This window comes from Opisthocomus hoazin, chromosome 4, assembly GCF_030867145.1.
Source record: "Opisthocomus hoazin isolate bOpiHoa1 chromosome 4, bOpiHoa1.hap1, whole genome shotgun sequence".
Taxonomy (NCBI): domain Eukaryota; kingdom Metazoa; phylum Chordata; class Aves; order Opisthocomiformes; family Opisthocomidae; genus Opisthocomus; species Opisthocomus hoazin.
In genome coordinates this window covers 40,348,060-40,492,238 of record NC_134417.1, presented here as the reverse complement: position 1 = coordinate 40,492,238, position 144,179 = coordinate 40,348,060, and the positions used below count along the sequence as shown (strand labels likewise).

The window sequence follows — 144,179 nt, the reverse complement described above, 5'->3', positions numbered from 1 at the left end:
GTTCTGTGGGCGATACCTTTTGAAATAAATTGCCTGGAGAGTTTTAATAAAAGAAAATAGCCTGAAGGCAATTGATTCGCTGCAGGCTGAAGCAGGCCCGGTTAATCTCAATGGTCGAGCCATCCCACAGCAATCATTTGAACCTTAATAATTTCAACCCTTCAACTTCTGAAGTGTTCCACAACTCTCTTGATTTTGGCAAAAATGGAAAGTAGGTTTCAGGAACTAAAAATCAGCAGAACTCTTATTACTCTTTTTCTACGCCAGAGACATGCAGAACTCCCTAACTATAGGGAGCCCATACATTTCAATCACTCAGCCAGCAACAACAGACTCCTTTCGTTACTAAATTTATGACAAGGCTGCACGATTAAAATCCAATATGAAAAAGGGGATTGCGGAACTTTTTCTCTTGGAAAGCAGGTGGGAAAACAGTATGTAGTCTTCAAACACTCAAATGGTGTTCCTTTTACACTTTCATTTATATTTAGTATATAATGAGCACAGATTAACGCTTCTTGAAATATGAAACTGCTACAGGTAACTCACATTGGAAGAGGGGCCTGTGTGCTCAGGAGACCAGCTGTTTTATACAACTATATGAGCTGGCCAAATGAAAAATACCATTTCTCCTGTGCTCATTTTCTGAGATCAGTGTAGCACATGCTTTTTGCAGTTGTCTCCCCCAAACAGCACGGGGTAGAAGGACGATTTTCCCTCAACGAGCAAAGGTACGTGAGGCTGAGAGCACTGGTGGGCACCCGGGCCCTCTGTCAGCCCCACAGAAAGTCGCACGCCTGTTACGTTGGAGGGAACGGGTGGAAAGGCCAGGAGAAAGAAGCGAGGAGTTAAGCGGAAAGATGATGCCAAGAAAACTTGAACGCGTAGAAAACTTGGGAGCAGAAACACAGAGAGAGAAATGAAGAGCGAGCAGGGGCCTGAAGATGGCACGAAGAGCACCTGTGAGGCAAGGAATGTGTGCGATCAAGAAAGAACTTCCAGCCGGGAAAAAAGAACAAGGGGACGGAGAGGAAAGAGTGAAACGGATACATTTGGGGAGGCCAGAGCTAACGCAGAGGTTACGCTACGCTACATTTAGCCAGCAGCACCAGAAAGGGGCGATTGCATTGATGTGTCACCCATGGGCGAGTCGAGGTCTTCGTGCTGAGCCGAAAAGCACGCGCGAGAGGAGGAGAGAGGGTTTCGCTGCAGCGGGGACTCGGGGTGACAGTGGCCTTGTGCGTTCACCGCCCTCAGAAGAAGAGCAGCCGCTGCCGTCAGGCCCTGGAGATGGCTGCTCCGGCCAACCTGCGCGACAGCCCTGCAGGACTCCTGCGCAGCCGGGCCTTTCAACCTCTGCACCCCAGGGAAGGTTTTTGGGGCTGGAGCCTGTGCCACAGGGGTGCTGCCACACCGCCGGCGCGGGGGGAAGGAGGAGGAGGAGGAGGGAGAGGGGCGAGTTCTCTGCGGCCGGCAAGCCTCTGAGAGACGGCAGCAACGCAGCCGCTAAAATCTGGGGAATCTGAGGGCGGGGGAGCGCCCCGGAGAGACCCCCCCGTCTGTCTGGGGCGGGCGGGGAGGGGGATGGAGCTGCGACGGTGCCCGCGGAGCTGCGCGGCTGAGGAGCGGGGACGGCAACGGCGAGCGAGCGCCTGAGGAGGGGGCGCGAGGCGGCGGCGGGAAAACCGCGGCCGCCCCTCGGGGGGGGGGGGGGGTGCGGGAAGCGCACGTGCGGGGCGCCGCGCGGGAGGCAGCGGCGACAACGGGGCGGTGCGGAGCGGGGGAGCCCCGCCCCCCGCCCCCACGTGGCCAGCCGGGCGGAGCAGGCGGCGGCGGCGGCGCAGCCCGGCGGGGTAGCGCCCGGCCGCCCGCGAGCCCCGCTGCAGCGAGCCCCGCCGCCTCCGTCTCCGCCCCGTGGCCGCCTCCGGGCCGTGCCCGGGGGCGGAGGAACGGCCTCGCCGAGGGCAGCCCCCCCCGCCCGCCTCCGCTCCGCTCCCCGGCGGGGACTATGCGGAGATGGTCGTCCCGACCCGAGGCAGGAACAAAGAGTCTCCGCCGCTCAAGCCCGGGCAGCGGCAGCAGCGCCAGTCGCCGGGCGCCAGCCCCGGGAGCGGCCGCGGGCTCCCGCCGCACTCGCCCGGCAGGCAGGTCCCCGGCGGGGCCCGCGCCATGCGGAAGGGAGGCGGCGGCCGGCGGGGAGCCCGGAGCGACCCCCAGAGACCCAGCAGGGAGGGACCGGCGGCCGAGGGGGAGCGGGACGTGCTGGGCCGCGGGCCCTTCGGGCTCCTGCGCGTCTGCCGAGACCGGCTCCGAGGTGAGGTGGGGGGGTGAGGGGTTCCGGGTGCGGGTAGGCTTGCCTGGCGCGGCGGGAAGGCTGCTCGGTGCCGCGCGGGGACGGGGAGCGCCGGGACGTCCTTCCTCGGGCGGGCGGGGGGGAGCGGGCACCCCCTTGGCCTCCCGGGGCAACGGCCGGTTGCTGCTCTCCCGCTTTCCCCCGGCCCGGCGCGGCGGGGGGAGGTTAAAGAAGGGTGAAAAAAGAAGAAACAAAAGCTGACGAGACCCGCAGCGGGACCAGGGGGGAGGAAGAGGGCTTTTTGCCCCTTGGGCGCCGTGTTCGGGGAAGGGGGGGAGGTTGGTACAGGGGACCGACCGGTCGCTGCCGAAGCACGGATGGGTGCTCACGCTGTTAGAAGCCCGGCTCCGCGCTTGGTCGGCTCTGTCGGTAACGTGTCGGTGAACGCATCCTCTTTCGACAAATTATGCGGGAGAAGTTGTTTCGGGAACTAAAAACCGGGTTTTGTGTGGTTGCCCCAGTAGTCGGTCTGTGACGTCTAACGCGTTTGTGGGTAGTTACCAGCGTGCTGTACGAAACTTCTTCCGGCGGTTTCCAAGTCACGATTCTTACAGAAAACTCTTTGAACGGATTCCCTTTTAGAGAGGCTACTCTTAACTGATGCTTAAAATACTTCTTTTCTTTTGACAGTATTTGTTGAGGAGAGAAAGGCCTTCATTGTAAAAGCTGATAGCAAGATATGGCTCACTTTCCTTCTGGGTAAGTAGAAGGACTACATCAGGGGGAAAACACTGCTGTTTTTACCTTTCTTCCTCTGGAGTTGCAAACTGTATCAATATATATTTGGAAATATAAACTGGAAAAAACCAAAAAAAGCATAACTTATATGGAAAAGGAACAGGAAAGAACTTCCTACCCGGTAGCTTTTGTAGAGCAGTTGATGTGGTATCGGAACATTTGTAGGAAAATAATTGTCCGGAGATCTATGGATCGCTCCTATCCACTCATTAGTTTCTCAGGCGGGGGGGGGGGAAGCCAGGCTTATTAAGTACCGTAATCAAAACAGCTTGTTTTGGAAGGACTATGGGTGGAAGAACATACAGCTGTTGGGGGATGTAAATTCAGATGATGTTGCTATCTTTGTGATTATTTTGGAGTAAAGAATAAAATGGTTAATGGCCAAAGTCTTGGAAAAAGAGCCTGAAGTATTTGCAGAATTAAATCCATTCCTGAAGTTAACAAATGTTAAATAATAACGTATGTCAGATGCGCAATTAGATATACTCTTAAAGGTATTACATTAGAAGACTGTCAGGGTATTCCAAAGATGCTGGTACTATTAATCATATCACCAGCAGTCCTTGTTGCCAAAGGGAGTTTCTTCCATTTGATGAATTACATTGCAAAGCAGTAGCGGGGAAACAACCCTTAGCTTACAAACTAATTGATGAATAAACTGTTCCTGAATTGCTTTGCTTACCTCTGTTTATTCAACGTTCCTACTCTAGTAGTTACTTAAATGACATAGAAATGTTAAACTGATGGTGAGAATTGAAAAATGCTTTCCTTTGATTGAAATTTGAGAGCAGATTAGGTAGAGAGATTCATAATTTCTGCAGTTTGAATTTAGCTGTGAAACCCAGATAACCAATTAGATACTTCAGGGAGCTGTTTATATTTTTAATAGCAGTAAACCCTTAGTAGTAAAGTATGTAATAGCATACAGTATTTGCAATAGCAAAGTATGTACATGTACTAAATATGAAATAGTGGGTTTTGGTTAGTTTTAATGGTATTTGAATTTTGGTGTTGTTTTGCTTAAGCTTTACGGTCCAGATTTTAAAAACAGAGGCTCCCACAGTTGGAGATAGTTTTGTTATAGAATGTGGAGTTTTTCCTCTTAAGAACTATCTCCAATTTAGATGCAACAATAAAATTGTCAGATTTTCAAGGTCATTCTTACAAAACACTTTGCACTATTATGTTGGTGGTTTTTTTTTAAATGACTGTTGAATTGAGGCCTCGTTCTTGAAGGCATCCTTTCCAGATTGCACAGGATCATACAATGAAACAGCTTGATTAAGCTGCAGAAGTAGTCAGTGCTTGTAGGTTCCTCACTGTTTTGCTGCATTCTTACCTAGTCGTTTTGGGGAGACTTGCAAGGTATCAATCAGTTTCTTGTATGTTTCACACCCTGTTGCGTTACAGTTTCTCAGCGTTTGCTGCTCCTTTGGTAAAGGAGTTCGATGTATTTCGGCTTTATTCTTCAGTATTTAATTTCCAGAATTAGAATGCTTTTTATATGCCATTCCCATTGCTTTTCTTAGAGCAGAGCACAGGCAAAAATAGGAGATCTGAAGAATAAACTATCAGATTTTACGTAACAGCCCTAGTCTGCAAAAATCTGATCATATGCTATGCTTTTAGGGATTCTTGGGTTGGGTGAGAAAATGGCATCTCCAGGTTCAAGTACACAGTAGCTGTCTTTGTGGCATTGGGACTCTAGTATTCCTCCTCTGTCCTCTCCTTCATTCCCTCCTCAGTAGATGTTAGTGGGATCAAAGGATGGCAATTTAGGAGAGCTGATCTGCGCATTTTCCATCAGAAACTAGCTTAATAGAAGTCTGGATGCAGTCTGTTCAAAAATGTTGATTTAGACTCATAGTGTAAGTCTACTAATTAAGTGCATTGTCATTTCAAATGTAAGTACATGAATTGCTTTGTGATTATAAAAGGTCTTTGTTTTATACCTATAATGGAGTGATATTGTGAAGCATAGTAAAAATGTACATGAAATTCTCCAAAATAACTGTGAATGTATTTACACTTAATGCATCGACTTTAAATAAAATGTTCACTGAAGGGAAGAAACAAATTTAAATGTTATTTTCTCTATGAAATAAATAGTAAGTTTGAATCTGAAATGTAATTTTCATATTAATAGATAATTTATTTGCAACAATAAAATACTGTTTATTTGGAACCACATGAATTTGAGGTCATGAACAGTAGTAGTAGCTAATGGGCATTTATTCTGACTTTACTGTATATACTTACCTACCATGTAATCTGTCTTAAAATTGGTTTGGGTTTTTTTTATAGTTGGGATGTGTATATTTAAATGTATTTTGGCATCTAATCTTATTGGGAATCTTAGAAATGTTACTGAGAAATGAAATAATACCTTGTGCAAAAGTGAGTCTCTATAAGTAATAGCTAAGAAAGGTATGGACTGCTGTGTTTCTTTTGATACAATTACTGCAAAACATGTTTATGGAGTATGGTTTGCTGTGTTGCTGATATAGCTGACATGCTTACCTGGAATTCCGTATCATATCCATATTTACTTTTCTGAAAAAGGAATTTGCAGCTCTCCATGAGTACCAATGTAAATATCCTTAGTATAAAAAAAAAATCTGTAGTTCCTGAAGCTTTCCTGAGACATTAAATTCCACTTGAGGTGAACTATACTGAGCAATCCTTCAGTGATTTTTTTTTTTGCTAGAATGTGTATGTGAAAAAGTAAAGTTTTAAATGAAAGTTTGTGATATTCATTTTCTAACTGAAATCCAGGCTTCTCTTTGAGAAAACTACTTCAGTGACTGAAGTGGAGCTGAAAAACTCTTAAGGAAGTTTCAGCGTGGTGTTGTACAACCTCAACTTCTACGTGAAGTGTGTAGCTTGAGGTAAATGCTAAACTGTACAGGCAGGAAGTTTAGAAATTCCCCCCTCCCCCTTAGGTAATTATTTTTTTTCTTTTTTTCTGTCTTACCTGATTTCACCTCACACATCTTTGTATACAAAACTTTAATATTAAAACAGAGGTTCATAGATGTGGTTTCTTGCATTATGACCTGTGGTAACAATGATAACAAGTACTGCCAGCAGCAGCATTGTGGTGACAATGATAATGACTACTGCCAGCAGCAGCACTTCCAGGCTCTGCGTTGGAGGAACATGTGGTTTAGGAATATATATATATACCAGGGCATGAAGCGTACATTCGGTCCACTCCTCTTTCCACATAAATTTAGTCGCTTTGCAAAGGCGGTTTTCTTTCCCTTCTCACTGCTGCTTTCCAGAAACAGACGACCACGTGCATGTAGCACGCAGTCTGAACACATGTGTGTTCACTGACTCTCTGACTGTATTCTGCGTCGGGGTGCAGGCATTCGGTGTGTGTTTTACTGATGTGAGAGCAACTTGACGCATTCCGTGTGATCGCTTGGGCTGCAGGGGGGGGTCGGATCAGCACACTGGAGAGGGACCCGGTGCTCAGCACCTGTCTGACTCCGGCCGGGTGGGTGGTCCTCCTCCACCTAGCCCTGGTCAATAAGAGGGCTCTTCGTTAACCATAATGATTTTCTTGGGTTGAAGGCAACAGGTCTACCTGACCTTTCTATGGCAGAGTCACCGTGTACCTAGAGGGCAACCAAGACGCCTTCAGTATAGAAGGAGCACCGTGGTCGCTCTAAATGCCTACGCTTTATCCCTCACTCGTGCTGGCTTTGCTACCGTGGTCAGCTCGGAATTTGTTGTGAATGCTACCCAAGCAAAAGGGAGTGTCTTCTGCTCTCTGTGGATCTTGCCATGCTTAAGAAGTTGGAGGCCTAGATTGTTTACCCACCACTGTATCATCATATGCCTTTTCCCTTTGGGCCTCAAATTACCACCCTTGTTCTGTACCTATGTGACAACAGTGCAGAGAGTCTCTGAATGGACAAATGGAATGTTATTACATGGAGAGCCTACCTTTTTTTTAGAAATTACAGCCTCAATTAGATTTGTTTTGGTTGTCATGGTCCGTTCAGATCTCTTTAAATTTGCAGGACAATGTACTCTGTAAATTAAACTTTATTTTAGGAGCTCATTAGGAAAGAAAACAAACAAACATGACAAGGGCTCAGTCCACTTTGTACAGACTAGTTTGACATGGGAATTCACTAATTTATCACTTACGGCATAAGGTTTCTAACTCACAAGTTCTCCGATTTGGAACTTGTAACTCCTAACTTGTGCACCCATGAGTAAAATAGTTACCTATGCGATGGTGGGAGTACTCATCCTTCCATTTCCAGCTGCTGGTGGATCTGCTGTAAAAACTTTTTGGGTAAGCTGATGTATTTGTACCTTCCAGCCTGGAAGTTTCATCTATACGATTTCCACGAGTTAGCAAATTCTGAAGAAAGTGCTAGACAATCAATATGTGAGGATTATGGCTGCAGGTGATAATGGCTGCATAATGACCTTCCTGCCTGTGGGTTGCCCTTGCTTTGACTGAACAGTGTTGCCTCTAGCATATGTCAGGCCTCAGTATCAGCTCCGTGTTAGCCAAAATCTGAGCAGGAGTTGTGTGAACAGTCACAGTAGGTATCTTAAAATGTTAAAATACTTATGCTGATTAAAAAAAAACACCCTTATAATTGAGTTTTGCTATTGATAGCTGAAATGGGTGCATTAGATTGTGATGGATCAACTTGAGTGATACAGGATATAGGTGGGAACATTACCTGTTGCTGAAATCTGTCAGCATAATTTCAGATTTTCAAAGAGTTGGCCATAAAAGTTAATTCAGATGTTCCTATTCTTCTGCTCCTCTGGAGGCTGAGTACCTTCTGTGCACCCTTGAAGCAGTACTGTAATTAATTTAAAGAACATGATTTCATGTTCAGTGATTTAAATACTTGAGTAACTTGACACTTTTTGTTTCCTTTACAGCTACTTTTGCAGGAGTCCTACACTGGTAAGGTTAAATTTATTGCTTGAGAGTAATAAGATATTTTAAAACAATAAAAATATCAATTTGATCTACATTTTAAAAAGCTATTGGGATAATTTCGATATTTCCTCTGAAAACCAAATTGTTGTCTCTAAGATCAGTAATTCTGTTGTGAAGCTGACGTGAAAGCTTTCTAAAGCCTGTTCAGCGAAGAGTGAAGCCTGCTTTCCAGGTGGAAAATTATTGCTTACCTATACAAATTCAGGTGCATTTCCACTAGCAGACCTTTTTACCCTCAATGGTTTTGAAAGTCCAGATAAATCCTTTCAACGTTCTCCTTTGTTGCGCTTATTTAGATTCTGCTTTAATTTCTTAGTTTTCCATCAGGTTTTCTCTAACCTCTTCAGAAAGTCTGGCCAATGTTTGCTTTGTGTACAGAAGAATGGCCTTTCAGCTACTCTTTGTCAATGTAATGTTGTGTTTCAGGTTCCATCCTAATCCTCACCCTTTCTTTTTGTAGTATAGACTTGAAATAGAATGGCTTCTATAGCCATTTTCACCAGCTGCTTTTGCAGAGATAAAAAGTAGCAACTTCTGTGACTCTGTTTTTGTTTTCTAGCTCGAAAAGAACTATTTATTTTTAGTAGTTTTTCTTGCGAATTCCCATTCAAAAGCAGAGTCATGTGCACTACTCTGTTTCTTTCTTTTTCCATCCTTTCTGGAGATGAAGCTTCACTTGGAAATTGCAAGTTTTGCCTCCAAAATTGTTTGCATTTTTCCTGGCTTTCCTCTCCACCCTGTAGTTGCACCTTTATTTAAATATACTTTTGATGGTAAATTCATCTATATGTAATGGCAGATAATTGCATTAAAACACAAGTAAGGAAAGATTTTTGTGGAAAAAACATACACTACTTGTATGTGCACTGTTACTTTGTTATTTTCACCAGTTTTTAATCTGTGATTCTTTTCATTTGTCAGATATTTTATTTTTCTTTCCTATTATGTAGACTTAATAGTTTTAATAGCATTAAACTGTTGATACTTAAGTGTCTGCACTGAAGTTAAAATGCATTAGAGTATTGTAGCTAATTCCATAATAAAATTTAATGAAAGCTTTATGGATTCATACTTTTTCCATTTAAAATAGTCTGAATAGAGGAGAATGTTAGTATACTATACAAGTAAATTAAAGTAGCAGTTTGTAAGTAAACTTTGGGTCTTCCTTGAATGTTTTGCCGGCTGTTCTGTGGTATGTATGACTTAGTACAGGTTATAAACCTCTTATTCAGTTGTAATTATTATTATTTTTTAACAGGTGTCACATAACAACTCTTTTTGAAAATGACCGTCATTTTTCTCACCTGTCAACGCTAGAAAGAGAAATGGCTTTTCGCACGGAAATGGTTAGATTGTTTCAACAAAAATTCAGTGACTGGAAAACTACTGTCTTTAATCTTGTGATTGTGGGCTTTCCAAAATTTCTTAGTACCTTCTGAATAAGTAAATATATTGATATCTTACACCTAACATGCATTACACTTCTACATGCAGAGCATTTGTGTGTCTTGCAGCTGATCACTATGAACGTATCTTCACAGTTCACTTCAAATAGAAGTTAAAAATGTGATTCCGGAGGACCTAAAATACAAAACTACAAGAATCTTGTGGCATACTTTCAATTTTAGTCTTGTTATGCAGCTTATCTTTTTAAAAGACTTTTTTTTAAATTAATAAATGTTTGCATATGTATGCACATTTTGGCTGCTTTTATGTTGAGGGTTGTGAAATACTGTGCTAGTGCATAGTTACCAGTGCAAATGAGATATTTCCACATGTCCTATGAAACAAGGTGGAAGGAAACCCACATTGCTTGGTTTAGTGGCGCTAATGGAAGAGATTTGAAAAACTGGATAGTCATCTTGAATTGTTTTGTCCTATTTGTTATATTACAGAAATTGATTTAAAAACAAATTTTGTGTATGGCAGTTCATGAAGCAGAAGTGACCTCTTTAATTGTAAATAATGACTCTGCTCTCCTGTAGGGTCTTTATTATTCCTACTTCAAGATCATTATTGAGGCACCATCGTTTTGGAATGGAGTATGGGCAATTATGAATGACAGACTAACTGAGTATCCTTTAGTGATTAACACCTTACAAAGGTTCAATCTTTACCCAGAGGTGAGCTGTGTTTTTAAAATAGTACGTTCTGATAAATCTTTGGTTCTTTTAGATTTGACTACAAATTTGTAAGAAACGTTACGCTGGAAAATGTGTTTGTAAAGATATAGCGACTAATGAAGTGTTGCTTAAATACTTTATTTTAGTTCCAGATTTAAAATGAGAAAGTTACTTCATACATTGTGATCAATTATCAGACTTCAAGTATGTCCAATCAAATGTGAATACACTCTAGAACTTAGGTATTTCATGCCCTGAAGTTGTGATCCAGTTCCTTAATTTTTGTCGTCTTTTGTTCTTTTCACTGAAAGCAAGTAAGTTGCTGACATTGTGTATTTCAGGAAACATGACATGCGAAGTACCAGTAGTATGTGACAATAGCATCTGCAATGGTGGTGGTACCTGCAGATAATGATGCAGTGAACCCCTCTTCTGTGAAGAAGGACTGAGAGAGTTGGGGCTGTTGAGCCTGGAGAAGAGAAGGCTCTGGGGAGACCTTATTGCGGCCTTCCAGTACTTAAAGGGGGCTTATAAGAAAGATGGGGACAAACTTTTTAGCAGGGCCTGTTGTGATAGGACAAGGGACAATGGTTTTAAGAGGGTAGATTTATACTAGGTATAAGGAAGAAACTTTTTACAGTCAGGGTGGTGAAACACTGGAAGAGGTTGCTCAGAGAGGTGGTAGGTGCCCTATCCCTGGCAACATTCCAGGTCAGGTTGGACGGGGCTCTGAGCAACCTGGTCTGGTTGCAGATGGCCCTGCTCATTGCAGGGGGATTTGCACTAGATGGCCTTTAAAGGTCCCTTCCAACCCAAACTATTTCTGTATATATAGTGGCTGACATTCTGTAAGAATGTTAGGTAGATTACTGTGCAAAATGTGTAGGCTTGTCTGTTCATTCAGAGTTTTCTAGGATCTTACTGGCACATAGAACTTGGTGATAAGGTATGAATTAATTCCTCTTTTCTGTGCCTGTGTGGGCATGCAGAGCAGACAAAGTCTCCTCTGCTCCTTTCAGTCATTTACTGCTTGATGCCTAGCCTTCCTGTAAATTTTATTTTTTTTAAAAGTGTGTTTCTTGCATACTCCCATTTCCATGTAACTACACCTGTAAAACTGTCAATAGGTGCGACTTGACTTTTGAAGTACGTTCTCTGAATTTATCTGATTTTACTTATGGTTATAATGGGGCTGGATGGTGGGAAGATGCTTGTGGATTTACTTGTTGCCAGTGATTTTTTTTTTCGTCTGATACTCCAGTCACATTTTCTGAAAGTGTTTCATTTGCTGTTTGATATTTTAGGATCTTTCCAGCTCTTTCAGCCCAATAGCAGCATTAAGTCTGAATTTTAATTAATTTTTTGTTTGTTTAGCTGATTTCAAAATTAATTGCATCAAAAATAGCCTTGAAATCCAGTTACTAAACATGATGTTAAACCCATTAAGTAGAACAATTCACCTGCAAGTGCAGTTGGTACTAGCCATGAAAACTTCAAAAGAAGGAAAAAAAAAAAAAGGTAAAGTGAGTCCATAGCAATCTCTACATTGTCTATGTAAATTGTAAATAGAAGTAGTAAAAAAAAAATCTGTCAAAAGCAACGAGTCAGTCTTTGTAGTTGTACAATATTACAGTCCCAATACAGTCTTGAATTTCCGGGTATTAGCTGCACAGTCAGGTTGTTCAGTAGTTGTTGTTTTCATCTGTGATCCCTGATGCAAAATGGCAGAGACATGATGTGTTAATTTCTGTAGCGGAGAGATAATGTGTTAAGTTTACTCTCTGGCTGTTCATCATTACGGAATGGTTGATGTTTCTGTGTGATAGTGATGATGAAAGTTTGGAGTGATGAGTCTTGCGTAGTTGGTGTTAAAGTGCTTATTCAAAGGCAACTAGTAAAAGGAATTGACTTTTCTGCATGTTCTTTGACAGCAAAGGACTGGCCTGGCCCACAGAGATCTCCCGACTCTGAAAGCCAGTCTTTGTTTCCAGAGTTTTGTATTTACTGCCTCCTCTGATATGGGACGGTAGGAGTTCCAAAAATGCCACTGTGCTCTAATTGACCAAGCAATTTTGTACTACTGGTTTGCTTCCATGTTTATGCGCCTGTTAACTGTTTCATGTAAAGTAGCTTTTGGCAAAAAATGTTTCTGTGTTTTTGCATGAAGTACCTGACCTGGTAACTTTTTAGGGAGTATCCATGTGTGGTAGTATCTGCAGCAGACACAAGCACGTGTGACATGAAAAGGTTGATTAAATCAGTAACATTTTTTTGTGCAGCATTGGTTCAGCAAGAATGTTTTGTGTGTTTAGGGTAATGTCAGCTTCAGGGCTGGTGATGCGAATGTGCTAGGCAGATTTCTCTAAGCTGCCATATGCATTCTGTTGTCAGTGTACAAACCACATTCACGTGATGAGAGGAAGGATTTGGATTTGGTTCCCCAGTCCTGTTGTTGGCTGTCTGGAGATGGGACGAGTCTCTGGTTCATGTATGCACACATGCACAGTCAGAAGTGCCAGGGCACAGATGTTCGGAAAGTCTCCAGGAATTCAGGATAGTGTACTCTGCAGGACAGAATATTGAGGCAGGGAGTCTTGGTCTAGAAAGATGTAGTTGCATTTTAAATATGTACAAATTACACTGAAAGAGAGTAAAGGCCACAGACGAAGTGAGCCACGATGGCTGGAGGTGCAGGACTGCATTTCCCTTTTGTGAGATTCCTGTTGGCCCATTTCTCTAGCCTGTTGAGGTCCTGCCAAGTGGCAACACAAGCATCAAGCACTCCTTCCAATTTTGTATCATGTGCAAGCTTGCCCTTGCCGAGGATTCTCTTGTGCCATCATCTAGTCTTAACAAAGATGTAGAGCAGAATTGACACCAGATTTAAAAAAGAAAAAAATCCACGGCTGTCTGCTCATCTACCAAGACAGTCATCTCATAACCTTCTTAAGTTGGGTAGGTGTGATTTCCCCTTTGTAAATCCATGCTGACCACTTCCGATCACTTTTTTGTACCTAGTATGTTTGTAAGTGGTTTCCAGGAGGATTTACTCCATCAAGTTCTCGGAGGTCAAGGTGTAATTCATTCCCTGTGTTTCCTTCTTGCCCTTCTTGAAGATAGAAGTGACATCAAGAGTTTCATTAATTGTATGGGAAAAGAAAAGAGGGAATCATCCTTCTCGTACATGTTTTCTGTGACACAGGACTGAAACGGCTAATACTACAGTGGTGAAACGTGTTTTCAGTCTGGGAACCCCTGGTTTATAACTTTCAAAGGAGCCCAACTGGAATGGCCACATTACTCATTTATGAACTCTGTAAAATCAGTTATATCCTGACAGAATAGCTTGGTAATGTTAACTAGAGACTTTGTTGTGAGATGAGTTGTCATTTTTCTGTGTGTAAAATACCGATGTTTTTTGTGTCAGGTGTTGAGATTTAATTTGGTGGGTGTTATAAGAACATTACAACCTTTGTATTGAAAGTGGGAAAACTGTCTTATGTTGCATCTGGAAGCCCTTTCAAATGTATGCTTAAGTTTAAAACTACCAAAGTTTATCTGAGTAAAAACCCTAAAGATTTGTTCCATTAACATTGTTGCCAGGTGGAAAAAAAATTTAATTGGTTTTAATGGATTTAATTTGTCTAACTGTCCTCTGTCAACAAAATCTGAGATTTTAATATCTGATAAACAGAAATATTTGAGTGGGGAGCCTTCCAGACAATGTTGAAATATATCATTTTTTCAGATATTGCGGTTTGCATGAAATTGTTTGTATTCTAAAGTGGGCATAATTTTAGACTATTAATCAACACTTGGTCTATGTTGGATGCATTTAGGAAATCATGGTCAAAAATGCTAAGTAGTTGAGATAAATTCAGAGTTTAAAAAAAATTGTGAATGAGGGCCAGTTGTCGTGAGAGGTTACCTTGGACATTGAGCTTATCTCCAAGTTCCTTTTCAGAAACTTCAGATCCTGTTTTCCACCTAGGTGGTCCTCGCCAGCTGGTACCGCGTATATATTGCTGTTATGGATTTCCTTGGTGTACCGACAAAGACGTGTTGGACTGTAAACAGAGGAAAAGGGCTTAGTCCTGTGGAAAGCTGTGAGGGTGAGTTGTGTTTTGTTCTAGTTTATTCCTGGAAGCATATAATTGTGGCTGTGCGTATTTCAGAAATAATAAATATTCCTGTGTCTTTGTCACTGACATGGATTTGTTTGGCTAAGCCTGTGTTTTTGGCAGGTTCACAAAGTAAGTGAGAAGCACTGGAAAAAAAGATGCATTTAAGAACACCGGGGTGAGAATGTGGGCTTTGCTTATTAGATAGCTGCTCCTACCTACCCTGAATTCCCATACTGCACTTCAAAACTTCACAGTTGTAGTCTGAAACTTCATAATGTTGGACTGTTGTAAAGAATAAGATGTCCTACTGTAAATGGAGACCAGTGTACATGTAATAATTTTTTGTAGCTTCTATAGAATTTGCAATACATTCCAAGTTCTTACATTTCAAAAACTTACCCTCTGTATTTTCTTCCCTAACTATAACTTGAGGAGCACAGAGGAAGGGGAAAACTGTAACCACAAAGCTCCCTTTTGGGAAATCTTGTGTAGTGATTCTGTTGGAAAGAATCCTCTTCCTCTTGTGATCTACTATTCAGTATAAGAATTTCAATCTTATGCCTTGATTTTGATACCAAAGCTTGGGCGCTGCCGCTCCCCCCGCTGCCCCCCGCCCCCCCCCAAGTTTAAAGTATTGGCTTGTCAAGTAAGTGTTACGTGATAAAAGTAGCTTGCCAGGAAGTGCTTTTGAGATGTTCTGCAGTCAATTAAAGCTGAATGATTGATGGTAGCTTGTGAAGTTGTTTCATTTTATCATTTAAAATGGCTTTGTGTGGTGACAAGTTAGTACTTTTCCTTTGCACAAAGGCTGTAAGAACTTTCTTCAGAGCTTGAATGTTTCACTTTCTCTAATTTTGTCAAAAGCAATAAACAGTGAGTAAATGTATAAATTTTCATTCCTGTTTTGGTTTTTTTTTTTTTTTAAAAAACAAAACCAAACCAACAAAAACACCAAGTATTGAGACTACCATGTTAGGTGAACATATCATCATTACTTGAGAGAACTGTCTTCTTGTATTTTCAGTGATGGTGAATAATCATTTCGGCATACAAAACCATGAAGTTTTGCTACCTTCTCTGTAATGAATAAGGCCTTTTGTGCTGTACTGCTGAAATGATTAGAGCCAGGAGGGTTAAAGAAACAATAGGAAAGAGAATAACAACAGAAGTGTGAACGCAGAAGTGTTTGTGGATGACTAAATTGAAAGACTTGCATTATTGGAAAATCTCTTGGCTTCTAATGAAACAAAGAAAGCAAAGAGCATTGTGTGTAGTGTGTTTAAAGATGGATTTACTCCTGCAAGAGATGGGAAGTGAGAGTATAGACAGTACAAACCTGTTCTAAAAACCTCTGTGAAGTCAAAACGTAGTCTGTAGAGAATGTTCTTAGTCATTCTTATGCCTGCTGTACATTGCAGGTTTCTTCTTCAGTTAATGCTTCCCTCTTGGCTTGTTTTGTTGCTGACCTGTCCCAATGGTGTGTCTGCCCCTCCTCTCTGTGTTTTTTTTTTTTTTTTCCAGAAAGGTAGTCTCCCAATTGAATCTCTGCAATAACCTTGGTGACATTAGCATTTTTGTTGTTGTCTGTTTCTGTAGCTATATTAAGGTAGTATGCTGTGTCCTGTATTACACAGATTGTATGGTGGATTATAAGCAATATGATTTTTCTTCTATATTTTACAACGTGTTAACTATTTGTTTGCTAGGGTTGGGAGACCCTGCTTCCTTTTATGTTGCTGTGATTTTTCTTTTGAATGGATTGATGATGTCCCTGTTCTTCATATATGGTACATACCTCAGGTAAGGCAGTTGAGACTGAGCTGTTTAGTTGGTACTAGCTGTCAGTTTTTATGTGAAATACGAAAAAGTGAATGCTAAAATATTTTAATGAGATATTGCTTATTTGTTTGTACAATAGCAGTGCTTTTTATTAAATGTATATTGTCACTAAAAAATTACTGGAACAGAGAAGCTTTTTGTTTGAAATAAATGATGATGCCGGAAAAACTTGTGGAGGATTTCAGTGAAGTGGTATGTCATTGATACCACCAGAAAGTGGCTAAAACTAAATACTGTACAGGTTTTAAACGGCTTTTGACAGGTCTATGCTCTTAACATTATCAGAGTAACTAATTTTTAAACCAAGTTTGAATGACAGTGTACTTTTAACCAGGATTGGAGTTTTCCCAATGCTTTACTTCAAGTCATATTGCGTGTCTTTCAATTTTAACTTAACTGAGAAGGCAAAATATTTTTTAAGATAATGGATTCTTTTGGAGATATGTATATGCTTCCGTTTTTCTACGAATTCCTGTTTTCAGTATCTGTCCTTAAATTTCAGGACCTGTAATACACTTTCAAATGAAAATAGACTCCATATTCCGCAGAAAACCAGAAGTGGAAATATTTTTCTGTTTACCTGTATTTTCATTCGTCATTTCTTCAAAAAAGCAAAAGGCTGCTGCATTTTCCTTTTGAGAGATGTGATTGTTTTTCCCCTTCATTCTCTTCTGCTCTCTGAAGCATGTGCTGATAGTTTAAATAAAGAATAGTGCAGGAGCTAACAGTGAAAAGAGGAAGTTGGCTAGTGCAACTAATGGTGTTTGAGGGTAAAGTGTGTATGTATTCCTTTTCTATGTCTCATATTTTGAGGAAGTACATAAACTTTGAAGATTTGTATCATTAACTTGTCATTTTTCTCTTAAGGGAAGTATATGAAACCCACATTTTATGTAGTAATGTCATTGTAACATCAGTAAGGTCTTAATTTCTCGGTACTTCCCTTGAACTTGGGTTATGTTGAATGTAAATCACAGAATGGTGGGGGTTGGAAGGGACCTCTGGGGATCGTCTAGTCCAACCACCCCTGCCAAAGCAGGTTCCTCCAGAGCAGGCTGCACAGGACCTTGTCAAGGCAGGTTTTGAATATCTCCAGAGAAGGAGACTCCACAGCCTCCCTGGGCAACCTGTTCCAGGGCTCCATTGCCCTCAAAATAAAGAAGTTCTTCGTCATGTTCAGATGGAACTTCCTCTGCTTCAGTTTGTGCCCGTTGCCTCTTGTCCTGTCACTGGGCACCACTGTTGGCCCCGTCCTCCTGATACCCACCCTTAAGGTATGTATAAGGTCCTCTCTCAGCCTTCCCTTCTTCAGGCTAAACAAGCCCAGCTCCCTCAGCCTCTCCTCGTAGGAGAGATGCTCCAGCCCCTTCATCACCCTCGTATCCCTGCGCTGGACTCTCTCCAGTATCTCCTCATCTTTCTTGAACTGGGAAGCCCAGAACTGGACGCAGGGCTCCAGATGGGGCCTCACTAGGGCAGAGTAGAGGGGGAGGAGAACCTCCCTCGACCTGCTGGTCGAGGTAAGTAACGATCAAGTATTGATAGTAATTCAGTTTTTAATATAAATGATCGGCTATGTAGGTAGTCCAGATGACTAGAATATAAATGCATTTTTTTCAAGGTCTAAGCCGCTAGCTATCTGGGGTTGTGAAAAATAACAAGTGACTACAAAATTTCCTGCAGGTAGGATTTTGATCTTATTTGTTTGTTTACTTGTTCTGAAGAATATTCATGGTTGGATACCAGATCTAGATGACTCCTTAGTCATTATGGCTGTTCCAAGATTCCTCTTAGTCAAAGGAAGCCAGAATATTTCAGCTTTTTCCATAAGGTGTGAAAAATAAAATAACGGAATCTGGAGCAGTGCAGTTCTACTACACTGAACTAGGTAATCTTATGAATTGGCATAGGTCTGCTTCATAAAGCTGATTTGTTTCTGCTGTGCATTTTGAAAGGCTTTCATAATCTGACTCATCTGATGGTGGGAAACCATCCTCTAATAATTTCTCTATCTTTTCGTTCCTGAATTTGTTAGCAGCGGTTATTTCAAGCTTACATAATTGTTTTTCCTATGTTTTTTATTCTCTGTATATGTTCATAGAATGTGTAATATTTTATTTCAGCCTTTATTTGCTTTTAGTCTCTTTGCAACTTTGACAAGTGATGAGAAGTGATAGGATAGTGGAAGACCACTTTCTTTCATTATTTTCCAGTCTAGCACGAGTTCTCATTCTGTGCTTGCTGTATTCTATAATGAGCTTGTTCAAAGAGTTGAGCTAGCAGAAAGCTTTTGTAGTACTAGTTTTTGCTGTGTAGCTCCTTTAACCAGCTTCCCCACAAGCTCAGAAGATCGCCAGACATAGTATGTCCCTGCCCTAGCACTTTGTCTATAGTCTCTGATTAGGCAAATTCACTTTGGAATCTTCTTATATGATGCACGTTAGTCTCGAGCTCTGGAGCATTCTCTGTTGAGACGACTGAAGCAATATGGTGAGAACTCATGATGATTTTTTAGTTGTTTTTTTTTAATGGACAAAGGAATAGCATTTGGATGATAAGTACTTTATGCAATTGTAAGATTCTGCCTCCCTGTAACCTTCCCTGCCTCTCTGTTCTTGTAGTCAAGGGACACAATACTTAAGCTGATTTTCAAGTACTGTGTCTTGAGGAAGTACCAGTAAATTTCCCGTATCTCCTGACAGTACTTTTTCAATATTTTGTTTCTTGCATGTTAATCAACAATGAATTACAGGATTTCCCGAGATGACTTTAAGCTTCAGCTTGTTGTACCAGGGAGTCAAAAGACTAGTTCTTTCATTATTCCGGAGCTGACTCTACGAGACAAAGTGTAACTGTTTGGGTCATCTGCAGTTCTTTAAAAAATTATCAATATGAAACGTGGCAGATGTAGGTTCCAACTGAAGCGCATATATTTCACCAATTGTAGTACGGTATGGGAGTTTCAGTGGAAAGATTTATCCTTTAGCTTTTGTGCTGGCATAGAAAGGCTTAACTACTGTATCTCCTGCTGGATAGCATTGCACTGTTCGAAGATAACCAGTCTAACTCAACACTATACATAAGCCTCTGTGAAACAGGCTGTGTTCACTTCCTTTTCAGGAAAAGATACTGACAAGGTGCATTGCCCTGTTCTGTGCTACAGATATACCGATTTTTTTCTCCTGTGGTAAAATAGCGATCTCTTATAGAGGCTGATAGCTCTAAAGCATTCACAGTGCATTGAAGACCTTTGTATTGTAGACTTTAAGGTTTTATAACAATGTAAACCTTTACCATAGACCTTGAATTTTGTTTCTGGTTTTGGGTATTTTTTTTGCAGGTTGTTAGTTTGTTTTGTTTCTAAGACTAACATTTTTTTAATATTAAGCACATTCTTTTAATCATTTTGGGTTTCACTGTTGGTACTTTTAGAATTTGTGGAATGAAAAGTTGAGTTTTATGTGCAAGAATACACAATTCCTGGAGATTGTTTTAGCACTCAGTTGGTATCTTTAATCCTCAGATTTTGTACTCAGATCTCACTGATTCTGTTTGACTTTTAAATTAGTGATGGGTGAAGGATCTGAGGGGATCTGAAGTTTGTTTTTTTTAAAGAATCTTAGCAGCTGGTTGATACTTTTGTTTAGTAACAAAAAAATGGTATATTGTGTCACTCATAGTAGTGCACTTGTGTGCGCAGAAACATTCTTTGCTTTGTATCACGGGACATGAGTAATTACAAATCTAGTCAAACAAACAGGAACCTTATCTATTGGTGTTTTGAGACGGGATAAATCTAAGTAATATCTTTGGTTTTACTGTTGACTCCATGGTACTAATTAGCAGGTGAATTTGATTGGCTTAAAAGCATATAAAAATCCTTAAGACAAGGGTTTAAGAAACTTTCTAATGTTAACATCACAGTATTTCACGTAAGAGTTAAATTGCATCTTGCATTGACCACGTCATGAGTTAATTTTTAAATATGGTTTTTGAACGTGCTTCATTTGATTACCCTAACATAGTCTTAAATTCAGAACAAAATTCCCCGTTGGGTGGTTGAGCATGCAAATTCTAAAGTTTTCTGCTCAACATCTTAGGGAAGAAATACTCCACTTATATTGCCTGGTGTTTTTAAAAATAAAAAAAGTTTGGTAATTTCAAGACCAAGCTCTGGGTACAGCAGATGAAGCATCAGATGTAATGATCTAAACTAAAGTTTGTGGGGAGTGGAATGACTGTTTTCCAAGTTATTTACATTAAATTTGGTAGTGTGCAGAAAAGACCTGATATATGAAGAGTGGTGTGCTCTGAAATAAATGTTGACTGACTTGTATTTTAATATTGTATGTACACTGTAGATAGCTTTCCCTTGATGCTTGAAAGTATTCTTCCTCTCGCCCATGAACTTAGTTGTACATAAATGCAGTTTCACATTTTTTAAGCAGCATCGACCATTATGAGATTCTTTTGTACTTATTTTTCGTGTTCTTTTCACAGTGGGAGCCGTTTAGGAGGCCTTGTTACCGTGACGTGTTTCTTTTTCAACCATGGAGAGGTAGGTCTCCTCTCCCCAACCCCTCCGCCCGCCCTTTTTTTTAGGTTTAAACTAATTCTCATTTCATTAAAGATAGTGATGTTGCTTATCTATTAGGAGATTAATTTAAAGGGAAGAAGACATTACTGAAAACAAAATAGGCTAGGACTCGAAAATGGATAGCACAGTCCAGTGTGTCACCTTAGATATTAAAAAGAACTTAATTCAGAAAGGAAATATATTGTAAAGTGGTCCTGAGATTGAAATCTTAGTAGCACAATGACTTCATGTTTCAAAACACGAAATTATTCTATTTTTGGACCTATTCTAGACATAACTGGGCTACATGTACCATATGAACAAGCTTCAGAAATGGACGCGGCTTTCTTTAAAAAGCTATGTATCTTAGCAGAAATTTCTGAATACACACATGCGCAAAAAAGGCAAAGAAAGCTCTGTAGTACTGATTATACTATAGCCAGGATACACAGAATTTAGAAACTGTATATGTATATAGAGAATTCCAATGCTAAACTTCTTTAGTAAGCTCCATTACAGGAAAAAAAGAAACTGTCACTTAAAACATCTCCCCGATCTCCCTGTGTCCCCAGCTATTGCTGTTTGTGTCACTGTTTCATATTTTGGGATAAAACTCACGGCTTTTATTCTGATACCCTTGGGCAGTGTTCCTGGGGTTTTTTTATGTTCATTTTGTGTATATAAATTTATATAAATATTTGGTTTATTTTACTTAGAATGCAGGTGTACTGCAAAGATTTTCTAGGTGGCAGCTAGCTACCTTATGATTTTGTTAAGGGTTACAGTTATGTTCTGTTTCCTTATTTTACTGAGCTGAACTTGATAGAAGACTGAGTAGTAAGAATATGTGGCCACACATAACAGAATCAAAGATGCTTCTATTCGTAGTGAGCTTTTGACAGTTGTCTTATAAAAGAAAAATTTGTGGGGTGAAATAGCTGTTTTATTTTTAAGTTTGTTTTGGAATGTTTTTCCCTAAACACCCTTGGTGAAGAATTTTCACTCATGGATGTTAACTGCCTGGTCCAGATGAGTTAAATGTTCCAGAGTTTCTAAACTTTTTTGTTGCTATTGGAGGGTAAATACAAAGTTTTGTGTAGGTTTCCATCGTAATGGCATTCTGAAGTGAAGCAAATGTTTTATCCTTTACTAGGAAATACTGATAGAGTACACACTGTTCAGCAAGGTCTGTGAAGGTGATAAAAGCGTAACTTCAGAAAGGAACAAGTTGAAAATTTCAAAGGTTGTGGTGGCAATAGTGAAAAGAACCATTTATTTCATTGTGGCACAGGCAGTTCTCCTATCCATAGGAGACTCTGTAGGACAGCTCATCTCTTTCTGGGAATGACTTAACTTCGGGGAAAACCACAGATAGTGTGTTTATTTTGGAGAATGGCATGAAATTCAATCTGCATAGCTCTGCACAGATGTAGTCTGGGCTTATGTAGAGCTTAAGTAGGGTGACCCTGATTCCAGTTCAGTTGTGTGGATTTCTGTAGAGCAATAGGATGTACTTATAGAGGTGCAGTGTTAGATCTCAGCTGGCTCTTTGCATTTGTACTGTACCTAATGAAATAACTCAAGAGTTGTTCGATATTGTTGTGTATATAGAGTTATGGTAGTATGTGTCGTTACATGTATGTAGGTGGTCTAGCTTCACTGTGTGTGCTGTTGAGTCACATGCAGGGCGTGTACATGCACGTATGTGTATATAAAAAACTATTTTATTTAACTCTTTGATATGCCTTTGATTCTGTGGAAATAATCTTGCACGTGGTTTGGTACATACAGTGGAGCTAGACTAGTTGCTAAAAATTTGCTGTCCTTTTCTGGAAGGGTAGGACTGAGCTATGTGAGTAAGCCTGATCTGCAAGTCCTGGTATCTCAGATCTAATGCCGTATAAAAGCGGTTAGCCTTCTGGCGTTGAGCTGATGATCCTAAGGCAGTATTTTTTTTATTTGTGCTGTGCTTGTGCTACTGTGTTTTAATAATTTCAAGCATAGACAGATCTAATGTATTTATACCTGCAGCAAAGTTAGTTTACAGCCTTGATAAATCATCCACAGATGATTTTTAGTATTACATTCCAAATACAGAAAAATAACATGGGCTACATTAGTCAATCTACTTTTAAGGTAATGCTTCCTTTTTATGGTTCTATATGCTTATCATTTCTTTCCTGTCTTTATCTCCTCCAGTATCAAAAGATTTGGTAAATCAAACGTTACTGTAGTCTTGAAAAATAATCAAAAATACTACACTGCTTTAGAATAATCATGATTATATTTATTGCTAATAAAACTAATTTTAACTAATCACATCTGTGCAGTCAACTGAAGACAACACATTAGTATATATACTTATAAAAGGTTTATTTTAATGGTAATCAGGGCACAGCTTTTACAGAAAGTGGTTTTAGACAGCAAGGACTGGTTTTGATTAATGTGATGGGATTCTGTACTTTGCATTTATTTCACACTATTAATTTAACATATGTGTGAAATAGCAAGACAATAACCAAGGAACTGTATAATCTTGATTCAAGTGACTCGTGATAAAACAGTATTTTAAAAAATGGTTTTAATATTATAGGAAGCAAAGGAGAAGGAACATCCTAGTATCAACATTCTATAAGCTTTCAGAGATTCCTTCTGGTCCACATTAAGATGAACTACATTTTTGTCTGTAGTTGTGGAGAGCCTACTTGTAATTTTTAGTGCAGATCTGTTGATAGCCATTTTGAACCCATTTGCTTGTATGTCAGAGTTGTCCTGTAAAGTTATAATTGTTTTTTTGATGGTCAGTGCCATTGGCAAGCACTTTATACAGAGCTGAATATAAACATTGGAAGTGATAGTTATAGCTGAGCCATTTGCCATGAACCCTAAGAAATTAATGAAAAAGCTATTCGGTTGACTTCATTGTATTATGCTGTGATTTATTAGGGTTAAAGAGTGAAGTATATAATTTAGTGTAAGCTCTGTAAGAGCTTAATTTCGTGTGCTCAGTTTTACTGGTCTGGTTTGGAGGGCAGCTTTGGATTTTATACTTCCTGTGCTGTTGATAGAAGAAATGTGAAATGTTTATGACTTAGGCAACTCTAGCAGAACGAAGAGTATTTTGGTTTATCCTTCAGATAGGCTGCCCCCGCATTTTCGCTGTCTAAGTGTGTCAAGTCACTGCCTGAATTTGAGAATGGTTTTAGCTACGTGAATGAGTTGTTAATTTCACCAGAAGCAGGGACAAGCAGCTGCTGTCCTGGCTTTTTTCGTGGATGTTCTGTAGCTGCCACATTTAATTTTGGAAGAGCAGTGATCTATTTTAATTAAACAGTGCAGCATACACCTGAAGTCCAGAAGCCGCTTCCTTTTTCCTCCTCTCTGCTGCTTCCTGGCTAGGTTTTGTAAGTTTGTGAGTAAAATCTCATGTAGCGTGGCTTTTGCTTTATTAAAGTACCTGTGGTCATTCATTTTGAAATACAAATGCATTGTTTCATGGAAGTGTAGCAGCAAATGTTGTCACCTAACCCAGTTCTTATTTTTAGTGCACTCGCGTCATGTGGACTCCACCTCTTCGCGAAAGTTTCTCATACCCATTCCTTGTGCTTCAGATGTTGCTTTTGACCTATATGCTCAGGTACCTCTTAGTTTTTTAGCTCTTTACAATGATTTAAAAAATTGAATGTCACGGGAATTTTATTTAAATGCATTTATTTAAATATTTATTTCAGTGCCTCTGTGTACTGTAATAATGATGTCATTGACATAGAGACTTTCCTGTGGCTGTTACATTGCAGATGCTGCCCCAGTAGAATTGCAATCATATTACTCACTTATTAAAAGGGAAAACTTTGCAACTTGAAGACATGATTAAATAAAAATCAGAATTACTGTGTTGGCAAATACATATCTAAACTAAAAAATCAGAATGTTTGGTTGATGTCACTTCCTTCCCATGAGAAACAAGCTGATACTCCATCAATTGGTTTTGTCCGTCTTGGAGAGTGGTATGTTGGTTGTACTTGGAATAAGCCTGTGCTATGCAACAGAGGATGCTGTAGGCACCCATAAGGTAGTATGTTCTTGCAGTTTTCTGTGACTAATTAACTTGTCTAACTAGTTCAATGATTTAGAGCAATCTAATTACATTCATGCAGGGATACTCTTGAGTTCATTAGCCCTGCTTTTCAGTGGTTGTTTCTGGCTTGCAACATGATTGTGTTACTGTCTTGCCTCTGTTTTGAAAAATCAGCATGATCATTAATACTTGAGGCTTTTCCATCAACTTCATTGCACCAGATTTGCAGTGTATTTAGGATTTAGCTAAGCTTTGTACTTGTAACCCCATATTTTCCTTTATTAGGTCATACTGATTTGTAGTAATTGTTGATGAAACCGAAAATACTTCATGCTTGTCACTAACTTGTGTTTTTTAGGTGTGGATAGGATACGTGCTGTCTAGAAAAATATTAGAGGAATAGCTTGTAGAGTCGTTGCTAGATTTCATAATAGAAAGACACATGTTCATTTAAAATTACACTTGAAGTTAGGGTGATCGGAGTACGTATATTCTGTACCTATAATTATAATGTTTCTTGATTAGAGAGATTCACTTCTGTTCTTCAAATCTTGGTACATAAAATAATACTTGGGCTTGCTTGCTTACTGATGAGAAGTAGGTATTTACGCATTTCAGAGTGAGGTTCCAAAGAGGGGATGAGACATCTTAACTTTCTGTTTCTCAGTTACAATTCCTGCTTCAAGAGCAGATCTGTTTCATATATAGCAGTATTCCAGTGAAGTACAGGAATTCTTTGAAACAGAGACTAGAGCTTAAATTCTCCATTTTTTGTATCACATTTGTATTACTTAATGCATTAGACTCATGCTCAGCATGGCTTCCAATAGAACTTAATCTTGAGACTTTGTAAAAGAAGCTGAAGAAAACTTTGCAGAATTTGGTGAGACTGCTGTAATCTGTTGGGGTTGGATTTTACAGCAGAATATTTATGGCGTCTTCATCTGTTGGAATTTGAAATGGGACATGTTTCTGAAGTGAAAGCTAATACAGGATTAAATAAATAACACTTACAGCAGGACATGGAGAATGGCCTGTTTTCAGTTTTTCAGTTACAGATTAGTTCCATGTATTTGTCATTGTCTCCTGCCCTGAAACCTCACTCAAGTTTGCTAGCAGAAAGTAAACGTGGAAGAATGTGAGAGAGAGGATTGAAATCACTTTCAAATGCAGACAGGTCTGAGAATAGTTGTAATCTCAGCTGAAACGGAAATGGTTGTAACCCGACGGTAGAGTTATTACAAGAAGGTGGACCACTGCAGGTGACATAGGTTGGCCTGCTATATTACACCGTGCCAGGAGAAGACATGTCTGGTAATGAGTGACGGATCAAAGAGTTAAGAAACATTAAGCATCAGAACTATTGCTTTTGGAAACTGGTCGAAAAAGGATATTAAATTTCCTTGAGCAGTGTTATTTGTAGTTGATCAGTATTGTTAGGTAACTTCCAAGGTAACTTTGTTTTTATGCATTCTCTATTGTACTTCTCAATAATATGCAAACACCTGTGTAATTTTACTTACTGATGCCTATTCTGTCTCTTTTTCCCAAGGATTCCGAATATTAATACAGGAAGCTTGATTGCACTGTGTGTTTCTAATATCTTTTTCATGCTTCCCTGGCAGTTCGCTCAGTTTGTTCTTCTAACACAGGTGAGACTGTATTCACCTCTAAATAGGCTCTTTGTCTTATCTAGGCAAATTGACTGCTACCAACTATACCAATCCTTTCCTTTTAGCCAGCTGTCACTCTTGCTCTCAGGAAAGATTCACACCATATATCACGCCAATATTTGTCTAGTATTTAAATTTAAAAATTGACCATTTCCACCACTCAGTCTTCTGTTTCCAAGACTACAAAAATTTGCTTTTCTCTTAAAAGCCGCCTCCAGCCTAAGATCGGTACATTAGAACAGGTGTAGAACAAGGAGAATCTTTGTATATTGAAGTAGAAAAATAAAAAAAGGCATTGGTCTTGCATCTCTTTTGGCCATTCCATATTTTTAAATGGAGCAATGTTTGCATGGCATGTAATATCTGGCATGATTTTGCATGATTTCCTATTTAATTTTTGATGAGCCTATGAGTAGTGGCATAATCATACTGTCTGAGAATTTGGACGGTTGAGGTAACTTTAGTGTTGAAATATGGTAAATCCTAATGTGAGCAGTAGGATACTGTCGCACGGCATACTTTCCTAGTGTTTAAATCGATCGAAATGTAACCTGTTGATGGAAATCCATCTATGTCTCCATACCTTTTCACTTGTCTGTCCTACTTGAAGCAGATGTTGCTTGGTTTGAGTTGATAATTTGGAGCAATCAATATATGCAGTGGTATGCAATTTTTCTAACTGCAGAAGAGGAAGCCATTAAATTCTGTGAAGTATTGTGAGAAACTCATCGCTGTAACCTGTTTAAGATGCTTGGCCTGAAATTTGAAATTACAGGTTCAATTCAGAATTTCATTAATTTCCCACGTGACTTTTAGCAAGCTGCCTAATCGGTGAATCTCATTTTCCTCAGCAGCAAATGATGTATGTCCCATGCTTTGCTGAAAAGTTAAAGTTAAATCATGCTAATGAATGATTTTTTTGGTTTGGTTTTGTGTTAAACAAGGGTGAAAGTTGATGTGTTAAGTGCTGTTTTGATGACTTGCACTTTTGTAAAGCTGAATACTTGTTTGTTAAATACCTGACTATGTTTGATAATTGTTATTCAGAGCACCACAATGAGTTTTTTTGAGAGAAACCATTATGAAATGCCTAAGTATTTACTTAGCAAAAAAAGTAGCAATAGAAGTTAGTTTGTGATGGTTTGAATAATCACTTTTTTGTATGAATATGTGTTCTGCTAGAAAGAGTACACCACTGCAAATTGTTTTAACTTATCTTTCACTTTTGATTCTAGATAGCTTCATTATTTGCTGTGTGTATTATGGGTTATATTGACTCCTGCAAATTACAGAAGATACTCACTGCTCATATGGTAATACTTTTTAAAAAAAAATTAAATCCCCTCAAACAGGTCAGCGCCATCAAAAGAGGCCATTTGTCTGAAGTGTTCTGCTTAGTTGCAAGATGGGTGAAGAGATGCAATAATAAGGGATGGATGGGCCTGGATTTGAATAATTGATCTTACGAGTATTTGTATCACGAGGTCAGAAACTAGGATTCCTCTGGCACACGGGAAATTTTGAACTCCAGGAAAATTATCAACCTGAAAGATTTGCAGAAATATTTGCCTCTCCTTTCTGTATCTACTCATTCCACGGACTTGAAGACACTGTCTCAAACAACAGAGTAGAAAACATACCAAGTAATAGAGCATGAGCAATAAAAAGTTGAAAAGGCAGCATTCATCTCATGCCATGGATTAATAGAAACAAAAAAATGAGATGTTAGTAAGTCAGAACTTACTGTTAGTAAGTCTTTATCACCGAAGGAGAACAACCTCAACTAAACTGGGTTTTGAAGACTACTGTAGTCTCGACTGTTCAAACATGTTGTGGTTGAACTATTGGGGAGATAGATAAAAGGGCAGACAAGGACAATAAACTGTTAGTGTGAGGGAAAACTACTTTTTCAAAAGTGGTTGAGAAAGTCAACAAAGGAAGGAGATGATAAGTAAAAGGCCTGTAAGTTTCTGCATAATATATCCAATTTTCCTTTTTAAAGTTAACATAATGATCAAGTTTTGCTACAAAGTGTTGCTCGTTGAAATGAGATTACAGTTTTAAATATACAGGAAGATGTAAACAACTTTTTTTGAAGGAATATGGTTGTCTTTAAAAAGACATTTTTGCAAAAATTGTGCTATACAAACTCAGTGGGCAAAAAGAGAATGTTTCCCACAGGAAAGAATCTTTGAATTAAGTTGTATTTCGTATGTTTTCAAATGTATTATGAAATACTGTAAATGATAAAGGCAGTAGTAAGTTCTGTGCAGCTCATTTCTTGTATAAACCAAGGACGCCAAATGCTTGTTCCCAGTCAGGTTTACCAGGAAAATTTGCAAATAAGCATCTTGGTATAGTAATCTTTTGACAGAAGCAGAATTAAATACTTAAGCCTTTTGGCTTATGTCAATAGCTATATCATAATTTTGGTGCCATAAAAAACCTGTTTTCAGATTGATAAACAATCATGTTATATTACTGAGAAAGCTTAATGAGGCTGGTAAACTGCCAGTCTTTGTTTTGTGGTGTTTTCAGTCTTTACTCCCCTCTAATTTTCTGTGGAAAATTTAAGTCTAACTATGTGAGGAGGGGAGCACAAAAGTCTGTGTATTTTACGGATAACTACATTATTTTTCCTTATTCCTGTGTATAGAAGAAGACAGAGATTGCTCATTGATTTTGCTCTCCAAGTTAGAAAATGTAATCCAGCTAACTTTCGATTAAAAAGAAAGCACAGTAGGAGATCAGGATGGCAGATAAAAGTTGTGCTTCAGCCTTGACTTTCAGCCTGGTATAATTAAGTCCATATGATCGAACCGTCAGAGTTCTGCTTCCTTACTTCGGTGGTGATTACATTTTAAATACGTGCTTCTCAGTTTGGAAGAAAAAAGACAATGAACAATTCAACATTTTTATGTTTGTCCAGGATTTTGAAAGATGACAGTATGGAGAAATAATACAATAAATTGAAAAAAATTAATAGTTAGGAATAACTTCAGAAATGTAGTGTTAAATCATGTAAGATGTGTTAGTCCTATGATTAAATCTTTTTTGTCTAGAAGTGCTTTTAAAATATAAGTTAACATAATAATCTACATTTGGCTGCCTGTTGCCATTAAGTCCTTATAATCAGTGTTTTCAGAACAGTTCTGTAGCTGAGTATCAAGCTTGCACTTGCTTTGAAGTAGATGTCTTTAAATTAACGCTCTTGACACAGGGTAGTTTCTATACTTGGGCAAGTTTTACCTTTTCTATTTCACATTTATTTTTATTTTCTTTTTTTTTTCAGGTATCTCTTGCAGTGTGTTTTATTTTGATGTTTGGTAATTCTATGTTATTGACATCATATTATGCTGCATCTTTAATAGTTATCTGGGTAAGTTGTTTAAGAAAAAAATCGTAGGACATGCTGAGACTGTAATGCTGTACTGTTAAGTATGTAGTGATGTAAAATGTGAAACCGCTGCATTATCAGATAGTTCAGAAATCTTCTACATGACAAACAGAATTAGATCTTAAAGATATTTGGAGAATGGGCAAATACTAATTTTAAAAAGCGTATTTTTATACCAAGACCTCTTCATACAAGAAACTCGGTTAAGGCTCAGTTCTCTTGATTTTATAGCTCTCTTCTTTCTATGAAAGTATAAAATTTATCACATGTATTTTTTGACCAGAGTATGCTGTAAAACAAGAACATGAGCAAGGAGGAGTTTGTTTTAAAGGCTTCTTTATTAATTGTGAAACTGCAAATGCGGAACAAATTACTCGAACGTATATAACAATGGTTTAAGACTTTTTGAAACTGCTGAGTCATACTGCCATGTTAGTGGAATTATTCAGTGAAGACTTATCATTCACTATCTTAATTTTTCCTTAAATAGGAAAATCCACTTCCAGCCTCTTTCAGTTTCATGTAGTTTCTCCTAAGGTATTTATTTATGTTTGTAGGAAATAGGAGATACGATTGTATAAACAGATTTAGTTTAACATGCTATGAATCTTGTCCATTTCTGATTCTTTTTGCCTGTGCTAAAAGCTTGGGGTGAGCTCAGTGACTCCTTTTTTTTTTTTTTGCCTTTTTGTCTGTATTTTGTCCATCAGCAAATGAGTGGTAACTTCTTACTTATGCTAACAATAAGCTGCCTTGGCTACTGGTGTTTGCTGTAGTATAGTTTCCTTGTTATAAACCTACTCTAGTTTCTTGTAGCAGCTTTTGTGATTATGTAGTAAGTACAGGTACATTGTGTTTCTTGCCCACTTCTGCTTTAGAAAAAATATTTGTCTATTATTTGGGTGCTTATGGTGGCCTCAGTCTCACATTTGGACTGGGTTTCTGGAAGCTTTTAAGTTCATTCTCAGCTCTTCTTAATTACATTGTTCATCAAATGGGCTTAAAGTGAGTCTTCCTTGTGTCATGAAATGAGGAAGATATTGTGAAACAGAAAAATAGCAGTAACTTCTCCCACCCCCCATATTCTGTTGCCTTGTTTGAAATTTGTTGGTATTATGCTGCCAGTAATTTATTTATTGCTTCAGATGTTTCTTGTAATTTGTGGAAGCAGACATATTTCAGTTTCCCATTGGCTTTGATTTAAAGAAGCTTTAAACTGTATAATACAGAATCAAACTTGTTAAGGAGAAGAGTAGTCTTCCATTAATTGTGTATAAACTGCAGTAAGAGTTTTTGTGTTGGCATGTGTTTTCTCAGGTTGAACTCACAGTATTGTATATTCATTCATATTTCAGGTTGTATTAATTATGGAGAGTTTTTGGGACAATAGGCACTTACCAAAAGGAAAAAAAAAAAACCAAACCCTCATCCAGAGTACTGGAATATCTTATTGTTACTATATGTTACCTAAAACTGTGCATTCATTTTATTATTAGGGAATTCTTGAATTGAGTCCGAAATTTTTGAAAAGCAGGAGAAGAGAAGTCTGTATATGGGTAAGGAATTTCATATATTTTGAATTTCATGAAACAACTATGACTTTTTTTATTTTAATGAAATACAGAAATAACTTCTGATTGTTTCTAACAGTTGAAAAACAAGAAATATAGCTAAACTACTCTTTAATGAATTGTCCGTATTCCCAGAAATTAATCTTAAATTACTGAAGGAAGAAAAAGGACATAAACATACACTTATATCATAAAAATGAAAATAGCCTTCAAACAGCATCATGTTTAATTCTAAATTCCCAACTTAAAAATGTTTAAAAACTGCATGAAAATCCCTCTGAAATAAAGGCCAGTTTAGAAAAGGCAAGTAATAGACTAACAGTGCTTGTAGAAATGGAGATTAAGATACTGCTTTAGTTATTCACTAAAATGTCCTATATAATTTGAGGGGAGGATATTTTTTATAACAACAGCAAGTAACTTACAATTACATAAGGAAGCAAGTTGGAATACACACTATAGGGTGTGTGGCTGGGGTTTGAGGGCAGTAGAATTCATGTCCAAGCATGGAGCACAATCCCAAAACTGTGACAAATAAAATATAGCACTGTAGAAAACAAGAGAAGCAACTTGCTGCTTAAGACAGAATATTAGTAAAAAAACCTGAAATGGGAGTCTGCTGAGACTATGTCTGGCTTAAGACAGGCCTTCTTATTAAATGAAGGGTAACCTGTTAGCAAAACTGGATGGAACTCATATAATTATTATAAAGGAATTAGAGTATGAAGGAATCGAAAAAAAAAAAGTGTGACAAACTGCAGTGCATGTGTAACCTGCCAGCGTAGTTAGCTGTGGTACTGGGGAAAATGGGAGTGTAGGGAGACCTCATGTCAGTTTTTAAAAAGGAGATCCAAGGCATCTATGGAAACACAGACCAGTAAGTCTAACTTTTGTAAAGGAATAAAAACTTGAACAGTGATGAAGTTGTTAAGGCTATATGTACATGCAATATAGTAAGATACGTCCGATACAGCCTCTGCGAAAGGAAGTCATGCCTCGCAAACGTATGTGACGTCTTTGAAGGATGTAGATAAGGGTATGTGGGTGAATGTAATGCACTTGAATTTCAGCAGCCCTTTGGGGAAGATACCTAACTGGAACTATAAAAGAAAATAAGCTCCATGGGATAAGGTGTGAATGTTAGAAGGTAAGAAACAAAGGGTGGTATTAAATGATAAGTTTTCAAAAGACCACCACCACCACCCTAAGTATGTATATAAAATAATTAATCCAAAAGAAGTCCTTGCCACTCCGCGGAGAAATCTTTGTATTCTTATGAAAAGTTCTGTGAACACATGAATTCAATACTGAGCAGACATCAAAAAGGAAAATACATGATGGAAGTCATGGAGAAGGAAGTGCAGAGAAACCAGAAAATATTTTTTTTTATTTTGTAAACTCATACTTAACATCCTAAATATTTCATGTAGTCTCAGTCAACCTGTCTTACTTAACAAAAAAAAAAAAAAAAAGGATGTCTTCCTGCAAAATGTACTGCCATCAAATTTAAGTAGACACGGGATGAAGAGAATTGTAGAATCGCTAAATTTCTGAGATCTTGAAACAGAGTAGAATTCTACATCTTGTAAAATAAAGGTAAATGTGACAAAGCCAATGAATAGAAGTAGGATATAATTATAGTTTATTTTGTGCCCCTCATGCTAGCATCAATAAGCTTATAAGAGAGAAGAAAGATACTGTGGAAGCAATAAAAATAGAGGCATTCAGAAACGGATTGGGTACCTCCTAGGTGTTCAGGTTCATTCGCAGCCATTAAATGGGATGATTGAATGCAACCACTCATTACGTTAGGGTAAATATCAGTTTGTATTTTGTTGTTGTATTCTCTCTGAAAGCATCTGCTGCTGGTCCCAGATACGAGATACTGAGCCAGGTTGTCCTATTCAGTTGATCTGGTTTTGTAAGCAGTTAAATAGATTAAGCTAGATTTAATCTTCCTGGTACAGGGATAAACATGATATTTCACTAAAAGCAGTAATTCTGAATACTTTCTTTATATTCCCTTTGAGTTCTAACTTGAGATTATCTTGGGAAGGTGCTGTAAATCAGCAAATTCCTTCGAAGTTTTGAATTACCAGAGTAGTACAGCCTGATAATATGGAGAAGCAGTTGGTGGGAAATAATCACTGGACACTGGTGTGTGCAAAACAGGGAACTGAGAGCTAGGCTGCCGCTGTTAAAAGTGAATTTTGGTACCTCCTCTGCTACAATGGTGTGTGCAGCGGTATAGCTGTAATATAAATCAGTGGCATAAAATTATTTTAGCTGTAATAGGAAATACAAAATAACTTAAAACAGCTCAGCGTTGAAATCTGGGAAGTGTAATTGGTTAGATATTGCTGTACCTACTGGTGGTAACATGGGAGAGTTTACAACTAGTAGGTAAATTTAATAAGGCTTTTAAAAAATCGAAAGGTTTCTTTTGAAAGTTTGTTGAGACGTGGTTATTTCATTCTGAATATATATTTTTTTTTTTAAGGTCATTGAAGGATGTGCCTGGTTATTTGGGACAGTCACCTTGAAATACCTAACTTCTTTAGTGGTTGGAATAGCTGATGATGTAAGTTCTCTTATCTGAGTATCTGGTTGGTGTCTTTCAAAGATTTTTTTTATTCTTAAAATTGTGATTTTGGAACCTTACTGATATACTTTCCTGAAATTCCAAGATTTGTTTTGCAGAAATGGGAGACAGATTGCATATTTGCTTTCTCATTCATTATATAATATCACTCTGAGGTGTTATTATGGAAGTTTGTGAAAAGACAAATGTTTTTAGTATTGAGTTAGTAAATACTGTGTGTTTGCTTTTAAATGTGAATTTATAGATCTTTTTGTTTATTTGGATATCTTCTACTTACATCTTTATTTACTCAATTTCTTCATTTACTTTCCTCTGAAGCTAATTTTTAAGACAATTTTGAAATGCTTGTGGTAACCAGGACTCCTTACTTCACTTTAGACCCTTTATTGTCAGATTCTACTGTTAAAAACCTATCTGTAGATGCGCATCAAAGGGCAAAAGATGGGAAACTTAAAATATGAATATGCAAAACTATACTCATTGAATCCAGTTGCAACAGTAGCACCCTTTTTCTGCTGCTTTCTGCTTTTTATTTAACAGTCCAATCTGTCTTGCACTCAAAGATGTCGTTTAATACACCAGAAATAGATTTTTGGTGCTCTTACAACAGTAAGTGGTATAAACTTCTATTCTGATTAAAAAGTTTCTCTTATATACAGTTGTGGAAAACAGGACAGTTTTTGCTTACTACATCTCTTTTTTTTTTTTTTTTTTTGTGTATCCTACCAGGCTCATATAGGAAATATATTAAAATCTAAATTTATTGGCTACAAGGATTTTGATACATTAATGTACACCTGCGCTGCAGAGTTTGACTTCATGGAAAAAGAGGTAAGTTGATCAAAATAGATGATTATGGAAGAGGGAACTTTTTATCTTGATTTAAAACTTAAAAAATCTGAGAGCCATAACCTCCTACTGCAATTGTAAGTTCAAGTACTTACTCATGAAGTTAATGTTTTGATTTTGAATCTAAGAAATGTGCTTGCTTGAATGAAAAAAGTGTTTTCTCAGAGACAAATGAAAGGTTACAGTTCTGCAAACATTTTATGTGGCTGTCAGTAGATGGTTTTGAGTAGATGGAAAATGTCCCGAGAGCTGCAAAAATTATGTGTGGTAGATTTAAACTACAGAAGAGCATCAAAGCTTCTTAACGTGGTGCTAGTAAATAGACTTTTTTTTTAGTTCATCTGTATCTAGCATTTAGAAGTTTTATAGGTAACTCAAATTCAGATGAAATACAGTCTACTTTTATTCTTTGGGTGGCTTGCCAAAGAACTGTGAATAATTTACTAATGGCCTTGGTATTATGACCTCTAGTGTGATTGTTGGGTAGAGTTTAAATTTGAGTTTCTTTAAGCTTGCTTTGTTCTTGTTGAATGTTAAAATTTACATTTTACTTGAGGAAGAACTCTTTATATTTTTTTCTTTAAAATGATCATTGCGGTAATTATAGGTAAGTGGAAGGCAATTAATGCAGTTTGTTTCCATTGTAGACTCCAGTAAGATACACAAAGACTTTGCTATTACCTGTTGTTCTGGTGGTATTTGGGGTAATCATCAAAAGGGTAAGTGACTGGTTTAGTGAATTACCTTTGCCTTGAATTTGCTTTTTAGGCTTTTTGAAGGGATCACGGTTTTGAGATGGGAAGAAGTCAGTGGTGGGTTAATCCTGGCTGGCTGCTAGGTGTCTGCCAAGCTGTGCTCTCATTCCCTGTCCTTAGCAGGGCAGGGGGGAAATAACAGTTGAAAAATGGATAAGGATAGGGAGATCACTCACCAGTTTACTGTCAGGAGCAAAACAGACTTGAACTGGGGAAGATTAATTTAATTAATTGTCAATTAAATAATATACCTGGATTGTGAGAAAGAAAAAACAAAACTAAAACCACTCTCCCCTCATCCCCACACCGTTCTTTCCAGTCCCAGTGGGTCCCTCTCTCAGACTGCAGTTCTTTAAGAGCTGTTCCAGCATGGGTCCTTTCCACGGGGTACAGCCCTTCAGGGTCACAACTCCTGCCAGCAAACCTGCTCCTGTTTGGGGGCTCCCGTCCACGAGCTGCAGTTTCTGCCAGGAGCTTGCTCCCTCCTGTGTGGGCTCTCTGTGGGTTGCAGCTTCCTTTAGGGCATGTCCACCTACTCTGGCGTAGGATCCTCCACAGGCTGCAGGGTGGGTATCTGCTCCACCGTGGACCTCCATGGGCTGTAGAGGGAAAACCTACATCACCATGGTCATCTCCACAAGCTGCAGGGAAATCTCTGCTCTGGTGCCTGGAGCACCTCATTCCCCGTCTTCTTCACTGACTTTGCTGTCTGCAAGGTTGTTTCTCTCCAGTTTTTCTCACTGCCCTCTCTTAAAGCTGCTGCACAGGTTTTTGTACCTTTTCGCAAACACATTGTCAACAGAGGCACCATCAGCATCACTGATGCGCTCAGCTTTGGCCAGTGGTAGATCTGTTTTGGAGCTGGTTGGTTTTCAGAAACATTTGCTGAAAATTGTGTGTTCGCTTTACATAGATTTTTTGCAAAGGTCTAGTCCTGAGTCGGTGGTAAAACTTGCTTTGATGTTAAGCGCCAAACAAATTTCTGTCACTTAGCTGATGAGTACTATAACTGAAGTTTATAACTGTTTTTGTAAATTTGATTATGTATAAATGGTGTAAAAACAACTTACAGTTTACACAGGAACAGATGGGGTAACTGCTAACTGCCTGGCTAATTAAACATCTTCATAAAGAATTTTTAGCTGAAACATTGCATGTCTTTATCTTAGCATTATCTCAAAATGAGATTACCCAGGTGTAAGTTACCTTAGCAAATGTTGAAAATGCTTTAGAATGCTTTTGGAAGTTTATTCATACTTTTTGTTGACTCTTTCTTTCAGGCAATTAAATATCTTACATGGGCCTTATCTCAGGCAGGCCAATGTGAAAGGTAAATATTGTCTTCTTTTTAATGTAAAACTGAATTTTCTGCTGGAAATTTATTTGATTTGCTATATGCTAAATAAGTCAGAATTCTACATTATGTTGGCCCTTTTTGAAGGATAAATTATGTGTAGTTCAGTAACTGAATGGCTTGGATATACTATGTGTGGTATTTTTATAGCATGTCTAAAATGGATCTTAGTTTTAGACATCTTAACCTTCTTACTCCCAAATTTCGTATTTAATAATGTATTTTTGTGCTCTATTCCTAAACCAGTATTGATGTGCCTCTTCGCTTTTCTCCTATGAATAGTGAATGCAAATTCTTTCGTCCCCGTTATTTTTTTTTTCCAGGTTATAAAGATACCTGAGTTTCATCTTGAGGAAGAGATCCCAACTGGATTGATTTTATTTTCTAAATATCTGTAATACATGCTCTACCTGTCACAGCCATTTGGCATCACTTGTTGATGCTGTGCTCAAGAGCAGTCAGTTTGTCCAATTGAATGTTGTTGTTTCCCTGATGTATCTTTTTGCTTCCTGTTTTTTTTATTTGTCACTAGTCATTTTAGTGATCTCTGCTTTCCATAGTCTAATGGCCGTTATCAATATTTCAACAGATGTGAGCAGGATTCAGCATCCTGTCTTAACAGATGTTTTTGGAGAATAACAAGTATACATGATTTTGACTCTTCACATTTATCTTTCCTTCTGAGAATCCAAAACCATCTATGTAGTACCTGAGTAAATGACTGACCGTTTTTTTTGGTACCAGCGCTCTCCATCTTTTATGTTACTGAAGTTTCATTCTCTAAAAAAGCTGTTCTGTATATGAAATAGTTCATGGAAGTAATTAAAAAAAAACCTGCTAAAATTAATTTTCAGATTTCCAAATAGATATAGTAGGATTGAAGAGGATAGTTACTGATTTCCAATATACTTCAAAGCTTGTTACAGAGGGCAAAAAAATCTGTGCAGGTGCTGACTCATGATTACTGAATTAGCTCAGTTGTCTAGAGCCGCTATAGATGACTTTAAAGTAAAACCAGTGCTTCCGTAGTACATAAAGAAATAATGTGATTTTCTGTTTTTTATCCAGAGAGGAACGTTTTAACCATGGTGAGGTAAGGTTCTTTTTCTGCACGATTTTATTTGGATGTTAATGTGAATAATCTGTATGGAAATACTGGTTGCAATGGCCTGATCCTGATATATGATTTATTTGAAGGTAACTATTTTCACTTTTTATTCCCTGTCTTAAATTGGGTCCCATATGTCACCAGAATAACTCTGGAATGTTGAACAAAAAAATATACTAACTAACGGTGAGGTGGCAGTGCAAGAGAGGAGTCTTTTGGGCTTTTGCTGTAGCAGTACAGAAAGACACTGAAATTATTCTGGACCTCCCATTCTCCTCATACAGACTGAGAAGGAGATCAGTTTCTTTACTGGGGCTTCATGTGATGGATAATGTTAAAATTCTAGTTTGAAATGTGCCGTAATGAAAATAATTCTACATGTGGTTCTTTTAATAAAATTATGCAAAAAATATAATTGAATGGCAGCTTTGTTATGTGGTTTCTTTACATGCAATAAGTCAGCAAGGACGGTGCAAAACTTTAACAGCAGTTTATTTGTGGTTTGTGCTATAAGAGAAATCTCATGCCATTTAAAGTGTGGTAAACAAACAGTTAGATGAAAGCACTGATTGCAAAAACTCCTCTGTGATTTACCACAGCATTTCCACAAGTAACATAGATTCAATGTTAGGAGTGGTGAGTGACGTCTCTGCTATTTCATCTTTTTTGAGAATACTAAAGCTAGCTGTCTGTGGTTGTGTGAATACTAAGAATGATTTTATTTATATTTTAGGTATTAAATAGCAAGGTTTCCTCACCTCTATAAAGAGGTTATACAAGAAATTTTACATGTGTTATGTTTCAGGATCTTTAGCATACTTAGCTATTTCTCCAGCTCCTTTTGGTTTTATTGTTAATGTTTATCTTTCCTGTTGTTCCATACCTTAGCACACTACGTACATTTTAGAAAAAGGGTAACAGAAAGTCCCTATCGCTATCTGAAATGAGAAGGTGTTTACTTTGACTTTGATTCTTTTTCAGACAAGCTTGTCAATTAAGCTATACTGAAAATGAAGTTATATGTGTAAGATACAAATGAAAAGTATGCAAATACTTTTATGTGTGGTGGTTTTTTGTTTTTTTTTTTGCAGCTGGTATACCATGCATTGCAGCTGTTGGCATACAGTGTCCTAGCGATTTTAATCATGAGACTAAAACTGTTTTTGACACCGCATCTATGTGTTATGGCTTCCTTGGTCTGTTCGAAACAGGTAAGGTCTTTACTGAATCCTGTAGCTACCTCAGTACCTACAGTATTACCCAGATATTTGTCCTAAAGCAAGTTTCTCTGTGTGTAATTGCTGAATTTGAGTGTACCAGTTAAAAATAAACCAGATTATATGGCCTGTCAAAAAATATGGTTACACAAGTTCCATTCTTCCCTTTCCCACAATAAAGCAAATGTTTTGTGTGACTTGTCCAATGGCGTTCTTATACAAGTTAATATGCTGTGTATTGAGCTTGAGCATGGGGAGACATGCACTGGATTTTACTGTGTTTACACACTCCTATGCCATTGCAAGTTTTTTATTGACTATTAATTTTATCTAAACAGTGTTTGACTTTGTTTACACTGTGTTTTCACAGCTCTTTAGAGCTTGTTGCCTTGCATATTTTTGGTGTATTAATTCTTTCCAAAAGTACAATTTTGAAGTCTTGCATGTTGAAAACATTTCAGCCTTAAAAATCAACAGTCATATGCCTAAGTCAGATTTAATTTTCTTAGCTTGAAATCACCCGTAACATAAAATGTTACTAGATTTTCTCTGGATATAAAAGATCTTAGAACTGGCTTTCCGTGTTTCCATGTCTGTGTTTTTGAGAAGTGAACTTGATTGAATCTGTGTCTAAATAGCTGTTTTAGAGCTTTGCAGTTGCAGCAAAAGTCAGGTAAGCAGTCCTTTGTCTGGGAAGCAGACAGGGAGGTAGATTGAACACTGGTCGAACAGCTGGGACCAGAGCTGGGGGGATCAGTGATACAAAGTCTGGTTGAAGAACAGTAACTAGCAATGTGCCGCAGGGGTCAATACTAGGCCCAGTTCTGTTTAACATCTTTGTTAATGGTCTGCATGATGGGGCATAGTGTAACCTCAGCAAGTTTGCTCATGCTAGAAAAGTGGGAGGAGCATCTGGTACACCAGATGGGTGTGCTGACATCCAGAGGGACCTCAAGAGGCTGGAGAAATGGGCTGACAGGAACTTCATGCAGATCAACGAAGGGGAGCGCCAATGTCCTCCACCTGGGGAGAAACAACTGCAGGCACCAGTACATGCTGGGGGCTGACCAGCTGGCAAGCTGCTTTGCAGCAAAGTACCTGGGATTCTGGTGGATGCCAAGTTGAACATGAGCCAGCAACATGCCCTTGCTGCAAAGAAGGCAAATAGTATCCTGGACTGTATTAGGAGGAGTGTTGCCAGCAGGTGAGGTGATCCTTCCCCTCTACACAGCACTAGTGAGGCCGTGGCTGGAGTCCTGGGTTAAGTTCTGGGCTCCCCAGTACTAGAGAGGCATGGACATACTGGAGAGTCTAGCAAAGGGCCACAAGGGTGAATAAGGAGCATCCACCTGTGAGGAAAGTCTGAGACAGGTGGGACTGTGTTGTCTGGAGAAGAGAAGGCTCAGGGGAATCTTACCAATGTGTACAAATACCTGAAGGGGGGGATGCACAGAGGACAGAGGCAGGCTCTTTTCAGTGATGACCAGCGACAGGACAAGAGGCGATGGGCACACAGTGAAACACAGGAGGTTCCCTCTGAACATCAGGAAACATTTCTTCACCGTGAGGGTGACCAAGTGCTGGGACAGGTTGCCCAGGGACGCTGTAGAGTCTCCATCCTTGGAGATATTCAAAAGCCATCTGGACACAGTCCTGGGCAACTGGCTCTAGGTGATCTGAGTAGGGGGGCAGGACCAGATGACCTTCAGAGGTCCTTTCCAACCACAACCATGCTGTGACTTTGTAGAAAGCGTTATTTACATCACGCAAAGTAGGCGAGAGAGTGAAAGATTATGATTAATAGTGAGCTGGGCTTACCAACAAGAAAACAAATTGGGAAGATGAGATGGGGAACTTCTGAAAATGTCTATATGGAGAACATCAGCATGAGGATGAGTAGGAGAAATAGTACAGTGCTGAGAAGTGTTGTGGACATAATACAGAACAAGGGGAAGAGAAAAATATTTTATGGAGTGGGGAAACTTGCAGTGGCTGGGTAAGAAATTTAGGATTTTAATAAGAAGCCTGGGTTGTTAGGTTTGCTGTCCTGGAAAATTGAAGAAATACAAGAATAACATTACAAAGTTCAGTACTCAGGATCTGGAGTGCCAGAACTGGCGGTGTACGTACAGGCTTTTGCCTGTGAACATGGCAGTCAGAAGTATGATATGGACCATAATGCCCAACAGGTGTTGTGTTTCCCACAGTATCTGTGGTTGGAGCCTGTCCTAAAGGTGAATTAGGGTTGTGTGGTGAAGGCAGTTACCGTCTGTGGAACATCTGACACCTGTGTCGTACAGCTGGAAGATGACGTGAATGAGACAGAATTATGCAAAGAGGAGAAAGCTGTCCCGTGTTAAAGACAACTGAACAAATGATCATTTCCCAGAAAACAGGATCACTTGCATCGATGTTCTTTCAGGGAAGGATAGTTCTTGATAATGCTGGACAGGCTACTCAGTATCAGTCTGCTTAAATGTTGTGCTCATCACTTTCTTGATGCCTGTTTTGTTACTTGGCATAGGTAGAAGTGCTGAGTGTTTGCCAGTATCAATTAAATCAGTACAATGAACATATAAAAAACTACAAATGTGTTAAACTTTTAAAAAGTAACTATATTTATCCACCTTGTAACTGAGTATTGGGACTTAAGGGAATTTTAATTTCCTCTACGCTTTTCTATTCTGTAACGTTCACAGGTGTTCTTAGGATATTTGCCAGCTTTTTGTTAGTTGTTGTTGAAGTATTGCTTGTCCTCTTAGGTGGTCTGGTTGTTTAAGTAATAGCAGTTACACTGTGGTTAAATTTTTCTAAATGAATTTTCACGAGGTGTTTCTGAGTAATTTGAAAAGACATTGCTTTCACAAGTCAGAAAAGCGAAAAGAAAATACAGTATTTGTTCTAATGTACAATTTCTAGAGAACAAGTACAATATAAATGAATTCTGTCTGAAGTTAATTTGTTTTTAATTCTTGTTTTAACTGTGTGTTCCTAGAAGAAAATTCTTTTCTGCCCTGTTATTACTGAAAATTTTTTGTAGAATTTTCCAGTGGGTGCAGTTCGGAACTAAAAATATTTCTGTGTTTTGTGCCACAGGAAAAGGCCCCTCAGCCTTATGAGAACAGAAAAACAAAAAAATCTGAACTGCTTTTTTATTTTTTGCTATATGGAGAGAAATAGTCGCTGAAATTTAGGAACAAGTGCCTTGCAATTGGTAATGACTGAAAAATGAGCTACTAGAAATGGTTTCCATTAATGTGCAGCCTCATTTGCCTTTTGCTGTATAGTAAGTTATCTGCTACATGGCAAATTAGTAATAAAGTTCTCAGCTGGTGATCTTTTTATTTCTGTTTTTAAAGCACCTGAGCAATGGCACTACAGTAATTCATCCTGGATGGTTGTGGGTTTTGTTTTAGTACTGCAACTAAGGTCATCAGGACAGTTAATGAAAACTAGTGCTTTTGGTAATCATTGCGTTTTGGGTCTCAGAGGATGCCACAAGTTACCAGTGTGTAAATACTGGAAGAAGGACAGGTTCCGAGTATTTTATCATTGTTTTCTTTTCTTTGCTTCCACCTGCATTTTGGCCCTGTAGTTGTTGCTGTTTCCTATGGTTGTAACGTGAGAGTAGGCTTCTCGGGAAGCTACAAATGCAGATGATAACCTGTGCTGGGAGCTGCCCATGTTGGACCAGATGGCTTAGGTCCAGGGACTTTTTCTTCCTCCTTTGCAGCATCATGGAGGCATAGTTGGCTTGAAAGAAATAGGTCTTGGATGCTAGGGAAGGTGAGGCTTTAGCTTACTGCAGTTTGGACAGTTGTTCTGTGCAGAAGGTGAGAAATGACCAGCTGCCCTATATAATAAGGCGTGTGATTATCCTGGCCCTGGCTTGGGCCTTAGGAGAAGTACATACCTGTGTTCAGGAGTACCCAACTTTAGGTGAACAATGTAAGTAAAAATAAAATTAATTCCCTTGTCTTATTATCAGTGAAGGTTCTTTTGCCTGTTCAACGTTTTCCCCAGATTGGTGCTGATTTGATACCTGTAAAAGACAGGCCGAATTTTTTCTGGTCTGACTGATGTACACTTTCTTTAGTAGAGAGCGGCTGGTAATCTTCCAGGTAATACATCACTGGCTTCAGCATGAGAGGGAAAAACTGGCCCGTAAGTCTGCTGAGCTACCTTCCATCAGACCACTTCTAAGACTGCTCTGACATAAGCAAGGAAAAGGAATAAGAAAAATTCCTATCTTTTTGTAGGGTCAGGAAAATATCAAGTGGTTTTTAGTGAGCTTTTTCTGTCCTACTGAGCAGGAGTAGTATTTTGGAGGCTGAAAAATCTGACTGTATGTGCAGTATTGATTCAGAAGAATTGCTGCTACAGAGGGAGATGAGAAGGAGAATATGGGAGTTGTAACCCAGCGAGTAATTAGCACCTGGTACATTTATCATTATGTAAAGTTTTAGACGTTTGCATAAAGGATAAGTTGATGAGCAACAGCTTGTCTTTACAGAAGCAAGAAAAATTTAAGCAAATTCAGCATATGTAATGATAGTAATTGAGGTCAGCACTGTCCTGTCCTCTAGCAGGCCATGAAAGTTTACCTGCAGTGGTATGTTAGTATAATTAGTTTATTTTAAGGCTATGGATAAACAACATATTAATCGGCTACCTTTCAAAATATATCCATGTATTAGTAAACAGTCAGCCTGAGATGGACATTCGTAAAACAAAAGTGGAACAAACAAGCAGAAGACATACTAGAAGTAGGCTGAAAATGGAAAAGGAATTTTGTACGTTAATGTTCTTTCAGACCATTGCATTAATCTGTGTCCTTTCCATTACCTCAGTGTTGCAGCTTGTGGCACCTGATGGACAATGAAAATGGTAGCTGTTTACGTCCATGTATTTGCTCTTTCTGTTAGGAAAAGGAATTATACCGTCCTGAGTGGAAGTTTTGGAAGCAAATTAAAATAGCTGGAGAAAGACTTAACGCATTAATTTGACAAAAGCCAATAAAAACCCCTTGAATTGATACAAAACCCACACAAGGAACAGCATCCCCTAAAAAGAAATGTTTCTTTTGTATTGCATATACATTCGACCATTCTAGGCTCTTTATGTAAACAAAACAGTGGTAAATTTAGAACTTCTAACATTAATGAGGTTTTATAAAAACATTATAGGAATGTGACTTTCTTTGATTTGAAAAGCTATGGAACTCCATAAAGAATTCCAAAGTTCTAACATGTTCTTCAACTGAGATTTTTGCAACTGTTGGTAGAAAGGAGGTTTGCTCATGTAGGACGGTACAGATTAACTAATTTCCCTTCCTTCTTCTAGACCTGCACAGTGGTCAGGCATATTTGGTATATTAAGTTTCCCTGGATAGTATTGCTGCTCTTGCTAGAGTGTTCAGCAAGTATTTGAGGATGAGAGTAGAGAACGCTGTGTTTTTGGAGAGGTGGCTTGAGAGTTTTAATAATCTGAAGCAGTTCAGCATTAGTTTGTAACAAAGATAACATACACTACCTAATTGGTGTAGTCAGCCTAGTGGGAGATTTTACTGTGAAACTTTATTTTCATGTTTTAATTAAAAAAATAGGTAAAGGTGCTCTGAATGTGCAGGTTTGATACTTTTGAAATGCCAAGCCTTACTCCTAATTAATAATAGCTTAAAAAAAGTAATTCACACTTTGTCTTATTTAAGTTTTAGATCAGATATGGATGCGATAAAGTGTTCTTCCTCAAACTAAACTTGAACATAGCACATTTGGTACTTCTTTCTTCTTAGCAACCTATTTCACATATTTATGAGTATTTGCTTAGAGCCTCCAGCAAACGGTCTTTAGGAAAAAGTGCCAGGGCCATCTGTTTTAGTTCAGGAAACAGAGGAGTAGGATGTAAAGCAACATTAACCTTATATCCCCAAAGTCTGCTTTTCTGATAAGTTTTTGGAAGTTTGCAGTAAAGTCTCTAACACATGTACTATAGCTAGAAACTCTTGATGTGAATACAGAAAAAATACTGAGAAAGTGCAGCTGACATTGTTGAATCATCTTTACTTACAGAATCTGACATTTGAACTACAACTTTAAAAGCTGCATTAATGTCGGTTTTCTGGTGCTTTTGTTTTGTAGAATTACAAATACAAGGTCCTACATTTGGTCAGCATTAATACTTCTTAGGAGGTCTCACTGAAGTTCAGCGGAGAAGCAATAGCAGAGATGTTTCATATTGTAGTGTTTGTTAGGTTCCTTACAGAGAAATAAAAGTGCAATGTGCTGCACACAACATTATAGAACTGTTGTCTAGCAATTAATCGATTCTTGCATTTCAGTTGTTTGGATGGCTCTTCTGTAAAATCCAGCCCAAAACACTGGTCTTTGCTATTTTAGCATTGATGGCAATAGAGGGATCAGCAAACCTTCAAACCCAGTGGAACATCATGGGAGAATTTAGCAATTTGCCACAGGAGGAGCTTTTAGAGTGGATAAAAGTCAATACCAGACAAGGTAAACTATTTAATAATATATGATGTTCCCCATTTACTGTGAGATGTAATTATAGAACTTGGTATGAATGACTGCAGAGGTATTGCTACTGTCTGTGTCTTAGGACTATGCTAGACACTGTTCCTCTATGTGGGTCCGTGGTTATTTTGCTAGAAGAGAAATCAAAGTGGATGTGTTGCAGTTGCTTCTGTCCTTTTATTTTTACTAAAGTGAGTAAAAGGGTCAGAAGACTAGCTGGAAACAAAGTAGTTAGCTTTTTCACAGAAAATTTCAAGCTGAAGCGGACTGAGATTTTATTGCTCATTTAACAATTCTGTTTTTCACATTGTTTTAACAATCTTTTTTTTCTACAGGATTCCTGTTTAGATATTTGAAGATTGCTTCTGTGCTTTAACTGCTTGATTCTTCATTTCAGACATGCCTTTCATTCTGTATTTCAGATGCAGTTTTTGCAGGAGCAATGCCTACAATGGCAAGCGTTAAATTGTCTGCACTACGTCCTATAGTAAATCATCCTCACTATGAAGATGCAGGGTTAAGGTAAATTTCAAAGTGGAGGATTTATTTCTATTTGCTACTAATTCTTTTAGTGTAATATACAGTAGGAATGGCATCATGTTGTATTATAAAATTTGTTAAAACCCCATAGAACTTGATTTGTTATTTCAGTCAGATTGAAAACACATGCAGTATTTCTTTAGGATTTTTGTTCATCAGAAAGGACATACTGTAGGATGGATATAGCTTCAAACTTATATACAAAAAATCAGAATACAATTATGGAATTGGAATTAACGTGTAGTGTTATATCCTTTCTTTGTTCTAGCTATGCTGACATTGTAGACAGACTTTTTTTTTTTCTCTCAAGATGGCCAGTTTAGTTATCCCTATTAGCTTCTTATGATTAGTTGTCATTGTTTTCATGATAATGTGTCTAATTATTGAAATATTAAGACTAGATGAAACTGAAATTTTATAATGGAATTACTGAGTTTTGTACTTTTCTATTTTCAAAATGAGGATATTTTTCTAAATTGAAATGGACTTACCTGAAAAGCTTATAATTTTTTTTTAATTTTAATGTTGTAGCATCATTTTTTGGTAATTTGGTAAAACTGGTTAAAAAAAACACAACAAGAAAACAACAAGGTAGAGAGAGATAAAGGAGAAAAGGAGAGGATTCGTTTTACATGCTTTATGTCCTTAGTTCTATGTGTAGCATTAACTGGCTTTAACTTTTGGTCAGCCCTGAATTGGTCAGGCAACACTGTAGGTCCCTTCCAGCTGAAATATTGTATTCTAACTGCAAGAATACCGGACAGGGCACGTTTGGGGAAAATAAGCTAGAGATGATACAGTATCAGAAGATAAACAGGAGTCAATAACTTCATACTTTGCACAATCAAAGGAGGATATTACTGGGTAATATAAGCAGGATCATGGTTTACAAGTGATGATTTTGCTTGATTCAGCATAGGCAGACATCAGGTCTTGGACTCTGCGTGAGTATGGCCTTTTGCAGAGAGTCTGGCCAGGTGATTTCTTCCGACCACCTCCAGACCAAGCAAGGTTGTTCCTAGCCTTGAATGTTGCATGGTGAATACATTGCTTTGACATTTTTACATTTTCTGCTCACAGTAACCACGGATCTTTTTACAAAATTGTCTCCTGCAACAGAAAAGTCAGAAGGCTATATACGTTGTTCTTGGAATCATTGTGTTTGTGAAGAAATAATCATATCAAATTAATAGTGCCATTTGCTTTAAACTTTGTTTTAGCCTAGTTGTCTTGTGAAATAAAAAGCCTTCCTGTCCAGTCTAAAGTTAAAGCTGCCGTTTTCATGCTATATTGCTAGCTAAATTTGCATTTCTCTTTTTGAAGGGCCAGAACTAAAGTCGTATATTCCATGTACAGTCGCAAGCCTGCAAAAGAAGTTAAAAAAGAATTGATACAACTAGGAGTGAATTACTACATTCTGGAAGAGTCATTGTGTGTAAGCAGGAAAAAGTGAGTAATCTCTTTCTCACGACAACGATATGCTCCTCAAATATGTAGTCAAAGATTCATGTCAAGTAGTGGTTTTGAAATGTTGATCTGTGACATATTAAAAGTGTCCAAAATATATTTTTGTCCAGGGTCTCCAGATATTAAGAAGTATAAATAACTTTACCCACATTAGCCACCTTATGGTCTTTGTGTGCACCTGAAAAGTTGTGTTGTATGTATCTCTAAACTTCACTGTAAAATACAGAAGAGAGTCACAACAGGAACAAGTCATTATTCTGTCATGGCAATAACAGTTGTGTCTGTGTAATGAAAGCCTGGAATGAATAACAGGTGCAGAGTAAAAGGTGTAAGGTATTTTGAGCACCAAAATATTATGCTATGCTTCCCACAAACACACACACACCCCTTTTTGGCCTTTAGAACACAGTTAGTTTGGATTTTTTATTTTATTTGCTTTGCATTTACAATAAAATGAAATAAATGTGTTCTATTTCTTTGCTATTTTTTTCGACAAAATTATAGAATTCTCAGTAATTCTAACTTGGAAAGTTAACGGTACAGGGAATTGACGTTGGTTATGTGTCAGTAAAAAAGCAAGGAGATGTTTTATATCTGAGATTTCTTTAGAAATGTTAGGTGTGTGAAAATCACCCTCTATTTTATAGGAAGTTTTTAGAGTCCCCGGTAACGTGTATTGTATAATGTAAGCTGGTTTTTATGCTTCCTCCTCCAAATTAATTCTTATTAATTATGTAACCACAAAAGCAGATAAATTTTACACATTCTTACTATTTTTTCGATTACTACTATGTTTATTGATTTTGTAATCTGATAAGAATTTCTAGTATAAAGACAAACTTTAAAAAACAGATGGGAAAGCACAGGGAAAATCTTTGGGAAAAAACTCCAACTTTCTGAGCCCCAGGGACCAGCACTGCCACGTAGTGCCCAAGAGCTGGGAGGGTTCACCTTGCCTTGGAGCTGCCTAACAGTTAGTGCCATTACAGCAACCACATGTGGGGTTCAGATATGGGACACCACCAAGCCTGTGTGGACACTGGTGTTAGAGCACTTGTTCCATTGGGGTATTTGGTCCCACGTCAGGGAGATGTTTGGCCATGCCGACTGCACCCATGAAGTCACCGGGGGCTTACAACCAGGGCTCTGGGCTTGGTACTTGGAGCCTGAAGCTGGAGGAGCAGCCCTGGATGCTTTTGCTTGAGGGTGAATCTGTCTGGAGACACACTACTTCAGTAGGCATGATGGTGATGTGTTGATGGTTGGACTTGATGATCTCAGAGGTCTTTTCCAACCTTAATGATGCTATGCTATGCTATGCTATGATGCAATCAAGTATTCATTGGGGGGATTATAAAACAGAGTTCAGCAACCTGTATGTTTTTTTGACGGCATTTCTTAATTCCTCTTTTCATATTCATATGTTTTCTAGGCCTGGTTGCAGTATGCCCGAAATTTGGGATGTCGAAGATCCTGCTAATAGCGGCAAAATTCCTTTATGTACCCTTATGAGCAAGGATTCCATGCCGTATTTCATCACAGTATTTGAAAACAGCAATTACAGAGTCTTGAAGATTCCAAAGGAATAACATTTCAATGCAAAGAACCATCAGTCTTTCAATTTTTTAAACTAGTAAATATAAGAATTCTAAATCAGAAATACCTTTTCTATTAAACTTAAAATGGAAAAACGTGTATTTTATTTTTTACCATTTTAAGTGAATTCTGATTATAGAAATATCTTAAACCTAACAGTTTGGATTTCTATTTCAGGGTCAGTCCCTTGAGATTTGCTATGCAAATGATTATATGTTTGCACATTTTATTTAACACTGATCCAAAAAGAGTTAAGAAGTAGCTATGGAAAGTAACTCCATTCTCAGAACCAACGATATTGTGAAATGGGACTGTCAGAATGTCTTAGCAAAGCAGGTTTGTTTAAAGCTTTGGTGCTAGCAGCTGGGAACAAAGGAATGGTGCTATAGCGTCTGGCATCACATTTCTCATGTCACTTTCATTACCCGTCTCCCTTCTGGACAAGGTGATACTAGAAATTCTCTTAAAAGTCACGTAGTTTCACTAGTTGTGTCTGAGAGAAATACGTCTTTTATTTGAGACAATTAAGAACATTTGGCATTTTGGATCACTTAACATGCTTTTAAGCTTGCTTTTGAAATGGAAAGTTTGTAGGCAGACTTGAAACTTCATTATTTAAGTGCATGTTCTTGGAATCTTATTGATATTAAAAAAGACGACTAATAAGGATAATATTTGCAGAGAGCAATAGTTTAGCTTCTCAGTGTCCAAGGATTTGTAGCATTCTTATGCATTCAGAATGAGCTGGCATAATATACATGGAATTTTTAAGGGAAAATGCTTTATTCAGGAAAAATCTGTCATAGCCTTAGAAAGATACTAAAATAAATCCTTCACTGCCTTAACTAGACCTTCAGCGCCTAACTTGATAGCGAATTACTTTCAAAATTTATACCCTATTTTCTTTTCCCATGTATTAGATCCTGCCTGGATTTTATCATCAGCATAAAAAAAACCACCCCAAATTAACCCATTAATGTGTGGGCAGCAGGTCGAGGGAGGTTCTCCTTCCCCTCTACACTGCCCTGGTGAGGCCTCATCTGAAGTACTCTGTCCAGTTCTGGGCTCCCCAGTTCAAGAAAGATGAAGAGCTACTGGAGAGAGTCCAGCGGAGGGCTACAAGGATGGTGAGGGGACTGGAACATCTCTCCTACGAGGAGAGGCTGAGGGAGCTGGGCTTGTTCAGCCTGAAGAAGAGAAAGCTGTGAGGGGACCTAATATATACTTACAAATATCTGCAGGGTGGGTGTCAGGAGGATGTGGCCAAGCTCTTTTCAGTGGTGCTCAGTGACAGGACAAGGGGCAATGGGCACAAACTGAAGCACAGGAAGTTCAACCTGAACATGAGGAAGAACTTCTTCCGTCCGAGGGTGACGGAGCCCTGGAACAGGCTGCCCAGGGAGGTTGTGGAGTCTCCTTCTCTGGGGATATTCAGGACCCGCCTGGACAAGATCCTCTACAGCCTGCTGTAGGTGACCCTGCTTCGGCAGGAGGGTTGGACTAGATGACCCACAGAGGTCCCTTCCAACCCCTACCATTCTGTGATTCTGTAACCCAGTTGTGATACGGGTATAGTCAGTTGTGTGGGTATAATTGCTCCAACAGTATTAGACTGGTTCTGCAGTTTTTCTGTCGTCTTGGTGTCACACCAATATTATAAGTAATAAAGAATTTAGAGAATTCACTTTCCAAGATACCCAGTGCAAGGATACCCTTTAGTTGTTTAACTGACTTGATAGAGTTTTTGTATGATTATTGCCATTGGGAAGTGTCACAGTAATTGTGATTCTACAGTGTAAGACTTCCAAAGTCTAATGTTTCTCTGTATATCTTTCATGTTTTGGTTTTGTTTTGGCTTGTTTGTTGTTTTTTTTTTTTTTTGTTCAGACATCAGTCTATTGATATGACTGGTCTTTTTAGCTCTAATAGCATCTAGCAGTATTAGATGCTATAGGAATAACATCCATGCCTATAACAGTATCAGTTAAATGGGAGCCTGTGATAAAATAGTAGTGTAACAACTGATCAGTATTCTAAGACTTCTTATTTTTTTAAAATCTGTTTTATTGAGAGGGTGAGGGAGAATGGCTGAAAATGCATTAGCTTTTTAACTTTTGCAGAATAGATTTTGGAAAAATTTCTATAAGGAAACTATCACCAAAAGGGCTTTTGGGAAGTCACTTTTTAAAATGTCAATTGAATTCAAGGAAGCAGGACAAAATCTTTATATAAACGTGACTAGTGTTACAGCACAAAAAGGTACTGTATTTTTATGAAGTTTATGCCAACTGTTGACATGTACTTACGTGGTTAAATAAAAAAGAAAAATATGGAAATTGTTCTTGTGTTTCTGTTGGATGTCACATTTCTGCTCATATGTGTATTAAAATGAAGTTATAATACAGTTGCAATAGCAGATACAATTGAAGGTGAGCTTTCAACTAAACAATAGGTTAGTTATCAAACAATAGTTTGCTTCAGATAATTAATCCAAACTCACACACACCTCTTCCTGGCCTCCTTTTTATTTGGAGTATCAGTGCAGGAATTTGTGGAAAGACAGAAAACGTCAGCTATCTATTTACAAGCAAAGTGAACTTGGAAGGTGTTTTGAAATGATTCTCTTTTTGTTCTAGGTTTCTAAACTCAGGTAATCAAGAGTGAAGCCCAAATACTGGTAGAATGAAGAAACATTTGAAAGTTAAGGTTCAAAGATGTACTTTAGTAAAAATGTTCCTCATTTGATGAGGAGGCTGTTGCTAACCAAGTACATGGCCAGACCCTGTTTGTAAATTTTCAGCTTACTTTGAGGGATGTGATACTGCCCCTCTCTTTGAACTTGTCTTGAACCCAAATAATTATTGCCATCTAATTTTAAGGTGATAAAATCTAGTAGTGGAAAAATATGAAGTAAAAAAATGCAATATATGATTGTGGGGAGGAAACATGGGAATTCTTGAACTGGATGTATCATGTTATGAATTTCTTGTCATCACAGTAATTTGCTCTCAGTTCCAAAGGAAAGAATTTTAGTTTAAACAACACAATGTTTTACACGTAGGAGCACCATGTTAACATTATGCTTAGCCCTGTAACTTGAACCTGAAAATGGAAGTTTGAGATTTCTTAGCTCTCAGTGAAGTTGTTTTTCCCTTTGCAAGGTCCTGGTCAATAAATCTGTAACTCAAATAAGTTCATTTTTAAATGTGCGCTGGCCTTGATGCGATTTAGGCACTGGAATACTTCAGTACCTGAAAACAGTTTCTATTACATTCAAGTAATGTTGGATTGTATAGATTTGTCTGTTGGAATCTGAAATAATGCTAGCTTTGAGTGCAATAGATTTCTTCCGTACAATGGGCACAATTGCAATTTGGTGTCAAACTTGATTATTGTGCAAACTCTAGTATTTAGCATTGAGACCAAATGAGGCACCTTTGTGAAACAAAGATGCTAAGTGCTGTTCAGTACTGTCTTGCGCTTTGTCATTCTCACCTACCATTGAAAGAAATCCTTTTGCTTTGGCCTTTTTTTTTCAATTCAGCTTAAACAGTGATACTAAATCAGTATCTCTTGGATTTTTATGATTAAGACATTGAGTTCAATAACACAGGGCTCGCTTCAAGTGAAGTAAAGAAAATCTTTCAGCAAAAGCAAGTATGTAAGGAAGAGTACGAACACATGGTTGTCAGAAATCAGCATTGTTGAAAGCGATTACAAAATGCTAATTATGGCTTGGGACCTGTGTTTTCAGGTTGCATTGTTGTGTCATTTCTGTAAACACCGTTGTTTCGCTGAAGTTACAGAATGTGAAGGACTGCGGTAAAACAACACAGTATTTTTAAACCCAGAAGAATAAGGTGCTCCTGGGTAGTTCCAGCAGCTGGAGAAAGGAATCCGAATCCCAGCTGGTAGTGGTGCTGTTCAATGCAAGCTTTATTGTTGTACCATGAGCAAAGAGTAGGATGACAGATGTGGTGTGAAAGGGAGCCTTTACTGTCTGAGTATTAATAGGGTTTAGATTATACTTTACATTTAATTATACTTTGAGTGAAATGAAGACTGGGGACATAAAATGGCGTGGAGAGCTTCTAAATCTGAGAGCTGGTCAGCTGTGCAGGAATTGCTTGGGCAGTGAAACCTCTCAGTGCGGTGATAAATTCTTGGCTGTAGCTATACAACACAAGCACTTCTATTTCAGTACAAAGTCAAACGTGATAAACTGTGTAGCAGAGCTCTAAACTGACCTGTGGGCTGGAGCAGAGGAGTAGAAGGATTTACATGGTTCGGCAGAGCCACCTTCTCAGCAAACTGGCTTGTTTCTCATCTTGTGCTGTAATTCTCCATTATTGATGAAATTCATATAATGTCTGAAATCGTCAGTTGTTTGAGTGGGTTCGTCATGTAGTACTTCTACAGCTTTATTACTTCCTGTTACAGCATGTATAGAACATTTATTGCCAATAAATGGTGAGATATGGGTAGAATGGACAGAGTGAATGAGTAATACTGGTTTCATATCTGGCTGAGTACTCGGGCAGGATCCCTGTGGCCAGTCTTCCACCCTGTCAAGGTTACCAATGTAGAAATTGATCCTCCAGTGCAAGCAGCACTTTTTACCTGTTTGGCAAGGAGGGTAAGATCTAGCTTTTAGCCTGAAGAATACGGAAACACTTAGTGGATCTCATTTAAAGGTAATACAGAACCTGAAACAAGACAAATTCAGAAGGGAAAACCTCTGTCCTTTTGATGTTCATCTGGAAGGAAACAAGTCACTGGAGTTCGCTCTTCAGGCTTGACCAAGCTTATTTGCAGAGCCAGAGCACCAAATTCTTGCTTGTGTTACTTATCATTGCTGTGCTTGGACACCTGAGCTGTATCGTCTTCATGTTACTGAGCAACCGATTGCTCAGATTCTCTGACTGCAAGTCCCTGGAGTGTCTTAGGATGCAGTTAGCAAACATTATTTGCAAGCAGTTAGTGTTTTGCTGTAGATGTCTCTGCCCGAGTTCTGCAAAAAATCCTAGCCTCTTCTGAAGTATTGGTTTTTACAGTTTAACTCTTCTAAAAATGCAACTGTTTTTTTTCTTAGCTAAAGAAAGGGAGCAAAGGCTGAAAATACACCTTAGTAGGATGCTTCCTATTTTTTGCCTCATTTAACTCTATGATGGTGCTTGAATTACGGCCTCGCTTTTCTTTGATTTTGATTATCAAAATATAATGCATCTGTATTTGGAGAAGTTTATCTTCCACCGTTCATAAAAATAAGCTAAAGTTAGAATCAAGCTTAGTAACTGGGTAGAGTAGAAATTTTCGTATTCCTGAAGTACTTCAAAGGCCGTTCAACTCGAAACACAAGTTGTATAAAAGCGCGAGGAGTATTTTCCTTCACCTTAGTTCTCTTTGTTCTAGATCTTTGTCGGATTTAGCTGCAGTTATCATGCTACAGTCTGCTGCATACAGGATCTTTGATTTGATACTTCTGGGCCATTTTTATGCTATTGCATAATCTAAAAGGAATAAATATTTTGAGAAGGGAGAAATGGTAACAAGATGATCAAAAGTAAGTTGTATTCCATGACGGCTTAATTCAGCACTTTAATCTTAGAGTTTACTACTCTCAATGCTTAAAATCAATCAAACGTTACTCAGCAAGTGGTGCTGTCAGAATCTGTAACCAATTTTTAAGCTAATGAGGTCTTGGCTATTTGCTTGAATAGTTGCAGGTTTGTTTCATCTGTTGGGTTTTTGCCTGAAATGAAAAGGGATTGTAAAGAAGCCTTTGAATTAGGAGCCTGAGACGTGCGTTGCCTGCCTTTGAACCCTTGATGTGCAACTGAATTGATAAATGGATTTAGAGAGAAACCTGTTGGCACCGATGGCTTCTTTTGTAAGATTGTCCTTACACGTGAAGAGGTAGCAAAGCAATAATGTTCAGACTGAAATAAATTGAAAAGCGTAAATATTTGCAATGTCGACGTGCAGCAGGATTGTCAAAAGGAAACATGGTCTCAATAAAGTCAGACTGTATTTGGAATGTGTTTTTCTGGGGTTTTTTTTCTGTCTTCTATTTCATCTTACTCTGTTTCACTTCGGTGTTGGGAAACGGGATAAAACTGAGCAGAATAGAATTGAGCAAAATTGAATAGCTGAAACAGAGAAGATGTTTGTGTCTGCTGAACACGACCTGTTTTTTTCTAAACTTTGTCAAAATGCTTGGCTTATGCTAGTGGAAGCTGTCCATGTTAGCTGTTGTTCCTGTACCACGGTAGTCTGTCGTCATTCTCCATTCCTCTGCAATTAATTTATTCATGAAAAAAAGGAGCCCGGACCTTTTACAAGGTTAAACCTGGAGTACACATCATCACCAGGACCTCACAGAAAGGATAACGAGCACAGTTGGAGGAAAAATTCCCCCACGCATGTTGATTGTGTTTATTTATATTGTCTGTAAAAAAACTGTCTTGGCTACAAATTCCGTATGTAGCAGATCTCGACTCATTTCTGTGACACAGGTGCTCACCACAGTAACCTACCAAGAACATGCTATGTGGCTGTGTAATGGCAGGGACCAAAGTGGATGTATCACAGCTGTGGTCAGACCGTGTTGTCTGCTGTGTGGTCTTGAATTACCGACCTAGTCAGAGCTGGATTTTTGGTGAGGACTAAGCTCGTTGCTGCTAAACTGATCAGTAAGTCCAGAAGTCTGTTTTACTGAAGAACTAATTTGAGTTACTATGAATCTGAATGACATCTGTGTTGTGTCGGGGTGGTGGTTTGATGAAGTTTCCTATACTTTGACTGCAACTTCATAGCCCTTTGGACAAACATCAGGTACTGTATCACGGTGTGATCCTTCAAAAGGAGCGTGATCTGACCTGTCTGATGTCCTTAACCAAGTAGAGGAGCACAGAGGAGGCACACTGGAGATCTTCCTGCCATAGCACTGAAAATACTCTTATTTATTACCAATTTTATAGAAGACTATTTAGAATTTGGATGCTGCTCAAGGTTGCAGCAGCAAACTGAGGGATTATCAGGATTTTTAATCACTGGGAACATAATGAACAAACTTTAGCACAAAAGAGGTGGACTGGCTTTTCAAAAGTTGTGAATGATTTTGTGTGCCTGCATCCTAGGGTGTGCAGTCTTGGCCCAGCTTTCCAGAAGGAAATATTGGTTGAGTCAGTCACTCAGAGTTGGCTACTTGAAGCAAAAGTTTAACCTCTCCGATGAAAGGGAGAAAAACTGATATCCTGCTAGTAGCTTACTCTGGGCTATCTGTATAACAGCAGTTACAGTAAATTATGGAATGTTTCAACAAAGAAATTCTTAAACAGATCATCTGATCCTAAATGAGCACTTTTTCAAGTTGCTTTTCTGCTTTGCAGGTAGGACTAGAGCTGGCTAGTTATTTTTTGCTGCCACGTGAAGAATTACACAGTCCTCCTCTGAAGCTCTGTTTTGTTTTTTTTTTTTTTCTTTCTAAGGCTGGTGTTAAAGCACTTTGAGAAAAGCCAAAGACGAAGCACCAGGAGGATGTTGTTCTGATGGACTAAGTAGTTCAGCTGGAAAGCTTTCATGGAGAGCTGTGCTTAAGGAAGGTGTTACCTGTGCAGTAAGTCCTTCAAGTCTCAGAGTTTTTGAAAGAGATGATGATGTGTCTGGAGTGTTTAAAACTACAAAAGTTTAGTTATCTGTGGTCAGCAATATTATTTCATGACATTGTTTGCCAGTTTAACTGTTTCATTTATCTTTGCACTGGTGTGCTTTCCGAACTGTTTCAACTTGTTTAGATCCTCCTAAGCAGCATGTGGGTGCTGTCATCTTTGCCGTCAGTGTGGTAAGACATAGGACCTCGGTGTTCCCTATTGCCTCACGCTGTTTCCCCCCTTTTTTCATTACCTGATTACCATCATGCTTCATCCGATGCCTGTGTGTGGTAGGTAAGACGCCACTCTGTGCAGCTGAAGGGATTAAACACCATCTGTGCAGAGCAAGCAACTGCGATGGAAAGTTACTTGCTCTGTGCTCCCCTATTTACATTTCACAAATATATAACAGCAATGATGTATTTGTTGATGTTGCTGCCACTCTGTAAATGTCTACGTTCCCTTCTGGAACTTGCTCCTGCAAAGCTGTGACAAGCAAATACAGAAAATGTACATACAAGTTTTACTGAAAGCATCATAAATCAAGGCAATTTCCTCTGACAAAGTATCCAAAGAGCCAAAAGATGTTTTCTGACAATGTTACAGAATCACACTGATGTGTTTTTGATGGCTCAGATTGCCCTCTGTAAGAACCAAGGATGAGGGAAGCAGACAATTTGGAAAAGCAACGAAGGATGAATGGTACAGACAGTCTTCATCAGTTTCTGGTCGCTTGATACCCTTCCATACTTTCTTCCTTACAGCACAGCCTGACTGCAGGCTGCTCTTCACTATTGCCATCTGAGCTGATAGCAGAGAAGAAGTGAGCAACAAGACGATTTTAAGGTAAAAAGGCAAAGGAGCCAAACTCTTACTGGCTCATGCTTATTGAGTTTGTGGTATCTGTTATTTCTGCACAGTCAGTGGCAGAAGTCCGTTGCAGCAAATCCTTCCGAGCATTACTTATGTTCTTGGCAGCAGACCCTGTAAATGAACTTCATTGACTCCTGTGTGACTGTGTGATTCACAACTGAGAAAAAGATGGGTGGCAGCGAGCAGCTAGCAAGGTCGACCCGAAAGCTGAGAAGGACATGTACTGTGCTGGGGGCTGTCACCACGGAGCACGCGGACCTGCATAGCTGATGTGCCAGCGTTCAGTCGGATTTCATCTATAGCAGGTGGCACCGCTGGGTAAGATGCCGTTCAAGTGCCTCTCCGGTAACTTTGGGGTGGGTCCCTTGGGTTTAGTCCACTTTCCCAGCGCCCAGGAGCCCATTTTCCTCAGGCTTAGTTCAGTGAGGAGCTGGATTCAGTCTCATGACTGGATGGCACTGCATTGTCAATGTGCTAGCACATGTGTTTGATTTTGGAATTTTGAGGAACAGAAGCTAAACTTTCCCTGAGGTGAAGATTTTCTGCTTCCTCAGGATTACTGAAGCCTAAACCCCATAATTTGTACAAGCTGTAATACGACCTCTTAGAACTGTTCTCTGACTGTGAAAGATTGAGAGATTGAGGGGAAACACAGCGATCACATTCACTTAGAGAAAAACATTGAATAAATTATTCTTTTTCATTGAGTATATAAAAAAGTTAAAAATAAAATGAATGGCGAACAATTGAAGAAAATAAAAGTTAATTTAACTTCGAGACAATGGCTAATGCAAAATACAGGTATGAGAAAGTTAAATGCTGTCGTCTTCTAAAGGTTTTCCCAGCTCAGTGATTTTAAAATTCTGGAAGGATTTAATCTGGCTAAAACTGCAATTCCACATATGTGGCAGACCAGCGTGAACTAGAGTGCCATCGAAGAAGTCCTTCTGCCCAGCCAGCTCGAGTGCTAGCATGAGGTTTCAAGGAGTCAGTGCAGTAAACCCGATTAGGAATTGGTCCAGACGAAACTCACCCGGCAAAGTAAATTGTTTTTTTCTGTCAGCTGAGTACGTAATCTCATTCTTCACACAGCTACAGGAAACTTTGACACAACCAAGAGGAAAAGGCAGCGTGGAGGAAGACACAGACAGTCAACACCAGTTTTTTTCAGTGGCTGGGTCACCCTACACTGGTTGAAAGTGTCTGTGATGCTGGACCATCAGGAGGGCCCCTCTCTGTCAGTCCCTACCGAAAAACTTTGGAGCGCCTGCCAAAGTTCCACGAAATTTGATGGGGAGGTAGAGCTCTCAAAGGTAATTTTTTTACAGGCATCAGTGAAACTGGCAGGCAGAAGGAGGGAGGTGAGAGAGATCAGCGTTACCTCACCTGCTGCAAAACCAGCAGAACCTAGCAGCCTGAGTACCGCAGCCCCAGCCGCAATGCTCTTGTCTCTCTCCTGTGTGAGTGTAGTGAGGATACAGGGGAAAGGGGGTGACTGTGGTAAAGGAAAGGGGAGGGGAAGCTAAGGAGAAAAGACTTCACTGGTCATAGGGCTCTGCCGGTTTTGTCCTTTGGCAAGTGCTCATAGTTCAGAGCTTTTCGCCGTAGCTTCACACATAGGAGGAAGAGAGACAGCTTTCATCAGCAGGTATCAAGATACCTACAAGGTAGCCGTAAGGAATAATTGTTGCTCTAGGCTAAATTTGAGATGATACGATCCCCATCTGCCCCCTCCAGAATAAAGCCCTTCTCCTGCCCTATATCCATGGGCCGAGCTCAAGGCATGGCTGCATCTCCCTGCCCCTTTCATGGCACCCACCACGCCCCTGGGGCTCGGAGGTGATTGATTGCTGTCTCTGCAGCCCCTGCAGAGCACAGCCATTGCTTGCTGAGCAGCGCTGAGTCAGCACAGGTGGGATGAGCGCTTGCTGCAGGGAGGTCCAAGACTGAGATATTGTTTGAACATTATTTGAAGAGCTGTGGTAAGTCTGGCAAATCATTGTCTGGCTTGAGGGGACTGTGGTCCTCCCTCCAAGCGCACAGCTCAAAGCCGGAGGGGGCTGCAGGCACATCCAGCCCCCGGTCCTGCCATCGGTCGCTCTCGCCTGGGCTGGCAGAGGGTGAGAGGGGCAAGGCTGGGCAAGGGGGCAGGAGGCTCTGGAAGGGGGCTGCCATATGTCAAGCCATAGACCTTGATGCAGGATTAACAGACAAGCCGTGGAGCCAAGGGATTTCTGTGGGTCTTGTGTGGTGCACACCTTCAAGGGGACTGGGTTGGGGACAGTGAGGAAGTGAAGTGTGGGGCTGTGTCTGCATTTGTGTCTCCACAGTTCTGAGGGAGACAGGGATGTGTGTTTCTGTAGTGTAGCAGGCTAATTCCTAAGATGTCGTTGAGCTATATCGTACCTCCTTTATCGTCTGCTGATAGTTTAACTTAGTCAACCAAACGGAGGTGTCCAAGGCTTCTCCAGCCTCGGACACCTTCACAGATGCAAGTGGAGTCTGCTTTAAAGATTCCTCAGCACTTGCAGCTGCCCGTGAAGCTGTTAGGAGATTTGATTTGAAAATATAAATTTAGACCAGGTGATGCAAAACTCCTCTTCTGTGTCTGTGGGCTGGAAGGGTGGGCTTCCTGACAAGGGTGTCAGGGAGGTAATTCCGTGGATGTATTTAATGCAAGCTCCTGGTGCAATAGTGGGTCTGAAATAGGAACTTAAAGCAGCACATCTGAAAAGCATGGAGTCAAGAAGGTGTGTGGCCATACACTGAACACTTGAGATAAGGTCAACTAATGAAAAAGAATTAATCAAGGTAGTCTATTCTGAGTACTATATAAACCAAATACACTTTGTGGTAGTAATTCTGTTCTATGTCGTGTTATATCCGCATGCAGGAAGAAAGATTAAATTAACGGTCATGCACAACCTTAATTTTGACTTGTGCTAGTTTTGGAGGGGTTAACTCTGACACATTTGCGGGCTTTCTGGTGTCTGGACATGCACACGACTGCATTTGTGTGCTGTGCAGTCAGAGGGCGCATGTGTGTCTGAATAGCGGGTCACTGCCAGGCGTGATGCTGGCTCAGACTTTTAATCCACGGTATCCTCACGTGTCTTGTCCTCAGAGTACATTTTACCAGACAATTATTTTGGAAAGCTTTGGCAGTTTAAAAGGCTGCCTGTTTTCTGGGTACAAAGCCAACGTCAGGGGTCCTCAAGCAGCTCCACAAGCTGCTGTTGCTACCAGAAAGCGTGGTCTGCTGGCTCTGCTGCTCCACCACCCTCTCCTTTGGTTAGCTGTGTTCGTGCAGCCACACTGGGAACAGAATATAGGAACTGGTCAAGATAATCCATACTGTGTTGCTGAAATTAAAGCTAAATTGAAGTGCTTCTGCAACATGAGCATGGGAGTGGGCACGTGCAGCCAACAGCTGAGAGCTGAAGGTGAGGGAAAAGTGTATGCTGGAAACCCTTAGCAAGCCCTCTGATAAACTTGCTGTACATTACAAAGTCACACCCTGTTGCAGAAATCCCACATTAATCCTGCAGAATTTTTTTCCATCATTTAAAAAATTATGAACGTTTCATGACAAATGTTCAAGCTTAAATTCAGATTTTTTTTTTTATGAAGAGGGGAAGGAGAAGTGAATGATAAAGATGATAAATAAGGTTACGTGATAAATATTTCTCATCACCTGAGCAGTCACCAGCTTTGTGTGTGCATGAGCAGGGGAAGGGAAGTGTAAGACATGAGCTTGTATTGTAGGGTGAAGCTATATCTGTGTGTGATACTCTGTGCAAGGTAAAGGTTTGGTTACTTTTATTTAGCCTCTCCCCACACTCTTCCTCAGATAGGAAGAGAGGAAAACAATTGTGTGATATGTGAAGGAAAACCTCAGACTGCAGAAACAGCTCAAAAGAGAGAGAACAAATTTATCCCATCTTATGTGTTGCCAACAGTGAACACTGATACAGCTCTGAAAATCCAGGCAGAAAAGCAAAGTGGTTGAACTGCACCAAACATAAGAGGAGCAAAGTTCTTTTCTTGAGCTTGCTCATCTTCAGCTCAAACAGCCGGAGATCTGGAGAGACTTCAGGATAAAATTGCTAGGAAGTATGAAAAGAAGTCTTGATTCTGGTATTTGGTTGTACTGAACAATCGAAGCAAGCAGACTTTGCATTGCTATAGGTAGGTTCCACCTGCATCACCCAGAAGGACAGGTGTTGGATCCAGACTGTCCTCCCTAGCGCTGGTCAGTGCTGTCTATCCTGGGACAAAAGTCTTTTATCACACTTGGCACCTAGAAATCCTGAATTACAGTGGTTAGGCTGAAAAAGCATGTGGATGCTAACTGAGATCAGTTCGCCGTCTGGCAGCACAGTGTAGTTTCTGCTAATCGATCGGGAACAGAGCTCAGCCCAATGGGGGATTCGGAAATAATGAATTGACTGAATGCACATCATCAGCTTCAATGCAAGGGCAGTCAGTCACAGCCCAAAACGTCTGGGGTTTGCTTCCAGTTCAAGTTGGCTTCAGTATGATATGCTGTTATCTCTATAAATTTTGCACGTGGGAGCTCTAGAAAATTACTCTCAGTTTTTCTTGCCTTTTCATATTCTCTACATGTTTTTTGCTCAGGTTGCTTCAGAAACTTAGCTTATTTCTGTGTAGAAGTTCCTATGCCAAAACACTGTCCCTTGTATGCAGTATAACTAAACCAGAGGCTAATATGTAACCCAGAAAAGAATTCTCACTTTAAATGGAAATGCAAAAGTAATGGAATTTTACCATTCTGGAAATAGTCTACTTTGTTTTTCTTTGGATTTAGGCTCAGGTTAAACACCCTCTTTTCTCAAGAACTGGCTTCCAGCTAAGGACAAGGGGAGGTTTTAGCACTGTGATGGTCCTTGGTGTGGTACTGCCGCCTGGGTACAAACGAGAACGGAGGCGATTAAAGGGTTGAGAGCATATCGACTCTGCAGTCGGGGATTTAAAGATTGTAGCTGGCATAAAAGCAGAGATGCAAAGCTTTTATCTCAGCAGCTCAGATGACAAAAGCGAAGTAGCTGCAGCAGCGCTGGTCCTGAACGTTTAGGCAGATACGCCTGCGATTTGGGGCCGTCTTGGGATCCTGCCCGGTCAGATGAAAAGCCACCTTGTGTGCATCTGCACAGCCATTTTTGCGCGCATAATACTGCACCATTAGCGTACTGGAGAGCACACACCCAGGCACAGGTAAGCTGTGCCATGACCTCCTGCAGCCTGGAGAGTGGCTTGGGGACATTGCAGGACCACGGGACTCCTGTTGGAATTGCAGGAGGGCTGGGAAGCACTGCCCTGACTGCTACCTCTCGCCAATATTTCAAAGAAGGTAAAGAAACAGTCTCGGAGCCCCAAAGCAAGCTCAGTGTGGTGTGAAGCCTTGAAGCGATACAATTAAGAGGAATTCAAAGTGTAGTCAAAGGTTATGCACTTCGCTTTCAGTACTACAGTAAGATAGAATTAAAAAGAGGCATATAAATAAAAAATACGTGTTCCTGGATGAATATAATGGCATTTTGAAAAGGACAAAGGATTCCTCTGAATAATATTTAAAATTTAGTATTGCAAATTGCTGGAGTGAAGAAAATGACATTTTTAGAAGGTCAGAAATTGCTTCAGAAAGGTATCTAGTATTTAGTTGAGTAAAAGAATCCGCTTCTTACTGCCATGCTTCTGCCAGTGTCACCTGAGACCTGCTTCCAAGGCAGGGGATGTCAAAAACAACAGGAAGGGCTTCTTCAACTACATCAGCAGCAAAAGGAAGGCTAGGGACAACGTGGGGCCGCTGCTGAATGAGGCGGGTGTCCTGGTGACGGAGGATGCGGAGAAGGCAGAGCTACTGAATGCCTTCTTTGCTTCACTCTTCAGTGCTAAGACTGGCCCTCAGGAATCCCAGGCCCCGGAGGTAAGAGAAGAAGCCTACAAAGAGGACGACTTTCCCTTGGTCGAGGAGGACTGTGTGAGGGATCGCTTAAGTGATCTGGATGTCCACAAATCCATGGGCCCCGATGGAATGCACCCACGAGTGCTGAGGGAGCTGGCGGATGTCTTTGCTGAGCCACTCTCCATCATCTTTGAGAGGTCCTGGAGGACAGGAGAGGTGCCCGAGGACTGGAGAAAGGCCAATGTCACTCCAATCTTCAAAAAAGGCAAGAAGGAGGACCCAGGGAACTACAGGCCGGTCAGCCTCACCTCCATCCCGGGAAAGGTGATGGAGCAGCTTATCCTGGAGGCCATCATCAAGCAAGTGGAAGAAAAGAAGGTTATCAGGAGTAGTCAGCATGGATTCACCAAGGGGAAATCATGCCTGACCAATCTGATAGCTTTCTACGATGGCATGACTGGCTGGGTAGACGAAGGGAGAGCCGTGGATGTTATTTACCTTGACTTCAGCAAGGCTTTCGACACAGTCTCCCATGATATCCTCCTAGGGAAGCTGAGGAAGTGTGGGCTGGATGAGTGGTCGGTGAAGTGGATAGAGAACTGGCTGAATGGCAGAACTCAGAGGGTTGTCATCAGCGGCGCTAAGTCTAGTTGGAGGCTGGTGACAAGTGGTGTCCCTCAGGGGTCAGTACTGGGCCCAGTCTTGTTTAACTTCTTCATCAACGACCTGGATGAAGAGTTAGAATGTACCCTCAGCAAGTTTGCTGATGACACCAAACTGGGAGGTGTGGTAGATACACCAGAAGGCTGTGCTGCCATTCAGCGTGACCTGGATAGGCTGGAAATCTGGGCAGAGCGGAACCTGATGAGGTTCAACAAAGCCAAATGCAGGGTCCTGCACCTGGGGAGGAACAACCTCATGCACCAGTACAGGCTTGGGGTGGACCTGCTGGAGAGCAGCTCTGCGGAGAGGGACCTGGGTGTCCTGGTGGACGACAGGTTAACCATGAGCCAGCAGTGTGCCCTGGCTGCCAAGAAAGCCAATGGGATCCTGGGGTGCATCAAGAAGAATGTGGCCAGCAAGATGAGGGAGGTTCTCCTTCCCCTCTACACTGCCCTAGTGAGGCCTCATCTAGAGTACTGTGTCCAGTTCTGGGCTCCCCAGTTCAAGAAAGATGAAGAGCTACTGGAGAGAGTCCAGCGGAGGGCTACGAGGATGATGAGGGGACTGGAACATCTCCCCTACGAGGAGAGGTTGAGGGAACTGGGCTTGTTCAGCCTGAAGAAGAGAAGGCTGCGAGGGGACCTAATAAATGCTTACAAATATCTGCAGGGTGGGTGTCAGGAGGATGGGGCCAAGCTCTTTTCAGTGGTGCCCAGTGACAGGACAAGGGGCAATGGGCACAAACTGAAGCACAAGAAGTTCCATCTGAACATGAGGAAGAACTTCTTCCCTCTGAGGGTGCCAGAGCACTGGCACAGGCTGCCCAGGGAGGTTGTGGAGTCTCCTTCTCTGGAGATATTCAAGACCCTCCTGGACAAGGTCCTGTGCATCTTGCTGTAGGTGACCCTGCTTCGGCAGGAGGGTTGGACTAGATGACCCACAGAGGTCCCTTCCAACCCCTACAATTCTGTGATTCTGTGATTCCAGCTGAGGTCAGGGCAGTGGGACCGACCCTCTTGCTCTGTGGGTTAAGGTGCACAGGCCTGGATGATGGCCCGTTCTGTATTTTTTTTGCTAACACAAGTGGCTGTGTGAGCAACTTGGTGAGCTGAGCAAGCCTCTGGGAAGATCCCTCTCTGCCTCAAGGAAAAGCAAGGGGGAAAATCTGAGCATGCCATGTGAATCGAATTCTATATTTTCTGAAGACAGCTGGTTGGTATCCTTTTCCTTCAGCCCTGTGTGGAGCCTCGTAATGAGGTGACTGGCATTTCCCTCCTCTTGCTTTTCTGCTCTTGATCTCAGATTGGGGTCTTCCTTTGCTTTCTGGGGGCTATTTTGCATGGGTGCAGGCCATGCTGCAGCTGTGGGGCTGACAGGGTGCAGGAGAAAAGGAGGCTGCCCCGGCAAAGGCGGCTCAGTGTCCTGTACCTGGAGCTGAGGGGCTGAACTGGCATCCCGGCGCTCAGCTGGTCTCCATTCCAATATTCACATGCATAAATACGTTTTTGGTATCGATGGTGTTATAGACAGCTCGGTTAGTTGCATGCTGCCACGTTAAGATAGTTTCCCTGCATGCCTGCTTGCAAACCTGATTGTCCGGAATCAAATCTCTCACGGAGTGCAGGAGGATGGGGCCAGAGAGTTGGTAGCGTGAGCTTCTGTAGAAAGGGTAGTTGGTGGGATTAAAGTCATATTTTGAAGTACCCCTCTGAATTAAAGCTGTGCTGGTGGGGCAGAGCAACCTGATGCACGGAGGGGCAGTGTCTGACTTTGAAAAATGCACCTGGTGAGGAGGAACGTGGTCCTCTTGGAAACGTGCTCAAGCTCCTTCCTCCTTTCCCTTTGTGCCTGGCAGCTGAGGAGAGCGGGCGAGCAGGGGATAAACCATGTTGCCATCATTTGTACCGGGTTTAACAAGGGCCGTGGGAGTTCTGAGTTGCCAGACTCAAACTCAGACTTCCCCACCCGGCAGAGGAGTGGCTGAGTGGTGGTGGCATAGACCCGTGTCCTCTGGAGTCCAGCCTCCACATGGCAAATTCTTCATCTTTCTTGGCCCATCTCACTAGTCTTTCACGTGATAAGGGACTACGTCCTGTGGAAACTGCATATGTTGCAATGATCCTTTACTTGGTGTTTCTTTTTATCAATTTTGCGGAATTCCAAGGCATAGTTACAGTGAGGCCTGAATAATTAACATTGCTGCTTTAAATGTCTATTAAGTAATTATAGTTGCAAAGACAATAGCAGCCTCTCTTCCTCTAAAGCTGTTATCCTGGTAAGGCTGTTTTATCGCTATCATGTTTTTGTTAATATATTTGGTCTTTTTAGATTAGTGATGACTTTAAAAAAAGATTTTTTTCTATGCTATCACAAGAGCGGAGCAGGCATCGTCTGCACACTTGTCCTTGGGTGGAGAATCCCTGGGGATGGCATAAGCTACAGCAATACATCTGGTTAGCACTAGAACAAGGAACTGAGCGAACAGGAAGGCTTTACTTGAGCTCATCAGCAAATTAGATAAAATAGTCTTTGCAGGCTGATTGAAACACTATTTGATCACAGTGTCAATGAACCCTTGTTCATGAGCTGGTTGGAAAATTCAGGTTTTCCTGCTGGTAAGTTTGAACGCCTTCCCTCCCTTCCTTCTGCCGCTTGCTATGGTTTCACTCTGCTATTTCAGAGCTCGCTCGTTGTGGCTTGTATTTCCAAATGAAACAAAGGCACATTCAGCAACACAAGAAATTTGTTTGGAAATCTGCTGTGGGAAGAGTTGTCAGAATCAAGTTTTTCTGTCAAACTTGTAAATAACAGAAGCTTGGAGTTTGACCGGCTGTGCTGATCTGTTTCAGGCAAGCTGACTTGGGTACGCCTTTGGATGGATGCTGACAACTTATCGGGGAGGTGACTCTATTTCACTCCTCACCACTCCATGCTGACTGCGGAAGAAGAGAGGTCAAGGTCATTATATAACACAGTAAGGCTGACTTTTTTTCTTGTAATGGCGATGACCTACTGTTGTTCAACTACTGAAAGGTGTAAAATGGCAAGCATGGTAACTGTTGAATTGTGGGGCACAGAGGTCTCTCAGATCTCTGGACCAAACCTGTCCATCCTCAGTGGCGGTTTGTCAGCAGTGAATTTGTTCTTCAGAGTTTGCGGTGGGAAGTTCTGGTTAGGTCCAAGCAGTAAACCCATCAGCTAATTTGATGTCCTGTGCACTGGTCCGGTAACAGATGTACTCTGTGCAAAGTACAATGGCTCACTCTGCGGAAGTGTGAAGTGGCATTGGCGCCTGACTCTGTCTCCGTTTAGCCAGAGTCAGGAGTGCTTACCTGGAGCACTCATGTTTTCAGTTCATTTTGTGTGTCTGCGGGGTTGAGGCCTTGGCGGCATACTCTCTGTGTGTGAGGGAGGCTGGAATTTGGATAGCATGAAGAGTTTGCACCTGGTGCGTCCAGTTTTGTGTTGGGTAGAGGTGTCTCATTGGACTTGCCAGAGTGCAGGCAATTTTGCACGTGTATTTGTGCACCGTTGCAGTGATCCTGCTGCAAAACTGATCCATCAGCGCTGCTGTAGTCTGGATTCCCACTGCTCTCCACAGAGTGTCCATACCATCTCCCTGCATGCTAACGCTAGTGGTTCTCAGAAACGATCTGTCTAGGAACAACCTAACAAAAATAGTTACGTTTCTGTCAGCCTGGTGGCCGTGGCACCTCAGATTCAGATCAGCTTCAGTATCAATGAGAAAATCCATTGGCTTCAAACCCCATAGAGAGATGATACCCAAAGTATCTAACAAGTTGTCAGCCTAAAAGCTATGTTACAGGATGCCCACCCCTTCTTTCTCAGCATCCTTGCCTGGTAAGTGCATGGAGGTTTAGATGGAATTGGCTGCCCTGTTGCTATCTTCTGTGGAAAGAACGAAGCGGAAGAAACCAAAGAAACTCAAGGAAGTGGGATTTATTCTAGCACAACAAAGAGCTCAGCTTATGCTTTCAGATGCCTTCTGCTTGTAGAGATGATGGCACAGAGAATGAAGTGAGTTAACATTGCTAACAGTTGTGATGGAGGAGGAAAAAGAAATTAGACAAACTTTGTCATTCAGAGTTTGTGTGACATTTGAGAAATGCTAAATCAACCTTCAAAATATCTCCAAATGTCTTGTTTAGGGAAGAAAAATAAGGAAAGTCAAAGACATTCAGTCTGGTTAATACTGACAATGAATGAGTGCATGTAAACAAATTCCCTCAAGCATTCATGAATGCATTTCCTCAGCCACCAGTATTTCATCAGGTAATGAATTATTTCCACATCTGTCTTATTGAACAAAAAATACCATCATCTGAGCTTGAAGGTGGAGAGGGAGCAATAGATTTAAATTAAACCTGGATGCAGTTGAACACAGAGAGTATATAGAAAAAAACCCCACCCCTGAACACTCAGAGTATTACCTTCCTGTTTCAACTAGAAGAAATGAAAACAGGCTTAATTCTGTATTTTTGCTGATAGTACAACTTTGCCATTAGTTTGTGGGTTTCCAATTTCAGGCCTTAAAAAAGTGAAATGAAAATTGAATGAAAAATAGGTATAGCTTAACTGTTGTGAAGACCCATATCAGCCTGCCTTGTGCTTGTAGGTCCTGTGCTTGCACTCCCATGCATGAGGTGCTGATGCACATATTTGTCTTTTCAAAGAGAATGCATCTCTTGAAGATGGCTTAAGCACATTGAAGCCCCAGCATCGCTGGTGGAGCCATAGAGTCATAGAATGGTTTGGGTTGGAAGTGACCTTAAAGATCATCTGGTTCCAACTCCCCTGCCATGAGCAGGGACATCTTCCACTAGAGCAGGTTGCTCAGAACCCCATCCAACCTGGCCTTGAACACTTCCAGGGAGGGGGCAGCCACAGCTTCTCCGGGCAACCTGTTTCAGTGCCTCACCACCCTCATGGCGAAGAATTTCCTATGGGGGGAACAAATTTTTCCTTGCTGCCCTGGGTGCTGAGGTCCTGCATGTTGAGGTTCTCCCAAGGAGAAGCTTGCCCCATCACTGTTTGGCTACGGGCACCATGGCATTTAGACAAGAGCAGTTGTCAAGTTTTTCTGAAGCAGAACATCTCAATAGTCACAGTGGACTATGTTCCCCATGGGATTCTGCTGACTATATTGCCTTCAAGAAGGATTAGTGCCCACTAATCCTCCATTCAGGAGAAAAAGATTCAGGTGTTTGCCAAGCATGAAAGAGCCAGTTTAGTCCTTTTTTTCCCCCTTGCTTCTTTTTTTTTTAATAAAACCTTCTCAAAATTACAAAAGCAGATCCAAGCCATCACTGTGACTCAGCTGGAGAACTATAAGCAGTCCACACTGCAGACTAAATTTGCAATTGGTAATATCGTTGTGCTGCACTGTGAAAATGAAAAATTACTCTCTTCCTACTTGCTACGTGCAAAGTACCACATGCAAAGATTTGCATCAAACCAGAACAGTTGCTAGAAGAGGAAAGGATGGAACTGACATTGTCAAACGGGTTAGACGCCATCCTCTCCACTGTCCTGTTTTACCAGCGGAGTGATCTTGGCTGGGTGTATCAGCAGAGGAGAAGGAAACAGACCCAAAAGCAATAGACAACAGGGCGTTCATTCACAGCTGTATGTTGCAGGGAATGGAATTTCTTTCTGATCCTACCTGTGATGTTTTTTACCTGGAAATATAGCAATCAGGATATACTGAATCTGAAACCCACCCAAAGCTACAGTGACTGCAGGTGCTGCTCTTCTCAGTCAAGCATTGAGGAGTTTACAAAGATTTAAACTGATTAAAAATTAGCATGGAGTAAAGAATTCCAAATACCGATATGCTAATTATAATATTGCATTTGCAGTCATTGCTTACAAGTCTGATTGCCTTTCTAACTGAATTTAATGCACTCTCTTCTTTGGTTATGGGACAAAATAGATAGGAATGTCCAGTCCATTCTATATCTCTGCTTTTTGTATCTTGTTCCTGTCCTCGTAAGGCAACTGTCCCAGCAGTGCGTGATATCGCAACTTTGTCCAGATTCTGACTTTTTCCCAGATAAACTAAGCAGTGTTTCTGTGTTCATTTTGAACTCAAAGGCAGAATTTCCGCTAATGGCAGTAGGGCCAGGACATCTCCTTTGTAGTCCTGCAAGTTTCTTCCTGCTGCACACCTGTGGTCTTGTTCACCCCTTTCTCGGTTTCATCTGTGTCCTGCTGGGATGAGGTTAGGAGTCTGCTTTACCCAGACTGAAAGTCTCATCTGCTGGTTTCCCTGTGCCACTTCAATGTGCTCCAAAAGATTTAATTTAGTTCCTTTTGATTAGATATAAACAATCAATGTTTTGAATTTGTTTCTATCCAAAGCCAAGGATGCAAAAATGAGGTTGGAAGCTGGCCAACCATGCTACCTTTGGTTCTTACATTTCTCCATGCAGCTAACTACTGCTAGAATAGATGATGCAAAGCCGTGCAGAAAATAACTTTTTTCAAAGATTTTTAAACTGTTGAATAGTATTTATAAGATATGAACTCCTCAGCTTTGATTAGAAGACATCAAAGACGAAGAATCAAATATTTTTGATGGTAATTCCCTCCACTAGTTTAGTTAAACATTTTCAGCTTTATACCACTGATGTGTCAAACCTTGCTCCACTAAACTGAATTTTTTGGCACTGTGCTTTTGATCCCTGTGGAAGTTCTTAGGTGCTGTTATTGGTAATCTTGTTCTAAGCAAAAGAGATTGATCTTGATGTTTCTTACTGCAGGAGACTTTCTTCCATCCTCAGATGGCTCTTTTTCTGGCAGCCTACCCAAGTTTAGTCATGGCTTTTTGAAAAAGGTGTGGAGTCCACATCTGTCCTTCCCATTATGTGTGGAATGATATCGAACAACCCCTTGTTTCTTTTCCTTGAGCTCGTTTGATCCCCTGATCACACTGGGAGCTCATGCTTTGTTGTTTATTCATCATTATTCTCTCTAGTTCCTTTCTAGTCTCAGGCTTTCCAGTCATAGCTCTACTTTCTCTACATAGAGGGGACATTTTTTTTCCCCCTTAATGCATAGCTTGGTGTTTGACTGTACTAATACATCATTTGTATAGGACTAATTTACCGAATGAATGTCCTTGTCACGCTTTTGGGAACTCTCAGCCTTCCTCTGTGTTTATCTGTTTGTCATCTGCATAGTTTAGCAGAAGTGATTTCCTTTATACTTCGAAGTCAGTGATGAGCGTTCTGAATCGGATCCCTGTAGTATTTCTCCACACTATTTTTGGTCTGCCTACAGGCTTCAGGCTGCATAACACTTGGCCCTGATGTGATTGCAAGAGCCCTTGTGAAAGGACCTTTTGCGGAAGATGATTACTCAAAGCCCTCTTTGCCTGCCCTGTCCTGGCAGAGGGCACCTGCTGCTGGATCTGCCTGTCCCCCCCGATTCCCAAAGTTCCTCCTGTCCCTTGCCTGCATAGCAAGTGGAGCTGGAGGGTTATATGGAAAGGGGATCACTGCAGTCAGTAAGGTATTTTGTGCTCTGGATGTCCAGTATGCTGCAACACGGCGACGGGAGGATTTCTGATGCTCCGTAAGGGATTTCAGGTGCTGCAATGGGGTGGCAGGAGAAAGCCCTAAATGTGGGCGTTCGATATGCCAAAATGTCATGCAGCTGTTCTGTTGGTAGCTGTGGGTTGCAGTCAACATACTTTCCTGAGAGTCACTCTCTACCAGAAAAGTCTTTCCCCCCCCCTCCCCTCTCCTTTTCAGCAATGCTTTCAAGGACTTAAAAGCAGCTTTAGAGCAGAAGTGTCACTTCTGTCTCTGCTTGCAGGTATGCCGCCTGAATAATAGTATGAACCGTAAATCACTTCAATACATAGCAGCAGAAGCTTCACAAATCCTTGTGATTCAAACTTCAGAGGAGGCTAAAGTAGCAGTTCAGAAGAGGAGGACTGGGAAACAGCAGTCATGCATTTTGTGGTGGTGACTGATTGAAAAGATCACTAACTGAATAGAGGTAATCACACAAGGACTGTCAGTCAATAGAGCCATGGCTGTATGTTTAAATGGTTTAATGACTCCACCGGTGGTCATCGTGTAGCTTGATAAAAATTTGTTCTTAATTATCTGAGTCATATTAGCTTTGTGAAGCAGAGATGGAGTGGTGGGTGGCTTTCAGGCACCACAGAAATATTAAAATCAGAATGCTATGTCACGAATCTTATAAAAGAGTATCTTGGCAGGGGAAACACTCCTACTTTGAAGCTCACCTTTTCCTTCTGCCTCTTGGACAAACAGTAATGCAATCAGACAGGCTGAGTCTTTTATCCAAAAGCCTTTCCTTTATTAAAAAGACAGATGTCAGACTTGGTGTGACCGTGGCCTTACTGTAAGGGTGGCACATATGCAGAGGCAGTGTCCAAGGATGCAGCTGGAGTGTGCAGAGGTATCCAAACTGGCTATGAATACGAAGCAGAGTGGTCAGGGTACTGCGGCCCCTCACTTCTTGCCTGTTCCTGTAACCCCCCCTGTGCACAAGAGTGCCACACAGAGGGCTACTCAGACGGTGGGCTTGGACATACCTTTTGACAGTGATTAACTCTTTCCCGGATTTTTTCCAGCCTGATTCTTTCTCTCTCCAAACTGGGGTTCAGGCTGCAGCCACCAGCATGTGTCACCAGTTACCCCACAGTAACCAGAGTTTCCCTGGGGTTTAAAGACCCTAGCACCTGTGAAATACTCCAGACCTGCTTTTAAAAGTCTATGACTTTTGGTCACACTGTGAAGGCAGGATAGCAAATTTTACTGAGTTGAAGACTTCTTGTCTATTGGGAGTTTTGAAGCAGGCCCCATGGAGTTTGTGCTGCTTAATCCCAGTTCAAGATGGGAAGGAGTGAAATTTGGTGGAGTTCTGATCTTGGGTAAGCAGAAGCTTATGTTATCCCTTAAACTGCCTTTAGTTCCTATAGGTGTGACTCTAAGCATACTCAGTGATACAGGAATTATACCACTCGTGAGCCTGTAAAAATGTCAAGAACATGTATGAGGTTGATGCAATATTCTTGGAGTTATTTCTGTTCCATAGTGTGGTCAAATAGACTCTGTTTCGAGACTGTTGGTATGCTATGATTTTCCTGTCTTTAGTGTAATTTGAATCCAGCAAACATCAGCTGGGTATCAGGACAGTCTTTCAAGAAATAGGCATGACCTGTGCTTCTAGGAGGCATGTGTTATTTCCCCGCCTCTGTCACCATTTAAATGACCCCCATCCTTTTTCTCATTTTTTTCTTAGATTCTTCTATGTCAATGTGCACTATTTCCTCTTAGCATTTTGCTTGGCTGACCTGAAAAAGTCTCTGCAACCTGTTTTTTAAATGTCAGCTTGATTTGAAGTGGCAGTTAAATCAGTTCAATCCTGCCCAAAATAGTAAAAGTAAACATGTTAAACAGGTCTTGTGTTCTCCTTGAGCTTGATCAACTCCTACAGAAACCAGCAAGAATAATATTCCTGACTTGTGATAGGGCTGGGTTGATCTACCATTAAGTTATTCATCGCCCAACAGGCCTCCTCTGACAACGCTGAACTGAAGTTCATGCTGCTTTGTCTAAGAAAAGAAATTAAATTGATTAGATACTTTCAAAATATAGCATCTTAATTGCCTTCAGGCTTTTGCAAAGTCTCCAGCTGGGTAGACTACTAATCTTTTGCAATTATTCTCGTAATTATAAAATTATAATTATGCCTATTTTCTGATGATTGATCATGGTTCAGAATGGCTCACACGTATATTCCTTGATACACGGATGTAGGCCTGATCTAAAAACCACCAGCTATTCAACGGAAGGTGATAAAGCCCCACTGAGGTACATGAGTCTTTCTCGGAATATTAAACAGGTTCAAGCTTGTAGCACTGGGTTCCCAACAGGCTGCTTCTGATGTCTTGCTGAGCCCCTGTGTCAGCCGTTATCAGCAACGTGCACCCATACATTGTTAATGAGGTATCTCACCCACACCTTTGGGATTTGCAAAGAGCAGTTAATGTAGTCATGTAGCATGATATGTTGCAGTGATTCTTGCCTACCAAGAAATGCTCTTTAAGAAAACTGAGGCAGAGCCACATTACCCCTCTTGACTTTTGAGTTAAACTCACTTGCACAAAATTTCTCTCTCTCTCTTTTTTTTTTTCCCTTAAGAATGCAAACATTTTTCCAGACTCAGTAAGAAGTTCCAAACCACACAAAAATCTTGGTGTGGGAGGGGAGATAGACTGAGAAAGAGGAGAACAATTGCAGAGGGGTGTGAAAGCAAAGGCAGCTCCAGGGTGCTCCTCTGTGGAGTTCTTCCCCCTTGAACGGGGAGTTACGAGGTGGATCCGAGGGGCTCACCACCACAGGGAAGATGCTGGGCATCTTGTGGGAGAACTCACCAGGAAGCCTCTCCTTACATCTCTTGTTGGAGCTGTGCTCATCCAAATAAGTGGATATTTATTTAGTACCTGCCTGTACAGCTCTGGGGTTTTCAGATCTGGGAAGCTACATCAAGACCTTGCTTAAGCACTTTCCCTAATCCTGTGTCCATGGCTGTGCTGTGATGCCTCTCTCTTCTGTTTGATCCAGAAGATGTTCCCTGCATGCAAACCCCTTCAAAGTCAAAGTTTTCTCAAAAATAATCATTTGCTGCAGGAGTTTGTTTGACAAGAAATACTCTCAAATGACGCTACTCCCTGTCCTATGGGAATGACCATAGTAACAGCCTGTTCTCTGGGGGATGTTCAGGGAATTGCCACCTATTCCTGAATGAGTGACTGCATTTGACTTTCCGCTATGAATTATCCTACATCTGTGATGTCTTATAGATACCACAAAGCAGAGTCACCTTAAAATTGTTTTTTTGGCGCCATGTCAAAACTGAGCATGTTTCTTCCACCTACCTGATGTCTATGAGAATTAGTAATTCCCTTGTCTAGGTTTTTTAAAACTCCCTTGGAGTAATCTTTCTCTCCCGGATGAGGAGATTAAGCCATGGGCTCCAAATGGGATTTAGTGATATTTTCCTACCTGATCACTTTAAAATCTTTTCTCACTCTATGGTGGCTTCATAAAGTACATTTTAGCTTTTAGCATGACCAAGGGAGTCTGAATTCTCTTTAATTTTCTGTGTAATGCGTTTAAGGGACCCAAATCCTTTACATCAAGGACACTATTAATTTACAGTTCTAAGAATTTTTCCCTGTGGCTTTAGTCTGTACTGCCCAGGAGATGCAATTTTCCTGTCACGCCATGCATAAATGTATGCCTGATTACAGGCTCTGAATCATTTCTTTGTAAAACCCTGAGCACAAGTGAAGGTAATTTAGTGGCAACCCAGCCACCAGGTGAGTAAAGCCAGGTTGTCTGCAAGCTGCCAATGCTGCAGTAGGCTGCTGCTCCAACACGGGGTTGTCGTGTGAGACCAAACAGTGCGAGCCTCTGTGTCTTGGGCAAAAAGGAGAGAGGATTATACTTCAAAGAGTGATGCCTGTATGACTCTGCTCTTGCTGGTATTGGTCTCAACCTGAAAGCTTGAGCACAAGCAAAAAGGTCAACTACTACCTTGCATTTTTATGAACCCTGTGATGTGAGTTGGTAGGGCAGGGATGGGGAGGGCATGCACATGCCTGAAAGTTCATTTGCTTTTCCAGCTCCATCAGCTTGACTAAAGAAGATGATATCTCTCCAAATAAACAACCCCCACAGAAACTCTTCGTATTAGATCTCCTCACTGCACCACTGCAAAGGCATGGCCATTAGCACGATTCAAAATGAGAGGAACTGGCCCCTGGTCCTCTTGAAAAGCTTGCACAGAAAGTCTCGCCTTGCAAGTCATTCATTTAGATCTCAGTGAAACGTTATAGCGCAAGCTAGGAGGGATGTCTTCTAACCCAAAATCTAGTTTCTGACCCGTGCAATAGTGTCTGGGCATGCCGATCATTGTGTCTGCTGAATTTATCAAAATTCAGTTATGGTGACATTATTTCAGGGGGCAGGGTTTGTTGCAGATTTATCATGTGTTTTAAGTAGTTCTCTTCTCTCCCTCCTTTTCCCATTGACATGCTTCTATTAACAGGCAACAGAAATGCCCCTTTTCAGCTTTCCATTTACCAGTCCCAACAAGCTAAAATCTCAAGTTGTTCTTTTCCAGGTTCTTTCTTTTTCTTGTTTTGTGCAGAGTGGCCTCCACAGAGGGCAACAGTGACACTGGCATAGCCTTAGCTCTTCTGACAAATGGTTCACCAGACGTGTTGGGATCATATTAGCCCCCTGACTCCACCAGCTGTGGTGTTGTCAGTAACCAGACATCGTCTGCCCAATTAACACACTTAAGGCTTTCTTCTCTTCAGATATTTCCAGCTGATGAGCTCCCAATTTGTAATAGAATTTCTCATAATTGATGTAATTGATTATTAGCACACAGTGTGGTACATTTCACCACATTTCTGCTATTCGGGTTCTGAATATCATCCAGTTCTTTCTACGTGATGCCTTAGACTCTGTTCATTTTTATTGAATTTATTAAAGCTGCTGAATTTTAGCCCATTTTCATTTGCCTTGCTTGAGTCTAAATTAACAGTTAAGCTTCTAATTATGTACCACTATAACCAGCTCAGTCTGAGGAATCAGTGATGTCTATTTGTAAATTCATGTCTGTGTTTGTATGCCTAACCCTCTACCCCCATATTTTATGCATACTCAGAATAAGATGCCATCAAACATGACAAAAGATTATCTGATGAACCATTCAGCTGTAATTCTTATCTAAATTGAATGCTGTCTAAAATAAATTACAGTTCGCCAAAGAAAATGAAACATATTTTACCTTACACTAAAAATTGCATTTACTCCCCAAATCAATCATGTTTCCCAAGGTTGATGAATAAACTAAAATCTCTGCTCCTGTATCCACCAGGCTGTGAGTCGGAAGGTAGAGACAGATAGCTTCTGCACTTGTTTATTTTTTTCTGTGGAATGATTCCTCTCTTGAAAGAAGGCACTTGTGCCCATGGCATATATATACACTTTTCTGCTGCGCTTTCTGCGACTTCTTTCTTTTGTAGTTGTTCTGTTTTCATAAAGTATTTCTGAAGAGTACATGCAGTCCTTGTGAGGAGTAAGGTAAAGTGGCAGGTAGCGTGGTGCCTTCTGGGTTCTTGTCTGAAACAAATCTACACAAGCAGTCAGGCAGTGTTTTATGAAGGGACATGTAACTTGAGGCATCTTGCCAGCAAGCGTATTCCTTGTAGATAGAGTGCCAAGAGACTATTCTTAATTATCACAGGTCAGTGTTACCCTAAAGCACTCATCTCTTGAGAAATTCTCTGCCAAAGTCACTTTGAAAATGTTCTTTTTTTGTTGAGTCATTTGTTCCTGTTGTTTGAGAGAGGATTTTCCCAATTTCCTCTATCTTGTAGTGTCAAGAAAATACGAAATCTTAATAGATGCAAAGCTTTCTGGTATTCAAATGCTAGGACTTGAACTAAAGCAAGTACTAGACTCACTTTTACTTCTCCTTATGTGTCCTTCTTGGAGAACGCTATCAGTAGGGGTCTGATGCTTGCAATAGCCACTAGTCCAAAAATATATTGTGTAAGTTCACTTCTGTAATGACATTTACATGCTTGATTCCCACTAAAATAATTCATATTTAAATGTCTCTAACTAGTAGAGTATGGACCTTCATTCATTCGTGCCTTGCAAGTCTTTGAGATGTGTAAGAATTATTTTCTTTTATGTAGAAGACAAATAATCTTGTATCTTATCAAAAGGTCTAGTTGTTTTTCCATGAAATATATATCTAAAAAAAAAACCCCCAAACCTACAAACAACCAGACAGTGGCTACCCTTTTTTTTTTTTTTTTTTTGATTCTTATCATCTGCACCACTAAGCACTTGGTCAGCAAAATGCATGAGGATGCAAAATGCTTCTAGGTTTCTAGGTAGGCTTTTACTCTGCTGTTCTTCCGTGGTTGCAATGTGGAATATTGCATTTCATTATTAGAGTATACCTACCCAGAGATTTGGATTTTGAATTTTCCTGTCTTGCATTAGTTTTTTCAAAGTAAAAATAAAAAAGGAGTCAGAAATTTCAAAGGGAAAACCAAGATGAAAGACAAAATACTGCTTTACACTTTTAGCAACAGATGGAAATCTGGGCTAAGAGAATTGAACTTTAAATTACATCAAAAAATGTCCAAGAGTGAGTTAAATAGCTTTCTCCTTCAGATTTCATCTGAACCTGTCACAGACAGCACACATTTTCTATTCTCTTGAATTAATGTATTAGTTTAAAAAGTATCCTAGTCCTGTGCTGTTTGATGTGACTTCTCTCAAGGATGAGGATCTGATTTTTCATCCTTTGTGGGAATCTATGATCCTATAGGACTTTATCATCATACAGGATTTCCTGTCATAATAGTCATGCATACAAATATTTCTAGTTGCTGTGGGAATGTCAGCAAGATCTCACAGATGCATCTTGAAGTGTTACAGCTGGTGAAAAACACAGCTTCTTGTGGGCTGCCACGGGCAAACCAGCTGGGTGCTTTCTTCTTCTTCTTGAGTTCAGATTCTCTCTCTGGGCATTTGGACATTGACTTCTGCTACCTCTCCTCATAGGTGTGCGGTATTTTGTAACAACTCTGTCACCATTAAGCAACTAAACAGTCAACAGAATCACAGAATCACAGAATAGTAGGGGTTGGAAGGGACCTCTGTGGGTCATCTAGTCCAACCCCCCTGCCGAAGCAGGGTCACCTACAGTAAACTGCACAGGATCTTGTCCAGGCGGGTCTTGAATATCTCCAGAGAAGGAGACTCCACAACCTCCCTGGGCAGCCTGTTCCAGTGCTCTGGCACCCTCAGAGGGAAGAAGTTCCTCCTCATGTTCAGACGGAACTTCCTGTGCTTCAGTTTGTGCCCATTGCCCCTTATCCTGTCACTGGGCACCACTGAAAAGAGCTTGGCCCCATCCTCCTGACACCCACCCTTCAGATATTTGTAGGCATTTATAAGGTCCCCTCGCAGCCTTCTCTTCTTCAGGCTGAACAAGCCCAGTTCCCTCAACCTCTCCTCGTAGTGGAGATGCTCCAGTCCCCTTACCATCCTTGTAGCCCTCCGCTGGACTCTCTCCAGTAGCTCTTCATCCTTCTTGAACTGGGGAGCCCAGAACTGGACACAGTACTCCAGATGAGGTCTCATCAGGGCAGTGTAGAGGGGAAGGAGAACCTCCCTTGTCCTGCTGGCCACACTCTTCTTGATGCACCCCAGGATCCCATTGGCTTTCTTGGCAGGCAGGGCACACTGCTGGCTCATGGTTAACCTGTCGTCCACCAGGACACCCAGGTCCCTCTCCGCAGAGCTGCTCTCCAGCAGGTCCACCCCAAGCCTGTACTGGTGCATGAGGTTGTTCCTCCCCAGGTGCAGGACCCTGCACTTGCCCTTGTTGAACCTCATCAGGTTCCTCTCTGCCCAGATTTCCAGCCTATCCAGGTCAGGCTGAATGGCAGCACAGCCTTCTGGTGTATCTACCACACCTCCCAGTTTGGTGTCATCAGCAAACTTGCTGAGGGTACATTCTAACTCTTCATCCAGGTCGTTGATGAAGAAGTTAAACAAGACTGGGCCCAGTACTGACCCCTGGGGGACACCACTAGTTACCAGCCTCCAACTAGACTTAGCGCCGCTGATGACAACCCTCTGAGTTCTGCCATTCAGCCAGTTCTCTATCCACTTCACCGACCACTCATCCAGCCCACACTTCCTCAGCTTCCCTAGGAGGATATCATGGGAGACTGTGTCGAAAGCCTTGCTGAAGTCAAGGTAAATAACATCCACGGCTCTCCCTTCGTCTACCCAGCCAGTCATGCCATCGTAGAAAGCTATCAGATTGGTCAGGCATGATTTCCCCTTGGTGAATCCATGCTGACTACTCCTGATAACCTTCTTTTCTTCCACTTGCTTGATGATGGCCTCCAGGATAAGCTGCTCCATCACCTTTCCCGGGATGGAGGTGAGGCTGACCGGCCTGTAGTTCCCTGGGTCCTCCTTCTTGCCTTTTTTGAAGATTGGAGTGACATTGGCCTTTCTCCAGTCCTCGGGCACCTCTCCTGTCCTCCAGGACCTCTCAAAGATGATGGAGAGTGGCTCAGCAAAGACATCCGCCAGCTCCCTCAGCACTCGTGGGTGCATTCCATCGGGGCCCATGGATTTGTGGACATCCAGATCACTTAAGCGATCCCTCACACAGTCCTCCTCGACCAAGGGAAAGTCGTCCTCTTTGTAGGCTTCTTCTCTTACCTCCGGGGCCTGGGATTCCTGAGGGCCAGTCTTAGCACTGAAGAGTGAAGCAAAGAAGGCATTCAGTAGCTCTGCCTTCTCCGCATCCTCCGTCACCAGGACACCCGCCTCATTCAGCAGCGGCCCCACGTTGTCCCTAGCCTTCCTTTTGCTGCTGATGTAGTTGAAGAAGCCCTTCCTGTTGTTTTTGACATCCCTTGCCATCTTCAATTCCAGGTGAGCCTTGGCCATCCGCGTCGCATCCCTGCATGCTCTCACTACGTTTCTGTACTCTTCCCAAGTGGCCTGTCCCTCTTTCCACATTCCATGCACCTTTCTCTTCTGCCTGATCTCTGCTAGAAGCTCCTTGTTTAACCATGCAGGTCTCCTGCCTCCTTTGCTAAATTTCTTTCTCAGGGGGATGCATTGCTCCTGTGCATGGAAGAAGTGTTGTTTAAAAAGCGACCAGCACTCATGGACCCCCCTGCCTTCGAGAGCCCTGGCCCACGGGATTCCTCCCAGTAGCTCCTTGAAGAGGGCAAAGTCAGCCCTCCTGAGGTCCAGGGTTATGATCCTGCTTATCGCCCTGCTTCCTCCATGCAGGATCCTGAACTCGACCATTTCATGGTCACTGTAGCCGAGTCTACCTCCAACCTTCACGTCCTCCACCAGTCCCTCCTTGTTTGTTAACATGAGGTCCAGCAGCGCGCCTTTCCTTGTTGGTTCCTCCACCACTTGCATCAGAAAGTTATCATCGATGCTCTGTAGGAACCTCCTGGATTGCGCCTGCCTAGCTGTATGGTCTTCCCAGCTGATGTCAGGATGGTTGAAGTCCCCCATGAGAACCAGGGCCTGTGACTGTGAGGCTGCTTGCAGCTGCCTGTAGAAGGCCTCATCAACCTCCTCCTCCTGGTCAGGTGGCCTGTAGTATACACCCACCGTAATGTCACCCGTGTGAGCCTGTCCCTTAATTCTAACCCACAAGCTTTCAACTCCTTCTTCACTTGCCCCCAGGCCAAGCTCAATGCATTCCAGTTGCTCCCAACAGATGTAGAGCAAGTTGCAGACATGGAATAAGAAACCTACTGGAGTCAGATGAAATTCCCTAAGTCACGCTCCCAGGAGCCAAAGAAGGGCCATGCAAATGTTTTCCAGACTAATGAAAAATCTCAGCTCTTTCTGTTTCTTTACAACAAAAGTTTTGAAGAACCTAAAAAGGTAGTAAAATGCCATCTCCTGCACAGTAAGAAAGCAGGATAGAAAATGAGATAAATTATTTATTTCTGTATTTAAGCGCTTGGAATGGATGCAGACGAAAATGGTGTGAGGCCATTTAAACTGAAAGATCCTGATATGAGGAAGAGCATCACAATCACGTCCAGAGGAAAAAGGATATGAATAACATATAAATGGTACATAATACAATAATAAATGAAACAAAAAGACTGTTTCTTTGAAAATAAAGGAGTAATGACTTCATTTAAGGCTGGAGTCTTACATTTACTCATGCATATACTTAATTTAGATGGCATAATTCATGTGGTGACCCCAGTGAATAATATGCAAATTTTAGTAGGATTGAGTCATGTTAAATTTGCAAATCAAAATACTGCTCAGAAATGTTATCTGATTTCCAGGTATTAAGTCTACAAACTCCGTTAATTGTTCAAAAGTAGGCAGCCAGTGTATGTGCGTCAGATGAAAAAGCTGAAAGCTAAAATTTCTATCGTTATGAGGCTTAAAACGAGCGGTCCACTTCTGGAAAATTTATAACATGTCCACAAGAAAAAAATGTCTTGTGCTTATATATAATATACCCAAGGTGGCTGCTGTAAAGGCTGGTGTAGATTCATGGTTTTAATTAAGCTGGTACCAAAATTTAGACATAGCAGAACTTCATAATAATAAAAAAAGAAAAATTATTTATTTTCCTGAGAACATAAAGTCCCATGATATTTTGTGTCTCCTACTTAGGAAAAAAGATATTTGTAATACAGGTAACTAGAAATAAATTTTATTCAGTTCTTGTTTTGCAAGGAACAAAATCACGGCAAAGGACAATTATAATAAAAAAAACACAATTTAATCTGACTCCATTTAAGTAAGAATGCAATTTTTTTACTGAGGGGAAACAAACACACTTGCCACACAGCTGGTTAGAGTGTACTATCATACAAACACTTTATGCTACCTTGCAGTAAAATGAACAAAGAAGTCAGTATCACCCACCCACCTGCTGAACCTGCATAAGAATACCTCTCCTTCAGTTTGAGAACAGTGTGGCGGGAGGATGCCCCAAGGGCTGGGGAAGGGTTTGCCCTACTGCTTGGTCGCTGTGCAGCAAAGCTCTCTCTGATGGTTGGTGCTCTGTGGACGCTACAATGAGTTTACAAGACTGGACCAGCAACAAATAGTTGTTTTTCTAAATGTGATTTGAGTTTTGTGGTTTCACTCGGGTCTTGTTCCAGCTCTGAGGTTGCCTAAAGATGTGTACGGTTCCCTGCATGATTTAAGCGACATAGGTGAAGCCCCCAGAAGCCTGCCCAGGGCCTTTGTCACAGCAGCAGGTAAGGATATGTGCATACGATGTGCTGCGGCATCTGGGAGGGGCTGGCAAATGTGTTGTTAACACAGGAGCCTGAAAATCAATGACCATGCAGATGTGTCACATGAGAGCCCTGCAGGGACCCTGGGGTGCTACTGATACACCAAGGTAGGACAGCAGGGAGGAAGGGGGGGAAGAGCTACAGGGGTGGTGTGTCTGGCAGGACTGGTGCGAGCTGAGGAGCGGGGCCAAGAGAGGCGGTAGGCAGTAACCCAGCCCGTCAGTCCTCTCCTCTGGCTATGACTTCGTAAGCAGTGGTGTATAAAACCCAGACATAATTACACAGAGTGACAGAGGTGTGTTCTCATTGGAAAAGTGCATGTGTGTTCATTCTAGGCAGGGTCCCTGTTTTGTAATGACTTGTGAATACTCTTTATCAGAGCCAGACAGTATGGTAGATGGCTTCTGGTGACTCCTGAAAAACAGAGAGAGGACTCTGACTAGACACAATTTACATTGTTTTTTTTTTGCCATTTGGAGTACATATATATTACAGCTTGCTTGCAAACAGAGTGCCAAGATGAGCCCTCATGACAACGGCATGCAAACCCCTCATACTGAGTTTGGCACCGGCACTATGTGGTTGCTGAAGCTGCAGTGCGGGCTTTCACCAGTCAGTGTCCATCAGCTCACAGTGCTCGAGGCTCGTGAGGGACCTCCGCTTTCCTCAGTCCAGGTGTCGGCGTGGCTTGGTGGAGAATCGTCTGTGCTACATGTATTCTGGTTTGGACAGGACCTGCATCTCCTGCCCTCCATCACTCCTGTCCCGGAAAGTCCCCTCCAGCCTTCGAGGCGTTCTTTCCCTAAAGAAGATAAGGAAAGGTCAGAATTAAAACAGGCGAAAATGTCGGTTTAGGGATTGTGTTTGTGTTCCCTCCCTCCTTAGGGGGTAGTCAGAGTGACAGTAAAGGAGCAATACTCGAAAGGGGGGCAGAGGCGGTTGCTGAAGAGGCAGTAGATGAGGGGATTGATGGCACTGTTCAAGGCTGGCAGGTTCTGAATGATCACGGATGCGTAGAAGCGCTCTTTGGTCTCGGGGAGTATCTTGAAGTTGTCCAGGATATCAAAAAGAAAGTAAGGACTCCAACAGAGAACAAATGCTGGAATAGAGACAGAGGGAGGAAGAGCTTGACATTAGATAGTTTAGCTATTTAGGGAGGTAATCACACACGCACAGAAAGACTGTCATAACATATAAAGATTTGTTCATGCAAAAAAAAATCTCTGTCTACTCAGGGTCTTCTTGAAGAGAATAGTTATTAGGTTGTGCTTTTATTTGTCTTTATTTTTATTTTAATGCCCATGAAATATATTATGTGTGCTCCTCTAAGAGTTTAGAGTGCTCCCTCTAGACTTATCGAGGCACTTTTGAACACCACACAATACGTGAAGGCTAAATAGGTAGCCAGTTAAAGCATCATCAGTTATAGTGAAGTGCTTTTTTAATGGTCCTCTGGAGTGAGCAGCCAATCTAAATGTACACACAACCCAAGTGCCGCACTGTGACAGCGCTGCCTGTGACAGCCACCTATTGAAAAAGGGCTCTTAGACACCCAGGAGCAAGGAATGACACCTTTTCATGCCACTTTACAGCAGACTAACATGTCATTTGGCATGCTGGTTGGAGGTGCTGTGTATATGGACCGTGCAGAAAGACTGTCCTATACTGCAATTTGAGAGACTAATTTGGGGAAGGGGAGAAAGGACTGCGTTGTTCATAGTCCCTGCTTTTGTTCAGAGGTGATAGAAATAAAAAGGCAAGAGGTTTACCTTTAGCTGCAGACATAGGGAAGGAATCTGTCCCTCAAATCTCTGTCATCCCCTTTCACAAAAGCTTTTGATTAAAGATTTATGCAGAAACACTGGGACAGGCAGTTCACTCAACTAAACCATAAGTACCTGAGTTTCAAATATAGAGGTATCTGTGAAATTAAACACACGATCTCTCCCTGATCCAAAGGAGACAGCAGTGACCCCATGCTTGCTTTCTTGTTGCAGTAATCATTATTTCTTAGTTGGCAGATAGCAGAGCACTCACTTAATGTGCAAGGAAGTGGTAAACTTCCCTCCTGTTTTCTAGAGTAGCCACACTGGCAGTGTCTATGCACAGATACCAGCAAAATATCAATATGCGTTGTCAGCTTATAGATCATAGCACTGATTACACAGAACTTTAAGTGGCTTTAAAGAAAGTCATGAATGTTAGGTGCCTTAATCTGCAGGTCAAGAGGTGCTAGGTGCCTAATATTGTCAAGGTTCTTTGAAATATTGAGCATGCAGGTGAGCTCTTGACACCTGGTGGCATTGAGATAGTAGTTGTTTCTGGCAAATACTTTCTCTGATTGCCAAGCAGAAAAGTTCAGACAGAGAAGCTGTTCTTGGACTTCTGAAAAGCATGAATCACCCCAGCCTCTCTCATGTCTGCAGAGGCTGCCGCTAAACGGTGAGCTAAGCACCTCAGTAACAGCTATTATCACAATATCATCCAATCTGGATTTTGTGTGGCGTTGCAAAAAGGACCGATCTCTTTCAGCTGTAGGGGACGGCTGTCAGCCCTTGGGAGTAAATAGCTTCCTTCGCCTTCCTGCCTGTCTCTGGCAGCTAATCACAAGCCCTGTGTGACGTTGCCGTTATTTATCGAGACAGAATGTCAGCCTCTTAATTCCATCGGAATAATGTCATCTCCCTGGGAGATGGAGGGCACCTGCACTGAGTTATCTGCTGCCCAGTCAGGAGAGGAGAGCTCATTCTTCCCATCTCGGCAGGCAGCACTCTTCTGACATCAGATTCCATTGCTCTGCATCCCTTGCCTCTCCTTCCTCTCCCCTGCACAGCCCCAGCACCTGACACGCTATACATAGTCTCTAAGCCTAAAAGACAACTCAGTTGCAAGTCTTTTGGCAGCCTGGATGGGAAGGAGATGACCCCTTCCTCTGTTCCTTTTAGGCAATATCCCTCCTTTACTTTCTTTATGCACGCTAGGGGCTGTGTGCATAATTTCATTTAAGGCTTATGTCAGATGCCTAAACCAGGAGATTTTCAGCCAGAGGAGAGGGGAAGGACAAGGTCAGAAGGCAAGTCAGGGGGTCTAAGTGAAGCTCCTTCTCTGAGCCATCCATTGCCCTTTATCCGCTGATGACAGAGGGAGCTGAGGAAGACCAGCTTCCTAGCATCAGCAGCCTCCCTAGCTGCCAGCTGTGGGGCTTTTGACTTACCAAGGATAATTACGATGCTGTACTTGATCGCTTTCACTTTTGCCCTGGATATGAACCCACGACTGGTGTAGCCGGCAGAGGTTTTGCCACCTGGGGAAAGAACAGTTCAGCTGGTAAACGAGCAGGGCAGGTGCATGGATGTGCCAGCGCGTGTCTCCGCAGGCAGGACGGTGATACGTAGCCCATCCTTCCCTGGTGTCAAGAAGGGGCTCAGTAGTTCCTGAAATTCGGGCACTTGCAAACCTGCTCAATTTGGAAACTCCAAACCTGAGCCACCCAAAATCAAAAGCGGAAATGAAAGCAGAAGAGATCTTCCTGAAGCATTATGGCAGCTGGGTATTCTGATCCTCGACACTTGTTCAGGAGAACGGCTGCCTATGCGTCCAGCTGTATCAACCTAATAAAAACCATGTGCCATCACAGCTACAAAAACGCAGCCAGAGTGGTGTTATAGGGGATATCTTCTGAAAGAAACTGATGGCTGTAACTAACAAAACAGAAGCACAGGAAGTTCCGTCTGAACATGAGGAAGAATTTATTCACTCTGAGGGTGACAGAGCACTGGAACAGGCTGCCCAGGGAGATTGTGGAATCTCCTTCTCTGGAGATATTCAAGACCCACCTGGACAAGGTCTTCTACAACCTACTGTAGGTGACCCTGCTTCGGCAAGAGGATTGGACTAGATGACCCACAGAGGTCCCTTCCAACCCCTACCATTCTGTGATTCTGTGAAGAAACAGCCTGGTAAAACAGACTACCTGTTGACTTTTAACTGCATTTCAGTCAGAAGGATTTTAAAAGCTACATACTCCATTCCCTTAACCTCTTACTATTTTTGATGCTTTGGGTAATCAGTCATGCATTTTAGTCCGTGTTGACTCACTGATGAAATACAAAATGCTTTTGGACTAGCTTTTCAGAGATGAAGTGTGGCTTAAATTGAGAAGCAAATCCTATTCCGTTTCACACCAAGGCAGGTTGATCTCATTTCCTCTGAAGTCACACTAATGTCTCCGAGAATCAAGTTCTGTATTTGAATAACAGTACCAGCATGGTTGCAATAATATTGGCTGATTTCATTATTAATGTCGGTTTGCTGTTCATGTTGCTGGGTCAGAATAATTAAGTTCACCATAGTGAATACACAAGAAGGTCATGTTTTATCAAAACATCTTTAAACTCTTGTAGTCCAAACTTAGGACTGGAATTTTGATTAATGTAATTGGAAAAGAATTATATGTGCATGACGTTTTGCATCTCTTGTAAAACAGCGTGTCAAGACTATGTAATTTGTAAGGAAAAATGTAAATATAATTAATGTGGGCTTGTTATCAGTGAAACATCCCATCTAGAATCTTGAAATTAGTCCATACTTAATATTACTGGAAATCACTTGTTGACTTACAGAGCAGAATATACCTCTTGGATTAGAGGAGCGATTTTTTTTTTTCAAGACTAGTTAATATTGATTGTGTCATGTAGGTGGATCATTAGAAATCAGTCCTGCTCAAGTTTGTCAAAGGAGGAGTAAAATTTAGATTATAGCTGACAGATGTCAGGTTATGACATAAGGATATCTGAATATGTGCAACATCACATTAGGACACTTCCTCCTGTACCAAACATGACCCATGATCTTGCTTCAGGCAAGTACCAGCAACTTGGTCGCCATAGTTTGATGTATTTCCCCTCACCACTTGGCTGCACTAACTGGCTGCGTGCTCTTACAGTTGCATTGTAAAACACGTTAGCGTGAATGAACATGCTTTTCTTCATATCTAATAGGAAAGACAGCTGACAAGTGAGGATCTTGAAATGATTTGTTGTGCTCAGATTCTTTGCCAAAATCGCTCAGAACAGTCCAAAAAAGTTTATGGTTTCGAGGTGGAAAGCTCAGCTCGTTGTACGGCTTCCCATTGCCAGGAATTTCTGATCTTGATGAAAGTCCAGACTTGCAAGGTCATGCGAAAGCACAGCAAAAGACTAATCTAAGTATCTGCTAGAAAAAGGTTTATTCTGGAAAGAGGCGAAGTTCTAGGAATAGGGATTCGAAGTTCTAGAATAAGGATTTTTTACATTTTAATTATTTTCTTGCAGTTGCTTTCTATGGTTTGTCTAAAGGGGATTTGGTGTCACAGGAAAGAAGGTAAAAAAATGTAGAAGAGAATTAGGAATTAGCAATGACAGAAGCCCCATTCCCACTGCAGCGATGGGGGCCCGATGTGATAGTACGTGTCCAGGCATTCCTGGATTTGGGGGAACTGACCATATTCGAATCATGAGGCTGGAGATACATGTGTGCTGAGACTCACCAGGGCAGCTGGATATGATGACAGCCTGAGCTTTACTCTTCATCCAGATGGTTCGAATCACGATTGAGTATATGATGCTACAGAAGGGAGAGAGTCATTGATATTATGAGGCACAGTAATTTTAACTGACATCCTAGTCATTCGTTCTCAATGAAAGTACTTATCTATGTGTAAGGAGCTCATAGAGATGACGGGACTTCATAGGAATAACAATAATAATAATAAAGACAACAACAATAATAAATAAAATATGACTCTCCCGTAGTACTTTTCAGCAGCAGATCTGAAGACTTTTCAGCATGGAAGTTGCTTTTGCTTTCCTGGCTTTGCAATTGTGAAATCTGAGGTGCAGAGAAATATAATGATTTGGCCAATATCTCGCAGGCAAGATCTTGTTGGGGGTTTTGAGCCAGCAGAGACCAAATCTGGCTAGGTACCGGCCCCAGGCAGCAGCCATCTCACCCCTGCACAGAGGTGTGCTTGTGGCCTTGGGAGCTGCAGGAAGGACACGAGCCCTGAAATCAGGGAAGCAAGGGGATGGACCTGTTTTGGCTGCGTGTTCACTTCTGGTTTGGTGTTACTTTCTGAGTATGAATCTGACAAATAAAATAGTACCCCGGGGTTGTTGAGAGAGGCAAGATACATGAAAAATGCAATTAAGTAGTGTGATGCTCACTTTGAGGTCTCAAGATCCTGGGACTGAAACCGAGGAGGGCAGAAATACCAAGTAGATTGGAAGAGTTAGATGATTCAAAACCAAATCCACCACGATTTGCTTATTTAGAGGGCAACATACACATACTTTTAGTGAAAAGGATGAAAAGCAACCTAGTCCACAACGACTTCAGATAGTTATGACCTTTCCTCAGTGGTAACAAATCTGGAATTCTGTTTATTCTGTTTACGTAAAAATGATTCCTTCAAGCTGAAGAGCTGTTTGAACTCACATCCTGGATAAGGATGTTACCTTTTCAGCAGTTTACATAAAAAAATACAAGGCCTTGCTCTGTCTGACTTTTCTCTTGAAAGCGTGCATAATGTGCTAAAATCACTAAGCAACAGCATACTTTTGACTGGTATTTTCCTTTTTAGTCTGATAAGGAAGATAAAAATAATTTTAAAATGTTTCATCTAGTGCACTCGGGCTGCCATGTTTTCCTGATGTAAAAACCAAGCATCGTAACAGAAGGCCTGGGGCAGCCGGACCATTAATTGACATAAACCTTAGTGGTGATTTTGTAAAAAAGCTGCAACTAGGGAGATTATTTCAGAGTGTTTTGTAGAGACAAAAATGTATCTTACTACCATGTGGCTTATTTTTCTTATCAGAAGAGACATTATACTTAGAGCTTTCAGACTGATATATGAGCCTTTCCTACAGCACCCTTAATTCCTAGACCTGCTTGCAAAGGCAGTATTTTTGTGCCTTGGAGGTTTCCTTTCTGTGGAAGTTTGAACCATCTGGTTTCCAGGCTCACAAGGTGAGAGCTGGAATTTCAACGTGCAGTCCGGGCTGTGCAGTAGAGCAGTAGCGTACTTGCCCGGTGAGGGTTTTGCATGCATCTGCCGCAGGCTCCAGCTTGCCCTGCTTAATCCCTTCAAAGGTCCAGCATGGCTCCCAGCTGACTTGAACATTTTCCTTTTATCTCCTGCCTTTTTAAGAACCTGTTTATTTATCAGCTGGTGCACTTGAGAGTTCCTTTGTACTTTGTACTGACAATGGTGGAAAATTAATGCATCATTTCTCCTTTGATTGTTCCAATGAATAAGATTGTATTATAATGATAATTGTTGTAATCTCAGGAGAATTTCCAGCCAGCTCCTAAAAGTTCTGTTTCTATTTTCTCCCTAGTCTGCTTCTCTAGCCTGACCCTTTTATTTGCAGTTGAAACAATACCCTCTCTGATACAGACCTGCATTGTCCAGCAGGACACATTCAGAATTGCCTAAGAACCAGGATAAAGGAGCCTAACTCTGAGTCAAAATACGCAGACTCCCTGCTGCCAGCCAGGTACCACAAGGATTAAATTAAGTAGTCAAGGTCCTCACTTGCTTTCCCTCCAACCCCAGGAATCCTGCTCTCTTGGCTGCTGACTCTGGTAGGAACATCCCTTTCACCAGATGCAGTTAGAGCAGCTGTCTTCTTCCCTTGGCCTTGCATATGTGAGATTACATGCTGTTTCATTTGAATCCTGAATTTTTAGAAGTCCAGAGGAAAGTTTAAGTCCTGGTTTAATCCAGTGGCTTCTGAAGTCTTGCCAGCATAGTGGATTTGTCATAGTGGTTTTGCCTCTATTCATCTTTCTTTTCTCTATAGCTGGATCTACCAGAGCCTTTCTTACTGGGAGGGGACCAGAGGTGGTGTAAAGCTGCTCAGGCTGGGTGTCAGGAAAGATGAGTCACTTCCCAGCAACTGTTTTGCCAGCCACAGTTATGCCTTTATGCATTGGTCTCTCTGGAACTCCAGATCTTCTTAGTGCCTAATCTTTTAATTTTTTTTCCCCCGAAGCTATGCTGGCATGAAGCTAAGACACTAGACTTTCCAGAAATGTGTCACCCAAAGCTTAAGATCATAAAAGGCATCTGTGTTTGTGTTTCAAAGTCACAACAATAGAAAGAGAGCACTTATAGAACAGAAGTTTTTTTTTTTTTCTTACAAGGGAAAAGCAGATTTTTTTCAGAATGTGTTTGTAGCTTCTTTCTTTAAAAGGTTGCTGGAGGGGGATGTGGAGGTTAGCGACATCTCAAAGGGTGGGAAGAAATTCCCACCTGATGGAAAATGAAGTGCCAGACAAGCAAAGGGTAGCACGAGATGGATGACAACTGGTATTCAGGTGGCCAGGAGGGTGTTTGGCAATGTTCTGCACCATTCTGACCGTATCATAATCTCTGTTTCCTTCCTCTTGACATTGACTTACTCGGCCCTCGCTGCCAAAATGTAAAAGCACACCGTACACATTGCCACAAACCTCCTTTTCCAACACACGTAACATGCCTGCATGCTGCTTGCTCTTGTCTCTACTGAAAGCACTGGGAGATGTGGTGTGTTCCTTAGATTCAGATATTGCCAGGTTTCTTTGTGTCTGTAAGTACGTAGTGCACTGGTCTTCCAGCCCTCACTGGGGATCTTGGGGGCTATATAGACATGTGCTGTAGTCATTTTAATGCATACTGTGATATTAAAATATTATAGGAGTTGTTGGGGCCCATGGTTTTCTGGTGAGAGACTAAAGAAAAGAAAGAAAGAGATCAGGTGGAGTAGTGGTGAAAAAGAGATCAGGTGGACTTGCTCAGGCTGTGAAGACCACAAGATAGAAAGGACATGTTGTTGATCTGAAAATGCAGTGATCTTTCTAGCCCTGATAAGATGCATATCTGTAGAAGTGGCAGGAAAATACAAGCATATGGTTTGGACTATGGATGTAATTTAGCAAATTAAATTCATTGCACCTCCAGAAACAATTTATCTTGATGCAAATTCTGAAGGACGAAGATGCATGTTCATTATAGCATGGTATTAGTTAATGGTGGTGTTTCTTTTGACCCCATTGATAATTACAGCATTCTTTGTCCATATAAATAAGTAGCTTATGGTTAGTCATACAAATGCTACTGTGGATAGTCCCATCCCACCTTTATTGCTAGATCACTTTTGTTTTGGAAAAAAAAAAGTCTTCTGGCAAAGCTATGTATTGATATTAACAATCATAAGAGATACTGATCTGCCCACTCTTCAAACACAGATTTTTAGTTTTTTAAAATAAATGGTTGCAATACAATAGCATCACACCCAGCCTCAGCATTTACTAGTAAAATGAGCCTTTACTATGTCAAAAAAGTAGACTTAAGCTCCCTGCTAATTGCTTGTATCTATCATCCAATGTTGCTTATTGTTCCTTGCACTTTATTTGTGCAAAGTGATGCAGCTGCGTTATGTTTTATGGTAGCTAATTTACAAGACTATTTATCCAAAGACAAAAGGCTTATGTAACCTCATCTGAACAAACCATTGTAGGCATGTGTAATGGGTAAGTGAATAGATGGGCAGATATTAGAACATACGTGCAAAATCTAGGCTTTTTTATTTAGAACTGGAAATTGCAGGCAAAAATGATTGTGCTTGTTGAATCAAGCTCAAAAAAATGAACTTTGGTATTTTTATTAATGATATTTTTATTCCCTATATTTGATTTAATTCAGATAAATATCTTTTATTTCCCCTATTTTTTATTTTATTGCAATGTGGTTTTTTTAGTTCCTTATTTTTCCTTTTAGCTGATTCTGGTTTTTCCCTCTTAATTCTTTTTCTGCTGCTCCAAAGCAAATGTTCTCTTTGGAGTTTTGATTTTAAACAGCAGATGGATGTTTTTTCCTCTCTACTTCAGAAGGAACTTGTTCAATTTTTCTTAACCTGAATTTGGAATTATATTAAACAAATGTCTATGTATTACATTTATCAGTTCAAATATAGAAAATAAATCTGGCATATGTGAATAACATGTAAAAAGACTCTGAACTGATGGGTAGTCAAGTGCCAGAATATAATTATGATTTGGTACAGAGTAGTAATAAGAGAACAGAAACCCAGTAGCTCTCCTGTCTCCCCATCACCTGAGGACCTGAGGGGACCAAATGCAAATATTTGCAGGACAACCATCCGTAATCTTGATTTGACCCATGTTTAACCTCTGTTCAGCAATGCCACAGAGGTGTTCAGCTGTCACAGATACCTTCTGAGCTTTGCTTGCCATATCTTGGTGTTGGAGAAATGGCTTCGGAGGTAGCTGATGACACTTCTCCCAGAATAGCAGAGAACTAATTACTGCAGGGTGCCTAACTAATTCTTCTTCATTTTCTGGGTTTTGGGAGGCTGACAACGTCAACTGCAGAAAAAGCGGTAGATTAGTCTAAATAAGAGGGAAGAAAAGGCCAAATTTTTAAGCACTGTAAAGATGCAGGATCTGTGGCTCTCCCTAACTGACACTGAGACAGTGGGGAGGAGGGAAGGTTTCACATGAAAAGAAGAAATATTCTCCTCATTTTGCTCTCAAAGATAACCACTCACTTGGGTTAAAAATCTAATCACAATTAGATTAGATTCTCTTTTCATTTTTCAGATCTTGTTGGTTTGTATTATAGTAAGATAAAAAACTCGCCACAAAACCACAGGCAGTTTGATAACTGATTGCGGATTCTCCAGTTGTGAAGAAGTGGTGGGAACAGACCTCCCTGGTGTTTAAATCTTTCAGGGCTGTTGCAGTTTTGTTCACAGATTGCCTTTTTATACATACATTGAAAAAAGAAGAGACAGATTGTTGTTTTCTTCAGGTTCGTGTTTTGGCTTGGAATCTGTAGGGTTTGCTCACACCGTGTCTGGGGCATTGGCTTGTCAGTGGAAGGGTTCTCCAGACTAAGCATAAGGTTATCGGCTAAATAATTTGTTCCATGGGCTGTGGTGTTATGAATAACACAGCTCCTGTGAGTTAGTTGAAGGCTGTGTCAGGAACAGGTGAAATCAGCTCTTCCAAGAGCGCTGAGGGATGGATGAGAGAAGCTTTAAAGATGATGGTACTTGGACTGTAGCAAGTGAAAACCGCTCAGCCAAAGCAGCATATCTAGTGTGGAATTAAGTTCTGCACCTGAAAAGTAAAATTTTATCCCTAGTATGCACTTCGGATCAACTGCACGAGAAAAAGTGCTGTCGTCAGTGAACTGCTTTGCTCTAGAGGTTAGGTTTTCAGCAGATTCAGGCAGCAGAACTAATTAAGAATTAACTCCGCCAGCCAGTGTCCCACATTGCGTCAGGCACCTTCTATGCAGCTAAATCAGAGTGCTTTGGCAGAGAAAATAAAGTAGCTGTGCAAACAAAATTAATTCTTACAGAGAAGATCTCATTCTTTCTCTGTGCGCACCCTGCCTCATTTTCTCAGCAAGTGTGGCGTGTGTCTTGGCTTCTGGTTTATTCGTATTCCCAGCTGCTTAGATACTGATCCTTGACTTTTGAGTCACACCTTTATGGATCACCTTTACATCATTATGTTATGGCCTTTCTTTAATAACATCTTCAGCTGAAGGCCATTAAATTAAAAAGAAATCACAAAAATGCCTTCTTTCATTTACTAAATAACACCTCTCATTTTTATGATTAATCTTTTGACAGAGTAACACACAACTACAATGTATATGAAGTCTCTCACTCACCCTCATGAAACAGCATCTTGTTTGTCATCCAACCTACTGTACGTCAGAAAGTGTCTGGTAGAACAAAACTTTTGCAGAGAAATTGAGTCCCTGCAGACTAACAGCCCTTCTTGCCAGTATTTAGCTGCAAATTGCTTACCAGAGAATTTATATGCTGCAGCCACATCAGGTGGATTAGCTTTACATTCCTGGACTGCCAAGAAATTTTAAAGAAATAGATGTCATGCCTTGAGGTTATGTTGACAGATATTTTACAGATGCACCAGCTGGGAAGTTGCAACCTTCAGTTCTATGCCTGAACTTGAAAAATCATTCTAAAAAAATAGCCAGTTCTTTCCAAACTGCATGGCATTTGTTCATAATGTCTCTGCTGACCTTGCCCTGATGGTAATCCTCTTTTTATGTGGTTTTAGAGAATCCTCTGTATTCTGAAGAAAATAACATCACTGACAACTAGAAATAAACTGGCACAAAAAAATCCTTCCCTGTGCTAGCCCCCGTCCTTCCTCCCAGTGCCTGACACCGCTTAGGACCTGTCGAGAATTTGGCTTCTGCTGGCAAGGATCTGGGAGTGCTTGTGTTAGTGTACACTGAAACCAGGAACGTGTTGGGCAGGCACCAGGCACCCCTCTGCCCCATGGCTCCAAGGCCAGTGTTTGAAGTTCCTGTCCTGCCATAAACTTCTCATGTGAAAGCCACTGACGGTTAAAGCCACAAAAATTTTAGGATGCTTTATTCTTGTCTCAGCTATCAGGACAATCTCATGAAATGCCAGCTTCACTGACTTTCCCCCATGTCTTTATCACCTTCTTGCTTATGGGGCTTGTTGGGGTAAAGCAAGTCACAAAGCTGATCTGGTTTGAGTATTGGTCTTTGGCAGAGAGGAGGGAAGCACAGCGTCAACAGCTCTGAAAAATATCTTGCTATGTAGCTTGCCTTTTCTTGCCAAACAACTGTATATGCCATGCAAAAAGAAGTGGCTGATCTATCATAGAAAGCGTGCGAATCTGTAAGTTTGAGTGTGAAAGAGGTGTTTCACACACCTGTGGAAAGACTGATAACTGGGTAGGCTATGGGCCTTTTTCCTAAAACACTTAAGATACTGGCTAGAATTTCCTGATTGCTAGCTGCTTGAGAAAATTCATGACAAAACCCCTTGCATAGTAACAGCCAGCCTCAAGGTTTTCTAGTGGCATTTCTTTCGCACAGTTATATTACTTTTTGTCTCTTCTGTGTGTGTTGATTCTTTTTGCTGCTAGTGCTGGGCTGCAGATCTACATTTTTATTTACGTATTCCCAGGAGTATTTTTTGGTTTATTTAAAGCTAGACTGGTTTTAAGATACAGGCAAACATACAAAGAGAAATGATCCTGTCTAGGAAGGAAGAGCAATTGGATATCTGGGAGTAGTTTTTTTCTATTGCTGTCAAGTTCTTTCTTCAAGGAGAACTTCTCTCTCTTTTTTTTTTTTTTTTTTTTTTTTGGTATATCTGTGCAATCTGGCACAGAAGTGGAAGGATTAGCAAACTGATGTGTTATGAGCAAAATACAAAAATTGTCCCTTCTCTCTAGGGACCAGCACTAGTCAGTGTTGAATCTGTCTCAAAGTCAGCTAGAGGAGTTCAAGCACCACAGTTTCCATGCTCCTGTGCTTTAGGCTCCTTCAGAGATAAACTTGTTTCCATTAGAAGCTGCAGAACCAAATCTCTGCAATAAAACAGTAAGAAAATCCAACGCATAACTCAACTGGAAAGGGACTAAACCGATGACATAGTCTTTACTATTTAGCTTATGTAGCCAGTCCTGTCATCATCTAGAAAAGATCATCCCCCCACCCCACACTCACCTGGGGTGCTAATGAGGAGCAAGCTAACTGAGACTCATGGCTCACAACCTGCTGGAAAAGCAGATGGACCGTGAGAGATCTCCAATGGACATGCAAACATAGCTCCCCTCTCTCAGCCCAAACAGCATGTCACCAAATTATGGGGAACATAAGGAGCCCTAGCAAGTCTTCTTTGCCACTGAGAAGAAGAGATGGACACTGAGAAATCCTATTGCAACTGTGCTACTGAAAGGGAATAAAAGGGAAAGGAAGAAAAGGAATATGTCTGGGCTTGGAGAACAAGTTACTGCTACTGACAGCCTTTCAAGGCAGTTAAGAAGCCTCACTCCTCTTCCACATCAGTTTTTTGGCTGCTCCTTTGCAATATTAGCTCTTCATGGCTAGATAAGTCTTGTTTAACAGTGGCTAATGGCAGCACCTCAGAGGGAGGCAAGAAAATTCTCTGAGTACCAAGCACAGTCTGAGATGTTGATAGACCTCAGTTTAAAAGCAGATTCTACTGCAGATGATCTTTGTGATTTTGGGCAAATCAGTCTCAAATATTTGTAGCTCAGGTTTCCTCTTACAAAATGAGAAGAATTTTATTTGTTCGTGTTTTAGGAGTGGTTACCAGTTTCAAATGCTTAGAAATTTCTTCCTGATCCTGGTGAGGAGACACTCTACTAGTACTATGAATCTTGAGAGCCCTTTAAGTTAATTTTAGTTTAATTAGTGTTAAGGGTGGTTTCCTGATCTTTTATTAAAACTATGTTTTGTCATAATTGCTAGACATTCTTACTGGATTTATAAAGATATATTTCAAGCCTGAATCTGCAGAGATAAGTGGACACACTTAGAGACTCAGTCTTTTTTTCAGAGAAAATGTTTCTGGCTATTAACACTGCATGGAGAACACCCAGGGCAAGTGCAGCAACCCATGCATTATGTGATAAAAAATGAAGCAGCTGTAAGGCAGGTGTGGAAACGGAATCGTAATGAATGAGTAGAAATTAAAACATTAAGCTGATTGCACACTTGACAGCTTTCACCGCATGCTTGCTGACTGCATTTCAGGCTTACCTGATAATGATCAGAGGAATGAAGTACACCAGGAAAGCCACCACCGTCATGTAGGGTATCCAGTAGGAGTCATCAGGCCAGAGAGCCCAACACTGCACTTCTCCATTGGAGAGCTGCCGTTTCCCAAAAATAATCAGAGTTGGTATGGAAAACAGGAAAGAGAGGCTCCAGGCCACTCCAATCAGAACTTTCGCCTGCCTTTCTGTGCAACAGAGTCAAACAGACGGTGTTAATGGGGGTGTTGGTGTGACTGGGCCCAACAATACTGATAGAAAGGCAGGGAGGAGGAGGAAAATGGGTGAAGAGAGGGAATTTTGGGCAGCAGCTGGCTGATGCTGGAAAGACTGCAAAAGAGAATGGGGATTTCATCTCTTTCTCATGATAAAAAGTCATGTTGTTATGGGCTTGTATTTCACGTGTTTTATGTAAATATCCTAAGGGCCCGTTGAATCTGAAATGCTGTGAAAAAGGCACTGGCCAGGGTCAGCAAGTCGGAAACATGAGATGTAAATGGTTCCTCTGTGCCACCAAGACAACGTCAAGAATGAATGCAAAGGACTGCAGGCCTGCCCTGCTGCAAGCTCCGACCCTGCCTCGGCAAAGCAGTGGTCAGTAGGAGGACAGAGAGACAGAAAAGAAGGAGGACCCCTTGTGCTACGGAGAACAGAAGAAGGCTGAGACTGGGAAGGGTTACATAAATTCGGTTGGAGTGTGCTGGATTTACTGGCAGGGGAAATGTCCTTCCTGGAATAGAATTAAACATTTTGATGCACCTTGAAGTGAGAAAGCTCACAAAAACGTTTCCTATCAGGATTGAAACAAAACTACACGACCGGCTGCCTTTAACTCCAGCTGCAACTGTACTGCCCTGAAGAAACATGGTCCTGGAGAGCCCAGGAATCTCCTGTAGTTTTCTACATCATGGCAGTGACCAAAGCCAGCCCAAGTGATGCCCAGCGTGGACCTGCACACCATGAGACAGGGCAGATGATGGTGAGCTGGTACTCGAGTGCTCAACTCTGTTTTATCTGCTACAACAGACGTCGATTAGGAGATCCTGCAGGACCTCATGGTGAAGATAAGGAGCTGCAGGATCCCAAAACACTTGGTGAGTTTGGGCTACGGCTTCCTCTTGAATTCTGGCCTCATCTGCTGCCAAGTGGGGAAAAATGTTGGGAAACCAAATGATGCCTTGTGGCACCCATGGGGTTCTGTAAAAATCAATGGGTTGGAGCAAACAGCCCCAGGGCTTTCATTTTCACAAATCTGCATCTTCTGGCTAAAATCCAGGTAGCTCTAACCAAAACGTGTCATGAAAAGAGGCTGATCTCTGTAGTACCAGTGATTCTTAGCTGCAGCTATTCCTCCTGAGTCAGATTGTGAGAGGAACAGATGGGGACAGACTTTTTGATCTGTGAAGCTTTGGTTTTAAAATACTTTATTGTCCTATGAAATACGCAAGGTTGTGTGTGAAATAGGAAATCACTTTAAATTATGCATATCAAGAAGAGCGTCTTTCCTCCTTGAAGCTTGAAAACCAATATGAAAGCGTGTGGGAGAAACATTAAAAAAGTAATTTTATGCTTTATAAATCATGAGTTGCAAATATTCTCTTATCTCGCTCATTTCTAAATGCTATCCACATTCAGCAAAATATGGTCTTACTAGTCTAGGGCTTAAGAGAACTCTGATGGCATCTGCGTAAGTGAGAGGGTTAGATTAAGTCTATAAATATTGCACAGGCAAAGGAGATCTGTAAGTTTTCCCAACGCATAACAGAATAAACTTAGCAAAGGAATATTAAGAGTAAGTTTCACAAAATATTTCCTGACAGGAAAGGCTTTTCATTGTGAGCTAGCTACTTAAACTACGTACTTACAAGCCTCAGTGGGGACAACATGTCTATTTCTAAGAGGAAAAGATCATACTCGGATAATATACTTTTTGCACTGTGTGGCAACGTCCTTAATTTGAAGAGAAGTGGGCAATATGTGTCGGGCAAGAGCGGTGTTTTATCTTAGTGTTTTATAAAACACTACCCGCAATGTTCGTTTGTTCTTTTTTTTAAATGTCCCGCATGTTTGGTAGAATATGGCCTTGCTAGTCTAAATGGCTTTACAGGGCACTGATATCATCTAGGTGAATAGACTTTTTTTTTTAGCACACTAATGTTAATTGGCTGCTTCACAAGCAGGGGTTTTTTATGTTGCTTTTTTTGTGAATGCTCTCATACGCTCTAAATGCCAGCAAATCATGTAACTAGAACTATATCAATTATAAACGGAATGAAATAAAAAACATCTTTTGAAATCTGGTATTCTATTCAGCCAGTTTCAGTATTTCCCTTTAAAAACAACATTGCTCTTTAAATGGAGAGTTTTTCATGCTGGAGTGGTCAAGACTAACAGCCAGGCTTGGAGGGGGAATCTCAGGTGTGAGCTCTGGCACCAACTCGCCAAAGGACATTTTCATGTCACTGTCCCCTTTGCCGTGCTTCTGCCATCTGTGCGCTGCGGCAGTGGTTTTGTGCACATCTGCCTGCTCCCAGCAACATGTGGCGGGGAGGCACCTCTAGGGAGGAGTTTTGGTCCTTTCTACCATGAACAGCAGTGCTATGCAATCCTCCTATAAAGCAAGCCCCATTTTAAAATTAGGTTTGAAATCCAGAGAGAGAGCTGTTCTAGAATCTTGTGGATCTGATGGACCCTAATGTCATTTGCAGCCCAAAGCAAAGGGACAGTTTACACCTACTTGGGTTTTGTCTATTACTTAAGCTGCTCTGTTCTCACCTGCTTTAGTTTAGTTTAGTTTGTATGTTGCTTGCATATATCTTTTCAATATGGTGAAATATTTATCAAATGTCATATGCTATAACTTCCTAGTTTCTTTTCTTTTTAATCCTTATTTTACGTTTCTTTAATGACCCCTTTGGTTATAGAATCACGTGCCTCACACGGTAATTGCATCAGGATTATAATGTAGAAATCTTCCACATTCTGCACTTTCTGTGGTCATTTATGTATTTGCAAAGTGAGTATTAAATATCTAACTGTTAAAGTTTTCATAGAAGCCACGCAAATGTTTTTGAACATGACTTGAGGCTAGTAACTAAACCAAATTTTAAAAAAAATATAACTTTTTTGGCGTTTTCAAAACAAAATATTTTGTTTTTTTCTGGAAAGATATTTCAATGCTACATGGAAACATAATTTTTTAAAAGCGGTAAGGGGAGACAACTGTTTTGTCTCTTGATTAAAGGATTTTGAGGGATGAGTGTTTCCTTTTGGAAAGACAAAAACCAAGAGTGTTTGCCACAAGTTGAGTCAGAACTGGTTTTAAGGTTTCTCTGTGTCATCACCAATGACAAAGTTTCATAAATCTCTTTGTTCTCTGCCTGCGAAATAGCTAAGAGGGCATTTCAAAAGCCCCATGCACAGCACCTCTGCTAGGAGTAGCTGGGTGGAAAAGGTGAATATTTATGTGTATTCCAGGAAGTTATTATGATAAATATACCTCTCTAGATCCTTCTTTTGGTTTTGCAGCTGCCTCCTTTTTCCCTTTGAACATGGTCTTCGCTTGTCCATTAGTGCGTAGCCAGCCTTTGCCAGAGGCAGGTGGGATTTGCCAGTGTTATCTCTGCTCATGGTCTGTTTCCCCCTCCCCAAGAGCTGCACCCAGCTGATGGCTCTGCTGCCCCCCCATCTGGGTGCAATGGCCACCCTTCTCCATCTTAAAAAGGAAAGAAAAAACTTTATGGTATAGGTATAGGAAAAGAAACTGATTTAAAATAAGTCTTTTATGAAGATTTGAGGTGGTTTGGTGGGTTTTTTTCTAAATTCAAAGTGGTTTACAGAGATTAACCACCAAATTCTCTACTAAACCCAGGCGTCAATTGAACAAGCACTGCTTTTCCTGTGCTATGTACACAGAAGTGTCAACAGGTCTGTCTCACAGCTCGCCCCACTCGGCCGGCCATCGGTGCTTCAGGTGGTCTGTGAGCCCTCCCCAGCCTGGCGCAATGTTGGCAGGAGCTGCAGAATGCACCGCACCTCCCAAAGTCTGCTGAGAAAACCTTGATATCAGTCCCCCTCGGTCTGAAAATTTGGTCCACATGCTGGGGAACACAGGCTAAATTTCACAAAGTGTTTGAAGTTTTCAGACTTTAACATCTGCCAGAGCTGCACCACTGCCTGTGCTGTGATTGATTCATAGGTTTTCAAGGCCAGAAAGGACCGTTAATCTGATCCCCTGAATAGACCGGGCTGTCAAAAGCCATCATTACTCCAAAACAAGAATGATATTTGCATCTGATTAAACTGTATCTTCCAGAACTCGTGGTTCTTGTAACCATTCCACTTCCTCCCCAACTGCTATTTCTGTTTATTCACCCAGTGCAAGACACTTCACGTCCTGCTTTAGGCTCTGTAGGAAAGAAATCATGCTCTTTAAATTGTATTGCTAAGCAGCCAGGATGTATGTGAGTGATGTAAAAATAGCAAACAGAAAAAATTACAAGAAACAATAGATATCCAAACTTACATGCTATAACTTTCAAAGTTCTCTTGTCAAACTCTTGTATGAATTCTCAGTGTTGGACTCTCTGTCCAAGTCATTTTTTAGTGTGAATATTGAGGCTCCTAGAGTCAATATAGTTCTACTAGGTACAGATTTTGCCCATAATAACCTTCTCAAAATGCTGGAAGATAATGAAAACCTCTAGACTTTTAAAAATGTCGTTTCATTCTTTGCTAACACAATGCTTGTAAGAACTGCTGAGAGCTAAGTGTGGGTTAATAAATCTCGAAACCGCAGCTCCATTGCCATTTGGAAAACTAACGGAGTCCAAATGTTGCTACAGCAGGAATGAATAATTCATGGCACAGGGTTAAGAATTTTGAAACTAAAAAACTATCCAATAATATCCATAGCAATAGCAAAGTACAGAAATTCTCCTACCTCCTTGCAAGAACTTCATAGGGTAAACTATGGCATGATACCGATCTATGCTTAGTGACACGAGGACGTAAGTCGAGGCATATAGAAGGACCACCTAGAGTAGAGGGTACAGGAGACAGCAGTTGAGAGACATTTATTGCAGAAAAGAATGTCAGTGAGAACACTGAACTAAGAGTATTTGAGAACTTCTAATAAAAATTAAAAAGAAAAAAGAACAAAACTTGAATTTTTACCCAGCTCTTTTTTTTCATCTAGTCCACAAATTGGAAATATTTAGTACACTTTAATTAAAAGCGTTTCAACTTCGAATGAACGCTTTTAGCATTTAGCGCTTCTGATGCTACGAAAATGTCTGTACAGCATTTTTGTTACAGTTTATTGCTGTGGGGACACAAAGCTGTGGAAGCTTGGGCGTACGGGGGAGCAAGAGGTTCGTATACCTGCAAGTAGCGAATGACTCTGCAGACGATATCAGGAGCCATGAAATCTCCAGTGTAGCGCCAAATGATGTCCGTCATTATGTTGATGAGTCCCGTGAATGCATCTGCAAAGGAAATGAACTGAAGGAGCATTAAAAGAAGCAAACCCATGACTGCAGGTGAGCCACAGAGGTGGGTAACACCCTCGGGATGTACCAGCTCCCCCAGGCTTGAGGGCAGCCACGACGTGACCGGTCAGCTGAGGATGCTAGAGGAGCCTGGAAGGCCTCAGAAAACACTTAAACGTTTGTGGGTTTATTTCAATTTGAAGCCAATCCGTTCAGACAGACGAGGTGCGATTCCTCTAAGTGTCAGAGCGTGCGTCTGGTTTCTCGTGAGTGCGACCTGCCGCTGCCCACTGCGCTGCGGTTCAGCCTGGCTGGCATTGCGGACGGGTCAGATGAGCTGCACCCTGAAAGTGGCTTCTTCTCTCTTCTGCTAATAAAGGGACTTGAGGTGACCAGCCAAGACGGCCACGTCTGCAGTAACCTGGGTGCAGGTTCTAGTCTATACTGGCATCTCTACCGGAGATGCCTAAAATTAGATCAGGTGCTCCTTGAACAAAAGGCTGGGATTTTTTCAGGAGAGCTGCATTAAAAAATCGCCTATGGGTGTTACTTCCATGTACACCTAAATGTTTCAGGCCGATTTGTGAGAGATGTGGAGGGGGCTGCTGGGTGGGCCTGATCCTGCAGCATGCCGGGCTCACCGCAGCCTCGTAAGGGCCCCCAGGTTTTCCATGAGGTGTCGATAAAATAAAGCATTGCAGAAACTGTAGGTTAGTGTCTCAGTGCATCGGCTTGATCTTAGCCGTGCCAAATATTGAACTATTTAATGTCCTTTCTCCTGTGTCTTTTATGTCACTGTAAAAAGAAATACGTCTCCTGTGAAAGGAGCTGGGGTGAAATCCAAATGCTGCTGAGGTTAGTGGAGATTTTGTCAGGATTTTATCTGCAAATTATTTAATGACTAACCTTGCCATGTCAGCTTAAAGTTAACCTGCTTACGCCTGTACTGCTCCTGTACTCTACATTCCCCAAAATTCCATCTCAGGCCATCTTTCCTTTGTTCTTGTTTTGTTTTTTTTTTTTTGAGAAAATCTGAGGAGCTATTCCACCTTTGTTCTGCTTCTTACTGAACAAATGAGCACTCACAGTGATGAAAGTTTTACAAAGGAATTGCAAAAGCTTGTTCTGCAGTTGTACATACGGGCAATGTTAAGTTTTGTGTTTAAAACCAAGATAATAAAAAAGTTCTCTCCCTGTAGGACAGGATAAATATTTTTAGTGCTGTCCGTGGGAGAAAATGTGCGTCAGTCCAGCATTCTGATACTTCAAGTAAAACAGCATGTTGCTTTTCTTGCAGGGAGCACCACGAAGGGACAGAGCAGTTTGGAAAAACATTTTGTGCAATTTGTCAGGACAAAACCAAGCAATAGAGAGAAATAGCTTCAATCCATATTTAAAAAAGTTTGGAGTGCTGCGGTAAAATGTTTCATTTTGCTACCACCAATTTACACATTCGAAAACCATCTGTAAATTTTGCTGTGATAAAGGCATTCTAACCCCCATATCAAGAGATATTGGTTTGAAACGTGTGCCTTTGGAAAAACAATATTTCAACAACTGCAAAACATATTTTTTTGAGCAGTAAACAGTTTGAACCAGTATTTCCAAGCAAACAGGTATGGATTTGGCAAAAAAAGTTTCTTCTAAGCTCTTTGAAACTACAGAAATTCCAGACACTTCTAGCTGGAAATTGAGATCTCAGCTTAATGCTTTAGAAGAAGCAACTTGTTTTGCTTCGCTGGAAAATGAGGACTATTTTTTCTGTATCAGTAATCCTTTATCTCCTCTTTTTCTTCAAGGCTCCGTCTGAAATTAAATTAGAACAGAAATATCATTGCAGTTGCGTGTAAGTACATTGCCTCCCTCCTCATGACTTTATCGTTCAAATAATTCTCGTCTGTTCTTGCCTCTGCCGGGGTTTCCCAGCCCCGTTTTCTCTCTCCTCTCTCTTCCCCTGCCTCCAGAGGGAGGCCGGATCACAGATGACCTCCAGAAGGAAGGTAGTGGTTTGAGACCTCGTGTTAAATGTTGCTCATTGATTAGAGTGATGGGGCAAGGGATGGTTGTTCCTCTGATGAATAGAGTGGCTTGAAGACTTCATGGAAAAGATTGTAGGTGTGTATAATTAGAGTGGTCTTTGAAGAAACCACAGAGTATTTTTCAAAAAGTGAAATGCATCCTCCAGCAGTGGTTCAAACCCAGCACTTCCCCTTTCTTTGCTCCTGAATTATTGATTCATATTCTCTCTCTCCCCAGTAATGAAATATTCATTAATTCAAAGTAATGCACATCAATAGAGCTTCACCTCAGGGTATCCTCCAGCTTTTGATGGTCTGAGCATCTGCCAAGGAGGCGGTAAATGGGGGTTCAACTTCCCTCCAGAGGAGGGGGGCATGGGGCTGCTCTCCCTCCTGCCCATCACTGTGCTCTCCAAAGGAAAGGAAGGGAGAAGGGAAGGCACCTCAGCTGTCTCCTCATCTCCCTCTGACCACCATTTTGCTATCCCCTTCCAGCGCACTAGGAGAGAGCTTTGGAGGTGGATCCTGCACGTGAGGTGAGAGATAGGCCGGTGTCCTGGTGATCTCTGGGATGCAGAGACACTCACTGGGTCCAAGCGGTTTGGATATCCAGTGTACACCCACATCATGTTTTTAGCTTGCATCGACAGTGTGTCTTTTAACCTGCGGAAGGCCCCCGCTTCACTGGCTCGTGTCATGGAGAAGCCACAGGGGAATGAGCCTTTGCTTCAGCTGATGCTCGCCCCAAAGTTGCTCTGTAGGGGTGTCCCTCATCCACCCCACACCATGTAGCTGCCATGTGCCGGGCGGGGGGGCCTAGGGAGGGTCGTTTCTCTGCTGAAGTAAACCCCTGAAATGCACAGTGTGGATACCAGCTCCGTCTTTGTAACGCTACATGTCTGTTCCCACTGCATGGCATCACCTACCAATGTAGCTATAGCCTGAAGTATTTTGGTAGCTTTAAAGTAAACTTGAAACTGTCTTTCCCTTGAAAGCCTTTGAGTGAGGTTTTTCAGGTAACTGCAGTGGCTTTTAAGCAAGATTCAAACTTCGCAGCTTCTTTGTGCTGGCAGCCTCAGCTCCTCTTCCCCAGCGGTGCATTTTCAATGCTCTTTGTGCTGAGTTTCCGAATTGCTGCAAAGGGCTCAGCGCGTGCTCCTCCAAGGGTATGCCCCTGAGCACAACACGCGTGTGCATGCCAAAAGAGATGCAGCCAGCTGTGCGTGCATGCCAGATTAGCCATATTTCTCACTACCCTTTAATTACAGAAGCATTCTCCAGCACAACGTCCTCATGCCCTCTGCAGGTTTCAGAAATCACTCTTGTCTTTGCAGTCCTGCCAAGTAACAGACCAACTTCTCTCACTCCTTTGCTCTTCTGCTGCCTACTCCAGAGGATGTTTCTTATCCCATCTCTTCAAAGGACCAGAGTCTCTCAGTCTGACCCAGCTGCACACCTTTAGAGGATTTGTCATGCACTCACAGGTTACTTTAGATAGGGCCACCAAGTAAATCATGTTGCTCGTGCAGGTGATCAGACAGCATGCAGGAAAAATGCAGCAAACCTACTGAATGTGACAAAAAAATTGTGCTACTGCTCCCTGCTGTATGCACTCTAATCTGTTGTTTCTATGCATCGTTTTCTGTCACACATCTATGACTCACCCTCTAGTCAGCTATCTGGTTACCCCTGTGCTAAGCATACACGCAAGCTCCACCGGTTAGCAGCACCGTACTCACTTTGTGCCCTGAATGTCCCACCTGGCCACTTCTTGCTTTGTATGCTCAGTCCTCCAGTGCCACAAGTACCTGGTGCAAGCCTTTGCTAGTGATTTAGACAGTGAATGTGCTGCTCATCATTCTGTTGGCGTATCACAGCTGCAATAATTAGACTTTGAGTTTTTCACACCGTCACAACGTTGCTTTAGCCTACAAGTCCCCTTTCATACAAAGCCTCAAAGCGCCAGTGCTATAAATCTGATACACAGTTCGTGAGAGCTTTAGTGACTGGTAGATGCATCCTCCTCACCCACGTATCGTCTCAGATGGAATTACAGCCATGATCACAGTGTCCTGAAATCCTCATTCGCCATGTCTTTTGAATTGCTGTGATATAGGTCAGTGTTTGGAAGCCAGCGGATTTCAATGATGTGATCTCAGCAGATCACACGTTCCCTGATGGGTTTTGACAAGCCTACACCTCAGTGAATGTCGCTGGATTATATCATCGATGTCCTAACTGGTAAGTGTCAGGTATAGGAAACCAACGTAGCCAATACATCATTTTAAACCTCAGTGTCCTCATTACTGCTGGTATCCTCTTTGTTCCTTACTAAGCTGGTGGCTTGCATGTTAGGTGCTTGTGTTCTTTCACTGATGAATGTTCCTGGGCCAAATGGCACCGAGCTCATTCCTGAAAACAGTGCTAATCAACCTTCACTCATAACTGTGTGCGAGCTTGTCACTGTCACTGCTTTCTTCGTACTCATCTTCTTTTTACCAAGAAGTGGTGTGTGTACTGTGGTTCTGTGTCTGCATTGCTAGGCAACTGTGTGGTTATAGGCTCATCTAGTTCCTTAGAAAAATAGGCAGAAAATAAATTAATGACATACATATAGTCTCTTTTGATAGAAAATAAAAATCCCAGCAAGCGATAGTTTGTGACTTTGAACATAAGCAAATGTATATTCACAAAATGAAGCAGACAGAACAATTCTGTGCTGAAAAGAAGACAGGGCACCAGTGTGATGGGGATGGTGGTAGTTTGCTCTTGAGGGGAGGTGGACTTTCTACAAACCAATGTAAAAGAAAAACTCCATGAGAATTCAATAATAAGGATAAGTAGAGGAAAGTAGGGAGGAAAGATGGCTTTGCCTGGGGTGCAGAAGGAGGGAAAAATGGCCTGCTGATGTTTGCACAACTTGGAGCCACATGAACCGGGTAGGTCTTCAATCCTTCATCTTCCTCCTCCCTGTCACCGTTATGGCCGCAGCCAGTCCTCAAGGGCAGAACTAGTGTCTGCCTTTACAAACCTGTCAGCATTTCAAAATGCAGAATTTTTAAACAGCATTTATCAAAAAGACCAAGAAAACGACGGAGAAGTAGAAGCAGCCTGTTTTTCCTAGAGGAGACTGAAACATGCTGAATATAGTGCTACAGCATCTATGATTGGGAAATATGGCAGGTATTGAAACAACCTGTGAAAATCCTGGGCCCTAAAGACTAATTCTCTGTTGTGCTCAGCAAAATCCCTTTGGATTTTTTACAGGCATAACTGAGTGCAGGCATTGCCTCTATGCGTTTGAGCACGGGAACTGCTCAGTTCAGGAGGTGATTGCAGCAACTTGGGTGGTGGGCACTGCCTCGTATGACTGACGAGCACAAAAATGTGAAAAAAAACAAAATACTGCCCTTGGAAGGACAAACCTGAATGCGGGCTTGCTGTTGCTGTGAGTGAGACAAATTTTCATGGCAAAAATCCGTCCATAGAGATAGAAGTCCATAATAGAAAACAAATGGAGGTAATTAGTGATCTGGCACGGGAACAGAGACAGGTTACAACTGTCTCAGTTAATCTGTTTATAGAAATTCATTGACTGGATGGCATTGCCAAAGGGATGCACGTTGTGCAGACTTCAGGATATTTCTTTCATTACAACTAAGGAGGGTAAGACAAAAATCTGTGTTAGCCAGTCTGCAAGAAAAGATCTCTATCATTCGATTATTAGTACTGACACCACTCTTCCCTGAAGACACTCCTGAAGATGCTGCAAGTCTTTGCTGTCAGAAGTGGAGAGCAGATTGCTGGTAAGCTGCGGTGGGTTAAAAAGCTCCACACGTCATGTCAGCTGCAGTTTGATCATTTTTTCCCCTGATGAGAACAGTTCTGTGAGGTTGGATGTGGTGATCCATGATGTCTTGGTGAAGCTGTGCCTCTTACTGAAATTTCATCCCTCTTCTCATGTCGCTTACAGAGTGATTCCGTTCTAATGAGGGATGTTTCGTTCTGCTTTGTTGATGGCACCAAACTGCACAAGGCACTGCAGCAGCACCAGCAACATTTTGTAAGGCAAGACAGGAGGTGCGAGCTGCTCTTCATGGCTGAGCATTTCACATGGATCATTCTTTTTGGACCTCACCACGTGCACTCCTGTCACCTACCACTCCCCAAAGGGCATCAGAAGAGCATCCAGAGCTCTGGAAGCACCAGAAGCACCAGTTTATTAACACCTGCCTGCAGCGGAGTGATAGACCCTTAAAAACGAAAATGGCATTGCTGTCCTATTACAGCAATAAGGTCCTGTCCATGATTTTTGAAGTGATGAGTCAGCCACCACTGCTCTGCCATTGCTGCTCTGTCTCACACTTGATGTGCTGTCAGCTAATAAGAGTCTGTGCCACAGACTTGCCTTGCAAGTTAGTAAAACCCTTAGCTGATTTTGTTACAGACCTGAGGGCACAAGCAATTTAAATTTCAGTGTATTTAGGTCTCCTGAAGCAGCAGGTTCGCCTGGACAGGCACAGGGGAGAGAGAGTAGAAGAAGCTGCCCTAGCTTCTGCAGACACCCCTGCAGCTCATTTCATTACGTCCTTACGCCCATTCTTCCCTTAGTCTGTGCTTGCCGCTGAAAACACCACACGTGGCTTTGCAAGTATTGCAAGTATTCGTTGCACTAGAAAAAACTTTGTGACCATGTTAGCTAGAAAATGTACCCAGCCCTTTGCTCTTCTTCAGCACCTGAAGGAGAAATAGGTTATGTTCCTGCTCTGCGCACCCATGGGACAAGATATGTGCAAGATCTGTAGAAGATGCCTTTTAAAATGATTACATTTTGCTCTTAGAACACTGAGCCCCCAGGACCTTGGTGCAGTGCCTCTCCATGCAGCCGTGGTGCAGCAAGGGGCTGCACACGGGGCACGGGCGGGTGCTAAGGACCCGGGGCGAGAGCCACCCTCACGTTTTCACCCTCTGATAGCCTGTCCGTCCTCTTCACAGTCCCTCCTGGTGTGCTTGTCTGAGTTGGTGGTTGTTCGCAGCCTCTTGCTCCAGCATTGCAGAGCATCTGGGCACTGTGTTGGTGACGGGGGCAATGGAGGGGATGGCTGGCACCCCCGGGGCTGCTGTCAATCCACCCACCCTGAATTTAGTTCTTCTAGGGGTGTTGATGTGGAGCAGATGTGGCTGTGCTGAGGTGGTGCCAGGATCCCAGTTCTCTGCCAAAGAATCCCTGGCGAAGGGAGGAGCAGTGCGAGCCAAAATCGGGGGTGCACTAAGCTTCCGTGGGGAATCAGCAAGCACACCCACAAGCACTTTGCTCTGCCACAGTGCTGGCACTGGAGTATGCGTGAGGCAGCAGTTTTGTCACATGTACCAACAATGCGTACTCCGCCACTCCTGTTTTCTCCTTCAAACCTCGCAGCCTGGAGCAGAACACAGAATGTAATGCAGGAAACAAAACCCACTTGAAAATTTTCAAGAGGAAACCTGTTCAGTATCCCTGTTAAAGCTATACAGATTTTTTGTCAGTGGCAGAAGTGACGGTTTTTTTTCTTCGTGGCTCAGAAAGCGACAGATTTTGTTGAGCTGAGTGAGCATTTTACTTATTTACTGCATTTCTCACATTTCTGCTCTGAGGTCCCCATCCTCCTGAGAAGAGGAAGGCCCTGTTAGGCTAGGCTTTGTAAAAGGCAGATGCAGTGAGGCTCCAGCCTCACTCCAGAGCTCATCCGGGTTAGAAGATGAAGGGCTGAGAAAAGCATGTACTGCACCATGCCAACCTCTTAAGAAACAGCACTTAGAAGAGAACTGGAGAGCAGGTCCCTAGGAATTAAAGTTCAACATGCCCTGCCACTGTGGAGGGCATTAAAGTTTTTTTTAATTTGCCTTTACTAATAAATCTCTTCCTACCACTCCTTCCCACCCCCTGCTTGCTGTGGGGATGCAGCTAGAGGGTCACGGGGTGGGGGGTAGACTGAACTGGCAGCGCTGCAGTAGGGAGCACAGCACCCCCTAAAACAGAGGACGAGAACTGGAACGGCAGTTCTGGACATAGAAATCCCACTGTTTGTCGTTCATTGCCTCTTCATTTTTTTTCAAGTGGTGCCTGTACTTCTGGCATTTTCCAGAAGAAATATACCTACTAAGATACCAAGTACCAAACAAGTCCATTTTAATTCTGTCTTTCCCCAGCATCTTGCACGTAGTTTCTTTTGTTATTTCCTCTGGATCTCCCTTACTGATCCTTTTTGGCAACTCTTTACATCAGGTATTTTAAGGACTCCTTGTTCGTAGCTTGGTCACAACAGCAGCTGTGTGATTATTCTCATCTACACAATGTGGACTATCCTGGGAATATTTTCTGTTGGCGTAGCTCAGGCATTCTGGTCATTATAGTCACTGAATACCTACACTTCTTAGAATCCTTTCTTAGGAGGCTCAGTTATTGTTGATGTAGATACTTTAGTCTAAGTAGGAATGGTAAGAACAAAGCCTGCTTTCCTCCTTCGCAGCAAACTGTAAATCAGATTCCCGTGATGCTCAAGCAGTGATATTACACACTGCAGCTCAATTTTTGTCCAGCTTGAGGCTTGCATTTACAAAACAGTAGAACAATGCTCATTGCCATTTTTGTACCTGCTTTGTCTCCCCTGGTGTTTGCTGATAGCACGAACAAAAGCATGCTGGTACAATGCGTTGCAGAATTGCCTTGTAAAATCATCGTGTGGAAAAGGTAGCACACATGAATGTACAGTGAGCTGCTTTCCATTAAATATACTGCAGTGCCAAAACAGGCTGAAGATTTCACTACATATGGTCTGGATCTCAGTCCTGTAGTTGGGCTGAACTTGGCCAAAATGGGCTTCTAAGCATTTGGTCTTATTAGAACAACTAAAGCTCTGTAGCACCATATGTGATATATTTGATCTGAATTCCACAAATCCTGTTCAACCTTTGTAAGCCTTTGGTAACTAGCTAGGCAACGGAGTTGAAGGGAGTGACTCTCCACAGAAATCCTGTAAAACACACGAATGTGATTAGTGTAGATTGGCAGGTGAGGAAGTACTGCATGAAAATGCTGGGTGTTTTGTCCTACAGCCCTCCGAAAAGATGGGAAAAAGTTTTATTGTTGGTGGCATAAAGACAATCTAACTCAGAATAATAAATAAATACCACTGCTTTAATATGCAAGAATGGAATAGAAAAACACCCCTGCCTTCTTAATGCAGCTTTTTGTTTCAGCACTTTTTAGTGCATGCAAAGGCTATTTCCACCATGATTTCCATTCACTTGCAGTTAGAAAAGCTGCGGTGCAGATGACAGACTGGAAGATGTTAATGATGTGTTTGTACATTTAATGCAAAAAGTTTAGAGCCATGTCTTTTAACGAGAGCTAATGAGATCCTTAGCAATGATTCCAAGTAAAGCATAGTCATCATGGCCATGCTGCTGGCAGCACCGTGCTCGTGCAATTCTGTCTCTCAGTGTTTACCCCTTGCATACGAGGAAGGCAGGTGGAAAACTCTGCACACCGACCTTTGTTTATCAACAGAAGTCAAACTCTCACGTAGAGTAATTGTAAAATAAGCATCCTTTCTGTCAGATGACAATCCTGCCTGTACTTTCATCGGGGAATCAAACAGGAACCCATATAATTTACAGGCAGTATGTTTTCCAAGCAGTTCAGAAAGAAATCCACGTCCCCCCTTAATGCTGAAATATTGGACCCAAAGGATTATACAGCTTGGCTGCCAAGGACCTTTTATTGAAAACAAAAACAAAAGTAGCACAACTGTCATTAGGATTTGAATGTCTGAAACAGGCTGAAGGTAGAAAAACCATAATCAGTCCTCCAGGACCACAGAACAATTCTGTAGCTGTCAAAACAAGAATTAAGCCTTCCTATAAACCAGCATAAATTGACGCCGCAAAAGCCGACTGCTGCTGATGTAAAAAAATACATAGTTCAGTCTGTTGGCTGCCGAGTGTATCCGCAAAGCATATTCAGGGCTACCACTGGGACACAGGAAAGGTTATAAAAACATCAGCCATCCTAATGCCTGCTTTTGCTCTGGGGCCCCAAAGAAAACCCCGAGTTCACCTCTTGCCCTTCACGTTTCCCTGTGCGGCACTGTGTGTGCCGAGTGTGATAGGAATATAAAACCAACTGTTCCTGCACTCTGCCTTGTCCAAAAAATGGGTTGCTTGGAAGAAACTTGTTTATGAAGTGATACATTAAATGGGACCAATGTTTCGCCAGCCACACTCAGAGATGCTGCTGCTCTGCTTTCCCAATGCACGTTACTCATATAAATAAAGGGTGTGCTTATGCTAACCATGACACTGTGTCTGTGGGCTGTGGCACATCATGAACCTGGTACATCAGGTATTTGTTGGTGTGGCCAAGTCAGGCATGTCTGACAGTGCTCCATGTGCACGCTTCTTACCTGGGGTCCCAAAAAGTTCAGCCTGAAACTAATATGAGGGCACCCAGAGCCTCTGAGACCTTCACAGAGCTTTGCTAAAATGGATTCGGTTTCCCACCAGTGTCAAGAGTCTTTGGATGAGATGTGATTTTTGGTTTGAGGGTGAAGACAGCCAGCAGCTGCTCCAAGGTTGCAATCCCAGCCCAAAACTGAAACAACAGCATGCTAAAATCATAAAGGAAACTAGTGTTTTAAAAAGTCTGGCTTCCCTTCCTGACCAAAAAGGTCTGGGTATCTTTTAAGTGAATAACCAGAAATTTGGATTTTCCCTGCATGTAATTCAGTGAGATTGATGAGTCTAATAAGTGTAAAGAACAACTCTCATTTAAAAGCTAAAATCAATTTACTAGTGCCTTTTCCTCTTTGAAATTGGAATGTCTTCCAAAACAGTGAATGAATATGAACTTTCATATTTATTTACAATTCACAGCAAACTGTTGGAAAAGCTTCGTGCAGATCAAAGTGTATTTTTCCACTTCTGAAGCAATGAATGGTCAACCAAGAAGGGATGTGAATATTTTTAGCAACCTATTAGGAGAAATAGATAACATAAGCCACAGACTGTATAAATCCAGCAATCCGATGAATTTATAATATCATTATCTTTTTAAGAATATATTCTGCAAAGTATAAAAAATGCATTGTGGAAACACTGTTTGCTGAAAACAATGCTAACCTGCCAGAGCACGCACTTAAAAATGTATTTGATATACTAATGAGTGGGTGTTTAAGAATTTGGAAATACACTCGAAAATGCATAATGCTGTCTTGCAAGAGTAGGTAGTCCATTTGCTTGTGACATTTTAGGATGATTGAATTAGTCTTGAGCAAGAGCAAAATGTTTTTTGTGACATTATCTGCACACAAAAATGTCCAATAAAAGAACTCAGAACAATTTCCTTTTCCAGATCCTTTCAGATTTACTTTGACATTATAAACCATGTAAGCGAAGTGCAGAGTTATTTAAAAGCATACCTAAAAGGGGTATGGTTTTGGAAGCACTGTTTTGTTTTTCTGATGGATCTTGCTGAATCAATTTTTTCCAGTCTATTTGTATTAGCTGGGTAGAGCGTTCACAGAAATGCAATTATGTATTGTAATTTCACTTTGATCACAGTCATTTTCTTTCTTGTGTTTCTCCAGCAGTCTTCTAGAAAATACAGCAGTAATGGTATGCAGCAGTGGATATTGAACTGCTTACAAACCACTCAGGCAGCTCATAAAAACATTATTAAAAGGCAAATGCCCTTTGTGCTCATAACTTCTAAACTACGCAAGCTGAAGTGCTTGAGTACTTCTAATGCATTGTAATATATTGAGATGTGCTCTGTTGGAGTTCATACTTTCTGGCTGACAGCTTGTCCTCTTCTGTCAGTCACCGGTTTGATGTGACTCTGACTCTCCCTCCAGTTCAAGACGACAGGTGTCTGAGTGTTGTTTGCTGGGGAACTTTATGACAGGCAGGAGGCATATATATTCTTCCTGGATACAAAAGGATCCTTTCCAGAGGGTGCTGAAACATCTTCCTGGTACCCATGAGTGGCCACCTCCCAAACCGTCAGGCTCTGGAGATGCCCAGTCCTGCAAAGGTGCTGTGGTTCACCGGCTAACGTGACTCTGTCCCAAAAATTTGGGCTCTGGGAGAGCTGTGAAGGCCATGGAGGGAAAGAAGGCTTTCTGTGCCCATATGCTGTGAGGGCTTCACTCGGCAAAAGAACAATGGAGCTATTTTAAAGACATCATTGATGTCCACTGAGGAAGTGGCATATTGCTTTAGTTTCTGGATGCATTAAACAACTATCTTCCCCTCTCCTGAGGTCATCCGTTGCTCAGCAAAGTCCGTGAATGTAATATTAAGACATGTGAGTTTACTCCTTTACCTAATCTACGGATGTGCTTTCTCCCAAAATCAGGCCCTGTGCAGGTGGCCTGCAGCTTTCCCCAGGTAGAGGGGAGCAATGATACTTGCCGCGGTGTTTAGCAGCTGCATGAGTACTGCCAGTCCTCAGAGTGTGCTGGGGACTATTTCCATCACGGCACCTTCACTGGGTTCAGTATATTCTTTCTTCATTGTAGATTTTGTTTACTGTGAATTTTGCTGTAAGTCTCTTCATCTTTTGTCTATCTTGCCTACTTCTACTGTAAACTAAGCATCAACTTTATACTCCTACAGAGTCCAGGTTTTGTAGCCTAAGAAATCATTCTGTAAATCGCGGTTTTAAAGCGTGCAGAATACCGTGGAATATCTAAGACCTTCACACAGACAACAGGCACCAATCTAGCCAGTATTGAACTGTCAACATATTTTTTTTTTTTTCAGTTGGCCTCAAGATCTTTATCCCAAATAACAATTTCTCTATTGGTATGTGATTCCCCCCAAAGGGGAATTGTTTTTCCCTTTGGTGTATTAGTGGAATATACTTTCCCTTTCACAAGGAGTAAACTGTACTGCCTTCTTTTCCTCCCCTCCACTCCCAGCTCTAAGTGTTGATATTTGATAATTTGATAGCTTTGGTCTAGATAGGGGAGTGAGTGTTCCTCTCAGAAAGACCACTTAAAAGTTATTTGCAATGGTGGACTTCATGTTTCCACTCTACCCAGAAGCAGGTAGTAGGCAATGAGCTAAAGTCTAACTTTAAGCACACTAGCTGCTCCATGCTACATGCCTTTGGAGATGGTATGCAGTTACAATAAGCTAGCTTCAGAACGCAATAGGTGTTTTTAATGCCATCGCTGACAGAAAATCCATAGCCGAGGTAGCATATGCTCACCTTCCCCTGATCCAGACACAGTGCAATACACTTTCATGCTGGTTTCATTCCAGTGCCTCAGAAGATGGCAAATTGAACCTCTGTCTCACCCACCCTACAACCAGATCCCTTGTTATCCAAGCCGCTACAAGCTCACACAACTCAAAACTTCTATTTGAACAAATTTTTGCTGTAGAAGAGACAATCAGTGCTTTGCGAAACCCTTGAGGGTTGCAAAAGGTACCATATTTTCAACAAACCCAGTTGGTTTACTTGCTGCATGGAAGGGAAACTGGGCATTTGAGAGGTACTTCATGAAGACTACATTTTTGGTGTTCCAGTTAACTTGCCAAGCTATAAATTATAGCATACCCATGCAGGGAGACTTATAGACAGTCTTCATTTATGGCCAGGTTACAAAGGTACAGGTCTCACTCCTGATTTGTGTGTTTGAGAAGCTTCAGTGTTTGAAAGAGGTAAGGCTTTGCAGCAAGATATTATGAGAGAACCCTTCAGAGAAACCAGGTTGATGTGAAACTGATGTGGTTTACACTTATTAATATTAGATAACTTTGCAAAGCAAAGATTTCAGGTGGGTAGTTTTATCGCTATGTGGTCTTTTGTGCATTAAAATTTCATAACAGTTTCTGACTTAGAGCAATGAGATTTGCCACTAATAACTCTTTGACACAAAGAAACTTATCTGATGTTTCATAGGGAGTTTTGAGTATCACAGGGCTGTAAAAACTCATCAGAGGAGATGATCAGAGGTTGGAAATGCATACATTGCATGAGTGGATCAGTGCTGTAGTACAGTTTTCCTGGGCCCCATGCAGCCAGAGCTGTCAGGCTTACTCCAAATGGGCTGTGCCATCTAACAAGACCAGTATTTAAAATGTGTCAGGCTTGCTGTGTGCCTGCATGTGCTTCTGTCAGGGAAATCCAGGAACCAAATTTAAATTAATTCTGTAAAGGAAAAATGGAAAAGGTGACATGGTATCCTCCTTTTAGAGAGATGAACAAAACACTGAAAGACCCTCACTTTTCCAGGGTTATGTACAAAGCTGGTCTCAGAAGTGATGATGCTGGATTCCATGCTACGGCTGAAAGAAAAAGCCACTTTTGCTTTTCAGCCATTTTAGAGGGATCTGCTACTGACTTCTATGAGCAAAACTCCATGGCCTTGAAGTTCCTCAGTAAAAACTTTAAATAAGAGAGAAAGTCCCCTTAATTTTTAAATATTTTGTGTGTTTCATTAAAACAAAGAAGAGTGAGCAAAAAATGACATTTCTTGTCTTTCAATTGAAATCAGATGTCACTGGAGTGACAATTTCCTAAGAAGCAGTATGAAATTACCATATTTAATATACCTTAAATTATTTTTCTGGATTTAGTAGTAATGTAACAGTAACTCCAGCAATCCCATAACACATTAGAAAACCAGTGTTTATACAGTCCCTATCTCTGTAGCATGGGAAAGCCATTTGCTAAGAAGGGTCTCCATCCCTCCTACACATAGCATCAGTTCCTGCTTTTCTCCCTGCCTGTGTGAGCTGGAAAGTAAAAATGGATAGAAATCAGTTCTTCCATTCAAGACTATAAAATATCCATCCACAGAACAACACCATCTTAAAATGTAGAGGTATGCTACTCATCTCCACAGTTAAGGTTATACTAAAAACCCAGTAGAATAAAAGCTGTCCTGGCACATCCAGTGGATGGGATTTGATTTTTGCTGTTAACATTATTTCTTCAGCTCATGAATATCTTTGTAAAATTATTTACACACACACACATAAAATACTGATATCTTTTTTTTTTAAGAGACTTAAACGTCGCTTTTTGTTGTATTTCTTCCGGTTCCTACAGCTTCAAAGCAAACTCATTGCTCATGTTGAAAACTCCCTGTTCCCCACTGCTAGTCGGCAGGCTTCTGCCATGTTCAGATAATATTTTGTCTGTAATTGTCTTTTGCAAGTCTACAATGACAGTACAAACATCTTGCAAGAAAAATCACCTCTGTTAGTTATCAGTAATCTCTCAGTCTAAGAAAGACCAACCAACTGCTTCTGCTTTCCAGTGCTGTTATCCCTGTTTCTTAAGAAGCAGCAAGAAGTCTGACTTGGAAGTGAAATATTTGGGGGTTTGTCCAAATGTAATTTCCATCTTATTTTGACTATTCCTGTGAAGCAGGTCTTCACCCTGCTCTCTTTCTTGCTCCTGCTTGCCTAACTGAATAGGAATGGAGAAATTTATGACTTACCTGCAAGTGTCTTTTGGATTTAAAACTTTGGGCTACGGAGCCTGGCTACCTCAGTTTAATGCTGACAAAGTGGTTTTGGTTTTTTTTGTGTGTGTGTGTGTGTATTAAATGTGTGCAGAAACAGAATGAGCTGCTAAAATGCATCCATATCTACATTGCATCCCTCAGGAATTTCAGGCTGTTCTTTTTGGTAACACAGTGGGGCACAGCAGTTATCTCCACTGCAAAGGTTCTCCTTTAAGTTTAATCATGCAGCTGTTGTGTTACTGCACAGGTTTGGAATAACATTTGTTGTTTAAGCTACACTTTTTTTCCAGACCCACTTGAATAAATTGTCTTTTGGGCAGAGCCCAGAAAAGTTTGGACATATTCCAGATGGCCATTTAGAAACAGAGCTGAGCACAAAAGAAAGAATCATGCATTTTCCATCAGGTAACATGTTGATATGCCTTGTTGTGCTTATAAAAAAATTAATAAATAAGTACTGAGAAAAAGCTTCTCCGTAAAACTTTGTATTTGCAGATGGATTTTGAGTCAGAGCCTTCTGAGGTCTGATTGAAATGGTGGAAGATTAGGTTCCTAGTTGTCAAAGACGAATAGTAATCCTGACATATTTGTTCACATCCGAACACTGGAGGGATTTATATAGTCAACTTTAGAGACCTAAATTAGGAATTGAATCCTTCTATACAAGTCAGTGAAACTTACAGGCAGCTCAGTGTCTTCCTCTATTGGCTATAAATGAAGCACAGGGAGAGTGACTCCATATCTTACATACCTACAGTGAGGCACCTAAAATAGATGGCATGAATAATCCCTAAAATGAGTATAAGTGTGCAAGAATGCAGTCATGAAACTTAATCCCATTATCTCTATGACAGTTATGCCACATTCTGCTTCCCAGGACTGATGTCAAGCCATATGCTTTCTTTAGACCTACTTCTGTAGACATGGCAAGAAGTTAACAGAGCATTTTCCCTCCACTCTCCCTGCTAATTCTGATGCTACACAAAGCAAAAGAAGCAATGTTTAGGGCTTGTGTAGCCTGAAGAAGGTAAGACTGAGAGGAGATCTTATAAATGCTTAAAAATGTCTCAAGGGTGGGTGTCAGGAGGATGGGGCCAGACTCTTTTCGGTGGTGCCCAGCAACAGGACAAGGGGCAACGGGCACAAACTGCAGCATAGGAAGTTCCACCTGAACATGAGGAAGAACTTCTTTACTTTGAGGGCAACGGAGCAATGGAACAGGTTGACCAGAGGGTTATAGAGTCTCCTTCTCTGGAGATACTCAAAACCCTCCTGGACAAGGTCCTGTGCAGCCTGCTCTGGGGGAACCTGCTTTGGTAAGGGTGGTTGGACTAGATGATCCCCAGAGGTCCCTTCCAATCCCCACCATTCTGTGATTTTGTGATTCTAATGCCCTGAATAACAATAACTTCCTCAGATGACAAAGGTCACAGATTAAAATCCCTTTGGATCAAAGACCTGCAAATGTAGGTTATCACCAAAGTACTCAACCACCTATCTAGAAGAGAAAGGCGTCTGAAGATATTTGCCTGATTCACATTCCACTAGGCTAACTGGAAAAGTTACTAAGATTAAAATATTGTTCTTTTTCGCTCTTTCTTTCAAATACCACATGGTTATTAGTGTACAGTCTCAGACCACACTGCATTTTTGTCTTACAGCCCTCAAAGGTGTGGTAGCCAGCCAGGCAAACCTTTACAGTCTCCACACAGCCCTACTGGTATCAGCAGAGCTGTGATGGTGCAGTAATTTCGCTGCACAGTGCAGGTCTCGGCACAGAGTTAGAGAAGTTACATTGAAGGTGAAAGGGGCGGGGGGGAACTACTAGCAAAAACTTGCTGAAAGAAAGCACTTTCATTTTAGTCACACAGATGTCTAGTCAGGAAAAGCATTTGTATGCAAAGACCTGAAATAATGATAGCTTCTTTTAAAATAGTAGAAAGGGTAAATATGGATCTCCTATGTGGAAATCTGTAGGTGGGGAAGTGGAATCAAGTTTAGGCTCTGTGTGTGTCTGTTGAAATGAGAGAACAGTGCCTTTGTATAGAGATGGGGCATCTAAGGTCCATTCATCATTTTTTAATCCTTTCAGAAAAGACTTATTACCCAGGAAAAGCAAACAGAGCAACTGATTCCATCTTAGTTAAAAAAATGTATGATCTGGGATGAATTTTGGGAGATAGGATCGTCACAAAATGTTCTGCTAATATTATTATTTCCGTTGTGAGAGTGTCCAGGGGCCCAAGCCTTAGGGCTGGCATTCAAAGGCACTCCTGGGTGACTTAGGAACAGAAGTCTTGTGCCTGCCTGTGATTTTAAACATACATATACACTGCAAAGCAATAATCATTGTGTGCTGTGTTGAATATTTATAGGTGTACTGTAGCTAGTGTTTCTCTGCTCTAGACACAGGGGACCTGTTAAGTCCCTAAAGGTTATATATGGAAAAACTCAAATTCTTTGTACAGCAATCCACACCTCTACCGAAAATATGTTATAGCTCCACAAAATAAAAGTTAAAAAAGATTCCTCTGGCTTGAGAGTGTTCTAGTGACTGAGATGCAGATGAAATGAGGGCATCTCCAATTGTTGCCGAATTCTCAGGCTCCCAAGTGGTCCTGTGCAACATGAAAAAAGCCACATCACCATATCCTACACTGAAATTGGTACTGGAGCTACTGGCAAGCTGGGAAAGCGTGTCTGCTGTTATGCAGTTGCAGAGGGAATACGGTTTATATCGCTAGGCACTTTGAAAATCCCACTGTGAACACCTATGGATGATGAACACACCAACTGTCCCCTTACAGAACAATTTAGTACAGTATTTAAATGCTGTACATTGAGGAAAGAAGAGGGGTTTTTTTATGAGTTCTCCTTGCCTGCAGGGACCTCAGCTTTGTTCTTGGAGCTATGCCACAGAGTGGTTTTCCCTACCTGTAAGGGATCAGAAGACCACTGCTCAGACACAACAGGCTGAAAAACGCTGGTTTAAGGACGTCTGCCTAGTGGGTTGTGATTACATTAATTACAAACCATGAATCATGGACATCTTGTTCCTGCATTTCTAAGATTAAAGTTGGCTATAGAAATAACAGTCATTACAGGGCTTTTAAGTGGATGACCATTCTTGCTTCCAGTAGAAAATTTGGAGAGCTCATTATCTTTATATTTCCACTAATAAGAGGGACATTGCACTCCACTGTTATAGATACAGCACGTCAGCTTTTTTTGCTTTTTTGCCAGTACTACTTTTTCCTACTGCAGTGAGCTACAATGGATAGAGTCATAGCAAACACAAATACTGTGTCCAGCCCTGGAATTCCAGTGAGCCCTTAAGAAGGTATCTAAAAAAAAGTGAGAATTAGGCAAAAAGTAGACTACACAAGCTCAGGTCCAGGCTGGTTAACACCATTTTGAATTCAGTTTGGAATTGGAACCTAAAGCTGAAGAAGTAGTTGTCAGCAAACCTACAGCTCATTTCTACACTCTAGGTGTGTCCCACTTCTACAAGAACTCCCTGGTGGGGCACTAACCAGCCTGCTTTTTGGAGTACCGTATTCTAGGCTAAAACTTTCTGGGTACTGCATCAAAATCAGCTCCATTGCTGTTTCTTTGTCTTTCCTGGAATAATTCCTTGACTCCAGTTCCCTTGCCCGTGTACACAGAAGGCAAAGGCAATCCAACTACCTTAGACCACAGGATTACTGCCAGTTCTCCAAGGCCACCTTTATTCTTAGAGCCCCAGTCTTGTGGGAGCATATCTTCACCTTTTCAAGGAGAGTTCATTTTGCACCAAAAGCAGTTTCTTTTACATTAAACCTCACAAGGAAGTTGTGCAAGCAGATCAAACATTTGTGTGCTAGTCCCAGTTTAACTGTTCCTACACTGCTAGACTAGATTGGAGCAATGTATAATCAGGATGCAGAGTTCTGTGTCAGACCTCCAGCTTCATGATTTCACCTCTAAAACATGGAATCTGCTCTGTTTTCCATGACCATTTTCCTCTGTCTGTATGAGCAAACACTCCGAAACAGAGATCCTGACACCCACAGGATCTCGCTTTTCATAAAGCTTCTTTCAGCACTCAGTTTTGATGCTAACCTTCACTCTTGGTTTCCTTGCCTAACTTATGAGGATATTGCACTTTTTACCTCATGTACTTCAGGCTCAGCTTTGGAGAAAATGTGTTTCAGGAGGGATGCGTGTATTTGAGATTTTCTATTTTCCTCAGGAAGGATAGAGTCTTGTGTTGACTAACCATATATGCAGACCAGAATGATTATGTATAGACATACAGAAATATTCCTGACTGTTCACATAAGAAATCTAAGTGTATAATATCAAACTGGAATTGTATAGTGTCAGTCTCCAAGTTGCTTGTTACGATCTAGGGTACTATGACTCATTTTCAAATCTGAGCTAAAGTTCAAAGGACAATTAGAGTTTCTGCTAGGTTGTATTAAATCACCAGAAATGCCAACGGATATCAAGTCTGATTTGCCACGTGCTGCAATGGGGTATCGCAGGCAGTGACCACATTTATCTTATCCTGCACTATGTCTTAGTTTCGGGGGGGTATACTAATACATACCTAATTTAAAGTAAGTCCTGTGTTGTTTTCCAGTTACTGAATTAGTCTTCTCAGCAGAATCAGGATGGAAAATGATTGCTTCTTCTCCAGGGAACTAATGCAGCCATGCAATGAATTTACTTATTCACCCCCAGTCCAGAGAACTCAGCATAGTTCATGGGATACACTGAATAAGTAATGCTAATATTGCTGTGTTTATTCCCGGAAACCTTTTTTGCTCTTGGTAAATTGATTCTCATTTATTCTGTGAATGCATAATGAACAGTTGTATTAAACAATATAGTTTCTCTAGCCTGCAGAGGAAAGATGAATATAATCTATTTCTTTGCTGATTTTTCAAGCCGTGGGTACACCCAGGTGATTTGCAGAGTTGTTGGGCTTCCAGCTAGGTGTATGGGAATCAGGCTGCTTCCAAATTTGGGAGATTGGGTACTCCAGCAGATTTCAGTGTCTGTGCCTGAGGGAATATTAGCAAATTACACTCTTCCTTCCCAATTTTGACAAATCCTTTTCAGTACTGACAGGAACATGTAGCATAGAACACAGACGATCAATTAGCAGGGACTCTTTCCTTACCATACATTAATTACACTTTCAAGAGGTTTTAGGATGTAATGAATACAAGAAATGCAAACATCCTTCTTTCATTTTTATCAATGAACTCTGCAATTCAGTTGTAACTTCCTCCAAGTCTTCTTTTCTGCAGGTAGGAAATGGACGCCTCTCACCTTTCCTCAGCCTTCATTTTTTTCCCCACAAATTATCGGAAAATAGAGGCCTGAAAAGGGGAGAAAGCCACAGATTTCTGGGAATTGTTAAAATAAACTCTATTTCAGTCTAGCATTCTGTGTCAGGTTTCTGTGTCTTGGGTGGGCAATCATGTAAATCAGATGGCAGGTTCCAGCCAAGACCCAGCTGGCAAGGTGTAAGTTTTCCAGTATAACTGGGAACTCTGTGGGCTCTTTGGCTGCCAACAGTCCACCTCCATTAAGGTGACTTGCTGAGTTAGCTGCTAATTGGCTCTATGCAATTAACTTCCAATGCTCATAATCACTGTGATGTCTAAGGTACTTGTAAAACTGATGAATTCGTATGTATGATTTCTCTGAAGTGTGGAAATATTACTAGTACCATTTTCCAGATGAAAAGCTGGAACAGAGACAATTAGCTGTTAATATTGTTCTACATGTTAATTTTGGTAATGGTGTTATTATATTAAGCTTTCGTACAGATCAGGGAGTAACAAGTCATCTTCATTCCTTCAAGTCACATACATAAGGAAGAAAAATATTGAAGGACAGGCACAGTCCATTAAAGCAGTCAATGCCGTAGTGGTTTTGGTGTAGAAAGAAAAACAAAACACAAGAAGAAGAAGAACGGAAGGACAACTTCTAATGTGTTTGGTCATGCTTATCTGTTGTAGTAGTAGAGTTAGACGCACCTATTTAGTGCATTTAACTAACAGATTAGTTGGCAGACTCTGCCTTCAGTCATCTTAACCAAAGCCATCCCAGAAGTCAGTGGCTGAGCCCAGTTGGTTTTAGTTCCACAATCATGTTCTCTCTGGGCAGAAGTAGCACAGAAAATAAAGAGTCAGTAGCAGGGTGCATTTCCACACATTTGCTCCCATAAGCCTCTTGTAGCAAGTTTTCAGTGTACTGCTTTTTGCTAAACACTGACCAAAAGGAACGCAGTTGCTTAAGGACTGAGGCCTCCTGTGGTGCAGCTTTCTGGGAGCAACTGAAGAAAGTGATAGCAATGTATAACGACACACTTAAAAATACTTCCTTGTCTTTTTAATGTTGTTCTCAAATCATCCCTTAGGATTTGGTATTTATATCACAATATAGACTGTAGCTAAATACTTTTACAGGTCATCTTTTCTTTTTCTGTTTGTAGATAAGCTACCATAGAAGTTAGCTAACCATTTTTTTATTTTCTGTCTTCATTACAGCCACAGCATACCTAAGTGAGCATGTACTTCTAACCAAGTCTGTCAGCCTATGGCTTAAAACAGGGCATGCATTGAAGTGCCTACATGTATTTCTACCCCTAACAATGGACAAAATCTAACATTGTTCTTAAGGTACTGATTTCTGCTAATGTTGGAATGGAAAGAAAAACACACAGCGCTAATGGTCATGACATTTCCAGCTCCAACTTTCCAGATGTTAATGTTGGAGTAAAAAAACTCTCAATAAACTATGCACTTTTGGTCATTAAAAAAAACCTTACGTATGTTCCTCTGTCAGTAGTAGTTGAGGTTGGATGAAGAATAATGAGAAGTAAAATACTTTTCAGCAGAGCTTTTTAATGTATTGCTTTCTTGGTTTTAGAATAGGTCAAATAATAACAGTTTTTATTCAATGGACTATTTAATCAATAAATGACCTTCCTTGTCCAATGCTACTCAAATAACTGTGTTTTTATGTGCTCATGTCCGCTGCTTTTACATTTTGAGAGTAGAGTTAAGAAGGCCTTCATTTGGTAGAGCTGGGTAAAGTGATCTAAATGGATGTACATATGTGGACAAACTCTCTTTTCTGAAAACAACCGTATTTCACTTGAAAATTTCCAGTGTGATAGAGTGCCTGCGAACTTGCCCATCTGTCAGACCCCACTTTTTGATCTTGAACTACTCGGTGAATACAGTCAGAGGCAAAGATCTTAAAGACACTAAGGCTCTGAAGTTATGTGAAATGGCATCAGGTAGCGGGAGACGTGAAAGTTTTCCTGCCAGGAGAGAGAGCTACGCCATGGGCATAACTTGTGCTAAACTCAGAAGAAATCTATTCAGGAAAAAGTGTTTAGAAATACCCTCCTCACAGGGTAATCTTCAGAGCGTACACTTTCTGAGAAACTAAATTGCCTTAGAGATAGAAACCTGTAGGAGACCTAGCTTTAGTTTCAGTCTTCAGAGATGAGCTTATTTCTAAGAAAAACATTTTTACAAAAAAGGAATATGCCCGAAAGCAAACTGAACGCAAGGCAATCATGGCAATATTCCTTTTTGTTAAACTAGCTGATGCTGAGTGATTAGTACTATTGTTCAACTCAGCTGTTAACTCTTAGCTGGTTTCCTAGTGCTTAATTCCCGGATAATTTCAAAGAGATTTATGCATGAGTGGAGAGTTAAACATAGACCTAAATGCGGTACTGACACAGGCACTGTATAGGCATATATTTAATACAAAATAATCTGAATCCAGGCTTCAGCAACATCTTTAAGCACACTGAAGTTGAAGGGATCACTCACATTCCTACAGATCCCTGCAGCGTCGAACACCAGGTTGAATTATGGCATAGTAAGGGAGCAGTACGAGTCTTATCTCTGAATTTGCCGAGTGGGTTGAACCACTGAATTCTGGTGGTATTGAAAGAAGCCTCAATCAGTTAGTTACTTCTCTTCTGCATCTGGCTTGGCAACCAGTCAAGGAGAAGAACAGTGCTCATTTCCTATTCATGTATTATGCACAATTTGCTTTGAATACCTTGTTTATTCTAACACAAGGGCTATATTTTCATTTCATTTTGGCACTACATTAGTGGGAAGACATGAGAATTGAGAACACTACTCAGCTATCGAGCCGCAGATCAATAGACAAAAAGTTTTTAAATGGCTTTGAAATGCCTGCATTGACAAAGCTATATCCATTATTCTTCTCTTTGCTACTGGGGTACAAATAATAAATATTTTAAAAATCTCAAAATAAATCAAAGTAGTAATATTGACTGCTCAGGAGATTAGGCTTTAGTTGGTAGGATTTAAATATGCCTGGGATGTCAAAGCAATGTAACAAGCCAGTACATTTATAATGTTCTATGTCTACCTCGTAGCTTGTTGTGAAAGGATGATGACTGTTGCCAGCTTGCTTTGTTCTTATTAGTATTATTGAAGATAAGAAAGTGAAATGGCTCCATTTCAGGAATAAAGTCATTTCTTTGTGCCAAAATACTGTCAGGAAATCTTGGTGCGAGAAGATAAATCAGAGTTCTGTCTCCTGCATCAAAAAAAAAGAAGTCAACATTGCTTGAAAGAAGCCTTGCTGTTCAAGCTGGTGTTACTTCTTCTAACATCACAGATGTGAATGTCAAGTGAGTTTTCTTTGTGAATTTCTGTAATATGAAATCAAACAGACTGTTGAACTCAGGCACTTTGAAGCTCTGATTTTAAAAGTCAGGTACAATTTTAGGGAAGGGAAGGTCAGAAGAACGAGCAAGTGGAACATGTCGACCTCAGTCAATATTGTAACGTTACCTGTATAGCACAATTTGCAGCCCACGTCTAATAGGATATTTGCCTTATTGTCTTTGCCACAGGTTATCCCAGTGCTCTCAAAACTGCACTTTCAATACCTTCCTCTCTTCATGTAGATTTTATTTGAGTGAATAGCTCTCTATACACCTCCGCTTTAATCCAAAAATTCAGCCTTCCCTATGGGTCCAAAATGGCAAAACTCTTATCCAGGCCCTTACTCAGCGCAGCAACAGCAGTAGCCTCCTCCTAGTACACCTCATGTGGACCAGCCTTATCCTCAGTTATCCCGGTCCAGACACTTCTGTCTGCTTCGTTTCATTCGTTTGAATTGGACACTCGTGTCCTTATGTTGTTGTGTTCTCTGTTGCAGTAAATACATTTGTTTTCTTACTAGGACAGGACCCGTCGCTGTTTACTTGAGCTCTTGCTATTATGTCCCACCTATTACCTGTGCCTTTGCTCTAGCAGCAAGCCCAGCCCTTTTGCCCTCAGTGCCAGAAGGGCACAAAGGTCGTTTTCCACCCTTATCTCTTCCAAAGCCCTTCTCATGATACTTGCCCCAGTACTCTGCTCACTGATGACAGTAGGTAGAAAACGGACAGTGTCCTTCTTGCGCTTCAATTGCTTTTCTGGTCTTTGCCCATACAGCTTCTTGGTTGCCTACCTTTCACTCTCTTCCATATATTCATCTGGGATTGGGAGATCTTTCAGTAGAGACTGGCTATTTTGAAACTCCTGTGAATACTGTAAAGCTTAATCTGTGATTGACACTTCCAAACTATGTTGCGAGGCTGTACCAACACGCCTTACCTGATGGAAAATACCGATGGCACACGAAGGAAGTGACATGAAAGTCACAACCGAGATAAGAAGTGAAACATCTAATTATAGATGAATCACAGGCAAACAGCAAAACCAACTGTCAGCGCTTCAGAAGAGGAGTCACTGCAAACCTTCGTGTCCTCACCTTGCAATAATTCTTACATCGGCCGTATTTATGGGCATCACTGTACACACCTTGGTCTAGCTGTTTCAACTGAGAGTAGTTCTTCGAAAGGGACAAGCTGAGACCATGAGCAGGAGTTCATTTGTTCATTTACTTGCAAAGAATACATGTTGAAAAAGGGGGAGTGTAGTCCTTTTCTTTTCCAGTTTAAATAGAGGTACAACAGACATCAAAGGAGTATGCAATATAGCTGAGAAAACACGTATTAAAATAGACCTTCAGTGGAAAAGTGATGTAATTTCTGCCATGACTTACCAAAAAACCAACAGAAAGCGTATAAATATATCCTATATACACAAACGATACAATACAGCTGTCTTGTAAGCAGGGATTAGTAGCAGGACACTGTTATAGAAACAGCACATATTTTCCCTTGGGAAACTTAAACCCTCACAAATTTAGTCCATTCAAGGCCACAGAGAAACAATGCGTTGCTTATGCTCGTTTCCTTTCGTAGTTGCTGAGACTGACATTTTACAAACCAGGTTTCTGTACCTTTTTGACTTTATTTAAAAACTACAGAGTTCTTGGATCAGCACCCTTTTTTCCCCATTCAAAAAATTAGCTAAATGCATTCCTCTCCACAAGTACATTTTTGTATTTCCCTTACTTGGTTAAACCAGACAACATGAAGTTATTGTCACTCTTCAGTGCAAGAGCATAACTGATGGAGAAATACCATATGAAGTTCTTTAGAAAGGGTTTTAGTTGAAAAAAACAAGAGATTCATCTTAAACTAGTTTAAACAGTTCCATGACAACAGCTGGGGACAAAACTTCTGGGAAATGTGGATGAAAATTCAGACTGGAAGGTAAGATTCAGTGAAATCAATGAGTAGCAGCCGCTGCGTCGGACACAGGCACTACTACATTTAGCAACATCTTTTTAGATCAGAGGCAGACTGAGCCCTAAGATAAGCAGCCATCCATCTGTCTTATGGACATTAGGTGGCAACTGAATTCTTCACCACTCAACTTCCATTTTGTTATTTGTCATTTTAATAGTGTGAAGTTCAGATGCCCTTTCCCCTCCCATATACTACCTGTGATTGCCAACTGTGTAACGAAGAAGGTCATTCGAGATTTCCGCTTCCTCCTCCAGGTAGAGAAGAGGACGATGGCGTTTCCAGCAATTGTGACGATAAAGAGAATCCAAAGAGTCACCAGCTGCTCTGTCTGCATTGGAGAGAAGGGAAAAAAGTGTATCAGTAGGTGGGTGGGTAGTAACTTGCGTTAAGCCAGTCAATTATCCTAGGACAAATAAGATGGGATGAGATTGGAAATAAGGAGTGATGTGAGTTTTGCCATTTGATTTCTAATTATTTAGTCTAAAAGATATTCTTGTTCTTTCAGAAAATAAACACGCAACACTGCTGATGATATTCATTCCAGTTTGATCTGCAGTGGCTCTATATTACTTCTATCTTCACAAAACTACTAGCAATGTCTGTGTTTGGCTCAACACTAAAATATGATGCAGCCCTCAGTTTTCTCGTGTTGCTCCAGCAAGCTGTGAAATAATCACCTGCCTCACTTTGTAAAGAATATTAATAGATGGGCTTCTTTGGAGAAATGGGGGAAATAAATACTTCCCAGCTCCAGTGAGTCTGAGTCATCCACAAGCCCGAATAAATTCAGACATCCACTCCATGATCTAGATGTGCACCAAGATTGAAAAGAAAGCATGACCCACTGCAAGGAAAAGTAAAATTGCGTAGCGAGTGATACGTGATGACTAAACGTCCCCTAGTGGTAGTGTCTACAAAGAAAAGAAAGTCAGAAAAAAGGCTGTTCACACTCTCAAAGCATCAGGATCCTCTGGCTGCAAGAGCAAGGGCGTATGTATCCACGTTTGCTTGTCTTGTGAGTGCACGCCCAATCTTCTCCCTCATTTAGGTCTATCAAAACCTGTTTGGTCCTCTCTAGATGCAGGGTAGTTGCTTTTCAGCCGCCACTCTGCAGGTTTCCCCTGGCTGTGCAAGAGTGTGAGGTTAATGTTTTCTCCATAGCAGCCAGCCAGCTCTGAGCCTGAGAAGCACCAAGTCTGGTGAGCATGGGGTCAGCCCGGAGAAAACATTCTGCATTTCTGCAAAAACCCTCACTTAGAAACACCAGGGCACCTGTCATGTAAAGCTCTGCGTAGTGGCATGGAGTAAGATGGTTCTGCTGCTCTGCTGCCAAGACAAGTAGAAGAGAGGGGATTTTTCACAGTAACAGTTAGTTTGAAGGGTGTAGAGCAAGGGAGCTCAGGAGAGAAAAATCCTAATGTAACCAGCAGTAACAGTATACACATTATTATTAGACTTGAAGAGAGAAAAAATACATATATGGCTCAACAGAACAGGTAGTTATAAAGATAAACCCAATTTCCACAAGGCACACATCTCCCAGACCCCTGCCTTCGATGTTTCAGGAGGCGACAGTCCATGTGAATGAAATACAGAAGAGCCGTCAGCCTCCTGCTCTGCCTTCTTGTGGCTCTCCAATTCTTCAGGTACATTGGTTGCCTGCATTCACACCCTAGCAACCGGGTTATGTCAATGCAGTCATTGGGGAACTTCCAGAACCCATGCCTACCTGACTGGGCTGATGATGGAGCAGGAGGGCAGAGCACTCACTAAAAGCTACTGGCAGCCTTTAAACTGTAACTTTGTCATGGATGAGCAGAAACCAGGTCTCCTGCTGCCCTCAAAGGAAAAACGGCTCAGCTGTGAGCATGGAGAAGGAAGGTGAAATGGCAACAAAGGAGCAGGGGCAAGGAGCTTCTTGCTCTTCCATCAGCTTTGGTGCCTCCTCAGCTCTTAGCCCCCTCCTGTCCAGCAGCCATAGTCCCTCTACTGGGGAGCCACTTACGGGAACCAGCCTCAGCTTTTCTCCAGGTAGGTAGCCACACTACCCTGTGGGTTATGTGGGCATGCAGGAAAGGCAAGACCCGGTGTAAGAACAACCTGATGCTGTGCTCTGTGCCTGAACCCAGAGATTAGCTTAAGCGTACAATGAAGTCTGTGTTTAGACACTTTCACTTTTCCCGACATGATAACTTTTGCCAGCATAATCTACCATTTGGGTCACCTCACCTAACTTTAAAGCTCTAAAGAGAAACAACTACTCTAAATTGTCACAGTGTTGTCTAGATAATAGCAGTATCCCAGAGATGAGTCACCATTCATCTCACCTACCTTGGGATGGCCTGTCTCCACTGATTATAGAGTGACCTAGATAAGACAACTTGTGTGGGCTGGATGCTTAGCTTTTAGACAAAAAAACCTCCACCTTTTTTGGGTGTCTGCAAATCTAATGAATTTCTTGGAAACAAATTCCCTTCAAAGTGTCTGGCACAGACATGGTGGAACTATTTTTATGGGGATGCTTTGCTCTGTACAGGAATTGGAAGGAAGTGCCTTTTTGGAAGATAATTAAAATTTTAAACGTTAAGATTTCACATCATTTTCATCCTTGAAATCAGTGGCTTCTCCTCAGGGTTTGGTTTGTCTTTCTGTTTCAGGGAAGATCTTTCACACATGAAGAAAACTGAGGGGCAAGACATGTTCCCATTTTCTCTGGTATAAAATCATGAGAGCATTTTCTTGAAAGAGATTCTGCATTTCTGTGTAATACTGATACGGGTATGAACAGAACAAGGATCTGACACTCAATCCTTCTTATGATTCCTGCAGAAGAAATAGTTCTGGAGCAACAGAAAGCGTGTCAGAGGGGTGTTTCCCCACCATAGGGGCACAGAACATACAGTCAGTTTAAAGCACCTCCTGCCAAGTTAAAAAGCCATGCTTAAGAGTTACGCAATTTTAGGCTAAGCCTGTACAGAAATATACAATTAAACCAGAATACAAAGATAAACTAAAAGGCTCAAAAGCTGAATATAGGAGAGGTAAGTTTGAAAGGCCATAGACAAAGTAACGCCAAAGTTTCTGTTAATCTATTTGTGGCAGCTGCCATTCAGAGAGAAGAGAAAAAGATCTCATTCTTGGGGATTAAGGAGCTATAACAACAGGCAACTTAAATCACTGCAGCCTCTCTCAGTCTGTGTTAGCTTGTAGAATGAAAACTGGTTATTAATGGGATCCCCACCGTGATAAAAGCCTTCTCGGAGGCTAAGATTAGAGTTCAGAATGATCTTGATGAATTGGAAACCTGTACTGGAAATAAACCAAGATGGTGTTCAACAGAGGAGAAGTGCAGGACTCTACAGTGCAGTAGGTGTAATCATGTCGGGTTGGGCAAGCCTTAAAAACATTCCCCCTGCATGCAGCACATAAAGTGCCCAAGTGGAACATAATTTAGTAATGTTACCCTACCATGACAGCGACAACCACCATCATGGGATCAACACAAGTCTCGTCTGCCTCTGCTCTTATACATCAATTGTACCCAGCAGCTGTACTATGCCCACTTCTGGGCACCGTGCTTCAAGAGGGACACAGAGCAGTGAGGTGACAGCAGTCTAAAGGATATAGCCAGGCAAAAAGACTGAATTATTTCAGTTCCCTAATCTAGCAAAAATACAGACTGCAGGAACATATGAACATAGAAGTGACAAAAAGACTGGTGTAAAAAAAAGAAAGAAACAATCTCTTCTTCAGATCCACTGCAGACAGGCCAAAAAATCATTGAACCAAAACCACAGCACAGGATTCAGGTTGATAATTTTTAAAAATTGACTTTAAAATATAACACATATATATGTATAGATTGAGTCAGGGAAATTTCCATCCGTGAAGGTCTTAAAAATAGCTATTAGATTAGCGAGAACTTCCCTCCAGCTGCATTTTCTATAATTTTGTTTCATTCATAACCTTAAGGTTGCTTAGATGTATAGGTGTTTCATTTAATATCTTGTTTATTCATCAAACAAAAATTCTCTTTTTTAACAAACATCAGCAAGGTGATTTACAAAAAAACTTTGTTTAATCTTATATCGCACAGACATCAGAGGCATTCTGGGTAAAAAGAAAGACAATGTCTCCCAAACTCCTGTGTAGAAGCTTTTGGAAAGGTCTGCTTTTGCAGTGGGCATTGCTAAATACACTACATGAGAATGCCATGACACAGACTAGTGTCTTACACTAGTTCTTTTAGATCAGAAAAACTAAAGATGCTAGTGACTTAATTAAGGTCACAGAACAAATCAAAGTTGAGAGGATTTCCTTGGCTTGACTACAAGCATTGCATGCGCTGCTATTCCACACAACTGCTGTGTCTGGAGCAGAGAACTGCTTGACATCTGTAGCACATATTCATGTTTTGGTAATTTGCTTTAAGATTTAAACCAGCTTTGGTCAATGAAGCAAATCTCTTCATGGGTGAAAAGTAAGCCAGAAAACTTGCCTGAAGATTGTGCACATTTTCCTTTGCTTGTAGAAGAGGCTTGTTATTTTGTCTCTCTGACAAAATTTCTGAATCCATAGACTGTGATAAGTCTATCAAGAGCTGTATTCTGCATTCTGTTTGAGACAAAGACCATATCTGTGAGCAGCTTTAATCAAGACCATAGTTAAATCCTTTCAGAGCCAATGGGAGACATTTCGGTGCCACGATGCCAGCCCTGCTTCCAGTGCTCACCAACCAACTTCCATGCTCGCTCACTTCTCAGGATTTGTATCCCCTCAGCTGGGGGGCACCAGCTGTGGCTGTGGAACAGGGATATACCTGATAGCCCATCCCAATGCAGCTTCTGTTGCTCATGTCTTGAGGTGCCTTTGTCTGATACCAGAGCAGTTGCCTAACAGAAGGAGAGTTTCAGCTATCAATGGACAAAGCATGTTTCTACTTGAACGGGAACCCAACGTGAAACAGTTTTGTTCTAGCTGCTGGGGCTGGTTGGGAAGCAGCCTGGAAAAAATAGGTTGCCAGGTAAGAAATGAGCAAATAAACAGAAAAGAAGGAGAGTTACACTATTCCCAGTGTGACTGGCTGGCCTCTTAATGTGGAGAGAGGAGGCCTATAGTGAATTCGTGTCCTCACTGACCTGGTGCATTCCTGCTCCATGTCACTGGTCACCTGGGTGAAGAAGAGACACTGATCCTTCATATCACAGGTCAGTAGTGTCTTAAGCTGAACAGCTTTTTCTTGCCTGTTGATTAAATTCTGGGAATAGGCAAACGGTCTTACTGCTTGCCTTTAGTATATTTTTAAAATTATGTTTCAAGTGTAGCCTGTTGCAGCAAATGAGATTGTAAGAGAGATGTAATAATGGAGCAAGCCAAACAATTTTGTAAGGATGCTCTGCTTAACACAAAAGAAGAACACATAAATCTTCTTTCGAAATTGGGGAAGTGTCATGCTCATGATCGGGTTCACTACTAGTAGATTGCATTGCACTTTCTTAAAGGAAGAAGAAAAAAAAAAAAGGAGAAAAATCTTTTCTCACTCTCTGAAATAATCACTTTAATTGAAGGCCATGCAAGAAGATGGAGGAGTCTAGACTTTGTACTTTTTGGACCCTGTTGTAGAAGATCTGGAGTCTTGAACTTTCAATACTGAAAATGTTCAGGACAGATCTGCTATTTTAACAGCCTCCTCTTAGGATGGAACAAAAGTTCCATCCAAAAAGCCCAAAAGAAAATCAGACCAGGAAGATTAGTTTTCTGGAGGCAGACAGGTGTCAGGCACCTTGATTGATTCCAGTCAGGAATTTATAATCAGTTCACCTCGAAGGCAAATTGCACTTTAGACTGCAATACTGAAAGAAATCAAAGAAGGACACTCATCAGCACAATTTTACTAAGGAGTCTTAAAGGTATTGACACAACCTCCGACATAATTCATCAAGTTTTTAAAAATAAATGAACAAAGCAAAAATAAATAACCCTCCCCCTCTGCCTCATACTGTCAGATTCTTCCACAGGAGAAACCCTAGAGGAGTCTGGTGAGGTCTAATCACTGCCTATGGTTATCTAACAAGAGGATGCAGAGAAGGTGGACTCAGGATGTTCTCAGAAGTGCACAATGAAAGTCCACAAATAAGAGTTGTAACATGGGACGCTTTGGCTAGATATTAGGAAAACATTGTTCATCAAGAGGATGATCAAATACTGGGATGAGACCGCGGAGACACTATGGGATTTCCATCCCTGGAGTTATTCAAAACCGCAGTGGACACTGCCCTGAGCAATCTGACATAGTTCGAATTTGCTTTCAAGTGGTTGGCACAGGTCACCTCCATAAGTCCTTCCCCACCTGAATAATTATGCACACATGAGTATGCATAAGACCTATTTTCTTAAGAAATCTGCTTAAAACTAAAAGGTACTTATACAGATGTAATCAGATGAGCAACTTTGTACAAGATGTACACTTTTTATTGTATCATAGAAACGTGAACAACTCAGATCTTTGTGGGAATCTTTACATAAATTAAAATTCACCCTGCAAGTCAAGAGCACATTGCCATGGGAATGACAAAAAGGTACTAGTCCTAGGAAAAAGGACTTAAAAAGCAAAGGTGGCATTTGTCTTATGCTTATACAGATGACTGAGACGAAGAATTTCTGCCAGGGTGTGATCAGCTTAAAGAATGAGTTGCCAGAAGTAAAAGTGTGATGCCACTGAAGGAATCATGACTATTGTTGGTTTTACCAGCTACAACAGAAATGTTTTTATCACATAAATAAGATGAAACTTGGTTAAAGTGCCAACAGAAAACATCCATATTTCTGTACGTGTAACACACCTACAGCATACACCGACACACCAGCAGAGATTTCTGTTGTTTTCTTCACACAAGTTGTATTGTGAAGAAAACAACAGAAATCTCTGCTGGTGTGTCGGTGTGTGCTGTAGGTGTGTTACACGTACTTCAGTTGTAGCTAGCGGCTCTGACTGACAAGAAAGAACCAAGCAAGGGGCACCAAATATTTTACCAAAAGAGGGACAGTGGTGGGAATACTCTAGGCTAGCAGCTCATCTGAATGTGAATATTCAGATTATTAATTCAAACCACCTCCTAAGGCTCAAGAAATCTCAAAAAAATAAAAGGAAGGAAGATTTGAGGAAAACGCAAAAGTGACTGGATCGGTCTTGATTTGTTTGCAAGTAGACCTTGTCTCTGTGAGAAAGAAACACACTAACAACTGGGAAGATCACTGATGATCTTACACCCTAGTTTTCACAAGTAGCAGAAATTGTACTGGCCATTCCTGTGATATAAGCGTGTTTTGAAAGAACATTCTCCACCTAGCAAGGCAAAACAGAGATGTTTCTACACAGCGTTCACATAAGATGTTCCTGAAAATTTTGGGAAAGCAATTTGATTGACACCGAAAAGCTCTGAGAAAACTCATGAGAAGATAAGAAAGACTGAGAAAAGAGAAAGTTCAAAGCTGTTTTATATTTGGACTTTGAAAGTGCTTCCACTATGATTGAATTTGAGAGAAATATATTCGGTCAGGCAACAAGCTCCCTAGGAGTTCTTTTTTCTTTTTTGGTAGCGTGGCCTGGAATGGAGCCCAATTCAGACCGCATAAAAACTAGTGCAGACCCAGGTTTGCCTCTGGGACTGCTGCTTTCCCATTTCAGCGGCAATGGTCATGCCTGATAGTTTTCATACCTCCTTCTGCACAGCGGCTGCTTTACTGAGACGATTTCTCACAGGCTGGCCACTTTCTCCTCCCAGCACAGGGCTACAGGTCATCGTGGCGATCCCGGGATGCGTTGCCACATGAGGGCTTTGCAACACGTCAGAGGTGCTGGCAACACTCGCTTCCCCACGGGTCCTCATGGTTGGAAGAAGGGCACAGCTGGAAGGGACCCCAGCTGATGTTTTCTATTCTGCCAAACTAGAGAAGCAGTTCTGCCTGAGTTTGTGTCTGTGTGATATTGCACTCACAGCCTGTGAATGTTAATGTGTTATATAGAGGAAAAATCTACAATATTTACTCACTTTTAGACTTAGGGACAAAGACAAGTTGAGGAAGCCTATTCACTAAACCAGGACGCTTTCTCATGGAAAGGGGTGATTATGTTATTAAGATTACTTTTACTTCCTTTTGAAATCTAGCAAAACTGTATGCCTTATTGGTGAATTCCCACTTTTCAAAAAACTTATTTCTTAGCTCTGACTTCCCTATCATGGGTAAGGCAGGATTCCTTTCAGTGTACAACATTTTATGCATGTGAATTGCTGCGATTTCTCCAAGCTCAAATAACAGTTAAACAAACCTCCACCCTTCCTGCACCAAAATCTTCCACAGGTATGGCTGGCTTAGAGGGGAAGATTTTCAGTCAATAACAAATGGTAGTAATTCAATTTTACTAGCAGATAGTTCGCGTTTGCCATTCTGATATGTTTTGGTACAAGATGGCTAATAAATGGGGATTGTACAGTTCAGTTATTGCAGGATTTTTTTACCCATTGCACCCTAGGAAACTTCCACAGAAGTAGACAGACAGACATCCATGATTTTAATGTCATCAGGAAAGATACATTTTTCATGATGTACCTATCTATTTTTTCCTAGAACATTTTCAACATGAAAAGATAATATGAAGGTCACTCAGTGGTCCATCCATAATTGTACAATTTTGATAGCCCTATTAAAAACTGTGAAATGCTTTTTAAAAAAGGGGGTAAAATGATTAAGTATGCCCAATCTGTACAATTAAACCACCTCAAAAAAATGGATAAATTAATACTTTCTAGGCATGTTTATATAGGAGAGGCAGACAGACACAAACCCTGTGGCTGTGTGGACCATGGAGTCAAAAGTATGAGGGTTGCTAGTATAAAACCACTCAAATCAGTTCACTCAGGGCTACATGCCCCAGCTGGCCTGTCATACAGCCAGATTGCTTATGTGTTGCATTTAAGCTACTAGATGAAGCCAGCCTGGCCAACAGCACTGCAGATTTGTTTCACAAGGAGATCATCTATTACATTCTCAGTGCAGCATCTCGGGAATAGCAACACTCATTACGGCATATTGCAGAGGCTGCGTTCAGGAGTTCCTGACACTGTATTTGTGTAGACTTAATTCTCCTCCCTTCCCTCCACTGAAAGACTGTAAAGTTACTTAGGAATTATTTGATATGCCTATTTTTCTAAAATGCATGATTGTATTTGCAGAGATTACTCCAGAAATCTGACAGCACCCATTATTATTTTTCTATTATGTATTCAGTGATGGGATGCTCTGTGAGGTTTGCTTGAAAATCAGAATGAGCAATAACATAGTCAAATGCTTTCCAGGAGGCAAAGAGACTCCTGCATTTGGATTGACAGGGACAACAGATTCTGACTTAAACAGGCTCTGAGGACACCTGGAGCCAAATTCTTGTTACCTGAGAGTCCTACAGAAAAAGTCTATGCAAACCTTCTCTCCACATGCTGGTCTTCTCAGCTCTTTGCTGGATATGGTAAGCCCTGACCTGTGTAAAGAGCATTAGGCTCCATGGATAAGCAGCACATGCTCTGGCATGGCTATGCAGTCCTGTTTAGTATCTGAGCTACGTGGGCTAAAACATGCAGGTATGGGGAATGCTACAGAGGGGGTGGAGGACAATCACAAGCAGAGGGTCAAACAGTCTTTCCTCAAACAAACTGGGAATTTAGATTATATGTGTAAAATCATTTGTGGTGGAGTCAATGTACACATTGCTTCTCCTGAGAGCTCTAATGCTTCAGCATCATCACCGCTGTGACGATGCTGCATGGCACAGGGATCAGGACTCATTGGGCCAGAGGCAGGGGGATATCAAGCTGTGGACCAGTAGCTGGGGTTCCCACCTAGCATGGAAGGAATCAGGATTCTCAAACAACCTTGTGTGAAAACAAGAAAACCTTTCTGTCCTGCTGCGTGGGTGAGGGCTCAACTCTAGGCATCAGAAAACAAAATAAGAAAATATGCTAGATCATGTAAGTCAGCCCACTCTCCTGGGAGGTAGGAGATGATGGCAGAAACACAGTTCCATCAAGAAAGGAACAATGGATGGGACTTTTCTCCTTTCGAGCACTCCAACCTTTACTCTATTGCATAACAGTAGGGCATCCCATTTCTTACCAGACCTCTTATAAAAGAGATGAGCTCTACTGGATCCTCTTCTCAGAACAAGTACACGCTCCTACTCTCAGGGAAGCTTCAGTGCTGTTGAAGGCCTGGCAACGGGACCGTGCTTCCTCCAGCCTTGATGAAGACTCCCAACCCTGTGGACAACTGGGGCGACCCTATTCTGGGGTTTCAGCTTTTCCACAGGCTCTCCAGTTAGGTTTCTGGTTTGCACCTAGTCAGGTATGCAGAATTAAAGAGGTCCTAAAGTGGAGGAAAGACACAGGTGCTCAGATAATCTCCCTTTTTTTCAGATTACTGTATTTGGCAGAGGGCAGTTGACGCTCGCTTAGAGCCCTTTTATACAGAGTTTGAATATATATGGGGGAGATTGTAAAGGGATGTAATGGACTTTGGCCTGGGAGGTTGGAGCAGTAATTAATACCAATTTGCACGTCTGTTCTGAATTTGGTGCTGACACAGCTAACAGGACTTCTGATGCTTGTGGTTTAAGACAGTAACACACCTGGATACCTCATGTAAAGGCACCTGGGAAAGTTATCTTCGGAAGAAATATGGTCTGGGCTTTCAAGGACTGCTTGCCGTAACACAGCAACAAGACCTGAACATAAGTAGGGATGAGCCAGTGCCTTTGCCGTGGGAAGCACCCGCTTCTCTTGCTGTGTGGTGCGTGGGGCACCCAATCCTGCCCCAAAGACTGCAACTCTGTGCCCCAAGAGCCAGCCTAATTAGCACACATGACCATGGCCCCAAAGCAGACTTCATGGGCAAAGCCTTGGTGAGCAGCTGGCCAAGGAGCTGCAGTAATGACTACCAGAGGGAAATGTGCATTCCTCCAAGTGAAATGCTCCATTTCCCAGCCAACACAAAAAAAGAAGAAATCTAGTTGAGCGGGTGAAATACTTTCTAATCTGAAGCGGTGCAGGGTTTAGTTGTTAAGCTACCCTACGTAGCTGTTATTGGGTAAAATCGTTAAAAAGTCCTTAACAGAGGAACTGCTCCAGGTACTGGGTGAGTGTCACTTCCTCATCTCCATTTATCGGCTTAGATCATGTTTTCCTGTGGCTGCTCTGGTACGATAGGTTACACCTGCATTTCCCAAGCAGAAATAGCTGTGTGCCCCGTGCTGGACTTTGGCATCCCAGCCCGCAGGCTCTGGAGTCAACCTGTGAGGTGGCTCTTCATCCAGCCTGCCTTTATTGTCAACCATGTGTTTGAAAATCCCAATAAAAGGCCAAAACCCTCTTTGTAGCTACATTTTGAGCACTGAGTTCTGTTTTTTAATCAGCTCAGCCTGTTCCAAGCTGAACGTCTTATTTTTTTAACTGCTTAACCAGACCCTTGTGAAGGGGAAGGAGATGCTATTCAGCTTGCTGGAAGGGGTAAGGACACGGCCACAGCGTGGGCAGCACTGGTGGAGGACAGCCAACCGAGTCAGCAGGTATCAGCAGCACCTTCCACGTGCGATATGTCACAGAGGTCTCAAATTGCTGGCAGGGACCCCTGTCTTCCCTGCACCGTAGTCGTCAGAGCAGGTGCTTTATCCCTCCTTTCCTGCAGCAGCACCAGCTGTCACTTGTCTCCAGAGTCAAAATATTTCCATGCCTATCAACAGCTAGTAATCGATGTGAAATCAGTGAACCTCCTTGCAAAGTTCATGCTATATATGCCAGAGCTAGACATCCAACAGAGGAGTGCAAGGCTAATGAGAAGCTCTCGGCTAACAGAATCAAGTTTCCTTTAGCAATGGACAAGCATGCATGACTATCCATGGTTTCCTAATCGTTGTGATTTACTCAGTCTTCCCTGTTAAGCAGCAGTTTTCTGCCTGGGGACTTCTTAACCACGGAATTAGTTGTCACTTTTTGCATTATAAAGTAGTGCTCCCATTACTTTGTTAAGATTTACAACCCCATCTCTGGAAAGAACAAAGGAGACAAAGAGAAAGTTGTTAAAAATATTTTGCTTGTTGCTTCTGATTTTTTTCAGGAGCATTTTAGGACTCTAATGTGGAGAGAAAAAAAAGAGCAAAAAAAATTTTCATCCTTAAAATTCTAGATAAGAAAGTACTGTCTTATCACTGAAAAAAGAAAAGTATCAGCAGCATATTAAAAGAAACCCTCATTAATTGATTTTAAAACTACAGATCAACTTTTTCCTTAAGAGAGGTGGAAACCTGTAGTAATTCCGCTGATTCCACTGGCATTGTGTCAGAACACTAACAATCTCACAGAAATCAAAATTGACTCTGAGCATATCCCCTTTCACCCAACATATTTGTCAAATGTTGTAAGTATCTATAGCTTTCCAGGTGAAAGTGGTCTCTTTGGTCCCCAGCTCCAGAAGGAACGGCAGCTTACTCCTTGTCAGACTTTTAACAACTTGAACTTAACTTGTACACTCTGCCATAACAGTGAAGTGACACATGACAGGCAGCACGAGATCAAGCAACAACAACAAGCAGAGAAATCTGAAGGAAAGGTGAATTTCAGTATCTCTTTCATCTTTTTCCTACATTCATATATTGCAAGGGTGATGTTTGGTTTTGAAGATGAATGAATATGCTCCCCATCTCACTGAACAGCATTCTCTACTGAGTGATTCATCACACTTCAATGACACTGCAACCCTGCTCAAGTTAAAAACAAACAAACCCAACTAATTAGAACCTGTCCCTCATGACTAAAAAAAACCCACAGAAACCCAACTGAATCCCCTCTCACTTGCGTACAATGTTTGTCGCAGCTGGAAAATTGAAAAGAAATCCCTTATGTCAAGGTGATGCCTATAAGAAGTTACAGAAAGGTTGTTAAACTAATACAAGCTTTTGATTAAAGATGCATATATAATTACAATACCTCTATGTAAAAACAGTACCATTGTCCCTTGGAAGGGGATATAACTGGCTAAGACCTGTAAGTCTGAACTCCAGCTCCTACAACTACTTTGTTTTTCAGTAAATGCCTCACACATGCTCTCCGCTGTCTTTGCAGGGCAAAAAAACCCACCAATATCTGGTCAAAAATGTTCAATAATCCTAGCTGCCTCCCCGCAGAGGTGCTGAAAATGCACTAAAGCTGCAAGTATGTAAGAAAAGTAACGCACACCTTAAAAGAGTACCTTAAAGGAATGGTAAAAGGATCCCCACTCCTCTTCTGCCACCACTTCAGTGAAAGTCACTGTTTCAGTGCAGGTGACAAGGGTCAGACCCAGCCAGCCGGTGCCTCCCTGGGAGCTGCCGCTGGCTTCTGTGGAGCTGATCTCCATCACCGGGTTTTGCTCGAGTTTTCTCGGTGCTGGTTTTTGCAAGAGTTAACGCAGTCAAGCTTCTCCCGTAAAAGCGCAGCAACAAAACCAGCTTCTCACTGCTCCACCACCGGCTACCAGAGGCATCGGGCTTCAGTGCTGCTGAGTGATTTAAAAAAAAAAAAAACAACAGCCAAGCTGGCATCGTCCCTTTGAGCTTTGCTCTGGTACAACGCTGACGACAGCCGTCCACGCGTTCTTTCCAGCAGCAGGAGCAGCAGCCGGTAAGAAAGCTGGTACACGTGGACCCAGCCGCGTGCCTTCTAGCGTCTGGATTGTCTTGCACCCCAAGTTGCCAGCTCTGGAGTCAGGCACACCTGTAAAAGCGTGGATCTCCTCCTTGTGTTAAGCTCAGGAGCCTGGTTATTCCGCTCAGCAGCTTTGCTTACTTACCTTACCTCAGCCTGCTTTGATTTCGATTACCTGCAGAATTATAGTGTATCCATACACGAACACCAACAGGCTCTCCTGTTTTAGCAAAACCCTATGAAGTTTTTAGGCTTAAGCTATCACAGTTTCCCTGTCAGTGTCTATCTGACTTCTGCAGTCATCTTTACCAAGGTAAAAAAAAAAAGAAAACAAAACACAAATAGTCCTTTGCCCTTACCTTTGCAAAGAGCTCAAATGTGCTGCACCCCCAGCACAGGCAGTGCTTTCTTCACCGCGTGGAGGGCCTGTCTGGAAAGGTTCGGCTCCTAAAGGCTGCTTGTGTCTCTTAGAGGCTCAAGGACTCTTCAGAACAAGGTGATCATTTATCTTTCTACTGATTTTCTGGGCACCGAGGTCACTTGCCCGCTGTTGATTCAGAG

At 41.3% G+C, this 144,179-nt stretch overlaps 2 protein-coding genes across 2 annotated transcripts; one reads left to right on the top strand and one right to left on the bottom strand.

Annotated features, from left to right (window-relative positions):
- Nucleotides 1-1,876: 1,876 nt before the first annotated feature.
- Nucleotides 1,877-51,800, top strand: DPY19L1 (dpy-19 like C-mannosyltransferase 1). The gene is made up of 23 exons (XM_075418666.1): nt 1,877-2,314; nt 2,984-3,052; nt 8,012-8,036; nt 9,331-9,418; nt 10,058-10,195; nt 14,187-14,307; nt 16,026-16,119; nt 20,659-20,716; nt 24,280-24,371; nt 26,365-26,464; nt 27,721-27,798; nt 29,778-29,864; nt 31,379-31,438; nt 33,954-34,034; nt 34,785-34,886; nt 35,552-35,623; nt 36,940-36,989; nt 38,082-38,106; nt 39,213-39,332; nt 45,679-45,853; nt 46,294-46,393; nt 47,735-47,860; nt 49,311-51,800. Exons 1-23 carry the CDS (start codon nt 2,017-2,019, stop codon nt 49,465-49,467), a joined length of 2,316 nt encoding a protein of 771 aa, XP_075274781.1. The 5' UTR covers nt 1,877-2,016; the 3' UTR covers nt 49,468-51,800.
- Nucleotides 51,801-84,197: 32,397 nt separating this feature from the next.
- On the bottom strand, nt 84,198-143,331 carry NPSR1 (neuropeptide S receptor 1). Its single transcript, XM_075417405.1, has 9 exons — nt 143,185-143,331; nt 130,087-130,219; nt 103,542-103,645; nt 103,102-103,195; nt 98,146-98,347; nt 89,041-89,117; nt 86,728-86,817; nt 84,432-84,612; nt 84,198-84,315 (listed from the first exon to the last, which is right to left on the bottom strand). The coding sequence occupies exons 1-9, from the start codon at nt 143,329-143,331 to the stop codon at nt 84,222-84,224; spliced, it is 1,122 nt and encodes a 373-aa protein (XP_075273520.1). The 3' UTR covers nt 84,198-84,221.
- Between the last annotated feature and the right edge of the window lie 848 nt (nt 143,332-144,179).

Coding starts and splice junctions, on each gene's coding strand:
- NPSR1 (XM_075417405.1), bottom strand. CDS start 143,331: ATGGAGATCAGCTCCACAGAAGCCAGCGGCAGCTCCCAGGGAGGCACC. Junction 103,646..130,086: donor TACACAGTTGGCAATCACAG/GTAGTATATGGG, acceptor TTTCCTTTGCAG/ATGCATTCACGGGACTCATC. Junction 86,818..89,040: donor CATCATATCCAGCTGCCCTG/GTGAGTCTCAGC, acceptor TTCTTTCCCCAG/GTGGCAAAACCTCTGCCGGC.
- DPY19L1 (XM_075418666.1), top strand. CDS start 2,017: ATGGTCGTCCCGACCCGAGGCAGGAACAAAGAGTCTCCGCCGCTCAAG. Junction 34,887..35,551: donor TTGACTTCATGGAAAAAGAG/GTAAGTTGATCA, acceptor TTTCCATTGTAG/ACTCCAGTAAGATACACAAA. Junction 47,861..49,310: donor TTGTGTGTAAGCAGGAAAAA/GTGAGTAATCTC, acceptor TATGTTTTCTAG/GCCTGGTTGCAGTATGCCCG.